Source organism: Silurus aristotelis (assembly GCF_946808225.1).
Source record: "Silurus aristotelis genome assembly, chromosome: 22".
Classification (NCBI taxonomy): Eukaryota; Metazoa; Chordata; class Actinopteri; order Siluriformes; family Siluridae; genus Silurus; species Silurus aristotelis.
The window spans coordinates 13,118,356-13,236,622 of NC_139595.1; the positions used below are offsets into that span (position 1 = coordinate 13,118,356).

General features: G+C 39.2%; 2 protein-coding genes and 1 long non-coding RNA gene across 3 annotated transcripts in view; 2 read left to right on the forward strand and 1 right to left on the reverse strand.

Moving 5' to 3' along the window:
* Positions 1–6,393, reverse strand: part of basp1 (brain abundant, membrane attached signal protein 1) — a 28,264-nt gene extending 21,871 nt beyond the window's left edge. The window contains exon 1 of the mRNA XM_083526156.1: positions 6,241–6,393. The gene's annotated coding sequence lies outside the window, so the exon portion shown is untranslated. The remainder of the gene's footprint in view (positions 1–6,240) is intronic.
* A 23,198-nt stretch (positions 6,394–29,591) lies between these two features.
* myo10 (myosin X) lies at positions 29,592–113,819 on the forward strand. The gene is made up of 41 exons (XM_083525447.1): positions 29,592–30,272; positions 49,102–49,200; positions 53,720–53,878; positions 66,833–67,020; positions 74,085–74,219; positions 74,356–74,480; positions 74,802–74,815; positions 74,981–75,065; positions 75,190–75,293; positions 77,804–77,933; positions 78,169–78,287; positions 78,435–78,581; positions 78,734–78,834; positions 81,439–81,505; positions 81,642–81,734; positions 82,257–82,325; positions 82,549–82,631; positions 83,535–83,643; positions 84,223–84,303; positions 88,264–88,388; positions 90,617–90,731; positions 90,857–90,963; positions 95,623–95,847; positions 96,197–96,236; positions 98,165–99,061; positions 99,350–99,470; positions 99,560–99,803; positions 102,381–102,476; positions 103,751–103,844; positions 104,137–104,192; positions 104,843–104,985; positions 105,982–106,173; positions 106,488–106,645; positions 108,853–108,976; positions 109,067–109,367; positions 109,812–110,019; positions 110,114–110,250; positions 110,381–110,501; positions 110,621–111,061; positions 111,856–112,047; positions 112,937–113,819. Exons 1-41 carry the CDS (start codon positions 30,252–30,254, stop codon positions 113,045–113,047), a joined length of 6,177 nt encoding a protein of 2,058 aa, XP_083381573.1. The 5' UTR covers positions 29,592–30,251; the 3' UTR covers positions 113,048–113,819.
* A 2,986-nt stretch (positions 113,820–116,805) lies between these two features.
* LOC310717893 lies at positions 116,806–117,886 on the forward strand. The gene is made up of 3 exons (XR_014530997.1): positions 116,806–116,994; positions 117,066–117,175; positions 117,769–117,886. It is a non-coding gene; the product is annotated as an uncharacterized lncRNA (long non-coding RNA).
* Positions 117,887–118,267: the final 381 nt, after the last annotated feature.

The window sequence follows — 118,267 nt, forward strand, 5'->3', positions numbered from 1 at the left end:
AATCCCGTTTGGCACAAAAGACCAATACTGAACACTTGACTGTGTTTTCATATGGGTTTAAGACTAACCGCTCTAAGAGTGGATTTAACACTGTGAATATTGCACAGCCAACAGAATAGGTTTAGAAGTTCAGGACGCCTCAGCAGTCAGACTGCAAGCTAAGACCCTGGCATGAGGAAAATTCTAGAAGGTTCTCACCTGTACACTTTGGTTTCTCTGGACTGCCATTTCTTTTTTTAACACTTTAAAGGATCTTGTAGTAGGGTACTAGTTCTTTTGCTTGTACAGCATCTATACTTTTTTTTTTTCTTGTATTTAAAAAAACCTGTATTTTACTTTAATTGTATTGTGAGCAGAGCAACTGCAACATAACAATTTCCCTGTGGGATCAATAAAGTGATACTGATTCTGATTAACTGCAATCATATACAACAGGCAGTGTAAATTAGCAAAGCATATTCGATCCTAGTAAAATTTGACATGGTGTGATATATAGAACATGTAAAACAGACTCTACACATTGCTAGATATGGCTTTAGAAATAATTTAGCAACCAATGGGAAATACAATGACATCTTGGTTCCCTCAGGTTTAAATTAAATAAGGAACAGCATTTTACTGCACTGTATTTATTTATTAACCTGTTAGTCACAAATACAAACACTACACACCACAGCAGCACAAGCAAATAACACTGCATGACACACCATAGTATCCAGCATGTAAAACATGGAGAGAACATGCCATTGGCTTCTTTTCTGGACAGTGGTGGTCCGAAAACTCTTTGCATGCAGTCAGTCATTAAGAGTAGACAGAGGCCAAATCTGTTATATGGGCATTACAACACATTAATGACGTAAAAATCTCATGTTTATGTTTATAAAGGCTTGTATGATATCAGACACCTAAAATACACTGAGATCATATTAATCCAATTATCATATTAAATGTTTATTCCGGTTTCGCCAGATGTTTTTCTACTAGTACAGGCAAGAATTTTAAATATTATAGATTTGTGCTTTAGACTTGAGAGTTGTGCCTCCTCACTATTTCCCCAGAGATTTTAAAAACCTGTACATAGTGGCTTTTCTGAAGGCCAATTTTTCCACCACAAATCATTAAAATGCCCTAAATCTTTGTGCTTATGCTATAAATAACTTGGAGCGATGTATTGTGACTTTTGGTCTGTTATTATCTGTTATTAAATAAAAAATAAAAAAATACTAATAATGTTGAAGTCAGAAAAGCCATTGACATACACCCTGCAGAAACATAACCCTATTCATATTTAATACAACACGACGCTGAACGTGTCCTACACCACAAGCTCCTCCACAATCTCTGTTCTTCCATTATTCCATAAACTGAACAGATTAGACTGTTTAATTTTATGAAGCTAAATATTTTGCTTGCTTACCGATAACTCGCTCACTTTCTACAGGCTTGCCTTTTCTCTCATTATTCTCTTCACTTCATGCAAACACTGAAACATACCAGACGGCTGATGTAGCACACATTTGATATCATTACAGCGCTGCCATAAAATATGTTACTGCTACTAACTGACTGATTTGTCTTTGGAATATTATGAGTCGCATTTTACAGACAGTCAGTGACCCGCATAAACATTTATCTCAAAGTGAGTTTATAATACGTGTGCTGTATATGTTTCAGAAAGAAGCCTTGTAGCTGGAATTCTCTTGGTGAGCCTAAAGTGTTCTCTGCTACTCTGAGATCAGTTGAGAACAAATCGTTACTACTAATTGGAGCTAAAACGAGTAATTCGATTACAAAAATTCATAGAGGCAAATAATTTGCCAAGAAAAGTTTCTCCAAAGAAATCCAAAGGGAACATTTCAAACTTAAATGAAGAAAACACCAAACAGTGTGGTTACCGTTTTTAAAGTCATTTTATATCGATTTTCCGGAGACAAGAATGCCACATCGCGACACTGTGCGAGATTTAATAAATAAATACGAGTAAGAATTATTATTCTTCAGTTCCATTAAATTATTATTTTCCCATAACGTATTATTCTAGACTCATTTTTGAATGCAATATATATGTGCATTTTGATGTAATATGGCAATTCAATGCATTCTTGTAATAAATTTTAGCAATAAAGGTGTAAATTTTTCTAAAAAGGAAACAAATCACTTGTTAATTTTAAGAGATATTATATGTCATTTTCTCTTATTTATTATTGCTCTTTAATAAAGAAAAAGCGCTTGTTATCCGTTTACTTGATTAATGGATGGAATAATCGTTAGAATACTCGATTACTAAAATAATCGATAGCAGCAGCCCCCTACTGTTGATTTGTTAGTCTTGGAATGCATACTTTTCTGTATGGTCATCTATTATCAGGGTGTTATGTGAAGGCTACATGAGAGGTTAAAATAGTGAGAAAGTGGTAGCTCTGTGGTTAAGGTTCTGAGTTACTGGTCGGACGGGTGGAAGTCAATTCCCACTAATGCGAAGCTACCACTCTTTGGACCTTCAGTAAAGCACGCAAGCCTTTGTGTTCCAGGAGTGTATCAAGGGGTGTGCTCTGATCCCATCTTTCTAACTTCACTGGGCTATGCAAAGAATGAAATTCACCGTGCTGTAATGTAAATGCATAAAATGAAAACCTGAAAAATAACCTTACAGTCCCCTCACAGCTAATTATAGTTCATGCGTACAACGAGTTGGAATGATAAAGGCGACCAGGATCATTTACGTCCGACCGAATCTGCAACAGAAAATGGATGTATCCAGCAACATGACAAAGTTGAACTTTATGCACTGAACAGCTACTAGGATGAAGACAATACGGGAAAGCGCATGCTCCATCTCCTGATTTGTTGTCAAAAGTCGCATGTCGCCCACTGATAAAAGTCGCTATGGCAACCAGCACTACTGGTGACTTTATTGGACAGTGACTGCTGACGTGCAGTGATAAATGTGTGCAACCGCAGGACAAAAGGATATATTCTATACTTTCTATATATTCTCCATCACACTCTTAGATGTCTGCTGTAGTTTATTCATTACTACATGCTGTCCTGTGTACACTCACTTGTCCTCGGCACAAATGTGGCAATGTTTAATCTGGACCTACTGAATCCTCCACAGTACTGTTAAGCCAGGAGTAAGACCTGCTGCACAGGCTGCAGTGTGTGATAAAACTCGCTCATTCATCAAAGCTTGGGCCACCACATACATCACAAGCCATCCACAATTCTTTCAAGTGCAGTCTGATACACACACACACACACACACACAGGGTAAAATAAATCACAACATTGTAAAAATAAATCAACAATTTATAAACTGGCAATGAAGTCTGGTTTTATTTTTATAGTATAATAAAAATCTCTGCACATTGAAAACATAAAAACTCTTCTATGTATGAGTTTTTGCAAAAACATCACACTTACCTCAAATGTAGCCAAGATAGGGCTAGTGTTCCAATATTATCTGTAGTTTTGTATTAAAATTAGGAAGACTGACCTATGTAAGAAATAATAAGAGGCAAATAAAAAGCTGAAAGTATGTGTGCCTCCAGCGGTCTTTTTAGCTAATGTGCTATATTTCTAAATGTATTAACACAGAAATGTGTAAATATATAAGTAATTTTACACGGTGAAAATGGCTGCCACTGCCGTCCTCATTCATGCAATTTGCTGCTGTACTGCAGTTTGTCTTATTTCGTCAAAAATCACTAGTGATGTTGATCAGATTTAAGGCCATTGTTAGATTGATGTGTAATACAATTTGAAATATGTTAATCTGTAATCATGAACATTCATAATCATAACAATAAGGCAAGGTCTGAACACCATCCATGTCGTGGCTGATTTTTTTACAGAAGGTACATTGGAACATACACAGATATGCATATCAGTTCAGTTTGGCCAGGCAAAAAGTTGTGGCTGAGAGGTTAAGGCTCTGGGTTACTGATTGGAAGTTTGGGGGTTCAACTCTTGGGCCCCTAAACAAGGCCCTTAGCCCTCTGTGCTCCAGGGGTGTTATATCATGATGCCAAAAGCCTCTTCTATTCAAACAGAGTCCCGAATAGCAAAATAATATGCTTTTAATTAAATAGATTTCGAATTGTTTAAGGCTTATGGACATATTTTTGCTGAAAGAAGAGTCAATATACTTCCAGTCAATATTTAATGAGCGTCAAACAGCTGATGGGATGAAAAAAAAGAGATACGTGTTTAATTCGACAGCAAATTATGATTTACGATCATCCATAGGATTTCACCAGTCTGTATTACTGTATAAATTGAAATAGTCTGTATAAACTAAAAACTTCTTTTCCCCCCCAACACTTCACTGATGATAGTTCAGAAGCTCTCAGGTGTGCATTTGCTTCATTTTGGTTGATTTTTAGACCAATGATTTCTTATTAAGACCATACATATGCGCTTGCCCCCATTTATTTTTTGTCCAGAGTTGTACCTTTTATTGTTTTTACAGTATTTGTCCAGCAGCAATGAGTAAAAGTCGCCATTTTGCCTCCCAACTGTTGATTTGTGTGTCTGATTCGCCATTTCACTTTCTTTTGACGCGCCACGAAGCGCATACAGTGTCAGCATGCAACACGCGTAATCACACACGACACACAATCCACTTTTATTTTCACCCGCTTGGCTTGACTGCAGCTGCCAAACCGATCACGTCGCAATGCAATGCAATGCCCAGAGTCTGAGTGACAGCGCATCAAACAAATGCATTGAGTTCCAGGAACGTATTGCTTTTACTAGAACGCGTTGCATTTGAGCGCGTGCAGGTTTGCATGTGACTCATCCAGCTTTGTGGCCAACTGATGCACAATGAATAAATGCCTCATTTAGTCTGCCATTTTCCTCAGCTTTATTAGACCTACAGTGTGATAATTTGATGGGTAAAGAATAATTTTCCAAATATTTTTATATGAATTTTACCTTCTTTTTTTTTTGCTGCAAGTGAGAGAGCGCGCGCTCGGGAATGTGCACGCTCCTCGAGAGCCTCTCTGGTGAATCGGTTCATTGCCTGCAGCATCTCATTTAGCCTATAAAAAAAAATCTTCACTCACTATTCCCTCGTGTAAATGTTACCTTGTTTCAATATTGGCATAAAGTGGAAACATCAAGCTCTACCAGCATCCATTATTTCTTGAAAGGTTTTAAATGCGCTGGTTTGGGAGGAAAAAAAAGGCACTATCCACACCCTATGTGTACTGCGCATGCGTGCCGTTGAGACAAAGGAGCGCGCAATTACTGGTGTATTCGACCCAAAAAAAAAAGGTAGCGTTGATCATGCAGCAAAAAACACACAAATATTTGTGGAATGTCCTCGTGGAGGAAGAAGTGTTCGGATTTGGAAATTGCACTATTAAAAAAAAAAAAAAAAAAAAAAAAAAAAAAAGATGCATAAGATTATTTTTTAAATAATACTCTGCACAAAAGTAACACCCCCCCCCCAATTCATTTCATTTTCATTTCATTCAAGGCGTTTTAGTCGTGTATGTTTAATAGTCCGTGCATGCGTGTGTGTGCATGCGTGTGTGTTCATGTGTGCATTTATGCGCGTGTGTGTGTGTGCCAGTGTTTGTGCCAGTTAGACAGCACTGCACACCTCCACTCCGGGATAAAGGGGTGTGGCGGAGATGAACACATATCTCTTTTTTCTTTTTAATAAAACTTCGCACCAATTTCACAACCAAACCGTTTTACAATTCGGATAAATCGCAACACTTTGAAATAAAATAAACTTTTCTTATATAGATTGCATTACTGTCTCATACATATTCACACAAATCTTAATTGAATACAATCAAATCAAATCAAATTAAGGATCTTACTTCTATGGCATTCAAAGTAAAATAGATGTGACCGGCTGCTGAAGCCGCGGTCCGAGGCGCGAGCCTGCGCGGTGTACACGCCCCTCTCCGGTTTCTGCGCGCTCGCGCTCTGTAGGCAGCTATCAATTCGAAATAATTCGAAATAGTAAAATATTTTATATATATATATATATATATATATATATATATATATATATATATATATATATATATATATATATATATAATCTTTTAGACAAAAGAGGGAGCGTTTTAAATAGGCACGTTACAATCCTGTAGGCGCGCGCGCACTCCAAATGGATTGTCTTGAATTCCCTCCAGAACAGCATAATTCAAAAAATGATAATAATAAACTAAAGGGTGAGAATTCTTATAGTCGTTTTACGGAGTGCACGGACCTTACCGACGGCAGTAGTTTCTGCAGGAAGATCCTTTCTGAAGTGTCTGCTGGATTTTCCTTTCTCCGCGTCTGTCTCCGGTGCGCGTGGCGGCGGATCTGCGCTGATTCCGGCTGTCCAGTCTGAAGCGCGCGCTGCATTCCTCTTTCCTTTGGAGGCGGCGGGGGGGGGGGAGACGAGTAGCAAGGGGGGCGGGGGTAGTTAGAAAAAAGGTGTGTGTGAGGGGGGTTTAGACATTACAGACACACAGACGAACGCACAGACACACATGAAACATCACAGATCTTATAGTACATATGATTTCAGAGTAATATAAATTGGCTGATTGAGTTCTCTTAGTTACAATAGACCTTTGATTGCATGCCAGAAACAACGATTTGGGAGCAAAATGTTTAGTGCATGTTACATATTTGTCTTTCTCTGTCTTTTTCTCTCCAAACTGCAAAACTGTATTAAAATGTGTTCCACACTTGTACCATGATTAAAATACACCAATCCTACACTAATGTAACGTTAGTGTTTAGTGTAGTGTAGTGTAGTGTAGTGTAGTGTAGTGTAGTGTAGTGTGAGATGCAGGGGAGAGTCTGTGTGACTGGTTCATTAAACTGCCTCTTCTCGCCTCCTGGTGGATCAGATACTGCGCTACAGCAACGAACCCAATGACCCGAATAGTGAGGAGGGGCGGTGTGTGGACAAGGACACAGGAGGAAAAAAAGAAAGGGGAAAAGTGTATAGAATGCTAGAGGATGTGCAAAGAGAGATGATGATGAGATGGTGAAGAAAGAGAAAGGAGAGAGAAAGACTGGACAGTTGCACACAATCAGCTCATGATTTTTGTTACATGCATTTATCAATATGATCATAAATGTATATATTTGTGTGTGTGTATATATATATATATATATATATATATATATATATATATATATATATATATATATATATATATATATGTATGTATGTGTGTGTGTGTGTGTGTGTGTGTGTGTGTGTACATTAATGAGAAAAAAAAATCAACTTGAATATTGCATCCAGCTGCAACATAACGAAGTTTAAAAAAAATGTATATGTATGACTATATACATATTTTTTTCAACTTTGATTTGGTGCAGCTGGATACTACAATATTCAAATTATTTTTTTTCCTCATTAATGTACACTCAGTACCCCATAATGATATGGGGTTTACACACCTTTAACAGAGTCCAACTATGGAAAGGTTTATTGATTGGACATTTTTTGGAAAGGCAAACAACTCTCTATAGGGGGCCTCACAGCTGACATTGCAAGAACCAAGCCATTAAGTCAAAGAAACTGCCTGCAGAGCTCAGAGACAGGATTGTTGCAAGGCACAGATCTGAGGCAGGCTACAAAAGCATTGTTGCTGCACTGAAGATTCCACAACCAGGATTCTTTCAATAGCTGGTCACCTGGTAAGAGAGGTGACCAAAAACCAGATGGTCACTCTGACTTGGCTCAGGAGATCCTTTGTGGAGATGGGGAAATTTTCAGAAGGACAACTATCACTGCAGCCCTCCACTGATCTGGGATTTATGCCAGAGTAGCTAGTGCACAACTTAGGGAAGTGCGCTAGGACTTTGCCACCAAGCACCAGGAGGACTTTCAGACTGTGTGAAGTGACTGATGAAAACAAGATTGAACTGTTTGTCCTCAGTTCTAAAAGTTATGTCGGGAAAAAATTAGGCAGAGCTCATCACCTGCCCAAAACCATCGTAAAAAGTGCCCCATGATGGTGGCAGCATTATGCTGTTGGGTGTTTTTCTGCAGCAAGAACTTGGCAACTGGTTAGGGTTTAGGGAAAGCTAAATGGAGCAAAGTACTTAAATAAAAACCTGTTCCACAGCTCTAAGGACCACAGTCTAGGGTGAATGTTCACCTTCCCACATGTCAACGACCCTAAGAACACTGCATAGACAACTCATTAATGGCTTAAGAACAACTCTGTGAATGTCACAAATCACTCCTGCCACTCTTCTCCACCTACTCCACCCTGCCTGCACTCTTTTCTTCCCTTCTCTAACACACTCTCCATTACTTTGCACTGTTGAGCCCAGGTACCTGAACTCCTCCACCTTCTCCTGCAACCGCACCACTCCTCTGCCCTCCCTCTTATTTACACACACATGTACTCTGTCTTACTCCTACTGACTTTCATTTTCCTTCTCTCCAGCACATACCTCCACCACTCCAGGCTCTTCTCAACCTGCTTCCTACTCCCACCACAAATCACAATATCATCCATAAACATTATAGTCCAGGGAGACTCCTGTCTGACTTCGTCCATCAACCCGTCCATCACCACTGCAAACAGGAAAAAGCTCAGAACCAATCTATACTACTCTTTCCTATAACTTCATGATGTAACTGATCAATTTAATTCCCCTGTAGTTACTGCAGGTCTGCACATCTCCCTTATTCTTAAAGATTGGTACCGACACACTCCTTCTCCATTCCTCAGGCATCCTCTCACCTTCCAAAATCTTGTTGAACATCCTGTATAAAAACTTTACTGCCGTCTCTCCTAAACATCCTAATGCTTCTAACGGTATGTCATCTGGTCAAACTGACTTTTCACTCTTCATCCTCTTAACCGCTGCTCTTACTAATCCTATCCACTTCCTGCTTTACCATTTCCACACCATCCAACCTTTTCTCTCTCTAATTTTCCTTGTTCATCAGCTGCTCAAAATACTCCCTCCATCTTCTTAACACACTCTCCTCACTCTTCAACACATTTCCTTCTCCATCCTTTTTTCCTTCCTTAGTGTTCAACTTCTCATACAGCTCCTTATATGCCTTTTCCTTGGCTTTCGCCACATCCCTCTTCGCCTGCTGCCGCATCTCCTTTTTACTCCTGCCCACTTTTCTCCTTTCTCCATATGCGTTCCTGCACTTCCTTATTCCACCACCATATCTCTTTGTCTTCCTCTATTTCCAGAGGTCACACCAAGTACCTTTCTAGCTGTCTCTCATCACTTCTGCAGTAGTTGCCCAATCATCCCGCACCTCTTCACCACCACCGAGCCCCTGTCTGACCTCTTTCCTGATTCTCATACTACAGTCTTCCTCCTTCAGTTTCCACCATCCTTTTCTTCTTTTAGTCCTCACTCTCCTCCTCTTCTTCTTTACTTCCAAAACCATCCTACAGACCACCATCCGATGCTGTCTAGCTACACTGTCCGCTGTCAACACCTTACAGTCTCTAATGTCCTTCCGGTTGTGTCTGAGTTCCGACAGTTCCATCTCCTACATAGAACATAGTCCACCTGTGTGCACACCGTTCTCCACTTTAATACGTCACCCTATGATCCCCCCATTTCTTAAAATAAGTGCTCACCACTGCCATTTCCATTCTTTTAAAAAATTCTACCACCATCTGCCCTTCTACATTTCTCTCCTTGTGGCCATACCTACCCATCACCTCCTCATCACCTCTTTTTCCCTTTATCACCAATCTGTCATTCCTAGGTACACCTTCTACCACTTCATCTAACTCACTCCAAAATGTTTTCTTCTCCTCCATCTCACACGTACTTGTGGAGCATAGGCACTGATGACATTTATCATCAACCCTTCGGCTTCCAGATTCACGTTCATCACCCTATCAGAAACTCTCTTCACCTCCACTACACTTTTACTGTAATCTTCCTTCAGAATCACCCCTACACCATTTCTTTTTCCATCCACACCATGATATAACAGTTTAAAGCCACCTCCAATGTTCCTGGCCTTACTCCCTTTTCCACTTTGTCTCCTGAACACAAAACAAATCTACCTTTCTCCTCTCCATCATATTAGCTACCTCTCTCCCTCTCATAGTACCAACATTTACAGTACCAACCCGAACCTCCACTCTCCTACACTTCTCCTTTCCCTGCTGTCTCTGTAGACGTCTTCCTCCTCTCATTCTCCTTCTAGTAATCTACATTGTCTTAATAATTTGACTGAATTCAACTGATTTAGAAAATTTCAGAAAAATTTGATTGATTCAGAAATAGTAAAGTACCACACTTCACCATGTCCAAAATAAAACAAAAATATTTTTGCTAAAAATGTAAATACTAAGTGCTGATACTAAACTTTCCTGTTCTACACTAACTCACAGTGCCAAATGATGTGTTTAATAAGGTCAAAGGAGAAAAAACAAAACCTTGGCAGATAAACTGTGAAAAATTCTTGTTTGTTAAATATAAATAGAATATATTCTTAATACACACTGAGTAGTGAAGTCTTCTCATTGCTTCTCAGTGCCTATGCTGCACAAGTGGGTTTCTGAGATGGAGGAGAAGGAAAAATTCTGAAGTAAGTTAGATGGAGTGGTAGAAGGTGTACTTAGGAATGAAAGATTGGTGATTAGGGCAGACTTCAATGAACATGTAGGTGAAGGGAAGAGAGTTGATGAGGAGGTTATGGGTAGGTATGGCCTTAAGGAGAGGAATGTGGAAGGGCAGATGATGGTAGATTTTGCTAAAAGGATGGAAATGGCAGTGGTGAACACTTATTTTAAGAAGAAGGAGGATCATAGGGTGACGTATAGGAGTGGAGAAGGTGGACACAGGTGGACTATGTTCTATGCAAGAGATGCAACTTGAGGGAGATTGGAGACTGTAAGGTTTTGGCAGGGGACAGTGTAGCTAGACAGCATTAGATGGTGTTCTGTAGAATGGTTTTGGAGGTAAAGAAGAAGATGAGGAAAGTGAAGACTGAAAGAAGAATAAGATGGTGGAAACTGAAGGAGGATGACTGGAGTATGACCTCTGGAAATAGAAAGGAAGACAAAGAGATGTGGTGGTGGAATAAATAAGTGCAGGAAAGCATAAGGAGAATGATGTTGGCAAAACAGAATTGGGATCAACAGAGTGATAAGAAAAGTAGTCATGAGTACAAGGAGATGTGGCAGCAGGTAAAGAGGGATGTGGAAAAAGCCAAGGAAAAGGCATATGAGGAGCTGTATGAGAAGTTGAACACTAAGGAAGGAGAAAAGGATTTGTACCGATTGGTCAGGCAAAGGGAACAAGCTGGGAAAGATGTGCTGCAAGTTAGAGCAATAAAAGATAAAGAGATGGAAATGTGTTGACTAGTGAGTAGAGTGTGTTGAGAAGATGGAGGGAGTATTTTGATCAGCTGTTAAACAAGGAAAATGAGAGAGCGAGAAGGTTGGAGGGTGTGGAGATGGTGAAGCAGGAAGTGGATAGGATTAGTAACGAGGAAGTAAGAGCAACAATTAAGAGGATGAAGAGTGGAAAGTCGGTAGGACCCCATGACATACCGGTAGAATCGTGTAGATGTTTAGGAGAGATGGCAGTGGAGTTTTAACAAGATTGTTTAACAAGATTCTGGAAGGTGAGCGGATGCCTGAGGAATGGAGAAGGAGTGTGCTGGTACCGATTTTTAAGAATAAGGGAGACGTGCAGACCTGCAGTACGTAAAAATTTGATCAGTCACACCATGAAGTTATGGGAAAGAGTAGTGGAAGCCAGGCTGAGAGAAGAGGTGACCATCTGTGAGCAGCAGTATGGTTTCATTCCGAGGAAGAGCACCACAGACACATTATTTGCTTTGAGAATGTTGATGGAGAAGTATAGAGAAGGTCAGAAGGAGTTGCATTGTGTGTTTGTGGATTTGTAGAAACCGTAAGACAGGGTGCCGAGTGAGGAATTGTGGTATTGTATGAGAAAGTCAGGTGTGTCAGAGATGTATGTGAGGGTGGTGCAGGACATGCATGAGGACAGTGTGACAGCAGTGAGCAGTAGGAATGACAGGCTGGTTTAAGGTGGAGGTTGGATTGCATCAAGGATCAGCTCTGAGCCCTTTCCTGTTTGCAGTGGTGATAGACAGGTTGACGGATGAAGTCAAACAGGAGTCTCCGTGGACTATGATGTTTGCGGATAATATTGTTATTTGTGGTGAGAGTATGGAGCAGGTTAAGAAGAGCCTGAAAAGGTGGAATTATGTGCTGGAGAGAAGGGGAATGAAATTCAGTAGGAGTAAGACAGAGTATGTGTGTGTGAATGAGAGGGAGGGCAGTGGAGTGGTGCGGTTGCAGGGAGAAGAGGTGAAGATGGTGGAGGAGTTCAGGTACCTGGGAACAACTGTGCAAAGTAATGGAGAGTGTGTTAGAGAAGTGAAGAAAAGAGTGCAAGCAGGGTGGAATGGGTGGAGAAGAGTGGCAGGAATGATTGGTGATAGAAGGGTATCTGCGAGAGTGAAAGGGAAAGTTATAGGACTGTGGTGAGACCTGCGATGTATGGTTTAGAGACACTGGTATTGAGTAAAAGACAGGAGATGGAGATGGAGCTGGAGGTAGCAGAGCTGAAGATGTTAAGGTTTTTGTTGGTAGAGACGAGGATGGACAGGATAAGAAATAAGTTTATTAGAGGGAAGGCGCATGTAGGACGTTTGGGAGACAAGGTGAGGAAGGCGAGATTGAGATGGTTTGGACATGTGCAAAGGAGGGACATGGGATGTGGTGAGGGAAGACATGCAGGTGGTTGGGGTTGGGCAGATGTAGAGGACAGGGGGGTATGGAGAAGGATGATCCGCTATAGCGGCCCCTAATGGGAGAAGCCAAAATAAGAAGAAGATATTGCTTCACACAGATGAGTCAGAAAACCTTTTGGCACCAATTTGACTTGACTTATAAGGGATAATACCAGGTAATAGTCATTGTCATATCATTCTTAGAATTCTGTTTTCTGTAAATTGTGGATTTATTTATGCGATATTGCCTTTAGTGTACACGCATACATGTAGGTATGAGGATTGACCTGTACTTTAGCTTCAGTGCATGACGTCCTGATGTGCTCTAAGATATGCAGCCTCAAAAGCAGCCATATTAACTATTAGCATTTATATGGCCACTATGATGAGCCACTAAATTACCACTAGATGGAACCCTCATGCCAGTTTAGTTGTAACAGCATATGGACAAACAACCAATTAGAACTAAACAATGTCACATTCAAAATTCAGGTTGCTGTTTAAATAAATCTAATAGATAAAATTGACCTTTTGTGATGCCAATAAATGCTATATATGCTGTGTATGAGTCTGGGTCATATATACAGTATATGCACATATTTTACTCTTGAGTCACTGTGAAAATAGCATGTGGTAGATAATCTGAACTTTTATAAGTAGACAGCTTTTAGTTTTTACATGTTTTCATCAATAAAAAAAGAATACTTAAACACATAATTTTGTTGCCTGGCATGTAGATGACAAAAGGATATATAATGTTACGGGAAAAAAAAAGATGCATGTTTTACGATCATAATGTCAGTGAATTTGGAAAACATTTACACTTCCACGTTCCTCTATTGCATGTTGAAAATATTATATTTGTAGCATACTTTCGCATGGTATCTATAACTCGCATTTAAAATGAATATTAACCAGACATGGGACCTTAATTCATGTTAATTATTCATGCATGAGAAATAGTAATTAATTAAAGTCAGATTTTATTTGTATAGCAGTATTACATTGGACATTGTAAAAGAGCGGTTTTACTGAAATAAATAGATTATTATATTAATTTTGACATCATAAAATTGTCCATTATATTCATCCCTAATTAGCAAGTAAGTGGCAACAGTGGCAAGGAAAAACTGCCTGAGATCAGAGTATATGGGGTAGGCAGTATATGCAGTTCATAGGAGCGGAGAATGGGGATGGGGAAGCACTGTTGCATGTTGTGTAGTTTTTCTTGTATCTACCTGTCTATTTATTCAAAATTGTTGTTGTTTTTTGTCTCAGTGCTGCCTAAGATGGTATGAGGAAGAAACCTTGAGAAGAGCCAGATTCAATACCCCTTCTCATCTGGGTGACCCACTTGAGTGTGTAACTGTAACATTTGCAACCCTGTGTATATATTAATTACAGTCTAAATTCATCTTCTTGGTGCCCTAGTTTAACCCTTCACAGTAACATCATAGATCTTGTTCTCTTGGTTTCCAACTGATTAGAACTTTATTAAGAGGGAGGAAATCAGAATGAAGCAAGTAGAAGGAGAGAAGATTTCCCGTAATTTATCATAATACAGCAGACTCAAATTACATTTGCCTATAAAACAAACCACAGTTGACCCTTTTAAAGAGTAGAATTGTTTGAATTAAGTGTAAATCCAATTGCTGTTAACCTCTTGTCAGGATTTGTGGGGGGCCTTTTAATTTTCTGCCCTTTTTGTTTTTCAGTCCTACCCACCAGATGTCGCCATTGTCTCCCTGTGTCCCTCGTTAGTTTCTCATTGTTTTCACTTAGACCCAATCACCACTGTACATTTAAGTTTCTTTTTTCCAATTTTTTTGCTTCATTGTTGATGTTTGTGGGCTGTTTTTTTGCATTTTGGTTTACCTGTGTCTACTGTCTTATTTTTAACAACTCTGTGTAAGTTCTTGCTTTTGAGTTTGTTTCTTTACCGTTTGCTCTTTGATGTCCAGAGAAAGACTTTGCTATAGTCAGGCTGGAAAAAGTTGGCGTCAGGTAACCGTAAACCACCTGGAAGGGGAAAGATCTGTGGCAGCGGTGGGAATGGCGTACTTGATCCATATTAGGTTATCCAAGCAGGAGGCGGGTTACCTTTTGCAAAGGAGGGGGAGACCAGTTTCCAGATCCTGGTTGAGCCTCTCGGTTGGTCTGCGGGTGGAATCCGGATAAGAGGCTGGTCAAGCTGGTGGGCCAGCTTGGCAGTTTCCTTGGCGGATGGCAGCTCATGACACTCATGCTGACTGTGTTGCCATTGGAAGGGGGCTGCCCAGTAACAAACTCCATGGCAAGGAGAGACCACAGAAGTTTCGGGTTAGGAAAGGGCTGAAGGAGACCTTGGGGGCGGCTGCAAGGGTTCTTGTGTTGGGCGCAGTCTGGGCAGGCTGCGACAAAGTCCTAGGTGTCCTTTACCATGGAAGGCACCAGAAGCGTGTCTTTTCCAGAGACAAGGTACTAGGCTGACTGGGGTGACAGAAGAACAGGGAGTTGTGACACCATTGGAGAAAGTCTGTGCGGAGACCCTCAGGAAATGAACAGGAGACCAGTGGGCCAACCCTCAGGGACAGGGCCCCTGTCCCAGGCATTCTTGACCCACTCTTCCAAGGCAAGACTGAGGGTGCAAACCGACATGGATTTGGGAAGGATGGTCTCTGGGCATGGCTCCTCCTCCTCCGGGGCATGAACTCTTGATAGTGCATGAGGCTTGGTGTTTTGGCTCCCAGGCCGGTATGAGAGAGAGAACCGGAAGCAGCCAAAGAAGAGGCCCCATCGTGGGAGACCCCCCACCGGGGTTGAGTCGTTTAGCTGATTGGAGGTACTCAATGTTGTGGTGATCCGTTCAGACCAGAAAGTGCGTTTATGACCTCCAGAATAGACTACTGTAATGCGTTACTAGGTGGATGTCCTGCGTCATTAATAAACAAGCTTCAGTTAGTTCAGAATGCGGCAGCAAGAGTTCTTACTAGGTCAAGAAAATATGACCAAATAACCCCGATCTTATCGTCCCTACATTGGCTTCCGGTTAAGTTCCGAATAGACTACAAACTACTGCTACTCACTTATAAAGCACTAAATGGATTGGCCCCCATGTATCTCTCCAGTCTTTTAACACGCTACAATCCGTCACGCTTCCTGAGATCTCAAAACTCTGGGCTTCTAGTAGTTCCTAGAATAGCAAAGTCCACTAAGGGTGGTAGAGCATTTTCACATTTAGCTCCTAACCTCTGGAATAGTCTTCCTGACAGTGTTCGGGGCTCAGACACACTCACCCAGTTTAAGTGTAGATTAAAAACATATCTTTTTAGCAAAGCCTACACATAACATACGTCTCACATCATAACCTTGTGCTCCAGAACATCTGATCACATGCACATTATCAACTTGTGCTGGTAATATCATGAACAGCAGCTACGATAATTGCTTCTCTTTCTCTCCCTTTCCCGAGGCTTCCTGAGGTTTGGCCAGCTCCAGTCACGTCCCACCTCATGAAGATTATGGACTTTTAAGAAGTAGATGCCGAACTCGCAAACAACCTGAACCATCTAGAGACGTACCAGTGCCAATTGGATCCCGCTACATGTGTGGTTTTGACATTGGACCTCCTGGAGTGTTTAAAGGCTCTGGCATGGAGAAGCTGATGCTGGATCTGTGATGATCACAAATGTTGAGCTCAGTAGCTCCTACTTTTATACCAAAGACTGTTGAAAGAACATTTACTTATAATCTTATACTCCAGTGCTCATGTTAGTTCTCACTCTCCAGTGTTCTGTATTGTTGAAAGATTTATGATCAAACTCTTGATGTCACCCAAATGGGTTCCCCTTTTGAGTCTGGTTCCTCTCAAGGTTTCTTCCTCATAACATCTAAGGGAGTTTTTCCTTGCCACAGTCGCCATGGCTTGCTCATCAGGGATAAATGCACACCATTCACCTTGACTGTTGATTTTTGTAAAGCTGCTTTGAGACAATGTCTGTTGTGAAAAGCGCTATACATATAAACTTGACTTGACTTGACTTGACTAAAAGCAGGTATCCCAGGAGGTTTGTGTGGTGTAGAATTCACATTTCTCAGGTTTCACATAGAGCCCGTTCTGGACCTGATGCACCAGCCGGGTGTGTTCGTCCATGGAATGGGAGAAGATCAGAAAATCCTCTAAATAAACAAACATGAAGCTGTTGAGCATGTCTCGGAGGACCTCATTGACTTTAAATGCTGAGGCCATAAGTTGCAAGGGGTACGTTCTGGACAGTGACAATGGTGTTGAGACCCTGGTTTGAACTGGCTGGCTGCCCCAGCTGGGGAGAAGGATGGTCGGATGATACCTGCTGCCAGGGACTCCTAAATATACTGGTTCATGGGCACTCTCTTTGGGGCTGATAACTGATACAGGCAGCCTGTGGGGAACTGGTTCCAGGAAGCAGCTCAATGGTACAGTCGAAGTGTCGGTGGGGAAGCAGGGAGGTTAACAAGGCTTTACTGCATGGTCATGATAGGTTTTAGAAACCAATGATAAATTTGAGAGTTAAGAAGTGACAACAGGCAGTGGTTTGGGTGGGGGAAAGGCGAGGCAGTGGCCAAAGCAATGCACACCCCAATCCAGAATATACCCTGTCATCCAGTCCTCACATGGGTTGTGTTTCTACAGCCAAGGGAACCTAAATATGATGGGGGCTTGGGGTGAGGAGGCTTGGGGTGAGGAGATGAACAGAAAGAAAAGCCACTCCTGGTGTTATTCCCCCACTGACATTAGTAGAGGTTTGGTGCGATGAGTGGCCCGGTCTAAAAGGGTGCCGTTAGCCTGATTAGTAGGGCTTCAGGTAGGGATTCCATGGGGACTTGTAGCTGCTTGGCAAGCTTGAGGTCGATGAACTCGGCGTCGGCCCCTGAGTCGACGAAGGCAGCCAATTACGTGCATTTCATTTAGAGGGAGTGGGGGAAGAGAGGCTCATGGGTGCTCCCTCCTTCACAGACAAGCCGTGCCTTTTACTAGGCAGGACGCGGATATGTGCCCTTTGCCTCCGCAGTAGACGCATAGACCCAGTGACCGATGTCTCTCCATCTCGGTGGGGGTCAGGTGAAGGTGCCCTATCTGCCATGGTCTTTTTTTCCCCAATAGCTAAAGTGTTTTTTTATTGCTAGTTCTTTGTTAGCAAAAAAAAAATAAGAAAAAGAAGAAGAGAATCTAAAGCATTATTGATTTACATTAGTCAAATAACAAGAAGGCTGGAGAATACTTTTATTTCTAACATACAGAAAAAAATTTTTTAAGGAAGCCTTAAAAGTTAAAGAAGCATACATATATTTACACAAACAAATATTTTATAATAGTTTTTTGTTGTTGTTTGTTTATTAAACTTTTTGGTGACCTCATTAGTCATACAGCTCATCTCAAACTACACTGCAGTCTGCAGAAGGCAAAACAACACCTCTTATATAAGCTTTTGCCCAGATATGGTTTAGATTCTATCAACACACCATTAACAAATCTTCTTCTTCTTCTTTCAGCTTTTCCTATCAGGGGTTGCGACAGCGGATCATCCGTCTCCAAACCCCCGTCTACAGCTTCCTCTTTCGAACCCAACCACCTGTATGTCTTCCCTCACCACATCCATAAACCACCTTTTAGACCTTCCTCTTTTCCGTCATCCTGGTGGCTCCATCCTCAGCATTCTTCTACCAATATACCCCAATGTCCCTCCTCTGCACATGTCCAAACCATCTTAATTGCACCTCCCTCACCTTGTCTCTGAAACGTCCTACATGCGCCTTCTTTCTAATAAACTCATTACTAATCCTGTCCATCCTCATCACTCCCAACGAAAACCTCAATATCTTCAGCTCTGCTACCTCCAGCTCCACCTGCTGTCTATTAATCAATGCCACTATCTCTAAACCATACAACATTGCATGTCTTAACACAGTCTAAAATCTTTCCCTTTTACTCTTGCAGATACCCTTCTATCACAAATTACTACTGCCACTCTTCTCCACCCATTCCACCCTACCTGCTCTCTTTTCTTCACTACACTATCCATTACTTTGCACTGTTGACCCCAGGTACCTAAACTCCTCCACCTTTACCACCTCTTCTTCCTGCAACCGCATCACTCCACTCCCCTTCCTCTCATTCACACACATGTACTCTGTTTTAATCCTACTGACTTTCATTCCCTTTCTCTACAGCACATACCGCCACCTCTCCAGGCTCTCCTCAACCTGCTTCCTACTCTCACCACAAATAACAATATCATCCGCAAACATCATAGTCCACAGAGGCTCCCGTCCATCAACCTGTCCATCACCACTGTAAACAGGGAAGGGCTCAGAGCCGATCCTTGATGCAGTCCAACCTCCACCTTGAACCAGTCTGTAGTTCCTACTGCACACTTCACTGCTGTCACACTGTCCTCATACATGTCCTGCACTACCCTCACATACCTCTCCGACACACTGGACTTCCTCATACAATACCACAACTCCTCTCTCGGCACCCTGTCATACGCTTTCTCTAAATCCATGAACACACAATGCAACTCCTTCTGACCTTCTCTATACTTCTCCATCAACATTCTCAAAGCAAATAATGTGTCTGTGGTGCTCTTCCTCGGCATGAATCCATACTGTTGCTCGACTCTTCCCATAACTTCATGGTGTGACTTATCGACTTTATTCCCCTGTAGTTACTGCAGGTCTGCACATTTCCCTTATTCTTAAAGATCAGTAACAGCACACTCCTTCTCCATTCCTCAGGCATCCCCTTACCTTCCAAAATTTTGTAAACAATCTTGTCAAGATTGTTTACAAGACTCCACTGCCATCTCTCCTAAACATCTCCACACTTCTACCGGTATGTCGTGGGGTTCTAGCAACTTTCCACTTTTTATCCTATTAATTGCTGCTTTCCCTTCCTGGTTACTAATCCTATACACTTCCAGCTTCACTATCTTCACACCATCCAACCTTCTCTCTCGCTCTTATTTTCCTTGTTCATCAGCTGCTCAAAATATTTCCTTCATCTACTCAAAACACTCTCCTCTCTAGTCAACATATTTTCATCCCCATCCTTTATTGCTCTAACTTGCAGCACATACTCCCCAGCTCGGTCCCTCGGTCTCCTTCCTTAGTGTCCAACTTCTCATACAGCTCTTAATATGCCTTTTCATTGGCTTAAGCCACATCTCTCTTTACCTGCTGCCACATCTACTTGTACTCCTGCCTACTTCTCTCATTACTCTGTCAATCGCAAATCTTTTGCCAGCCTCTTTCTCCTTATGCGTTCCTGCACTTACTCATTCCATCACCATTTCTCTTTGTCTTTTTTTCAATTTCCAAATATCACACCAAGTACCTTTCTAGCTGTCTCCCTTATCACTTCTGCAGTAGTTGCCTACTCATCCAGCACCTCTTCACCACCACTGAGCCCTTGTCTGAGCTCTTCACTGAACCTCTTAATACCTTCAGTTTCCACCATCTTATTCTTCTTTCAGTCTTCACTCTCTTGCTCTTCTTCTTCACCTCCAAAATCATCCTACGGACCACCATCCGATGCTGTCTAGCTACACTGTCCCCTGTCAACACCTTACAGTCTCCAATCTCATTCAGGTTGCATCTCCTACATAGAACATAGTCCACCTGTGTGCACCTTTCTTCACTCTTATACGTCACCCTATGCTCCTGCTTCTTCTTATAATAAGTGTTTACCGCTGCCATTTCAATCCTTTTAGAAAAATCTACCACCATCATCCCTTCCACATTCCACTCCTTAAGGCCATACCTACCCATCACCTCCTCATCACCTCTGTTCCCTTCACCTACATGCCCATTAAAGTCTGCCCCACAGATTTCTTATCTGTATTCTTTGTTATCAGAAACCTTTTCTTCTTTGGATCCTTTGAGAAAGGTTTGGGAAAGGGATAAGGGCCAGTCATTTACTGATGACGAATGGCTCTCTATACGAGAGGAGGTTTTTCATAAATCAATCTCAAGCTCTGTGCATGAACAAAACTTTAACTTTATATACAGGATATATCTTACCCCAGTACGCCTCCACAAAATGTACCCAAATGTATCTCGGATGTGTTTTAAATGCAAATCTGAAATAGGAACTTTGATGCATTTATTTTGGGACTGTAAGAACATCAAACCTTTTTGGCAGGAGGTACATGATATGGTTCAGAAGACGCTGAATAGACAATTTACTTTGTCTCCAACTATTTATTTACTAAACTGCAAAACATCATTGGATTCTCTACTGATTTACAGTCTTTGTTAAATATAATTACTTATCTGGTGAAGAAATGCATACTTATTCTCTGGTCACCACCAAAGGTACCAACTTTAAATATGTGTTTAGCACAAATGGCTAATCTTCTCCTTCTTTGAAAAAACTTACGTACAACTTACAGAATAAATCCGATGTATTCTGGCGGATATGGGCCCCTTTGTGGGATTTACTTACTCTGCAGGCAAGACCCTAGCCCTGATTTATGTTCTTCTTTTTTGTGTTTTGTTTTGTTTACCCTTTTGTAGTTGTTTCCATCCTGTTTTGATTTGCCCTTTGCCTTTCCATGGTCACTTTCTCATATTAGCATTATATTGTTGTTATTAATATGCTTGAGTGTATGCTGTGTATGTTGACTGATCGGCTCTGTTGTTGTTTTGTTTTAGTGAGAAAAATATAAATATATAATAAAAATAAAAATAAAATACAAAATAAGAAAATAAAGTCTGCCCCAATCACCAATCTTTCATTCCTAGGTACACCTTCTACCACTCCAGAATTTTTCCTTCTCCTTCATCTCACAACCCACTTGTGGAGCATAGGCACTGATGACATTTTTCATCACCCCTTCAACTTCCAGCTTCAAGTTCATCAATCATTAGAAACTCTGTTCACCTCAACTACACTCTTACTTAACTCTTCTTTCAGAATCACCCCTACACCATTTCTCTTTCCATCCACACCATGAAAGTACTCCCTTTCCACTTGGTCTCCTGAACACACAACATATCTACCTTTCTCCTCTACATCATATCAGCTACCTCTCTCCCTTTACAAATCATAGTACCAATATTTAATGTACCAACCCTAAACTCCACTCTCCTACACTTCTCCTTTTCCTGCTGTCTCTGTAGACATCTTTCTTCATTCCTTCTCCTCCTTCAGGCAGCAGTAGCCCAATTTCCACCTGTACCCTGTTGGCTAACAATACCTGTGGCGGTCGTTGGTAACCCGGACCTTGACCATTCCGGTATGAATTTCTAATTCGTGATCCACATATTTGTTTTGGCACGTTTTACACTGGATGCCCTTCCTAACTCAACCCTCCCTATTTATCCGGGCTTGGGACTGGCACTGAAAGTACACTGCCTTGTGCAACCCTATTGGCTGGGTTACCATTAACAAATAAATGTATTTACTTTTTTTGGCATTTTTCCTCCAGAATTTTTTTTTTATAACTTTCTTTTTTTCTTTTTTTTTTAACAATCATTAAACAATTAATAAAATCAATACAGGTTAGGGTTAACCCTTGCATATACCCTCTAAATCTTACCGCAAGTCATTCTGTCCTTCTTTTGGAAAAAAGAAATTGAGTGTAAAAACTCCATAAAGTATATAGCACCATTAAAATTTACAATACGATGTCCTTCATCCATTTCATACATTTAAAACAGTTAAAAGTTCAGTTTCTGTGCCCATGATGGGACACATCTCTACAGTACAGAATTCAGCTTTGCCATAAGACATTCATGTCACACAATTAGGTTTTGAATGGCTATCAACATAAATCTAATATTAGCTTATTGAATTTATCAACACCTATTCCAGTAACACACTGGGTGTGAGGTGGAAATACAGACAGTAACCCGAGCTCAAGATTGTACTCAAGAAACTCTTTCAGCCCCTGATATGTCAAGTACACATGAGTAGTTTGCATAATTTAAACAGAAAAATCAGAAATTGAAATGCTCAACCAGACACTGAATACAAGCAACTTTCCCATGTATAAATATTGATATAATCAATATCTTTAGATTTTAGTTATTGACCAGTTCTGACAAAAAATATTATGTCTATGGGGTTTTTGAAAGAAAATATTAAATCATTCATAATTACCCAGTTTATGCACTGTTCCAATTTAATTATGACTATAAATGATAATAAATTCTGTAATCTAAGTGTATTTGTGCTACACTGTGAACTCCTAGCTCTTCAGTAGAAGAAAAGGATTGTACATATCACAGCAACACCTGTAACTACAATATACCATACATTATTAAATTTCATTCATTTATATTAGTATAGTGCTTTGAACAATCTACATTGCCGAAAAGTTTATAATTGCTATAATTTTATATATAATTATATGTTTTTTCTAATAAGCGAACCAGTAGTGACTGTGGCAAGGAAAAACTTCCTGTGAAGGCATGAGGAACTTTGAGAGGAACCAGATTTAAAAGAGAACTTCATTGTTCTTGTAAAACCATCCCCAGCTACACAGAGTGGTCTCCAATTGAAGACATTTCCATCCAGAGGTAGGGTGTCGGGACGAATCGGGCAGATCTGAAAAGCAGAAAAGGACAGGATCATTGGTCGTTGATACCTCAGGAGCAGGAGAAAAGGAGGCAGGAGAGAGAAAAAGGATAGTTATACAGTATATAACGAATTATTCAAACCCTACACTCTGCACTACAATGCAACCTGCATCAGTGGTCACAAAGATCCCAAGAATAATTTCAAACTCTTGATAACTGACAGAAAAGCAAGAGTGATCAAGCTATCCAGTGTTCTCATAACTTTACATTAGTGCTGTTTTGTGTTTTGTGAACCACAGACACTAACAGCAACTCTGATCCTTGGGATTAAACTGAAATTTCCAAAATGTGCTACAACATGTTCCTTGTCTCCCACGGTGCACTGTAGCCACCATGAGCCTTCGCAGCATGTGTTCATGTCATCAGACATAATGCGCATGAAAACAAAGGAGTTTACATTAAGTAATGAACTGAAGTATTTACTGTAAGCAAAGTTGTTCTTAGAGACGTGTTCCTCTGAGCTTAATGCTGGGTTTCTGGAGCACTTCAGTCCAGATCATGACCTTATGAAAACTATCTTAGAAAATATTTAAACTTTTAAACTGTGAAAAACGGAAACTTCAATAAAATGTAGGACCACCACAAATTTCTCTTTGTCCTCTTTCCCTTTTGCCCTCTTTCACTCCCTGAGGAAAGAACTAAATCTTTATCAGGCATCTGAAGCCAAAGGAAATGTTTATGTTCCTGTTCCTGTGCTCAGATGCTCTTTGAGTCTGGGTTGTTTGTGTGAGAGTTTGTGTGTGTGCATGCAGTGGACCTCTTACTGGAGCAAGCAGTTTTCGAACATCCTGTAGACTCATGCTGTGTGTATGAATATGAAAGAAAAGGTTTCAATACGCTTTGATATCTCAGACACATGATTAAAGCTTAATACAATATGCTCACCATTTACAGTCAGCAGCACCAGAGATCAGTTTCATGTGAACAGCCCTGTATACTTACTGTATGTAACCTCGCTGTTCTAACTGAGTGGTCATAAAGGCTATCAAGTGTGTGTACCGTTGTGTGTTTTTGTCTACGTACGTCCACTCTCTAGTTTAACTCCTCAAGTTCCCATAACCTCTAACAGTTTCATTTAAAGTGGTAAAATTACGGTATAATGTGATTTATAATAAGTGAATAATAAGCAAGTGAAGATATAGGGTTATAAAAACAGTTTTAAGCTTGTTATTCGTGCAGAAATGTATTTATTTCATATAAATGACAACAATGAAAGTGACAAACAATTCATGTTTAAATTAATCTTGGAACAAGTGAGGACAAAGAAATGGAGCCCAATAACAGACTGACTGTGTGTGTGTGTGTGTGTGTGTGTGTGTGTGTGTGTGTGTGTGTGTGTGTGTGTGTGTGTGTGTGTGTGTGTGTGTGTGTGTGTGTGTGTGTGTGTATGAGAGAGTGTTTATTGTAATAATAATAATTGTTAAAGAAAGAAAGAAAGAAAGAAAGAAAGAAAGAAAGAAAGAAAGAAAGAAAGAAAGAAAGAAAGAAAGAAAGAAAGAAAGAAAGAAGTAACCAGCTCATGGTCAATTAGGACTCGTCAAAAGCATTTATGCATTATTTAAAACTGACTACTGGATACATTGTTATTCCAAAAGTATGTGGACAGCTGGCCATCACACACAATTGTGCTTGTTGAACATCCCATTTTAATCCATTTAGCTGTAAAGGCTTTTCACTGGATTTTGGAGTGCGCTTTAACCTATATGGAAACAATTTACCATAAAGTGTATCAGAATAAGACAGACAGACAGACAGACAGACAGACAGACAGACAGACAGACAGACAGACAGACAGGCAGACAGACAGACAGACAGACAGGTTTATGGCACCACAGATTGTAAAATATACTAAATTTAATTTCTATAATAGATAAAATATACTAAAGAATAAATATATAGATATACAGTATATAAGCTATAAAGAAGAAACAGATACAGGTACAGTGAGGGTGTGATTTTGTAGTGCTGTAAAGTTTTTATGTAAACATTGCTTATACACCAGCAGACCTTAGATTAATTAAAGTGACAGTGCAAACATGATCAAATTTGGTATCGTAAACAGTGTAAGAGCAGAAGAAGAAAGGGCATTAAAGTGACAGTGCAAACATGATCAAATTTAGTATCGTAAACAGTGTAAGAGCAGAAGAAGAAAGGGCATTAAAGTGACAGTGGTTGTGAACAGTGGATTTTGGTCAAGAACAGAGTGACTTTCTATATATCTAATTTATACAACTGAACAGTTGGCCTATTCAGGGCCTTGCTCAAGGACCCAGCAGTGGGAGTTTGGTGGTGCTTGAGATTTGAAAGTTTGCCCTTGCGAACGCTCTTGTGTCTAAATGTTAATGTCCAACAGGCACAATTCAAAATCTAGTAGAAATCTTTTCGAATTTATCATAACAGCAATATAAAGCCATAAAGTTTGGCAATGTTTTTCTATTTTTCTAAAGGTTCTGGTTCTTCCTTGTCAGCTGTAATTTAGTGTCATCCCTTTTATTCCTGTACATTCTATTACACTGTATAATAGTGAGCATACAGTATGTTGTTTTATGAGAATAAGGTCTAGCATTGTAAATGACCATATAGCGTATTGTAACCCATTTCTGACACAATCATGTGCATTTTATCAAAATGAAATGCAGCCCATTTGACCTGTACTCATCTCTGGAAAATTTGTCAAAGAGCAACACCATTTACCCTGCAGTGAAATATGCAAAGAGAAGTGTACTGCATATGTGGGCATGTCTGTTAATATGCATATTATTTAAAAACACTAGACTATAAAGATACATAGTCTTCTTGATTACTACACCATCTATCATAGTCAAAACAATGCATAGATACCGCTTACCAGGAAGTGAGATTATGGCAGTGAGAATAAGGTTTCGAGGACAGACAATTGGGTGCTCAAGGCTGGGTTTCAGAGATAATGTTAGTTTAATGGTGATAAGAGTGTATGGGTGTCTCTGTTTCACAGTGTAAAAACAAATCCCTAGTTAATTTTCACTAAATCACTGATTCAAAGTGACACTCGTGTGAATTTACTCCCATACACAAAGCACAAGAGGCAGAAAACACAAGAATGCAGATGTGTAGTTTAAAACTGCTGATCCAGACTGACTAGGAATTTGTTTTAAAAAACAATATATAATTAACTAATGTGGTTTTGAAATAAGAACATTTTTTAGGCTTTTCAGACAGAAAGGTCTGTCAATGTTGACATTATGTTGAACAAAGCAAAAATAGAGATATTTACACACCAAAAAACAAAGAAAACAAAGACTAAATTATATAGCCGATTAATCATTTTTTAAATGTGCCAAGAAAACTATTCACTACAGTGCTCTGTGGGAATCTGTTTCACTTCTTTTTTAATATTTTGACTTTTTGACTATTCCTAGTCCAGTTTATCCAGCAAATCCCTGTAGCAGGTACAGTAAGTAAGGAATAAATCATGATGGTGCAAGCATCTATAAAAAAATAATTTACCAGTGATTTTTTGGTAAGTGCTTACAGCTAAATCACGTTTGAACAATAACTCCCCTAACCATAGGGAGGACAGGTTTTGGAGGGATTAAGTAACAGTAACAGCAACAGTAACAGTACAGTAAAAGTATAAGTTTATTACAGTATATATATATATATATATATATATATATATATATATATATATATATATATATATATATATATATATATATATATATATATATATATATATATATATATATATGTATGTATGTATCAGTGGCAAGATGTGTATTTGGTACCTGGTCCTTCAGTGGGGACTTACCCGACTTAATCCACCTCTTAATACCACCACTATCACATCGCAATTATAGAAACCATTAATACTATACAAAAACGCAATATAAGAACATGTGGCATTACAGAGAGAGAGAGAGAGAGAGAGAGAGAGAGAGAGAGAGAGAAAGAGAGCGAGAGAGAGAGAGAGAGAGAGAGAGAGAGAGAGAGAGAGAGAGAGAGAGAGAGAGAGGCATTTCACATATGGGGGGTAAATTCCATTTTACTAAAGCAAGAAACCAAGTTAAGACAACTCCAACCCTCTACACTACAACTCCAGCTGTGCCACCTACATACTCTGGAGCAGTCTAAAATCAATATTTGTCTAATAACATGACAAAACATTAAAAAATTAAATTAAATACAACCTACTCACCAGAGATCAGACTTAAAATATTTTGCACCGCTCCTCAGAGGCTGTAAGCCAGTGGTACCGCTCGTAGGCACTGATCTGGAAGTGGCAAACAAACCCTGTCCTAGGCTGAGACAAGCTAGCTGGTTTCGGGGTTGGCCAACCTCTTGACTAGCTTTTCTTGAAAATGTATTTTTAAGTATGTTCGTGACCTGTATATTTACAGTACAAAAATACACTATTGTGTTACCTCATGTCCAGTCACAGTGGTCTCTTTCCTTCCAAATTCTACATGACATTTGAAGCAAAAAAAAGCTAATCTTTCTTAGGTTTTCTGCTCATGCTGAACCACAGGGCAGTGAAAAATGCTCAGAACACACTCGGAGCACACACACTTTCAACACATATAGGAGCTGACAGATACCCATGATTGGCTAGGGTCAAACTCCCAATGACAGGGTGACAATGTGTCTTTTGCATCAACTTAAGTATTTTGATGATACCACTGAATCCATTACACTACAATAGTAATTAATTTAGAAATCAAGTTTTTTTTTTTCAAATACACTGGTCGTCTTTTATTTATCAGTAATAATCTGGTAATAATCAGTAATATTTTATGTAAAGGTCAGTGATAAAGCCATAAGTGATAATAATCAATTTATTTATAATTACAATTGATAATAATGTATTTATTGTTGTTATAGGCTCCAGGCTCTTTAGCAGAGATGCCCGAAATAGGGCCTGGGACCAAAGTTAGCTGGGGTGCCCTTTAATTGGCCCCCATCATGCCTTATATGAGTAGAAAAATAAAAATAAATAAAAAAAAAAACAGGTAAAAAAAATAATGACAAAAATGTTCATTTCTAATTTACAATAAACATTTTTTTTTGCTTTATTTTGAAGCTTCCAAAATGTTTTTATTTGAATTACACATAAGAATATAATTGAATTTGACTTCATTTTTATTTTAAGTACATGCATACTTTAAGGTTGCAGGTATTACATGCTTTGTCACTCAATGAACAGTTAATTATGATGAGTTTTTGGCAGTGGCACACAGACAAGTGGAAATCTGTGGTTTTGAAAGAATACTGTACAACATTTGTCATCATCATAAAACAAAATATTGTTCAGCTTTTTCAAAGTGAGTGGTTACTGAAATGCAACATTTAGGCACTCAATCAAATTAGATTTTTGGCCCTTTATAGAAAAACAGATATACACAACACATCATATGACTTGTTTTGAGAGGTGTTACTGCTAGAAATAACCAACCCGTATTTACTGTATCATGCACATTCTGTAAAAGAAAATCCTTTACACACAATCAAGACTGGTCAAGGTTATTGTGAGGAGGGAGTGAGCATGCAGTGTGAGCAAACTAGAGCCTGTGATGACCTTTAATTTGCACCGCTATGCATTATATAGAAAAATGGGAAACATTTTGGGGAAAAGCCATTGACACAAATCAATTTTAAATCAAAATTAATCATTGAGAAAATAAATGAATTTGATTTTTTTTTGTTACATGCATACTTCAAGGTGAAGGTACTCCATTCTTTGGAACACTAATTATAGAGAGGTTGATGCAGTAGCAAAAAGACAAGAGGAAATCTTCTGTGTTTTTTGAAAGAATACAATATTTGTTCTTGTCATGCAACATTTGGGGCCTTAATGAAGTTTCATAGAAAACTACTGATCTACTTCTGATCTATGCATTTCAGTTGTTGCCAAATGCATGCAGCTTTTCCCCCTCATTTAACTTGACACACAGATATACACAACACACCACGTGACCTGTTTGTTTACTGCTAGAACTATCCTACCTCTATTTATCATGCACACTCTGTGAAAAAATAATAATCAAGACTGCTTAAGGTTATTGTGAGGAAAGAAGTGAGCGTGCAGTGTGATGCACCCTGGAGTCATCCTCAAAACTTTCGCGTGAAACTTGGCAGCCTGAAGCCCTCACTGTACCTCACCGTGAAACGGCAGGAGGAGCGCACGAGGCACGGGACGTCTATAGCTTTTTTCCCTTCTCATTCAAACAACGGACAGGGCGGAGCTAGAGGAGAGAGAGAGGGAGCGAGAGAGAGAGAGAGAGAGAGAGAGAGAGAGAGACTCAGCGCGAGTTTGACTGTAGACAGAGTTGTCGCTGATGCGCGCGCCACCACGCCGCAAGAACCAAGACTTTGAGCTCGGAGGGGACGGCGGATCGCCGGAACTGCAGTGCGCGTGAACGCGGACTCGTGTGTAATCTCTGAAACAAAGAAGTGTCCTCTCCTCGCCGGAGACAGAGAGAAAGAGGGACTCCAAACTTGACTTGAGAGAGAGAGAGAGAGAGAGAGAGAGAGAGAGAGAGAGAGAGAGAGAGAGAGAGACTGCGATCTGGACTGAGAGAGAGAAAGAGGGACTGCAATCTGGACTTGAGAGAGAGAGAGAGATAGAGATAGAGAGAGAGAGAGAGAGAGAGAGAGAGAGAGAGAGAGAGAGAGAGAGAGAGAGAGAGAGAGACTGCAATCTGGAACTTAAGAGAGAGAGAGAGAGAGAGAGAGAGAGAGAGACTGCGATCTGGAACTTAAGAGAGAGAGAGAGAGAGAGAGAGAGAGAGAGAGAGAGAGAGAGAGAGACTACGATCTGGAACGGGAGTGTTTGAAATGGACAGCGGATTGAACATCTGTAATTAGAGCACTGATCAAGACCGCGACTGCGTGAGGTTTATGAAGTCCTCTTGGGCTCTTGGCAGGATCAGGGATCATGGATAACTTTTTTACAGAGGTAAGCTTCCTGTGAAATATCATTCATATCATGTGCATCGTACAGAAGTTGTTGTGACACGCTGGGACAAGCAGACGAAGCGCTGGACGTCATATTTATTGCAAAAGAAGGAGAAATCCCGCATTCCTTCTTTTTATTTCTTCCTTCTCTTCCTTCATCCTTTATTACATCCGCGTTGCGTTTATTTCTTCTAGACACTGCGCGCGCGCGTGTGCGCGCGCGTGTGTGTGTGTGTGTGTGTGTGTGTGAGCCGGTTGCCGGTTTGACCAGGGTTAAACAGTTTGGAGCGCTTCCCGGAGGAATTCTCTGGCATTTCCTTACCTTTTCTCCTGTTTCCTCTCTCCAGTCCAATAGCTATTATTAGGCTGCGCACTCCGTCTGAATCCAAAAGCAACCCCATGCCTGATGCACCAACCACCCGATTTTACTGCCCACAATGTGCCCAGGTCCTCAGGCCTGGTCATGTCACCCAGCAGCACATCATAGAAGCATTTGTTCATGACCTTGGGGCTGTATAGGGGGCTTGTAGTGCTATGAATAGATTAGATGCACTAGTAGTTAGAAGAAAATACAAACATCAAATTATCTTCTTTTTTTTATTTTATTTTAAAATGCAACTTATATGCAGCTTATTTGGACAACTATATATATATATATATATATATATATATATATATATATATATATATATATATATATATATATATATATATATACTTAATTATTTTAGTATTTAATCAATTGTATCACTATGAATTGAAATGCATTGAAATTATTCAATCTGCCAAAATCCGCAGTCCCAACTAATTGATAGGTCACTCCAGCTTGGTTGGAGTCAGCAAGTCCAAATGAAACAGTTTAAAACGACAAGATGAAGAACAGCAATATAAATAGTATATGTAGTTGGAAGCAGAGATGATCGGAGTCCAATAACTTCCCATCAAGAAGCTCCTATAGTGCATAATCAGCGTAAGGTTAAATATAGATTTACTTCTTAATTTTTTCCATACAGCTTTTTTACTCCTGTGTTAGACGTGGTGAGATACCCAAAACCATGTACCATACATGTGCATGAAAAATGTTATGTATAAGCAGAATCACTGAAAGAGATTTGACCTTTCTATTTTTTGTACCTCGCTTGTCTTTATAATTGGCCGCATTTGAGACTCTGTCACAGTTTTGATCATCTCTCAGACAAATGTGGAAGAAAAGTATTTATATATTTTATACTAAAATGGGTGAGAGTGCATAATTTGGCTCTCTGCTCAATATAATCTGTGTCTGATTGTAACTCTGGTATGGGTTTTGGTTCGCATGTTAACACGATTAGGTATTAGGTTCATTTTGACAGGCCAGAGACAACATTAGATAATAAAATGTACAGAGAATGTAAATCGGTAGATGCTATAGCTATAGATTTGTTATCTGCACTCTGTTTCAGCTAGATAGATTTAGAATCCTAGCTGGCTCTGTATAGATCGGAGATGCCCAAACTAGGGCCAGATGACCTTTTAAAAATGGCATTTGAAAAAAACCTTAAGGACCAAAAACATAAGGAAAAATTAGGACCAGCTTTAGAGACTCATTAGAGGTCACTGAATAGCTAGACATAAACTTAGTTGTACAATAAATGTGATTTTTTTTCCATCGAACTACAACTTTGAAAATAAAACTGCATTAGATTACAGAGTTTTTTTATAGATTTTTTTTTTTATGATAGATTTTTAATGTGTAATGTTAAAATTAACCGTGATAACTTTATAAACTCAGTGTTTGATACAGTGCAACATTTGTTTTTCGGCCCACGGCCCTCAGTCACGTTTGATTTTATGGCCCAATCTTTGGGAAAGTCCCTATATTCATCCTCTGCTATGTGAAATTACAGCATGCCATATCTTTTCCCTTATGTTTTAAATAGCTAGCTAAAGTTAGGCGAACAGCTCGTCCTACAGGACACATGCTGTCCTGTACAGTAAGAGCAAACCGACTCATACTACCCACAAAAGACAGGGCTTTTTTTTTAAAAGGCTTTTCTCAGTCATTCCATGGTAAGAAATTGTTAGAGTCAAACTAATAAAGTGATTTTTTTTTTTTTTTTGCTCATAACATTATGATATATTCCTTCTGAGGTCGTGGAATGCAACTAATTTCTATCTTCTTAATATTCTCATAATGCTGTATCATTTCTTCTTCAAGATAGTGCTAGTGTATTAAATGTGCTGTTTGGATGTAGCCTGATATTCCACTATTAGTGAAGTAAATATGGCTGACTAACTGTTTACACTCTCTCTACAGTATAGTGTGTATGATGAGTCAATAAAAGGGTTCGGCGTAGTGATGTCAACACCTGGAGAGTTCCTCTGAGTCACCTGTGAGCTGTTCATTACGCAGATGGTGGCTGTTTTTTTTTTGTTTTTTTTTACCTGCCGGGTTTGACGAAACCATGACGTGTTAGAAAATGTTTCCCAATCTTTTCAGGTACCATGTAGTCATGACTAGTGTCTCTCTCTCTCATCTGGACTTGGAATATCACCAAAGATCAAATTAAAAGCCCAATTTTTGGCGAGTGAAATGGCTCCTGTGCAGCCAGGCTTCGCTTGCTAGTGTCAAATATCATCAGGCTGCTGCCTATCTGCTCAACACAAAAGAGCCTTTAGAGTCTTTAAGTGAAAGGGCAAAGGCACGCGGAAGCCGGTTACTCACAGGCATGCGCATTTATACGATGAGAATTGTTTGGAGTAGCGGTTTTCAAAGTGCTGTACAGAAACCCCCAGAGCTCTTAAAAAAGGCTAATAAATTGTACCTTTCTGTGTTCAAACACATGTCAGTGAGGTTGTCACTGATGGATATGTGTTTCTGATACACTCCTTCCTCCTAGAAAAGTGAATAAAGTGTGCTTTTGCAACTTTAAACTTTTGCAAAAAAAAGAAAGCATATTTGTGTAGCTTGTACATTTAAGCTTTGTAGCTTAGACCTGTACATTTACATAATTAGAGTTTAAATTCTGATTGGCTGCTCAGTTTGGTAATATAGAGGTTAAATTAGAAGTATAAAAGTGATTGTACATTTTATTTTATAACATGGGGTAGGTAATGAAGATTTCCTAAATTAAAACGTTGGTGAATAGTGAGTATTTGATAGTTTAGCTATAGATTATAGATTATAGCTATAGGCTATAGATTCTAGCCTACTAAAAAGCCACTAGGGTATGTTTTTTATTAGCGTTTTTTAACTATTTTTTATTTAAGGTAATTCTCAGTTCCGTGTAGAAAGAGTGTGAGGCAGTAGAAATTACGATGAGAGCAAGCGTATTACTTTGGAAGTCACTGAATTCTCCAACAATAAGATCACTTGTAATAAATGTAAACTGCTGATTACTTTCTCTTCCTGCTTCTGGCTGAACGCCTCCTGAACGGTTTAATAAATAATTATTTAAAGTCAAGCCAAAGTCCACACCCAGCAGGTGTGCTCGCCTGGAGATCTACTGGTCTAGCTGTATTTCTGTTTGTACTTGTGCAGCTGCCTGTAAGCACCTGCATTTTTTAAAAATTCGCCCCGTGTGTGTGTGTGTGTGTGTGTGTGTGTGTGTGGTTCTAATCGAGCTGATTTAGCACACTCACTAAGGTCAATGTGTTTCTCCAGCAGTTAAGGGTTGATTCCTGCTGTCCTGTAACTGCCATGGCACAGTAACGCGCAGGAGGCCAAAAGTTTCAAGATTAATTTTACTAACAGCTACGATGAAGTGATATAAAAAAAAATCTTGAAAACATAAATTAGATTTCAGCCCGGGCTTTTGTTTTAAGATCATTGAACTTATTGTTTGCTAAGAAAAAGTGGAGGCTTGTGGTAATTGAAACTACCACACTTGCTTTGTATGTGTGTGTTTTTTTACAAACATTTGTGCAGTGTATCCTTGAATCAGTAGGTGTGCATTCATTCTATGTAACATCTGTAACAGCAGCTCTGGCATTTATAATAATACAATGATAAATTCGTTTTTCGAACATTTTCAAGTAGTTTATTAGAAACTCCGAACTTTCAAGCTACTCACGTGGATCTCATCTCAGTTGTAAAAGTGGGTTATAAAAGTTCCTGAAACAGGAATAATGATCACTTTGTGAATTCTTCGATTATTCAACTCAGTCATGATCCAATGACTGTATACAGTGTAGTCGTTGTGGCACAAGCAAAAACAGGAAATTACCTGTCCTATGTTAAATGCAACCATAAATATAAAAACTCATGGTCTGTTCTTCTTAATAAATTAAGCATTGTAATCACTGAAAGTTGGTTTACTGTGGAATAAGTTGAATAGCAGACTTTTGGTCTGTTTTGTTAGATATAATCTATAATCAGAAATAATCTACTTTAAGTTTTCTTGTATAGAGCATAATGAAGTGGTAAGAAAGGTGTATCATGTGGGAACAAAGAAAGAAACACAAGTCTACAAAATTACCCAACAACGATAGTAATACAAGTCTAATGTGTGTGAGAGCATATGTCTAATCCTGTAGCTCAGTAGACAGATAATGAGTGTCACTGTGTCAGTGTGTCGCTTAGACAGCGTGTGTGTGTGCGCGTGCATGCGTGTGTTAATGCATGCGTGTGTGAGTTCTGCTCGTGTGCACGACTCACTAAGAGCTCAGAGAGTAAATTTGGTCAGTGAACATCATGTGGAGTTGCCTGGATGTTGTAACAGGCGATGTTGTAGCACTGTAAAACATATGTCACGAGAGACTCTCAGTAAAGCTACAAGTCAGCGGAAAACAGAAACACGCTCATTCTTTTCCATCATTTTTCTTCTCTCTCTCTCTCTCTCTCTCTCTCTCTCTCTCTCTCTCTCTCTCTCTCTCTCTCTCTCTCTCTCTCTCTCTCTCCCCATCTCTTTTTCGCTCCAGATCACCCACCCTTTCTCTCACTTCCTGTAGAGCTGCTGTTAACATTCCAAGAGTCTCTGAAACTGCTGTTTGGTCCTCACACACACACACACACACACACACACACACACACACACACACACACACACACACACACACACACACACACACACACACACACACACACACAGTAAAGGGTTTAGTTCCTATAATACCTGCTCTACCCCATACTCAGCCATGAAACATAATCCCCCTTGTTATCCTTCCATGCTTGGTGAGCAAAGTAAAACACACACACACACACACACACACACACACACACACACACACACACACACACACACACACACACACACACACACATACACACACACACACACACACACACACTTTAATCACATCTATGACCCAGGCTTATTTTCTCTGCTCTTTCTAATCATTTTAACTCCAGGAAACGTGCACACACACACACACACACACACACACACACACACACACACACACACACACGCGCGCGCGCGCACTCCAAATTACAAGTAAGAGCCCAGAAATGAATGATGTTATCATCATGTCCTAGCTGTGGTTGATTTTTTATGAATTTAATTCGATTTCTATTAGTCATTCATGAATATATAGGGAACAATTTTAATAATCATGGTTGTCACTTGGGAATATCTGAACCAAAGCTGATGCTGCTAGACACTTCATCTAATTTGGATTCACCTAAATTGTGTAGTGTGATTTAAAGTGAGCCTCTGGAACAGCTTCAGTGATGGTACAGAGTTCTACAAGACTCAGGAAGAATAATTGAGGTGAATGAACTCTAATCCACTAAAATATATATTTTGATGGTATATTTTGATTAGGTAGGGATCTAAAGACATCAAAAGGCATAGCAAAGCATTTACATCAGGGTAGGGGGCCATCCTCAAAGATCCCACTCCAATCCAAGTGTTTCATCATAGGGTTAAAGCTAAACAGACAGAAGAACAGCACAGACAAGTGGGGACACGTGAGAAACATCAACCATAGCAATACAGTCTCCTTTACAGTATAACAGAGCACTTTATTTTTTTAAATTGTCACCGTGTAAATATTAAAAATTGACAATCTAACCGTTAGCCAAAAATTTCGGCGTGTATTACAGCCTGTGTTATTTTGTTCATCACTAGCGCTAGCTAATGCAGGCTGACTAGCTAGGTTATGATGCAGGTTCTATGGGTAACATGTAACAAAATCTGTTACCTGATTGTGCCATAAACATGAAGTCCCTTAAATGACAAATAGGAATGTTTTGATAAGAAATCACAATTAGACATTTAAGAGAAGCTTATAAACCACTTAGAATTCAGTTTGATTTGATTGTTTTATTGTTGTATAGCACTTTTAAAGTTGTCACAAAGCAGCTTTACAAAAAGACATGGATTAAGAACCATCGAAGACTTCAAACGTTTAGTTGCATAAGGGGACTTTAAATGTAAATATGTGGTTTGCCTTTACTTTGTAAAAACAGCTTGTGCGCACAAACACAGGTCCATATACCAGCAATAACTGGGTTGAAACAGATCTTTCAACAATGCTCTGTATCCCAGCTGACACCTGCTTTCTCTAACACACACACACACACACACACTAACATACACACAAGTGTCTACCTCCACACATCAGATAATTGACTCCAAAAAGTAGGACAGTTAGCCACGTTCCTAGTGAGTCTGTGTGTGTGTGTGTGTGTGTGTGTGTGTGTGTGTGTGTGTGTGTGTGTGTGTGTGTGTGTGTGTGTGTGTGTCTGTGTGTCTGTGTGTCTGTGTCTGTGTCTGTGTGTGTGTTTTGCAGTGGTGGAAAGTAAGGAAGTAAATGTAATTCGTTACTGTACTTAAGTAGCTTTTTCGCATATCTTTATTTACTAAAGTATTTCCATTTGGGGAGACTTTTACTTGAACTTCACTACATTTCAAAGTCGAATATCTTTTTATTTGACTACATTTTGTGAAATCACTCCTTTTTATTTGAGTGGATAAAAACTTAACTTGTTTTGATTGGCGCTTGGTGTATCTACTTAGCACGAACATACAGTTCAGCTTCAGTTCAACAGCAAGCAGAACATTTTGCGAGGAATAAATGATGGAAGAAACTCCTGACTCAAACCCCTGCCAATTTATTTTTAGTAGTTTAAAAGAAGGTTTAATAAATATCAATCAGTGTTTGACTCATTAATATCATTCTGTTAATAGATCGGTGTGCTAAAAGTAACATTAGAGTCTTTTCACATAAACTGATTAAGCAAAGAGTATTGTGACAAAAATAATAATAAAAACATTATAGCTATAATAAATCATAGTACTTTTGATACTTAGTATTTTTAATGGCAAACATTTTTACTCAAGTGAAAGTTTAAAGGGAGCACTTTTATTTTTATTAGAGCAATATTTTACCATACTGTGTCTTTACTTTAATTTAAGAACATTGCTTGTGTACTTTGTCCACTATTGTGTGTTTGTTTTTGTGTCAAAGAAGGGGGTGATAATTGTTACAATTATAATATATAGCCATATACAGGTTTAGGTTTGGTTCTGTTCAACCTTGTTTGCATCTACAGTAAACTCGTCTACTGGGGAAAAAAAACGTATACATCTGCTCGTCAAAGTAAATGAAAATCAGCCAGAACTGTTTATTTAATAAGAAGTTAAATAAACATTGAATAAACTTACAAGGTAAACAAATGATCCATCACTGTAGAGACGTGTGGTCACCATATGTGGCTCCAAGTGTGCATTTGAAAATACAGTGTACACATCTGGGCAGAAAAAAAAAAAAGGAACTAGCAAAATATGAGACTTTTCATGGTGTTAGAGACAAATCATTGGTCAGGAAATGAGCATGAAGGAAGCATATGGAGTGCTGAGACGTCTTGTGCCTCCATTTACCTGTTTTTCCTTAAAAAGTGTTCGAGGAAAAGCTAGCAACAGTGAAAATCGCTTCTATTTTTATCTTGTACACCAAGGTCAATCATAAATCTCTGTGTTTACAAATGTATGTATTCAAATCACCAGGTGTATGAAGTAAAATGAAGAGGATTGTCTGTTCATTCTGTAAAAAAGCTGTTGAGAACTTTACACACGAGAGAAAAGCTACAATATACTAATGTATCTGTTACTTTATCTATGTGTTTCATTTCTACTCATTTCCTGACCAGTGATTTTTTTTTTTAAGACCATTTAACTATTCATATTTTGCCATTTTGCCATTTTGCAAACATCAATGCAGGCTAGAGTTCAAACAGAAAGGACACCCTGATAAACACAGATTTACACACATACACAAAAACTCTCTCTCACACACACACACAACACACACACACTGAAGAGAGACCGAGAGGTCACAGAGTGTGTGAGAGACAAATTCTGGCTTTTAAAGCATGCAGGAATCTTCTCTTATTAATATCCTGTTTTTCTGTTGAATGTATACGATATCTGATCCCTCTCTTCCTGTCCACAAGAGTGATTGAGTTAAGGGGAGAGAAAGAGAGACAGAAAGACGGACATGCAGACAAAGCAAGTGAGAGATAGTGAGAGAGAGAAAGACAGAGTGAATGAAAGAGTATTGAAAACAGCGAGTGAAGAGAAAGAATAAGAAAGAGAGAGACAGAGAGATTCAGAGAGACAGAAAGAGAAAGAGCAAGTGGAGAGAGAGAGAGAGAGAGAGAGAGAGAGAGAGAGAGAGAGAGAGAGAGAGAGAGAGAGAGAGAGAGAGAGAGAGAGAGAGAGAAGGGGAATGAGAGAAAATGAGAGACAGAGAAAGATAGAAAGACAGAAAATGGGAAAATGAGTGACAGACAAATTGAGTGAAGAAAGAGAATGAGAGAGAAAAAGAAAGAGAGAGCTAGTGAGAGAATGCAAGAGAAGGAGAGACAAAGAGCGAAAGAGAGAGAGCAACAGAAACAGCAAATAGAGAAAGAGAGACAGAAATCTTCTGAGACAGAAAGATAGAGAGGAGGGGAGAGACAGTCAAAGCGAGAGAAATAGTAAGTGAGAAAGAGACAGAAAGAGTGAGTGAAGAGAGAGAGAGAGAAAGGGAGAGAGAGAGAGTTAACTTCTTAAGTCAGTTTCTACTTAATTCAGCAATCAAGCACGATCTTCTTACACACTACGGTTCATGTGTTATTACACACATACACACACACACACACACACACACACACACACACACACACACACACACACACACACACACACATACATGCACTCTTATGGGTATGTGTAAGATTTTACATAAGTTTTTACATAACCTAGACTATGTTTCAGTGTGTGTGTGTGTGTGTGTGTGCGTGTGTGTGTGTGTGTGTGTGTGTGTGTGTGTGTGTGTAGTGCTGAACATGCACACTAAGCAGTAAAGAGATTAGCTCTGGCTTGTTTCATCCCTAAAGACTGTACAACATGGCAGGAATATTTTTTTAACAGGTCAGGAGAGGAACATAATAGATCAGGCAAAACATCACACACACACACACACACACACACACACACACACACACACACACACACACACACACACACACACATTGATCTTCAAAGAAATAGATTTTTCAAAGGGATATTACAGGCTTTTTTGTGCACATGAAAAGTTCTTTTCTCTGTTCACTCAGGAAGAGTTTGTTGATGCTTTACTTGGCAAATGATGACCCGTTTGATTGTGAGCGTGTGTGTGTGTGTGTGCGCACGCGCGTGTGTGGGTGCATGTGTGTGCCTGTGTGTTTGCTCTCTTTTAGACGAAGTGGAAGATTTAAGGATTGCTGTAATGTGATTGTTGGAGGATGTAGTATTTATACACCGTATGTCTGTTAGTGCACTTTGCTCTGAGAGCCGTTCCTGTCTGGAGTCCTTCTGCCAGCCAATCAGCTCCCACTCAAACAGGAAGTTTACTTTTGACACACTCGCACAAATTGAGTGTACCAGCCAAGTCAATTACATTCAAGGATCTTTCTTTCACACACAGACACACAAGCAAGTCAAGGCAACATGAATTTATATTCCGGTTACATACACCGACCAGGCATAACATTAGGACATTATAACAATATTACTGGTGTGAATAACACTGATCTCTTTATCAAGTCACCTGTTAGTGGGTGGGATACATCAGACAGCAAGTGAACATATTTGTACTTAAAATTCACGGTTTGATACGTACCTCGGTTTTTAAGTCACGGTTCGGTTCAATTTCGGTACTCTTGGGGGAAGAAATGCAAAACAAAAAATATAATAAAATACAATACTCAGTTCAATAATATATAAAATAAAATATAAAATGATAAATCAATTTAATGCAATACACTTTTTATTATATTTATTAAATTGAGTAATCATTTTAATTGACAGAAATAAAATAAATAAATGGACAAATGTAATATTGTACATTTGTTAGACCCCAATTGGGTAATATAGATTTGTATGTAAGTGTGTGTGTGTTTGTGTGTTTTTAGCATTTAATATTTAATTTTCTAAAGATATGATCTTATGTCAGCATACTTTAACAAATGTCTTTATTTTTTCCAACCTTCATTCATTCACTTCCTCGAATTGTCAGGATTTTCTCCTTGAAAATCTGAGAAATCCTTAAAGCCTTAAAGCTTGGACATAAAGCACTAAAGAATCCATAGCGCTAGTGTTGCTAGCCGCTAGCCACTTCCATGTATGCGCAAAATAAATCTTATTACCGGTAGGCAGTAAGTAGCCACAGTGACATTGCGCTAACTCTATTTTCTTTGTGTACCCCTTGCAGTGTTTTGTAGGTTTTCAAGTTTTATAAAAAAAAATGCACTAAAAGTGCAAGGCGGAGACTAAACAAACTTGCCGTCCGACAGTTAATACGCTGCTGAGGGAAAATTTCAGTGGGAATACGTGTACTGTTACACCCCTCTGAAGGATTTAATGATGTTAATTCTCGACTGGTCAGGACTGTTGTGGCTGCAAAAGGGGACCAACCCAACATTAGGCAGGTGGTCATACTGTTTCACCTAATCGCCATATAATTTGATTCTACATTACTGACACACACTCACTCAGGAGCTGCTGATCTGTCGGTGTGTGAGATTATGCGTGCTGTTTGTTGTAGTTGGAGAAGAAAAATGCCAGGATGTTATTACATATCTTCCTGTTGTGACTTTCTGGAGAAAAAAAAAATCCCCCAAAATCAAGAAAGGCACACATCAAGGAAAACAAATCGTAATCATGTCATTCGGAATCTCTGATTATGTTCTGAAACTGTAATAATTACTGGTCATTAAGACAAAGGATTTTTTTCTTGTAAATTACAGACATAATAAAGACATTATTTGGAATAAAGTTACCGTAATCAGAGCAGGAGGTATTAAGTGTTTTTTTTTAAACCATTTTCTGTTGTCACATGCAGTACATCGGGAATGCATAGCTTTAAGGCATTTGCATGCTTTTGTATATGTGTGTGTGTGTGTGTGTGTGTGTGTGTGTGTGTGTGTGTGTGTGTGTGTGTGTGTATGCATGTGTACGTGTGTGTGTCTGAAAGATAGAAAGAGGGAGGGAAAGAGAAAGTGAAAAATAGTGCAAAACTGGTTTCACGGTTCCAGTAATTAAAGACGAGCAAGCTTAGAAAGAAAAACTTTTTAACGGTACCTGAATGTCTACACACACACACACACACACACACACACACACACACACACACACACACACACACACACACACAGAGCTTTAAAAAAGTTTTTACTTGTTTTCCTGCGTATCTTGTGTGAATCTGGATCTTTCAAAGCGACAGTCACTGTTCGAGTTCATGCACAGTGACGTTAAACTGACCGTCTCTGTCTCTTTTTCAAAAACCTTCCTTTGTGGTTGGGACAGTTCTCACCGAAAACTCAGACCCTATGTTCACAAAAGCCCAGAATTAGAACATTGTACCATCGAGTCAAAAAGTGAAAAGTGTTTTATTTTGGGTTTATCACATTTTATCAAACATCGGCAGAAACAAAGCACAGCGATACACTGTGCCGAATGACAGAAGGTAATACATTAAAAAAGCATTCCAATAAAGATCCAGATCTGTATTTTACTACATCATAACTGGCAGCATTCAGTTCCAAATGAGTCTCTGCAGGAGCATAGCAACTAAACATGGAATAAATCAGTTACTTCTACAGATGAAAGACTCATTCTGTACCCAGTGGTTGTGTAATTGTGTAACTAAAATATGAATAACAATAGATGCTTTAAGTGTTAGAGTGTTTAAGGCATAAAGTAGAGAATGTATAATTAAATAAACGTCACTAACTTTCTATTAATTTATTCCAAAATATTCCCCACTACAGTTTTTTTATTCTGGTGTGTTTCTAATAATAACATTTAATGCTTAGCTCTAGTGCAGTGCATACCTGTTCAGGCACATTTTTCACTCTCCTTGATCATAACGTTATGATAAGAAACCTAGGCAAATGATTAAACACATTTGTTTAATACAGATTGGGACACCTGGCATTTTCCAGCTATATGTGGTTCTTCCCGAAACTGTTACCATGAAGTTGGAGGCCACAATTCTATAGGATGTCTTCAGATGTGGTAGCATTCAATTTTCCCTTCACTTGAACTAGGAAACCTGTTCCAGCATGAAAGATATTTGTGCGAAAAGCCACAGATATGGTTTACATGGGTTGGAGTGGAAGATATTTAGTGGCCTGCTATAGAACTCTGACCTTAACCCTGAACACATTTGGGATTAATTGGAACGCTGACTTTACCCCAGGGCTCCTCACCTCACCTACATCAGAACCTGACTTTACTACCACTCTTGTGGCTGAATGAATCTTACAGAAATCTTCACAACTATATTCCAAAATCTAGTGGACTCTCTTCCCAAAAGAGTGACAGCAAATTAGGACTACATATGGAATAGGATATAATTAGAAAGCTAGTTAGAAAGAAAAAATGCGCAATGTTTAGGTTTCCTGATCACATTTTTTATTTTAGAGAGATTAAACGAAGAGTTAAATGTACGGGATAGAGTTTGTGTCTCCCTTCCTAGTTCAGACAGCAGTAGCATGTGAAGCAGTATCACATGAAGCAGAAGGGTCTCATAGCCTGGAGACGACATTACTACAGACGTCCGTGTTTACTCAGTTCTAACGTTGCTACATCAACATGAGCGGCTGATGATTAGCTGATAATCAGGATCAGGTGTTTTACATTGGGGTTACACAGCACTATCCAGATGTTTTGTGTAGATGAGAATTTAAACTATGCCATTTGAAACCTTCATCTTCAGACAGATGGTCATTTGAGAGTTATGAGACTCTGAACTAGCTTTAGGGATCTATATACAAACTATAATTAGAAAATTAGGGAAGCCTACTGCCAGTGATGGTGGCTTTTAGAAGAAATGACAGAACTAGCTGAAGGAGAAGCTGGTTTTCTAGTATTTCTGTCACATTAACACATTTCAGCCGTTCAACTTGGATTGCCAGAAAGTTCTGTAGAATTTACAACAAAGACTTTCTTGCATAGTATTTAAAAACAGTGGCATAATAGATTTGCTCATTTTGCAGAAAACAGCGTTTCTGAAGAACCCCATTATGGCAATATGGTAATGCTAGAATCTGAATAAATGACCTTCTAATCTATAACTCAAAGCCTTAACTACCCAGAAACCACAGTCTCAGTGGTTAAGGCTGCCAGTTACAAATCAGAAAGTTCAAATCCAGGCTACAATTTTTTATTTTATTTTACAGTGTGAAGGCTTTCGGGCTCTACTCCTTACAGTAATACTTCTATGTTACAGCCTACAGCTGTGATTGGACAGTGATTGTATTTCAGTGTAGCGAGACTACGTGCCGAGGAACATGAAATGCAGTGGGACAAGAAATTACGTTCACTTCTAACATCAAGTCCCACTTACCTTATGTATACTGTGTAATCAAGAGAACAGTAGAATACATGAGCCTCACTAGAAGCATTTTAAACTTCCTCACATTTTGTGCATGACAAATAGTCTTTTGTGCTTTTTTGTTTAAAAATACTCCTAACTGATTATGATTAAAGAGTCATTTTATATTTCAGTAAAGCTGAATAAATGAAATGCAATGGCATTTGTGTAAATTTTTTAGTAAGTTGATTGATTTATGCTCTGACATGAAATCTTTTAAATCGCCTTGCAGCTACTTTCCATAGGATAGCATGTAAAGTGTGAGGTGGTGGGGCTGTAAAAGCAGGGAAACATAGGCCCCATATTTTCACATTCCAAAGCTGTCTGGAACAAGACGTCGCTTATCAGTAGCTGCAATCTTGTGGTGTCCATGTTAAACCCCAATAGAAATTAATATTATAGCTTTCTCGTTAGTTTGGAAAATCACTTGTAATTATTTCGAATTTCTGAATACTAGCTTGTATTTTATATTAAACAGTTGGTAAAATAATCAAAGAGAGTAATTAATTTATAAAATAAATAGGTAAATAAAAAAATTAATAACAATATCAACAACAATTATAATTAATTCAATTCAATAAATTTTTATTTGTATGGCGCTTTTAACAATGGACTAGGGCAGAAACCATTTCTTGAGTAACTCGAGTAAATCAAATACAAAAAAATCATCGTTTAGTCTCCACAACACGCCTCCAGCAGCCTGATGGCTCTTCTGGCCAACCTCAGGTCAACCTCTACATAGAAATGCAGCCACACAAGTTTCCCACTGATCGATCCAAGGTAGCGTTTCTTATTTCCTTACTCACCAAGAAGGCTCTGTCCTGGGCGATGGCAATATGGAGCGCCAATAGCGTCATAACCACGTCATACGTGCTATTCACAAACCACTTCGCAGAGTATCAGACTGGGGCGTCCCTGGCTGGCACAACACTTCCTGAAGTTCTCATTAAATCCCTGTGACATCCTCGAGTGAAGCCACCGGTGCAGGGAGCATTGTTTACACCACCTACCCCATCCGCGTCTGACCCTGATCCCCCTAGCGGCCATGCTCATGGGAAGCCTTAATAACTCCCTGGAGGTGGAGGGTTCCCCAGAGTACCTATCATTTGCGGACATGTTCAGTAAATCACGCTACTGGTAAACCGGGATGAGCGGGGAAGTCTCACGATTCGTCCAAGGCTGCTCTGTCTATGCCATCTCTAAGACTCCACAACACTAACTCACAGGGAAGCAGGTCCCCCTGCATATCCCTCAGCAGTCATGGTCACACCTGGTGATTGATTTTATTACAGATCCGCCCAACTTGGACGGTAACACCTGCATCCTATTGGCTGTGCAAGCTGGTTCCCCTCCGTGGCCTGCCCACAGCCCTAGAGAATGCAGAGGTGCTGTTCCATCACATCTTTTGAAACTTTGGAAAGTCTGAGGAAATCGTGTTCGGCCAGGTACCCCAGTTTACATCCCATGTGTGGAAGGCGTTCTTTGGGCTCCTAGTTTGCTCCTAGTGTGTGCTGGGCTTCCAGCCACCATTGTTGGAGTCACCATAGATCCTCCTCCCACGGAGAAGCTGGACCAGCTGTCGGTGTGCTCCGTCTGAATTCACGACGTAGGGGTACCACCCTGGAATACATCACGGACCTGAGGAACGCTCTTGGGTCGCCAGGCGGGACGTGTAAGACCAAGTGCTCCTGGAGGAGTTTCAACCCAACCACCCCAACCGCCTTGCACCTCGGGGCCGCAGGCGCCCCAGGCCCCGAGTTACGGTGTCGAAAGCCGCCCCTGGAGGAGGGGGTAATGTCAGGGAACCACCAGCTATGCCTCCCCCTGCACTCAGCACACTCGCAGCGCCTCACCTTCATACTTATCACCTTCACTTGTCTCCAATCTACGCTCTTCTTTATAAGGTTCTCACTCACTCACCGTCCGATTTACAGTTTATACTACTGATCGTCCCTGGACTTCCCCGGTTTCGGATTATACCCGTTTTCCCGGTTTGTGCTTTTACCTAAGCTTCTGTTTGTGTACAAGGCAAATAAAACTTGGAATTTTTTCTTCTGCACAGTAAAAATATAACATGCCATACAACCAAAATGCCCTCTGGTCAATCAAAGCAAAATTTATTTAATTCCTGTACTGAATACAAATGAGTTTGACATGGTGGTTTTCTAAAAGTTCTTAGACAGCATAAATAAACAGAGAAAAGCTATATGTTGACCCCCATCATGAAATCCAGGTTGTATAAATATACAAACTGCAAATACCCCACATGCACTGACCTCTCCCTGGGTGATGTTTCATATGCTCTCTTTCACATGGCCTGCATGTGCGTTTCATACACATTGATTGATATATTTTTCCCACACAGTAACCCTTGTCTGTTTTGTGTTTAACACTGGCTACAATGTTTTTTTTTATTTTGAGTTTGTAGCTTGGCATGACTTCAAATCAACTTTTTCCCTCAAATTGCTACATTAATATTTTATTACACGGTTATTTTTAATCATTCATAATTTGAGTTAATACACTGTTGTATCTGATGTGTTTGTGAGGGTTTTTAAATGTGCACAGTCCTTGCATGAAAATAAGTCAACTGAGAAACTGTTTTGTTGAAATCAAGTAAAGTAAGGAAATGGCATGAGGCTGAAATGATTTGCAAATTTAACATCTATTGTAAGTAAAAAAGAGAAAAAAAAGAGATGCTTTTTCCACCCTTTCCTACTCTACTATTGACACTAGTGTGCTATGTGAGGAAGGTTTTGAACATACACATTGTCAGGCTTTGTTGTTTGGGATTCAGTGAGGATGGCCAGGGGCACAGCTGTCGTATAGCAGAGCAGGCTAATCGTTTGGTGCAGCTGTGTGTATGTGTATGTGTGTGAGTGTGTGTGTGTGTGTGTGTGTGTGTGTGTGTGTGTGTGTGTGTGTGTAGCAAGCAGTACAACACAGTAGATTGTCTGTGTGAAAAAGAGGAAACATGGAGACAAACCAATTGAAAAAGACACAAAGACTCATTGCTATAGTTGCTTTTTTAAATGAGCACATTTTCAGCTGGGAAAATGCTCCAGTTTTTTACACACATTTGAATTTAGTCATTACAATTCTGTGTTTTTAGTAATGTATAAGCACCCAACCCAGCCTTTAAATAAGAGAGCTAATCGGTTAAATGAGAAGCAGTGGGTCCAGGATGTAGCATGAGCATTTCTTTAACTCTTTAACTGTGTGAAGTGGTCTTGGCATTGTGTGTGTGTGTGTGTGTGTGTGTGTGTGTGTGTGTGTGTGTGTGTGTGTGTGTGTGTGTGTGTGTGTGTGTGATAGAGAGAGAGAGAGAGAGAGAGAGAGAGAGAGAGAGAGAGAGAGAGAGAGAGAGAGACATGGCATCTTTGTGTGAGGATGAAAATGAGGTTAAAGTTCATTGCGCTGTCTTGGGCAGTTGGATTCAGAACCATTCATGCCTGTCCAAATCACTGTGTTTATCCTATCAGTAAATAGATTGATGGGAAAGGTGTGTGTGTGTGTGTGTGTGTGTGTGTGTGTGTGTGTGTGTGTGTGTGTGTGTGTGTGTGTGTGTCTTCTGGACCTGTTTTATATCCGTTGGTTTTAACCTTGTGGATCCCCCACAAAGAAAACATTTTTTTTTCTCAGCTTTAATTTAAATGAATTCAATATAATAAATAATAATAGGGATATATTTTAGGTATGGCTTAGCATTAATTAGTTACAACAAGTGTAAGACATGGGTGTGGGTGTATATATATATATATATAAATGAAGTGGTACGAATTAATAAAATTTGTGCCGTTAAAACAAATTTGCGTTAACGCTTTATCAACATATACATTTTGAAAGCCCTAAGATATGCTGATGTACTGCTGTACAAGCTGCACATTGACTACTCTAAAATATATCCAAGTTTCCTTTCAACGGTATTGTCTCTTAAGAAGATACTAAAATGGTTGCTGAAATATGAGGGGTGTACTTACTTTTGTTAGATACTGTACATGCACTATATGGACAAATATATTGGGATATCGGCCTTTTCCAGCCACATTTGGTTCCTGATCAAACCCTCAAAACTGTTACCACAAATGCCCCTGTGCCCAATGCCTGCTCCATGAAGATATGATTTACATGGGTTGGAGTGCTATAGAATCTGACTTCAACCTTATTGAGTCTTTAATGCTATGCTATTGTCATGCTGAAACAGGTTTGGGTCTCCTAGATCAAGTGAAGGGAAAATATAATGCTACTGCATCCAAATACATCCTATACAATTGTGTGGAAAGAACTTCATATACCTGGGAACGTCAGGTGTCCCAATACTTTTGTTCATATAGTATGTATGTAAGATAAAAGTACAAATCCATGCTTATTTATGACTTATCCAATAAAGTACTACTTTCACAAATTTTAATGAAGTAAAAGTATAAACATATTTGGTTTTGATGGTAATAAAATATAAGTGAATGTAGTAATTTTTTTTTTTTATTATATCTTTATAATTTTTTATGATTATATCTTTATTAAGCAGACTAACCAATTCACCAGCGTGGTCTCGGGTTACAGCTGAGTAAACAGCTGGTTAATGAGAAGTGAATGAGTTTCAGGTCACAACTTGCAACATGCCAGTCAGCTGATCCTAATGAATTCACACTGAGGCTGTGTTTCTAAATATGCAATGAATAATGTGTGATCTCCTAGAAAGCAGGCTGCTATTGGGAAAGGGCAATGTGTGTGATTAGATAGATAGACATAATATTCACTAAAGAGAAATAGAAAATAAATAAATAATTAAAATGGATTTCACAGATGCTCATGAATAATACAACAATTCCTGCAAATGATATGTATATAATAAAATGTCTTTGTAAGATATATATATATATATATATATATATATATATATATATATATATATATATATATATATATATATATATATATATATATATATTAAAGTGTGTGTGTGTGTGTGTGTGTGTGTGTGTGTGTGTGTGTGTGCTTTTCAGGGTTCTCGTGTGTGGCTCTGGGAGGAGGATCAGTATTGGGCCAGCACTGTGAACTCCTGCTCAGGTGGCATTGTAGTTTTCCGCACAGACTACGGACAGGTAAAGCCATTTGTGTGTTCCGGGTTTTGTGCGTGTTGTTTGTATAAGCAGGTAATTATTCAGAAAACAGTAGCTTAACATCTGCTCTACAGACTCCAGAGAGGACACTCACCTGACAGTTGGGATGGTTTCATTTAACACACACACACGCACGCACGCACGCACACACACACACACACACACACACACACACACACACACACACACACACACACACACATGCACACACACACACATGCACACACACACACCCCTACACACCTACACACACACACTAGGGGATAAACTGGTATTTAATATCAAGAGGAACTCATACACAATCTTATTGTACATGTGGGTACAAATACAACATCTGGTGAGTGTTCATTCAATAATTTTGCACGCAACATGAAGCCACATTTTTTGCGACAGCAGCAAGTGACAAAGCCACAGCAGGCTATTTGTATTGAGATTTGCTTGAGTTTTAATTCATGCAAATGAATTATAATGTGGTAAAATGACAAATCCTGGTGATAGGCTTAAAACGATTTCTGACCTCACGAATCTTGTGGTACATGTGTTATTTGTACTATAACTTTTTATGAGTATACAGATATTATGAAGCAAAATAAAGCTGGAAAAGAAGCAGCCAAGATGTTGGTGTCCATGGAGAGTCTATAAGCTTGTACTGCTAATTTGTTAACAGTGCTAAGACAAAGCCAGGCACATGTGCATTTACATCCAACAGCTCATTCGCACTCTGATTAGTGTGTAATTTAACCCTCCTAATAAGTTTGCATATCAGTTGCATCATTAATGTTCGCAGGTCAGTTGTAACCCTGTCGCCTAAAACCAGTTTTAAATATACACTATATGAACATAAGTACTGGAACACCTGAGATTTCCAGCCATATGTGGTTCTTCCTCAAACTGTTACCACAAAGTTTGAATATACGGTGTGTTTAAACAAGGTAGCATTGCTTTTTTTTTTTCATTTACTTGAACAAGGAGAACCAAAGGGCAGCTTGGCAATGCTCCTGTGCACCAACCATGCTCATTTCGGAGTGAAAGATCTTAAATGGTCTGCTATAGAGCGCCGATCTCAAACCCATTGAACACATTTGCTGACTGCACACCAATTTTCCTCATCCCACATCAATAATTTCTCCAGCAAAAATTTCCACAAGCACAATCAAATCTAGTGGAGCATCTTCTCTAACAGCAAATTAAGGGTGATACGAATTTTATGATCAGGTGTCCACAAACGTTTGTCCATATATTGTAATTCCTAATCACAATTCATACATTTCATGGCCATCAACTGCTATTATGGATTCTGGAACGTTATATTTATTTCGAATATCTTTAGCATGTCAGTATTAACCATTAAATATTTAGGGCTGTAAATATGTGGACAAAGTTTGTGGACCCCGGACCATCACACCCATATGTGATCACTGATCATCCTATTCCAGATTTAGTTTTTTTTTTACTGTTGTAATAAGCTCCATTCATCTGGAAGTCTTTCCACTAAATTTTATTTTTAAGTGTTTGGAGCTCTTTGCAGGCCACTCAAGTTCTACCATTTCATCCTTGGATGTTCCTGGAGCCTGATTGGTGTTCTTGATTGTGCAGGAACAGATTTGGGCCACTAATTTCAATAAAGAAAAATAATGCTGCTACATGCAAAGACACTCTATACAACCTTATGCTTTGTGGAAAAGCCACATTCAATTCTACAACTGTTGGGACATTTTGTGACATGAATATACCCCTTTTAGCATTTTGCTGCATATCAGTTTCGTAATCAGAGAATAATTGCTCACGCTTTAAACGGATTTCATCATTGTCCTCTGTTTCAGGATGCCTTTTCCTCCAATTCATTATTAGCAGTGCATTTAGTAAATCTTGGCTTCCTGCACAATGATATCATGAGTGAAATAGACCACAAACTCTTACTAGTCTGGTGGCAGCTGATTGTAATCTGCAGAGAGGAATCTTTTTTGGCACTGTCCTACACAGGAATCTTCTATCAGTTTCACTCTTTGCCTGCCAGGTCTGGGTCACGCTTTTCTGCCAGAAATATTGACTTCCTGTGGAGAGGATGTTTGTCCGCATGTATGTCCGTGTGTGTGTGTGTGTGTGTGTGTGTGTGTGTGTGTGTGTGTGTGTGTGTGTGTGTGTGTGTGAGACACATTTAGGTATTCTATTTCAGTCCTAATCTCACCATGTTAATTGCAATAGGTTAGTTTTGGATGCAATGTATAAAGGTGTAATGGATTAAATGGATTGGATCAGATGGAAACCATTCAGGAAATTATCCAGCTAGCCACTAAGGTGAGATCACAAAGGAAGCCGAGGGGGCAGGAATAATTGAGAACAGATGAAATAGCGAAGTAGAAATGAGATTCTGAAACAAGATTCTGTTTAGTTGTTTTTTTTCATTTTCTATTGCATAATTATTATTATTAATATTATTAATATTATTATTACTATTCTGTGGTGGACAAAGTACACAAACCATGTACTTGAGGTAAAGTAGAAAAGTGTAAGGTAAAATATTATTCCAGTAAATGTAAAAATGCTCCCTTTAAACTTTCATTTGAATAAAAGTACAAAATAAATTATTTGCCTTCAAATGTACTTAAGTATCCAAAGTACAATGATTTAATGTGGCTATAATGTCATATTAGAGTCTTTTCACATAAACTGAGTTGATTAAGCAAAGAGTCTTGTGCCAGAAATAATAATGTTACTCTTAACACACCAATCTATTAATAAAATGATATTAATGTTCCAAACACTGATTGATATCTACTAAAATTATCATTAGACCAAAACCTTTTTTTCAACTACCGGTACTTCAAAAAAATCATGTTCTACTTGCTATTGAACTGATGCTGAACTGTATGTTGGTAATGAGTAGATCAGAGAACATGCACTCGACCCTGATTGGTGGCTTGCTGTGTGCTTGACCAGTTAAGTTTTTATCCTCATAAATAAAAAGGAACAACTGATCTAGCAAAATGTAGTTGAGTAAAAAGGAAGATATTTGACTTTAAAGTTAAAGTAAAAGTCTCCCCAAATGGAAATCCTTCTGTAAAGTACAGATACATAAAAAAGCTTCTTAAATAAAGTAAAGAATTACATTTACTTCATTACTGTACACCACTTTTATTATTATTATTATTCTTTAGTCATTAACCTACTCTAAAGTTTGTGGACACCTGACCACGGGATTTTTATGTCCCTTTTGCTGTTATAATAATCTCCATTTTACTGGGAAGATGTTCCACTAGATTATAAAGTGTGCTTGTAGAGATTTGTGCTCATTCAGCCACAAGGGTACTAGTAAAGTCAGGAAATGATGTTGGTGAGGTGTGAGGGCTGGGCTGCAGTCAGTGGTCTTTTTCATCCCAAAAGGGGTCGAGGTTCGAGTTTTGAAACAGGCCACTCAAGATCTTCCACGCCAAACCATGTAAAGCATATCTTCATTAAGTTGACTTTGTGCACAGGGGTATTGTCATGCTGGAACACTGGAACAATTTCTCTCATATAGACCAGACATAAATAAACTCCGTACTAACATACGCACACACACACACACACTCATGCAGGGTTAATGATTCATTTGTTCTACATTTCCTTAACTCTCATGTTTAGCTGTAACATGGCTGTGTGTAAGTATAAAGTAAGTTCAAACAAGCAAAGTGGGAAATTACAGAACCAGCTGCCACATCAGTAAACCTACACAGTAACAGCAATAAATTTGACACAGAGACACACACACACACACACACACACACACACACACACACAGAAGCACGCACACGCAAAACACATATATACAAGCATCAGGTTTTCCTGCTCACACAGGGCATTTAAATGTAACACATGGTTTGTCTTTACTGTGTAAAAAAAGAGCTCTCTCTCTCTCTTTCTCTCTCTCTCTCTCTCTCTCTCTCTCTTCTCTCTCTCTCTCTCTCTCTCTCTCTCTCTCTCTCTCTCTCTCTCTTTCTCTTACACTTTCTCTCTCTCCTTCTCTTTCCAACACACACACACAAAGTTAATGTGTAACGGGTTCTGTGTTTTCTCAATGCTAGAGTTATACATGTGCGTTCAAACAAGTAATGAGAAAAACGGCTGCCAGTTACCCAGCCACTTCCACTGAAGCTACACAGCAATAAAATGCAATCACACATACTTACAACACACACACACGCGCGCACACACATGCAAGCTTCCTCATGTCGCTCTGTTACTCTGGTTGAAATATTTCTGGTGCTTAGTATAATTTCCGTGACTGTCCAAACCATAATCACTGTGCTGAAGTAAAGCACTCCTTATTTTACACACACACACACACACACACACACACACACACACACACACACACACACACACACACACACACACACACACACACACAGACACACACACACACACACACACATTTCTGAGACTCATCCTAAGTTTATCGTTTTGTGTGTGTGTGTGTGTGTGTGTGTGTGTGTGTGTGTGTTTGTGTGTGTGTATTTAGGTATACACCTACAAGCAGAATGCTTTGAGCAGACAGCGAGTGTATGAGATGCACAGCAGCAGTGTGTGTGGTGTAGAGGACATGGCATCCCTACAGGACCTGCACGAGGGAGCTATCCTACACAACCTGCATCTAAGATACACACAGCACAGTATATACGTGAGTATACACACACACACAAACACACACAGTCATACATTACAAACACATGCACACACAGACCTTACCTACACTAAAATAAATAGATAAAAATTTATTTAAACTACTCATAAACACAAACATACACACTGCATAGAGATTTGCAGAGAAACACACAAACACACACATACACAAGACACAGTGCTGGGACATCTGTTATACAACTTACACTATTATCCAATTAAACAGCAGAAGCATGAGTGTGTTTCCTCCTAATTTTGTCTTTGTATCTTTGTATAGCATAGTGAATGTGTGTGAACATGTGTTTGAGTATGAGTGTGTGTGTGTGTGTGTGTGTGTGTGTGTGTGTGTGTGTGTGTGTGTGTGTGTGTGTGTGTGTGTAGCTGTAGGTGTAGGGAGGAGTTCTTATCTAACTAGATTAGTAGGCAATTTATCATAATATTGAAAGTGCACACTTAATCCTGGCCATTTGGTGTACAACTTTTTCCCTGCATTAAACACACGTCTTTCATCTCGTCACCGATGTGTTAGAGCAGGGCGGGTGAAACACTGGTTTAGATACAGTATAGATTGAAAAAAGTCTTCACATTCCTTTAAAAGTTCCATGGATTTGGGATGCAAAATAATAATAATAATAATAATAATAATCTAACCTTCATACATGCTTTTTCCCACATTTTCTGTGTTACAGCAGCCAAGAAATGCAAGTAAAAGACAATAAATACAAGTAAAAGACAAAAGGATAAAACAAAATATGTTTAAAAATTGATTAAGTGATTCTGAAAGCTCCAAAGAAGGAATCTTTATAAGAATCGTTTGACATTTTATTAAACATTGTGGGCATTCTTGGTTTTATTCAACATTAAGCTCATTAGAATCACCCCAATGCATTTCGCAAAAAAGAGATGATCTTTTAGAGCAGATAAAGTATGTATGGTGCAAGAACAGGAAGGTGATTATGGCAGTACTGGGCTATAGAACTGCTGTCTTGGGCTAATGTGGTTCAGGTCATTACAAAAGGACTCATGAATAGTCCTAAATACGGTGAAGAATTAAAAAAAAGGGTTCACACCTCAATAAAGTAAAAAAAAAATATATTAATAAATAAATAAATAAATAAAAAATGAGATACATGTCTTTTTAAACATTCACTATCATACAGCAGCAAAGGAAATGCAAGTAAAAGACAAATAGAAATGTTTTAAAAGTGAAAATACACTAATGTGGTTGCACAATTGTGCACACATTTTTATAATGGGGCATGTAACTGTAACTGCTCAAAGTAAAACTCAGTTTAAATGTAATTATTATACAATCAATAAAGAATAAAGTGATAGAAAGAGTCTTTGTAGGAATATTTTGATTTATATATATATATACAGTGAGGAAAATAAGTATTTGAACACCCTGCTATTTTGCAAGTTCTCCCACTTAGAAATCATGGAGGAGTCTGAAATTGTCATCGTAGGTGCATGTCCACTGTGAGAGACATAATCTAAAAAAAAAAATCCAGAAATCACAATATATTATTTTTAAACTATTTATTTGTATGATACAGCTGCAAATAAGTATTTGAACACCTGTCTATCAGCTAGAATTCTGACCCTCAAAGACCTGTTAGTCTGCCTTTAAAATGTCCACCTCCACTACATTTATTATCCTAAATTAGTTGCACCTGTTTGAGGTTGTTAGCTGCATAAAGACACCTGTCCACCCCATACAATCTATAAGAATCCAACTACTAACATGGCCAAGACCAAAGAGCTGTCCAAAGACACTAGAGACAAAATTGTACACCTCCACAAGGCTGGAAAGGGCTACGGGGAAATTGCCAAGCAGCTTGGTGAAAAAAGGTCCACTGTTGGAGCAATCATTAGAAAATGGAAGAAGCTAAACATGACTGTCAATCTCCCTCGGACTGGGGCTTCATGCAAGATCTCACCTCGTGGGGCCTCAATGATCCTAAGGAAGGTGAGAAATCAGCCCAGAACTACATGGGAGGAGCTGGTCAATGACCTGAAAAGAGCTGGGACCACCGTTTTCAAGGTTACTGTTGGTAATACACTCAGACGTCATGGTTTGAAATCATGCATGGCACGGAAGGTTCCCCTGCTTAAACCAGCACATGTCTAGGCACGTCTTAAGTTTGCCAATGACCATTTGGATGATCCAGAGGAGTCATGGGAGAAAGTCATGTGGTCAGATGAGACCAAAATAGAACTTTTGGGTCATAATTCCACTAAACGTGTTTGGAGGAAGAAGAATGATGAGTACCATCCCAAGAACACCATCCCTACTGTGAAGCATGGGGGTGGTAGCATCATGCTTTGGGGGTGTTTTTCTGCACATTGGACAGGGCGACTGCACTGTATTAAGGAGAGGATGACCGGGGCCATGTATAGCGAGATTTTGGGGAACAACCTCCTTCCCTCAGTTAGAGCATTGAAGATGGGTCGAGGCTGGGTCTTCCAACATGACAATGACCCGAAGCACACAGCCAGGATAACCAAGGAGTGGCTCTGTAAGAAGCATATCAAGGTTCTGGCGTGGCCTAGCCAGTCTCCAGACCTAAACCCAATAGAGAATCTATGGAGGGAGCTCAAATTCCGTGTTTCTCAGCGACAGGCCAGAAACCTGACTGATCTAGAGAAGATCTGTGTGGAGGAGTGGGCCAAAATCCCTCCTGCAGTGTGTGCAAACCTGGTGAAAAACTACAGGAAACATTTGACCTCTGTAATTGCAAACAAAGGATACTGTACCAAATATTAACATTGACTTTCTCAGGTGTTCAAATACTTATTTGCAGCTGTATCATACAAATAAATAGTTAAAAAAATCATACATTGTGATTTCTGGATTTTTTTTTTGAGATTATGGCTCTCACAGTGGACATGCACCTACGATGACAATTTCAGACCCCTCCATGATTTCTAAGTGGGAGAACTTGCAAAATAGCAGGGTGTTCAAATACTTATTTTCCTCACTGTATATATATATATATATATATATATATATATATATATATATATATATATATATATATATATATATATATATATATATATATATATATATAATAAAATATTAAGCCCACCGAAATCTCCAAAAAATCTCGTTTCGGTTTTATGAGACGAAGGTAGAACTTTAGAACTTTAGAAGGTAGGGCAGATATGCTTGGTGTAAGAACAAGAACATGATTATGGCAGTATTGTATGGCTGTCTTTAGCTACTGGGGCTCCAATTATGACAAAACTCATGAATAGCTCCAATTACCAATCTATTTTAAAACCTTTTGTAAACAGTTGAATACGAACAGAAGTGGCACAATATTAGCACAAGAACGGAATAAAGGACAACCCTAACTCAACAAACAAATGGCTTCAGAAGAAGTAGTAGTTTAAACAGTTTAACAGTCAGAGCCAGGATGTACATCCTATCAAAAAAGGCTGTGTGTAACCGATCTTGACTCTGCAATGTAATTCTTTATTAATGGACTCTGTGTCTTTCAACATCTGCATCTGATAAAATAAAATTCAAAATCTTTAAAATGTTGAGATTGCCGCTGTATGATGTCTAGTAATAAAGTGGACAAAAATGCACAGGGAGTCCAAATTCATCCAAGTCAGAAACACAATGTAAATTGAATTGGGTCAGAATTAGAAAATAATCAAATCTATGGGGATATTAACATTAAATAAGCAGGGGTTAATAAATGAATACATATAAAATGTATTTTAAAGCAAAGAGGGAATTAGATTAATCACAAAAATTTATTTTGCTGATTTAAACAGAAATCAAAAGGTGTACGGCTAAGCAGAAAGCATACTGACTACAAAATATAAAGGAAAACATGCATAGACAGAAGCGTAATTTTTTTTAACATTTGGTGTTATTGTATGTAATAAAAGTGTATAAACTGATAAAAACATTTCTTTTGAAAGTGGTTACAAGTGCACAGGACATCCTCTCACAGTATGATAGATCTGCAGCACGTTTGCAAGAAAGAATGAAATTAAATATTGCAAAAAGTATTGGGTCGCCTGACCTTTCCTGCTATAAGTGGTTCCTTTCCAAACTGTAACCATTAAACTGGAGGCACACAATTGTACAGGACGTCTTTACATGCGCTATAATACAATTGCATTCACTTAAATCTTTAAACTCAAACCTGTTCCAGCACGGCAATGCCCCTGTGCACAAAGTGAGCTCCTTGAAGATCTGGTTTACATGCTTTGGAGAGGAAGATCTTGAGTGGCCTGCTGTAGAGCTCTGATCTCATCCCTAGTTAACACCTTTGGGATGAATGTGAATGCTGACTGCACCCCAGGTTTCCTCACCTACATCAGTACCTGCCTTCCGTAACCCTCTTGTGACTGATAAACACAAATATCCATAAGCACACTCCAAAATCTAGTGGAACATCTTCCCAGAATAGTGGAGGGAATTATAAGAGCAAATTGGGACTAAATGTGGAATGCAATGCTCAAAAATCACATACCATACTTATGACCAGGTGACCCAATACTTTTGGCAACATAGTGTATGTCCAAATAAAAAATGTTTGGTAGGTTTGCGGTATTACATAGGTTTTTTTTTTATTGTTATCTCCATTAAATATTTGTTTTTAACAGCTAGACACGTCAAGTTAAAACAATTTAATATGACTAACAAAAGACAAGGGAAGACAAACAAGAGACACAGAATGAAGTGTAAAATAGTGGTTACGAGACAATGTTGCTTTAGGTGCGAAAAGTCACGTGACGTGAAACGCGTTGGAGCGGCTTGTAGAAAACATAGTCCCGTAGGATAGAGCTGATAATTAGATACTGTATATGTGTCACATTCATGGGTAACATTTCTATACAGTATGCTTGTAATGTTGCAGTACTGTATAAGCTATAGATTATACAGATACTTATAAATTGATAGTAATTACACCACTAAATATTAGAAATATCCAATTGAAAAGCAGATACAAGGATCTTTTGAAGAATAAATCTTAGGTAGACAGAGGTTTTGTTTGGGTAGCCTGTGCACTGTATGATGCAGTGAGCTCCCAAATGGTTTTACCAGCTGGGACTAAAGACTGTTGATGCGTGTAATGTTGCTGCTCACAGAGTCGGAGCTTTATTGTGATCAAACCAGAGCAGCTTTCAGGCTGCCTATCAAATCCCGAAGTGGTTTTCTGTTTATGATTGTGCAAATATGGTGAAACGTTTTCATGAAAGAAAGTCTGACTGTTAAAAGGTTCAGTCAAATCGTGTGGGATTAGGGCAGGAGAACTGTAGACTAGCATGACCAGGTCCTCAGAGAACAAATCTTAAGTAATTTATGGGACCAGGATAAATGTTTTTCCACATGCTGCAAGGCATGATTTATATTTTGATTTGTACAAACAGATAGCCTTTAAAGCGGTTTAATCCTACTTTAAATAATATGTAGTAAAATTCTCTATATCGACAAAAGTATTGGGACACCTGACTTTTCCAGCCATACGTGACTTTTCCCCAAACTGTTAGTCTGGTTGCAGGAGTATTCTATTTTCCCCTCACTTGAAGTAGGAGACCCAAACCTGTTTTAGCATGAAAATTCCCCTGTGCACAATACCAGCTCCATCAAACTATGGGCTACATGGGTTGGAGTGGAAGATCTTGACTAGCCCTATTAAACACCTTTACCTTATAGAACCCCAGGCTTCCTCACACTACATCAGTAACTTAGATTAATGCTCATCAGACTTCGTTAAAGTTCTTGTGGCTGAATGAGCAAAAATCTCCCCAACTATACTCTAAAATTCCCAGAAGAATGAAGGTTATTATAACAGCAAATGTGGTTTTTCAAATAGCACTTAACAGTCTTATGGACAGGTGTCCACAAACTTTTGTCAATATAGTATAGTATACCGCAGTGTGTAGATTAACATACAGATTTTGACAGTCCCAGGTGTTTATACAGAGGATTTTATAAACATGGCTTAGCCAATCAGATTTTAAGACCAGACTTCTCTGTATTATAACTTAAGTGCAACTGACTGCCACTTACATTAGGATTTAACCTGCTTGTCTTCCTGTCTGGACCCAGGATTAACCGCATTTTCTTTAGCCAATTACCACTAATTAAGCCGTAATACAGATATGTAGTGGTTGGCAATCGTGGTGTGCATCAGTGGGTCCAGTGTGGAAAAAATGTGTCACAATCTGAAATACGGTATAAATTAGCTTTTTTGTAATTTTTATTTTATATATTTTAATATATTATATATTATATTATATATATATATATATATATGCAGTGCAACCTCTGTATAAACTATATATTTACAACTGCGAGTATTAAGGTTGTATATATAGTAGCAGAAAGAGAAGCATATAGAGAGGAGAGGGAGAGAAACGAGTCAGAACTACATGTAATAGGGAAAGTGGAATGTGGTTTTTGGAGTGTGGTTTCTTCTATATTTGTGTGTGTGTGTGTGTGTGTGTGTGTGTGTGTGTGTGTGTGTGTGTGTGTGTGTGTGTATGACTGCATGTTTCATGGTTCAGCATGATGTTTTAGCAAGGCTGGAGTTACACTTGGACCAGTAAAGAGTTCCACATTGAAAACAGATTTTTCAGTGGACCCAAATGCTAACACACAGCTCCTGTTGCAGGTTTACACAGCACCAGGATTCCCAACATATATCATTTACTTTTTCTCAATGCGAAATGTTGTATGACAAAGTGCCATGTAGCAGGGTCAAAGATCAATTGGACCATGTGGGAAATACATTTGTGTGTGTGTGTGTGTGGGTGTGGGTGTGGGTGTGGGTGTGTGTGGGTGGGTGCACTGAGTTTATAAGGATGAGTGAAACACTTCTTAGATTTTTTTTTTTTTTTAGAGTACTATTATTCCTAACAAATTAAAAATCATTAAGACAAATTTTAGAATTTGTATTAGTTTGACTTTTAATTAAAATAATATCATCCAAAATATTTTTTTCTTAAACATCTTTTGTTACTGTATTACTACAATTTTGTTGGTACCAAACTACTGAACTCTAACATAATTAAACTCCTCCATGTTGCCTAGAAACATCTGCATGAAAGCTCAAACCAGCTCTAACTAGTGCTAGAATAAAAAAAAATAGAGTTTTTCAGGAGTTTTAAAATTGGTTCATTGGTTAGTTTAAAAATGTGGGTAATATATTAGGCTTTAACAAAGGATATATGACATCCTTTTGCAATGTTAGCATTATTTAAACACTAAAAAATATAGTGAAATGTTCTAAAGAATGAATCAAAATATTAATATTATGTACCTTAGTGTAACATAAAAATTCTTCCCCTAATGCTTTTCTCTTTTTAATAATAGTATTTTATCTCAAATTCCTAAGAAATAATAACAAATTGTCAAAGTGTCATTGTAGTTTAGAACTGTTTTCTAAATAACAGAGGAAACAGTTAATAATAATTGAATTCAAAATTAAAACAAAACTGATATTAAATTAAGCTTGTATATTAATTTTGAAGGGTATGGAAGTGCAAAAATCGGAATCTTTGGGGTTTTTCTGTCTGTTGCTCACATTATCAGCATAATCACCAAATCCAATCATAAAATCTATCAACAGGGTAACAGCAATGATCAGTAATGGGGTAATGGTAGCTCAGTAGTAAAGATTGGACAGTCGTGAGTTTAAAAACCAGCGCCACCAAGCTGCCGCTTCTAGGCCCTTGAGCGAGGCCCGTAATTCTCAACTGTTCAGTTATGTAAATAAGTGATTGTAAGTTGCTCTGAATAAGGACATCTGCCAAATGCCATAAATGTGTTTAGGGTTATAGCAAACACATTCAGTAAACATTATTCTTGGTTAAGATTAAAACTTCCTCTATATGTAAGTTTGTATATGAGAATTTCTTTATAAATCTGCACAAAACAATTTAATTGAAAAAGCTTTATTGAGTTTCTCCCCAGGCGTAATAAGCACCTCTGTTATCAATCACACTCTCAATAAAGCAAGAATATATGTGCTGGCCATTGTGCTTTTGCTTTTGCTTCTTTTATGTCACATCAGCTTTGTTCCTTAGTGACCCTATCACTGTAGTACTGACGTAATGAGACACAGGCCTGCTGCTGGTTAATGATTAGTCTAAAAACGTCTCTGTAGATTAAAGCTTTTCACCCCTGCAGCACCTCATTCTAAAGAGTTTAATGAAACCTGCTTTTAAAGTTATATATTATGCCAACATAATATACCTGCCAAAATATTCTACTTTTATACTGAGTTGTGAGCTTCAAGTCAAGTGGCTTTACAATTTCAATAAGACGCAGTACCCGTGCAATAGCACAATAAAATGCTGCAAACAGAACAACAGGACAACAAAGTATTTTTCTTCCATTTGTTTAATTTCTTTAACCTGTACTGAGACTTAATTGTGGGAAATATACACATACCATCCACATTAAAGGAACACCTGCTCATTCAAGCAAGTATCCAATCAGCCAGTTATGTGGCAACAGCCCAAAATATAAACAAAGTCATGCAGATAGAGGTCAAGCTCTTCAGTTAATGTTTACATCAAACATGCACTTGAGCAAAGCACTTTATTCTATGTGGTCCAGTAACACGGAATCATGGCTGACCATGCTAACTTTTAAGCATATAAAGATGAATGTCTTTTAGTAGAACAGACTGTACTTAAGCTAAACAATTAGGCACTATGCTCTGAATCGGAGTGCTATTGTTCTTGACGACCCAGAAAACAATACTCAACCAGCATTACTGCCATTCCATACTTTTTAAATTCCATACTATTTCCCTATAATGCAATTCTGTCTGGACTGTGGCTAGTTGGAACCAAGTTCACCATACAACAAGACAATGACCCGAAGCATACCACCAAGGTCCTGAAAGTGTTATTTACAGAGCAAACATTCAGCTTATTGTTATTTATTCTGGAATGGCCTGCCCAGTCACTGGCATTACATCTTATTGAACTGCTTTGGGAATAACTGGATCACAAGAAAGTAATATCTAACTAGCAAGAAGTTAAGATAGAATAGAAGAATAGCCTTTATTTGTCACATATACATTACAGCACAGTGAAATGTTGTTCTTCGCATATCCCAGCTTGCTTGGAAGCTGGGGTCAGAGCGCAGGGTCGGCCATGATACGGCGCCCCTGGAGCACACAGAGGGTTAAGGGCCTTGCTCAAGGGCCCAAGAGTGGCAGCTTGGCAATACCGGGGCTTGAACCCCCAAACTTCCGATCAGTAATCCAGCGCCTTAACCACTGGAGCCACCACTCCCCCTGAGTGGTGGCTCAGTGAGGCTCAATGAGGCTCAATGAGGCCACTCTAACTGTCTGCATGCCAAGAGTGTGTATTATTCATGCAAAGGGAGGATATAGTAATAAATATAAAGTTGAACATTTGTACATTTATATAGTTGTTTGTTAAAGCAAATCTTCATATCGTTAAATAATTTGTTACATACAAGCAAATAGAAGATATATTTAATATATAACAAATGTATTTATATACTAAAATATATTTATATACTTATGTATATTTTATATTATACACATACATCAATGTTATTGTATCCATATTAAGTTTATATATACAGACGGTCCCTGAGTTACAATGATTCGACTTTTTGACGATGACGAAAATTTTACAAATATTTTACGTTTGGTGTGACAGGGCATCCACTTGGGAACCGGTGCTTGTCCACGAGTCCTATGCCACAAAATATAGTTTATACAGTACAGAAGTGTAAATTGCTTCATTTTGCTAAATGATGCACTGTTTTTTGTTAAATTATTAACATATTACAGTATACTACCCCATCATGATAAACATTCTTTAAGACTTCTGGGTAGACCATGTCTACATTTATGATATTTGTAATTTAAGATTGGGTTATCGTAACACATTTCCAGCGTATGTCAGGGACTACCTCTATGTGTGTGTATATGTGTGTGTGTGTGTGTGTGTTTTTATATATATATATATATAAAAGATAAAATGACATTGACATTAGCTAAAACACATTCACAGGCTCTAAGTGTGCATCCATATCCGTTTTGCCTTTATGTTCATGGGAATCAGAGCACAGTTCAACTCTAATTGAGCACAGACCACCTCTGGATCATTACCACAGTGCACTCCCCAATCCGCATGACAAGTTTCACAGAACCAGTATTTCATGTGAACCTTGCTCCATTTTGGCTACACTGCTAAAAGTTTCATAAAAGTGCAAGTCCTTTCTAACTCGAGGCTGCAGGTAAAATGAATGTAATTTGAAATACACTGCACTTCTGTTAACCAGACATTAATGTGTCTCCTTTTGTTGTTTTTTCATCTGGTTGAGCTGTGAATCCGGGTATGCAAATGATGGGTTGAATGGAGAAATGGTTCAAGTGGGCTCCAAATCCAGGGAAATGTTTCATTTACAAATGACTGTATTTCATAATTAGGGTAAATATCCACTCCTTTATTGTTTATTCTATTCTAATTTATTTGTAGGCAAATTATTAAAAAATATATATATATAAAAAAAAAAAATGAATTAGGTTTTATAAATAAAGCACCTGGTTTTAAGATAGACTACTTACTGAATGCGTTAATATGAACAGTGCCAATAATTCTGACGCTTCCTGTGTGTGTTTGGAGAAATATTTTTAACTACTGATAAGAGGTCTTAGTGTCTGTTGTTAGACAGGACAGATTGATAGATTGTGAGCTGGTGGGATAATTGGTGGCAGATGGGACTGATTAATCCTGAATAGATCTTGCATTTGGACAAACATGACACAAGAAGCTGTGTGTATGTGTTTTCGTTTCTTTTTTTCCCTTTTTCTTTTCTATGTATATTGCATGCATGCATTGAATTGTAACCTATAGATTTGTAGATATTTAAGCACCAGTTCATGTCCGTGTATATGCATGTGTTTTAAAAACGACGGGCTTCTCAAGAAATGTCCTGTGGAATGTCTCCCTCAGTCAGATCATATTCCATAGCATTTAACACACAAAGGACTCTCTCTGTTTCTCTCTCTCTCCCTCTCCCTCTCTGTCTCTCTTTCTCTCTCTGCCTTTCTTCCTCTCTCACTCTTGCTCTGATTATAAACAGCTGTGCTCTTTTTTTTCCCTGTAGTCAGGACAGAGCATGGTAGGCTAGCTACCCGCTCTTTTAACCACATCAAACACACACACACACACACACATGCAATTACACACTCACAGTTAGAATACTTAATTCATGAGAAACTTTATTTCTTCGTTTAAGCACCCCCCCTTACCCTTTCTCCTTCTCTCTCTCTCTCTCTCTCTCTCTCTCTCTCTCTGTCTCTCTCTCTCTCTCTCTCTCTCTGTCTCTCTCTCTCTCTCTCTCTCTCTCTCTCTCTTTCTCTCTCTCTCTTGTGCTGTGTGTGTGTGTGTGTGTGTGTGTGTGTGTGTGTGTTTGTGTGAAACAGCAGGAAATAGCTCTGCTTGCATTTAGTTTGAAGCTGTAGCTGCTCAGATTACAACTTACAGTTGTACTCTCTCTCTCTCTCTCTCTCTCTCTCTCTCTCTCTCTCTCACACACACACACACACACACACACACACACACACACACACACACACACACACACACACACACACAACAAAACAATTAGGTTACATTGTGTCTTTGCATGCTATAGTGCATGTTTTCTTGTTGATAGGATACCAAAGACTACAAACATTTGTCAAATTACACTATACGACCAAAGGTTTGTGGACGCATGCACAACATTTATATGTGCTTTTGGAATGTCCTATTCCACATTCACTGTTATTATTAACCTCCACCGTTTTGGAAAGCTGTTCCACTAGATTTTGGAGTTTGTAAAGATTTGTGCTCAATTGGCCATAAGGGTTTTAGTAAAGTACTGATGTAGGGTAAGGAGTCCTGGGGTACAGTCAGTGCTCCAATTCATCCCAAAGGTGTTCAGGATGGTTAAGGTCAGAGCTCTATAGCAGGCCACTCAAGATCTTTCAAAGGTTTGAGGCTCCTAATTAAAATAAAGAGAACATATGTTTTCCAAAAAAGTCCTATACAGTTGTGTGCTTCCAAGTTTGTGGCAACAGTTTGGGGAAGAAACAGATATAGATGGAAAAGTCAGGTGTCTCAAACTTTTTGTTCATAGTATATGTGAATAGTGTGTTTAGGTGCAGCATATTGAGGCCAGAAACCTCAATAAAGTCTTAATAATCGTACAAATCTTTAAAAATGTGCAAATATTTGCCTTTTTTTTTTAATGATTTCCAATCTTTACATATTTTCCTTTCAGTTACATAGTACGAAGTGTCTCACAATCGCCTCTTAATGTAAGCTACCAGCTATGAGCTAGCATGCACAGAGAAACAGCAACATAGTTTTACCACGATAGTAAAAATGGATAAACCTATAGGGACCTATTTATAAATTGAAGCTTTATACTCTTAATCTATGTAAGTTGCTGTGAATCTGCTTTGTGAAATTAATTATTAGTAAAGATACTATACAAATATCAAATATCAAATGAAAATAACTAGCAGGCAGAATTTCGAAAACGTACTGCAAACATACAGCAGACTATGTCAAGCTACAAGACTGTATTTTCTTTGCTGCAGAATGTAAGGAAACTTATTCATAAGTGAGTTTTTATGCAAGTTCTGTAAATGCTAGTTGGTGTGTGTGGTGTCTAGGAAGTCTCAGAGTCTCAGTATGTATTGGGTTGGATGGTTGAGCATTTAAATGTGTTATTCATTTAAATTCGCAGGATTTGCTATTTAAATTAAAGCTCAACAGTCATCCATGCAGATTTGCATATTAGATGGAAAGTAGGCTGGGATGCCCTTTACTAACACGCTCATAAAACACACAAACACAGACACATTCGAAATGATATATATATTTTTATTTCTCTTAATTCATCCACCCCTGTTTGTGTGTCTTATTCTCTTTGTAGACATATATAGGGTCTATATTAGCAGCAGTGAACCCGTACCAGCGGTTGCCGGAGCTTTACGACGTTTCGGCAGTGGAGAGATACAGCCGGCATCATCTGGGAGAGATCCCACCTCACATCTACGCCATCGCCAACGAGTGCTACCGCTCGCTCTGGAAACGTAACAACAACCAGTGTGTGCTGATTAGGTACAGTGAGAACACACAGGCACACATCATGCAGAGCATGCACACATGCACTTAATTATGATGCTGTTAACGTGTCAGTGTGTCAGAATGTATTTATGCCACCGGGGAAGTCTGTGTGCTGTGTTTAGCTTCGTGCTGTTTTATAGATTAGACTTCTCATTACCAAGCAGTTTTCACCGCCTGCCTCTTAACATGTATGTAGTTCCCTTTCAGGGACTTAAGCTGCGTCAAAAACGCTTTGGGAACGCCTCGCGTTGTTCACGCTCTGAATCATCTGAATCTTTGTGTGTGAATCTATGCAGCATGGGCAAAAAGCAAACAAACTTTGCGTTGTTTGCTTGGAAGTGGAGCATGCGCAATCGCCTGTCAAGAGAGACGATTGTCCGTGCTGTAGCCGTATGGCTATCCGCACTCTCCGCTCCTGGAGATCACTCTATGAGGAGAGATGCTCTAAGCCAGGGGTGGCCAACCAGTCAGAGACCAAGAGCCACATTTTGCGATTCTGTGTTACCGCAAAGAGCCACATCATACACATGGGCACACATGAACATCACCCATCCCTTCCTCTTACACACACACACACACACTGTCAGTTCAACCATGTCCACAATCAGAAATATAATAATTTACAATAGCGTTTTTCTTTTACTATCCATGTTGCTTAGTGGGATTCAATAGCCGTGTTAATGTCCGATATTCTGTGTTCAACAATGTGGAGGGAAAGTTGGACGTCTGATACTATGCGTTTCAGAAGACAATATTTCAACAACGTCACTGAGGCATTATTTAACGAACTCCCCTTCATTGTATGGCTTTTTAGCCCGTGCAATGTTCCAAGCCAAATTTAAAGCTACATGTTTGGGAAAACTGTATCTGCTTTTCTGCCTGACTTTTTAAAGTGACCAACTTGTGCTTGTGAAGTTCAGTCTCTTTTGGAAATTCCTGGTTGATGTTAGCATGGAGTGTGCTGAAGTCAAGTCAAGTCAAGTCAAGTCAAGTTTATTTGTATAGCGCTTTTCACAACAGACATTGTCTCAAAGCAGCTTTACAGAAAACAACAGTGAAGGTGAATGGTGTGCGTTTGTCCCTGATGAGCAGCCGTGGCGACAGTGGCAAGGAAAAACTCCCTTAGATGATATGAGGAAGAAACCTTGAGAGGAACCAGACTCAAAGGGGAACCCATCCTCATATGGGTGACATCAAAAGTTTGGTCATAAATCTTTCAACAATACAGAACAATTTGTGATCATCATAGATCCAGCATCAGCTTCTCCATGCCAGGGCCTTTAAACACTCGGCATCTACTTCTCCATGATCATCCATAGGTCCATAATCTTCACGAGGTGGGACGTGACTGGAGCTGGCCAAACCTCAGGAAGCCTCGGGATGGGGAGAGAAAGAGAAGCAGTGGAGAGGAATTAGCGTAGCTGCTGTTCATGATATTAACAGCACAAGTTGATAATGTGCATGTGATCAGATGTTCTGGAGCACAAGGTTGTGATGTGATGTGCGTGATGTGTGTTATGTGTAGGCTTTGCTAAAAAGATATGTTTTTAATCTACACTTAAACTGGGAGAGTGTATCTGAACCCCGAACACTGTCAGGAAGACTATTCCAGAGTTTAGGAGCTAAATGTGAAAATGCTCTACCGCCTTTAGTGGACTTTGCTATTCTAGGAACTACTAGAAGCCCAGAGTTTTGAGATCTCAGGGAGCGTGACGGATTGTAGCGTGTTAAGAGACTGGATAGATACATGGGAGCCAAACCATTTAGTGCTTTATAAGTGAGTAGCAGTAGTTTGTAGTCTATTCGAAACTTAATAGGAAGCCAATGTAGGGACGATAAGATTGGGGTTATATGATCGTATTTTCTTGACCTAGTAAGAACTCTTGCTGCGGCATTCTGAACTAACTGAAGCTTGTTTATTAATGATGCAGGACATCCACCTAGTAATGCATTACAGTAGTCTATTCTAGAGGTCATAAACGCATGGACGAGCTTCTCTGCATCAGATATAGATAACATATTTCTTAGCTTAGAAATATTTCTATGGTGAAAGTGGCACTGAAGATTTGAAATGCACTAATCACGCCTGACATAAGGCAGAATGACTTGCCATTATGTTCAACAAAAAAATTATAAACTCTCCCACTCTGTTAAAAACGTCCTGTGTTCATCTTTATATTTTCGTTTTGCTCTGCATTTTTTCCTGCCATTTTGAGAGCAAACTTGACACAAACTGTTTATTTAAAATTTAAGTAAACAATTTGCAGTGGTGCAGTGGTGCAGCGGCCATCGAGGTGGTTATTATATTATTATTAGGTGGTATATTGACACGTTTCCTAAGCGAAACCAAGCCTATTCGAGCCCTTGGCCGAGGTGGCCCTTAGGTATTTGTCTCCTGGCAATCTCCTTCCTTAAGAGGCTCAGGGACCTATAGGCTCTTTTCGTGGCCCTGTCTCTCCTGGAGTTTGCCTTTGGCATGGCTAGTGCTATTCTTTACCCCAAACCAGGATATGTGCCTAAGGTGCCTGCGGCTCGCTCACGACCTGTCATTTTGCAGGCATTCTGCCCTCCTCCTTTCCTAGCCCCTAACCAGGAAAAGCAAAATCCACTGTGTGCAGTGCTCGCACGGACGAGTCCGTGGAGGAAGTTGGAGCAGCTGTTCGATTAGTAGATGGATTGTGGATGCTATTTGTCTGTGTTATGAGTCTTCTGGTCTTCCCACTCCTTTCGGAGTTAAGGCTCATTCCACCCGGAGTATGGAGGCCTTTACAGCCTGGTCTGCTGGAGTGTCACTCCAGGACATTTGTAACGCTGCGGGCTGATCCACCCCACTGACCTTTGTCAGGTTCTACAACCTCGACATCAGAGCCACTCCCGGCTACTCTGTCCTGCATGCAGGTTGTGCTCAGACACACTAGGCTGGGACTGGTCATTATGGCATGATTGGACATTCGTTCCCACAGCGTATTTCGACGCAGTTAAAGTTCCTGAAAGGGAACGTCACTAGGTTACGTATCTAACCCTAGCTGCATCAACGGGCCATACTCTCTGCATCCCTGCAGCTCTTTCCCTTACCTTACCTCCTTTTTCAGAAGCTGATGTTGCTCCCATCACGCTCCCATTTTGTAGCATCCTGGTTTGCACAACGTCACCCCCAATGACGTCACGACTGCCGATTTTACACGTGATTCAGAGCGTGAACAACACGAGGCGTTTTTAAATTGTTTTTGACGCAGTTCTCATTCCCTTAGAGAACAAGGGTTACATACGTAACCTAGTGACGTTATGCATGTGTGTGTGTGGTGCAGTAGAGTCTAAGAAGAAACAAGTCCTTACCTACAAGAAAGCCCATTTGACTTGACATTAACATTGCAAATATCCTGCTGCATTTACTTGCCTAAAAATAGGGACAAAAACTTTCTAGTAGCTCTTTTCAATTAATCAAATGCTGTTTCTTACATAAGTATTTACCCTCCCACACCTTCACGTTTTGTAGGAATTGAAATTGGTGTAAAAAAAAATTGGTGTTTTAATGACACATAGTATATGTATATATTTATTAAAAAAAATAATTAAAACAGCCATTTTCTAGTTGTCATATATAATAGAATCCAGTGGTGAACTTTTTTTCCAGTCATACAAAGATATTAGAGCCTTAAACTCTAGAAAGATTCTAGCAAGTTTTTGAATATTTTAGCAAAACTCTAGAGTAAATTTGGCAGCATGTTCTGAACAGGCTTTGTATTTGGCTCCTGCCAATGCTTCCCTGTGAAGATAGTTTTCCCAGGGTGATTTCTACATAATTGCTAAGTCTCCAAATGTGCTTTCATATGACTCAGTTTCAAAAATGGCTCAACGCTGTTTCATAAATCTCTGTTTTGTGGCACGTCTTGGTGGTGGGTGTTTCCTGAACAGCTTCTTCCATCTGAACTGTGGTTCTTTTCAGATTTACTAAAGGATTCTTTATTGCTTCAAATGCTATTACATTTTGGTAGATGGCCTTCTCTTATTTTCAATAATGGATGTTGTGTTCATTCTCAGGTCTTTTGAAATTTGGGACAGATCTTTGTTATGCACCTTTTTTGAAAGCTTCTGGTTTTTTGTTTACTGTTTACACACAGATTGATGCAATTTAACTACTAATGTGATGTCTAATGGCAATTATCTAATTTAGGAGTTTCGTAGCAATGAGGGTGAATAATTCTTTAATCATAACCATTTTAAGTTTTTTATTTATTTATTCATAGTTTCTAAAACTGGTCTTCAATATTTTTTGGCCATTTTGCAAAGATTTTTGACATACGTTGTAATCTAAAATTAAAAGCTTGTGAGTTTCAAGTTGTAACACTGTGATGTTGGGGGCAGAAATGACGGCAAATATTAACTTTGCTTTGTCCAGTTGTGGACAAAGCCCGTTGTGTCTGAAAACCAGTGTATGGATTTGTGTAAACACTGACCTGCTAATAGCTAATCAGTTTGCAATCTTAAATGATTGGTACTGATAAAACTTGTGGGCGGAGCGTCTGAGAGTGAGACAAGTCCCGGAGAGTTCAGGTAGTTTGTCTTGGAGGTCAAACAAGTCCGGGATATTTGTCTGTGCCTCTCTTCTGAGATCCAGAGACAAAGCTCTTTAAACCTGTTAGACCTGTTGGTTTTGAAGAACTGCCCTATGTGGGTGTGGGTGCATGTGTGTGTGTGTGTGTGTGTGTGTGTGTGTGTGTGTGTGTGTGTGTGTGTGTGTGTATGACAAATAACTGTCTTATTTATCAGACTTATCACCATATCAGACCTACCACCATCTTCCATTACATTTTACATTAAAATACACATATGTGTGTTTCTAGAATGAAAGTCAACTGATACCAGGTGGCTCGGGGATGGCATTTTTTGATTGCCATGACAACTCAAATAATTCAGCAATGTTAATATAGAGTCAGTCCCAATTTGCTTTCTGCTTGATTTGGGAATGTTTGTGGGGTTTTGCTGATTCAGCCTCAAGAGCATTAGTGAGGTCAGACACTTATGTCATGTAAGAAGGTCTGGCATGCACCCAGCATTCCATTTTATCCCAGAGGGGTTTAGTGAGGTTGCATGCAATTCTCTGTGCAGGACAATCTAGTTAATTTACTATGACCTTGGTATTCTAGGTCTACATGGAGCTTGCTTTGTGTCCAGGGGCATTGCCGTACTAGAGCAAGTTTGGGACACAGTTTATGCGTAAAAAAAAAAAAACCTCCTTCTGCCGTCACACTGCATAACTTTATGGCTGAAATGTGTTTTTGAGTCTGTTGTCCATGTGACATTTTCTAATGCTGTGGTGAGACTGAGTGAGAGAGAACGTGTGTGTGTGTGTGTGTGTGTGTGTGTGTGTGTGTGTGTGTGTGTGTGTGTGTGTGCGGGCATGTGTGTGTTATTAGCATCAGCTATTATGCTAGCGTATGTGGCTCTGGTTTTTGTGGTTTTTCTATTTTAACTCATGGAGCCTTTCCTGATTCAGGATAAAAGTCTGGGTTTCAGAGGGAAAAGTGTGCACTTGCTTAACTTTAAATGTTTATTTAGCCTCATGTCATGCAAGCAGTATTTCCTAATGTATAACCTACATTATTTTGCAGGTGTTCATTTTATTGTTGGATGTGCACACTCATCAAACCAAAAGCTTCAGAGGGAACAGTGCAATACTCAGTCTTACAGCTGAGACAATATATTATTTTACTTTGATTCTATTCGTTTTCCCTGAATATTTCAAGTTTTTAGAAATGCAGAATGTTGTTTGAATTGGTTTTTTTGGTTCCTTGCTTGTCAAGAGATATGGCGCATGAGAGACTTCAGAACATTGCCCAAAAAAAGAATAAAGCACATAATGCGAAGAAAGATACAATACACACATGGCCCCCTTGCTGTAAAGACACTAAACACAGCTACAGACACACAACCCTGGAGGTAAGAGTGAAGGACTAAAGGGCTAAAAGCATTTGGGTTTGGTTTATTTTAATTTGTTTACTCTTTTTATATATAGACAGAGCCACAGTCCTCTCTCTGGCTTTGGATATTTCTACAGTGTTAGAGGTTAAATCTCATGGTTGCCTGTTAGCACTAATCACACAAGTAGGTAAAGGTCAAAGAAGAATGTGTGTGCAGTCTGTGGGTTTGGCTCTCATTCAAATAAAGGCTTAAATGTCTAATCTTAGTGTCTAGGAGACCAAAACTAATTTAACTAAAGGAATATTTTACTGAAAAATAACTTATTTTACCTAAGATGTTATTCAAATACATTCTCACATTTTCTTTCACTTGATTCAGTTGACATTATTATCCTACTTTATAGCATTTTAAGAACACAGCCTGTAATTACACTTCTAACTTTTGAGTGGCTGTATATTAACCTCTGCATAACTTAGCATTACTTTGCATAAGTAATTTATAGAATACAAATCGTCCTTTAAATGTTGGGATATGGGGAGAGATGTAAGATCAAGTAGCTATTTTGTTAGCTCAGATCTACTGCTGCATTCATCTGGAAGACCAACGTCGTAAATGTAAATCAAACTTCAGTGAAAACAAAAGAAAAAGGCGCTTACTATCTGGAACTTGGGATAGTCTCCTCCACTCCAAGTTCAACAAGTGACTTCAAAACACATGCAGTGAACAAAGTAGCTCCTTTGCGAAGGAAAGGCAGACATGGAGGCGTCCATGTTTATTTTCCCCTTTGTAGCTCGAATGAACAGAAACATAGGTGAAATTTGTTGAAACCAGATTAGAAAACAATCATCCAATAGTCTTATTCATTACTATGAACTTGGGAATGATCCTCATTAAAGAAATCTTCAGAAATCTTTGATTAAATTATATATTTTTTAAGTCAGATGATAAACTTTTGAGCTCAACCTTATAGAAAGAATATTGAACGTGAACAACAGAACATCAAAGTGAGGGTGAGGAACCATGTTATATAATGTGCTCTCTCTTTGTGTGTGTGTGTGTGTGTGTGTGTGTGTGTGTGTGTGTGTGTGTGTGTGTGTGTGTGTGTGTGTGTGTGTGTGTGTGTGTGTGTGTGACAGTGGGGAGAGCGGTGCAGGTAAAACAGAGAGTACCAAAGTGATTCTGCGGTTCTTGTCTTTAATGAGTCAGCAGAGCCTAGAACTTTCTGCAAGACACACAACATCTCATGTGGAGGAGGCTCTCTTGGAAAGCAGGTTTATATATACACACACACACACACACACACACACACACACACACAAAGCACAATACCAGCAAAATCATTTACTTTGACAGTCTCTTTCTTTTTCCCTCTACATCCTTTTGACTATCTATGTGTTTCTTTTTCAGTCCTATAATGGAAGCATTTGGGAACGCTAAGACGGTCTATAATAATAACTCCAGCCGATTCGGGAAGTTCATCCAGCTTCACTTTAGCCAGCGTGGGAACATTCAGGGAGGAAAGATTGTGGACTGTATCCTGTATTACTCTGAACACGATCCTCCTAAAAGATCAATGCTTCCTCTGCTTCCTCTAATACCGTGTGCATGTGCGTTTGTTTTGTGTGAGTGTGTGTGTATGTGTATGTGTGTGTGTGTGTGTGTGTGTGTGTGTGTGTGTGTGTGTGTGTGTGTGTGTGTGTGTGTGTGTGTTTGAGAGGGAGAGATAGAGTGTGTGTCAGAGAATGTGTCAGAGAAAGAAAAAGTGAGAGCATATGCTTGACAGATTGGTTGTTAAAGAGCAAACAATTTTTTTACTGTCTGTTTATTTTCCTTGACCATATTTTACCATACAGACTTATTAGAAAAGGTGAGCAATTAGTTTTTGTTATATATATATATATATATATATATATATATATATATATATATATATATATATATATATATATATATATATATATATATATATTTACATCTATATATTTACATTTATATTTATATATATTATACATGTGTATAATTTTGTTGTCAGAATCGGGTTGTGCGTCAGAATCCAGGCGAGAGGAACTACCACATATTCTATGCTTTACTGGCAGGAACCAGTGCAGAACAGAAAGGTCAGTATGGCTTCAACACCTCAGCCTTTTTGTCTCCTGGTTCATCTAAGTCCTTTTGTCTGTTTTATACAAATCGATTTTATCCTCTCTTAATTTTGCTCTCTCACTCTGTCTCACTGTACAGAGGAGTTTTCTCTGCTGCCTGCTGAGAGTTTTTATTACCTGAATCAGTCTGGCTGCGTGAAGGATCACACCATCAGTGACACAGAAACATTCCAGGAAGTGCTGGTAAGACACAGTTATTTGAAGTAAAGGGTAAATTACATGCTATCCCAATGGTGGTGTGATCCTGTTGTCCCAATTTGGGCCCTAGGGCTAGTATCACAGGGCCACAAGGCCAAAGTGGTGCAACCTAAATCAGGAAAGCACCACTACTCGGCTATTCTTGGTGTGTAACATGGTGCTGATCCTGTGACTAGTTAGGCCAAAGTGGGGCATCCTAAGGCAGGAGAGCATCACAAGTAGGCTCAAGTGTGAGACGAGGGTGTTGATCCACTGACAAGTAAGCCTCCGAAGGCCATTGTGGAGCAACCAAATGCAGGAAGGCATGAGACGGGTTATCTCAGTTCAGAAAAGGGTGTTGATCTAAAGAGGGGTAAGACTCCATAGTCCAAAGTAGGGCAACGACATCGACACACTTCAATAACTAATAACACTACAGTTGCAACAAGAGGAAACAAATAGTGCAGATGTCATATCAAAATTGTGTTCACAATATACAGTATATGAACAAAAGTATTTTTTGATACTTATTTATAGATTTCAGTTGTTTCAGTCAGGTCCATTTGCATTTACAAACATTTGTGATAAAATGGGTCATTCTAAGGCGCAGTATAAAATGTGCTGTTGTAAGAGGATCCCACATTTGCATTATGTTAGTTTGTGAAATTTTATCCCTTAAAGATATTCAATAGTAAACTAAATAATAAGAAAGTGGAGATGTATAGAATTAACAAGACTCAGCCACCAGCTGTGATGAAACGGGTTTTCATGACTGAGAAGCACCATGCAAGCATCACACCACCAAGTACGATGGCAAGCTTTGAATAGAGTGGTATAAAGCATGCCACCATTAGACTGTGAAAACATGTTCTGTGGTGTGATTAAGGCTTCTCTTTCTGGCAGTCTAATGGAAAGTCTCGGTTCGAGGGATGGTAGGAAAATGTTTTCTGTGCCAATTGTAAAGTTTGATGGAGGAGGGATAATGGTATGGGTTTTTTTGGATGGGTTTAGTGTGGAAGAACTTGACTGGCCCACACAAAGCCCCGACCTTAACCCAATCAAACACCTTTGGGATGAACTGGAATGGAGGTTGTCAGCCAGACCACCTTGTCCAACATCAGTAAATGGGCTTACAAATGGTCTACTAGATTAATAGGCAAAAATTCCCATAGTAACACAAAAAATGTTGTGGAAAACCTTCCCAGAGGAGAAGAAGCTGTTATAGCTAGGGCCCATTCCATTTTAATGTGTATAGTTTTATGTATTTAAAATGTGACATCATTACAGACCCCATTGGTGTAATAATCAGGTGCCCCATTATTTTTGTTCATATTGTGTATAATTTAAACAAATGTATGTATACTTGAACCATAATTGCACACAAACCAACTTTTATCTCTACCATATATCAGTTACTGTCATTCCAATCATCCCTTTCCTTCTTTCAGGTCATTTCCTTTCCAGTAGTTTTATTTTTCATGACCAATTGAACAATTAATTTCCTTCTTCTCCATAAATTATTCTCCCTGAAACAGGGTAGGTAAAGTATAAACACATGCTTCCTGTGGGACATGTACAACCATGCTGTGGCAGAGGGCAATGCAACTCACTCATACAAAAGTGCTATCTGCCCTTTTATACATACATGAGCTTACAGGAGCTTACTGGCTCCTGGTCATGGATGACTACTGTAACATCGAGATTACAGTTTTTCTCAGTTGCTTCATCCTTAAAAATCATCCTTAATATTTGCAAACCAGTAGCTGCATTCTTAAAACATTGTGTACAATCAGCACAATTCATTGGATTTCTTGTTAAAGCCCGTACTTTTCTCAAAATCAATAGTTCATCCTTTAAAAGAAAGAATTTGTGTCAACCAACATCTCATTGCCATCAAAATGACAAGTCCTTTCGTCATTGTTCACAAACAAGATCGTCAAAATGTTTAGTCATGTTGTCAGTATGACGGGGCACAGTTTCAGAATATCTTGATATAAACTACGGTTTGGATCACAGTGACTGAAAATGCACAAGGCTGATTTTCTTCTGTATGCCATCCATGAATTTCAGCAGCACAAATTCATTTATTTAATTGCATATTTTATTTATATTGATTGCAAGAGACCGGACAGGATTCACACTTTTACTGCTCTATACAAGTGTTCGTTTGTTTTTTAGTTGTTCATCCATTTTTAGAATTTACATTTTTTCTGCTGCTCTGTCTGTATACACTCTCCAATTCAAGATTCACAAGATGGTTTAACCATTTTGCATTCAATGACTTTTGCAATGAATTGATGCTGGGATCTTTTGGGGGTTAAGACTATTTAGGTGAAACCAGTATAATATATTGATATATATTGATAATAGATTGATCAACATAAACATAAACAACTAATAATTGAGGAAACAGCAGACAATTGTACACGTGTGTGTGTGTGTGTGTGTGTGTGTGTGTGTGTGTGTGTGTGTGTGTGTGTGTGTGTGTGTGTGTGTGTGTTTGTTTGTTTGTTTAGCATGCCCTGCGGACCATGCAGTTCGACGAGGAGAGTATCAGTGAGGTTTTGAGGCTTTTAGCTGGAATTCTGCATCTTGGCAACATCGAATTCGCCACAGCAGGAGGAGCTCAGGTTTCCTCCAAACCAGGTGTACACTTTTTCCCCCTCTCCTTCTCTTTTTGACATTGTTATTTAACACCTCCTAGCTCATTCTCTCTTTTTTTGCCTGCCTGCCATAATATACGATGCTAATATTAATCTTTTTATTTGTATTGACACTTTAATTACTAGGAATGATTTTGTTGCATTTATTATACTTTATTCTAGGCCAACCAAATCAATAAAAAAAAATTGTGTGTGTTTGTGTTTGTGTGTGTTTTTAGCTCTTAGCAGTTCCTCAGAACTGTTGGGTTTGGACTGCACACAGTTGGCTGAGGTTCTGACACACAGATCTATGATCCTCCGAGGGGAAGAGATCAGCACTCCACTTACTGTTGAGCAGGTGACATGCACATGTACACACACACACACACACACACACACACACACACACACACACACACTCAATATACACAGTTTTAACTGATCTAACTAATAACACACATACACATGCTTGTGTTACACGTGTTTGTGTGTGTGCACGCTCTAGGCTGTTGATTCTCGGGACTCGATGGCTATGGCGCTCTACTCTCAGTGCTTCACTTGGATCATCCACAAACTCAACAAGCGCATCCATGGCAAGGACGACTTCAAGTCTATCGGCATCCTGGACATTTTTGGCTTTGAGAACTTTGAGGTACCAATCAGTCCTGTACAGACAGCATAATAACATATAGTGTATTTAGAAATTAGTAGCACAATGATGACATTTGGATAACTCATATCTGGTACAGGGGATTGAGAGACAAGACTTAAACAGATGTGTGATGTTGTTTCTCTGTCGTTCAGGTGAATCGCTTTGAGCAATTCAACATTAATTACGCCAATGAAAAGCTGCAGGAGTATTTCAATAAGCACATATTCTCTCTGGAGCAGCTGGAGTACAACAGGTATGTTGTGTATGTGCATGTGTGTGTGTTTCTGTTTGATGCACTTGTCCTTTTTCAGAAAAAAAAATACTTACTGTAGCTTTTGTAAACTATAGTGGGGGGTCTTAGGGTTAGGTTATGGTTAGGGTTGGGTTGGGTTTAGGAATAGGGTTTGGGGATAGGGTTAGGTTTGGAGTTGGGTTAAGGGGTTAGTTTTAAGAGTTAGGGTAAGGGTAAGAGTTAGGGCAAGGGTTAGGGTAAGAGTTAGGGTAAAGGTTAGGGTAAGAGTAAGAAAAGGGTAAGAGTTAGGGTAAGGGTTAGCATTAGGGCAAGGGTTAGGGTAAGGTTTAGCATTAGGGTAAGGGTTAGCATTTGGGTAAGGGTTAGGGTAAGAGTTAGGATTAGGGTTAGGGTAAGGGTAAGAGTTAGTGAAACGGTAAGGGTAAGGGTTAGGGTAAGAGTTAGGGAAAGGATAAGGGTTAGGGTAAAAGTTAGGGTAAAGGTTAGGGTAAGGGTAAGAGTTAGGGTAAAGGTTAGGGTAAGGGTAAGATTTAGGGTAAAGGTTATGGTAGGGGTAAGAGTTAGGGTAAGGGTTAGTGTAAGGGTAAGAATTAGGCTTAGGGTAAGGGTAAGAGTTAGGGCAAGGGTTAGGGAAAGGATAAGGGTTAGGGTAAGAGTTAGGGTAAAGGTTAGGGTAAGGGTAAGATTTAGGGTAAGGGTAAGAGTTAGGGTAAAGGTTAGGGTAAGAGTAAGAGTTAGGGTAAAGGTTAGGGTAAGGGTAAGATTTAGGGTAAAAGTTACGGTAGGGGTAAGAGTTAGGGTAAGGGTTAGGGTAGGGGTAAGAGTTAGGGTAAAGGTAAGAAATAGGGTAAAGGTTAGGTTTGGGGTGACCACTCATTGTGTCCACTCTGTGCCGTGTTGGTGATGTAAATACAATCTAAAATCTATCTATCTATCTATCTATCTATCTATCTATCTATCTATCTATCTATCTATCTATCTATCTATCTATCTATCTATCTATCTATCTATCTATCTATCTATCTATTCAAAAGATCAGTTGCTATCTCCTTAAATTGTTGCAGAAAAATACAGGCTTTTGCAAGAAATCCAATATATTTTGCTGCTTGTACAAATTGTTTTGACTGGTTCGCAAATATTAAGGATGATTTAAGAACTGCTTCAATGCAAATGAAAAAAAAAAAATTATATTCATCCAGTATATTGTCGGCTTCCACAAGAAAAATCTTGCAACACCCACGATTCCTACACAAGCGTGTGTGTGAGACACTCATTGTAATTTTTTATTGTAGAATGTAGGCGATGATTTGATTAACTAGTTGATTGGTTGCTTATGCAAAAAAATCTGAAGCAAGAAAAAGTTTTGGGTTCATAAAAAGGCTTTTCCATTCCAGTAGAACAATTGCCAGACATAAATCACCTGGATTCACAAGTTGCAAGTCGAATGACCTTTAACTTAAGCTATAATATGTGATGTATGATGGTGGTTGTTTCATTGATCCATACATTATATGGACAAAAGTTTGTGGAAACCTGACCATAAGATTTATGCTTTTTGAACATCCTAGTCCACATTTTTTGCTTTTATGTTAACCTCCACTCTTCTGGAAAGATGTTCAACTGTGTTATTGTGCTTGTGGAGATTTGTGCTTATTTAGCTACATGGTGTGAGTAAAGTCAGACTAATGTGATGTGGTGAGGAGGCCTGGTGTGCAGCCAGCATTCCATTTCATCCCAAAGGTGTTTAATAGGGTTGAGGTCAGAACTCTAAAGTAGGCCACTCAAAATCTTCCACCATATCTTAGTGCACAGATGCATGGTCATGCTTGAACAGGTTTGGATCTCGTAGTTCAGAAAATTCAATGCTACCACATCCAAGAACATCCTATACAACTGTATACCTCTTCTTGTGGTAACAGTTTGGGAAAGAACTAGTCATTACTGAACAGCCTTTCCACCAGTGTGTTTGCTTAACTGGCTCTTTATACATCATGATGCTGACGACAGCATTCCGTGAAGAAATAAAAACTTTTTAGGTTCAAGTCAAGGTGTCATTGTATCTTAGGCAAAAAACAGGTTTGGGCAAAAACTGTTTCTCCTTAATATTTTGATGGTGTTTGGGATATTTTCAGAAAAGATTCTTACTGTATATGTAAACTATCTCTCTGCCATGTGTGGTTCCTTACTTGTTAAATGTTTTTAAATGATTTTTAAATAATTTTAAATGTTATTACTTGTGGTGGAAATTAAACCAAAATTAGAATCAGGTTTATTTGCTAAGTGTGCTGACACAAACAAGAAATTTGGTTCCAGCTGTTGGTGACTCTCAAAAGTACAGACATAAATAACAACATACATTTAGCTTATAGACTATACAAGACAATAATACATATTAAATCAGAAAGAAATGCATATTCCCCTATAGGAAAGAGTGCACTTTTTAGAATTATATAGCAGATTTCACCATGTGAAGTTTTTTCATTTTTTTTTTATCTTGTGTGTGTGTGTGTGTGTGTGTGTGTGTGTGTGTGTGTGTGTGTGTGTGTGTGTGTGTGTGTGTGTGTGTGTGTGTGTGTGTGTGTGTGTGTGTGTGTGCGTGTGTAGAGAAGGGCTGATCTGGGATGATGTTAACTGGATGGACAATGGAGAGTGTTTGGATTTAATAGAAAAGGTAATCTACATTCACATGCCCTGCTTTATATTCATGAGAACTGGTGCTGTGTGAATGATGAACGATCCTCAGTATGTGAGTGTGCTTTATTTTTTTTGTATATATATGTGTGTGTGTTTGTGTTGACCGTTTGCAGAAACTGGGTCTTTTGGCGCTGATAAATGAGGAAAGCCATTTTCCCAAAGCCACTGATGCTACTTTGCTGGAAAAGCTCCACAGTCAACACTCTGTAAGTATCCTAAGACACACAAACACACACACACACACACACACACACACACACACACACACACACACACACACACACACACACTTACCCATACACACACATAATTCTACTTTAAAATCCTGTGAAATCTAATGTATTTTTCTTTGTATAATGCATTTAATATTGGACATTGTCCCAGAGCAGCCGATAATAATTACGAATATGTAATTAAGTTCGTAAATGATTAAGAATATACATTTTACCAACCAGACAATAATACATCTTAGATTCAGACATTTTTGTGGAAATCCAGACATCCAGTCGTGCATTAGTGATATGATTGTGTTTTGTATAATATCTGTGTATATTTAATTATTCCAGCAGGGGGCAGTAGAGTAAAATAGAATGGAATGGAGGTTTATTTTACTTACAGTTAATTTAAAGGCTATCTCAGTTCAGTCTTCTGCCTCTGGTTATTATTTGTAATTAACTGTAGTTGAACCTCATTCTTCTCTCTCTATGTCTTTTTTGTATCACTCACAGAAAAACACTTTCTACATAAAGCCTCGTGTAGCTGTGCACAACTTTGGAGTGAAGCACTATGCAGGAGAGGTAAGACACACACTAGCCAACATACTCTGTGTATTCAGTATTCAGTGCTGTGCAACAGTTACAAAGCATGTGTGAGTTTCCAAATTGTGTTTCTTGTGGGTTTTGGAAGAGAATCATGACCTATGGTCATCGCCACTGCGGTCAGTGTCAGTCAAGTACATTGTATTTTCTTGCATCCTTTTGCATTTTTAGTTTATTTAGTCACATCCTCTTTGCTCTGTAGGTGGTGTATGATGTGAGAGGAATCCTGGAGAAAAACCGAGACACTTTCCGAGATGACATCCTCAAATTACTCAGGGATAGCAGGTGTGTATGTGTATGTATGTGTATGTGTGTGTGTGTGTGTGTGTGTGTGTGTGTCTGACTGTCTCATACCATAACACATAACCATAGTTTCCAAAAAGCAGCACTTTAATTAACAACTATAACTAGAATATACATTTCCAGCTACACTGCTTCTTATCCTTCAACTTTATTAGCAACAAATAATCAGGAAAAAACACATCTGTATATCATATTTTACAATTAAAATGTATTCCAATTTCTAAAAGTGTATTAATTTGGTACTACTGCATTCATTCGGGAAGTGTACACAGCATGGAAGCTGTTGTCCATCAGCAGAAGATACTGTCTATAAGGTTTTTTTAAAGGCTGATAATTCACCTGCAAATTGAAACATCATGTTTTTTAGTACCAGTCTCAGTAGCAGATTGAGTATAAACATGTCTGGATCAGCCTCTGTCGGCTCACAGTACACTCACTGAGTGGAATTGGATAGTGATGTGTAACCCATGGCCCATGGTTATGATGCAATTCATTGTGCCAGATTGAAAGGTTTTCATTTTAGGTTTATTTTGCTTTAATACCTGCAAAGAATTACTGTGTGAGGAATGATGTTTCTTTCAGAGTGAAAGCAAAATAGGAGCTTCAATTAAAAATTAAAGAAAGAAATGAAGAACCAGCTAAGTTCCATTTGTTCCGAATAACTGCTTATTTTCTACCTGAGTTGTCGACATTCCCTTATGTATTAGCAACCCGTCTATGGAAGTCATATTGTGTGTAGGTTTTGAAGGCTGACATGCTGTTGTGTTTTTTTTTATTTACTTCATTCAATTTGCCCTTTTATATATTACTATGTATGTTTACTAAATTTTCTTTCTTTCTTTTTCACTTTCTCTCTTTTCTCTTACTTTCTGTCTTTGTTTTCAGTTTGGATTTTGTATATGATCTGTTTGAGAGAATGAGTAGCCGGTGTGGGCAGGACATGATGAAAAGCAGCTCACAGCACCGCAGATCAACAGTCAGCTCCCAGTTTAAGGTGAGAGCCGGAAGAAAACCACCATTAAATCGCTCACAGTTGATGTTTATAGACATAGCGGAAAAAGTAATTTGACGGCTTTGAACACTTGTAAACACTTTAGAAATGGTTATTCTTTTCCATAGATAGATAGATAGATAGATAGATAGATAGATAGATAGATAGATAGATAGATAGATAGATAGATAGATAGATAGATAGATAGATAGATAGATAGATAGATAGATAGCATCACAAGTCAGGGTATATAGTCAGTAGGGCAGGATGTGTCCATTCACAAACCATAATCACATTCCTGCTCATTTTACTATGTTAAAGTCTTTCAAAAACGGCTAACACAATGCTAACACAATGCTAACATGTCTAGTATGCCTCTGTGACTTATATTGTGAGCTAGCATGTTGTACCTTACTAAAAGCATTCTGTTAAGCTAAAAAATGTTGTTAGCTGTTGTAATATTTTAACAGAGCTAAATAAATGACTCACTTTGACTATGTTTCTGTAGCCAAACAATCATTTAATCTTACGCAATTAGTCTATGCGCATATTATCTCACATTATTGATTTCTTCTTACCCAGAATTCTTTACACTCCCTGATGTCCACCCTGAGCACATCCAACCCTTTCTTTGTGCGCTGCATCAAACCCAACAACAAAAAGGTATACATGCAATCCCCTGCACACACCTGCACACAGAGCTTATATGTGTTTAGGGCAGATATAACTGTAAATATCAGGAAAGTAAAGAAAGTAAATGTCAACGGCGCCATATTTTGAAAAACTAAAGAGTTATTTATCTCATAATGACAACAAATGTTTTATTCTTTCACAACTGCAGATAATTTCCTTTAGCCTGTGTGCCACTACGTTCGATCTCTCGAAAACATGCAACACCAGCACCATGATGTACACATTGATGTACATTAAGTCAAGATTTATAAAGTCATTCATTTATATTCTCAATATATAATTTTAATTTCCATTTTTTGCCACTTGAAAATAAAACAAAAATATTGTTAAATGTTAAATTAGAAATTAGATTTGTTTTTCTTTTTTCCACTTCTCATATGAAGCATGGTGGGTCAAATCAAAGGTCGTCCCCTAGTTTGGGCATCTCTGGTTTAGGTTTATTTTAGCAGTGTTATAGAATGTTACAGAGACACAGGTGGGAGTTAAAAAGTTTGATTAAAGAGTTCGATTCTCATGCATAGGATCGGAAAGTTTTTTTTCATGATGTCATGACAACATGGCAACCGTGGCGAGAGCTAAAGCGCACCCATCACCATGCTTCATTCTGTTACAGAAGTCGTCAGCAGCGCTGCACAGGACTTGGTCAAGAAGAATGTTTTCTAAGAAATGCATTTTTGGATGTGAGAGAAGGAGAAACTTGTTCAGTACTTACCATATAGACACATCCTGCTGTAGTCGTTGTTGCCTCTGTAGTTCTTGATGTTCAATTTCAGATTCGGGATCCAATTCTGGATTAAATATGTATGGCTGGATCTGATTGTTAGCCTTCGTTTAAGACTATAAAGTTTTTGTTCCTGTTTTATCTTTAGCTGTGTAACAGCTTGCAGACGATCGCTACACAAATGCTACTTGTGCTCGCAACTCTTTAGCTCCACCAACGACACGCCTCCAGAAGCTCAACTGTTTTCCGGAGAGAAAGCTGTTTTTTTCTTTAATAAATCTAATAAAAGTTAAGACTCTTTTCGAAAATATGACGTATGCAGCACTATTCTATTGGTATTCAAGATTTACATGGCCGAAACTGTGAGTGTTATGTCCCCTTGAAACACCTTCAATCATCTGCGTAACACATTTTACCTTTCATTTTACGATTACTTACTTTGTTTTTCTTTTATATTTATTTACTTACACCACATATTTAACATGCTTTTTATCGGATGTGTTTTTCCAGAGCAACCTATATAACCTGCATCTCTCTCTCAATTTCTGTCTGTATGTGTGGGACAGAGGGAGACAGCATGACAGAGAGACACACACGTTTTTTCAAAAGTAAACAAGTGAGCCCCACGCTGCCCAATTTTTACCCACAATCCTCTCTCTGACACCCTCCTAACAACATGCACAAATTAGCCCAGCATGGGTCTGAGCACCATGGCAACCAGCAGTGGCTGAAAGAGATCAGAGCTGTGTATTGTGTGAGTAAACTGTGTATGTGTGCGTGTGTGTAAAGAGAGTGAGAGGGGCAGGACTGGTCAGTTAATAACTCTTGTAAAGCTGCACACTTGCTCGCAGGCTGAGATCCAGCGCTGCAGGATGAGAGGAGATCTACTAGATTACGGTACAAGTTTGACTCCGAGAGGATGCAGGTGTGTGTTTGGGGATGATTTAGAAAAATGACCTCGTCGGATGCGTCGTGCAGGTGTTTTGATCAGTGGTACAGTAGTGAAATTGCTTTTAAAGGGTTGCTTTTGTCTGTCGTTTAATTTGAAGCCTGATGTATTAGTTGTTAATTGTTCGTTTTTAATTAAATATGCTTTTTATTGCATCTGTGAATTTGCTTGTTGGAAAATATAGAACCAGCTGTGTTGTTATGTGCTGGAATGATGCACTGGAATGTTTCTGCAAGTTAATAGAAAGTGTACCTGGACATCCAAGCGTTATAAGTGAGGTTAATGGGAGAAGATTTTAATTTCTGCAGAAGATCAGGATTATATTTGATCTAAGTACCTTATTATGCATTAGACATTAGTTTAATTGTTTGATTAGTTACAAGATATCTATGGATGTGAACAGCTCATGTGCATCACATGCTGTCTAGAATGCAAAAGAGTCGTCTCTGTGCTGTGGGTGTGTGCTTGCCTTAAATCTTTCTATTGACCATTAGACTTCAGACTAACCTCCACCTCCCCCACCTTACTGACATCAACCCCCATCTACAAACTAACACACACATACACACAGCCAAGGAAACACAGACGGACATCATAGCTGACTGCATTGTGACGTATGTCGCATGCATCAGTATGTTAATGACGTTGGAAGTGTGTGTGTGTGTGTGTGTGAGAGAGAGAGAGAGAGAGAGAGAGAGAGAGAGAGAGAGAGAGAGAGAGAGAGAGAGAGAGAGAGAGAGAGAGAGAGAGAAGAGAGAGAATTTGCTTGTGTGTTACATTTGTGTGTGTATTCTATAGTGAATCCCATCAGTGTGAGCTGCCATGGACTCTCACAGAGCTCCATTCATCACACATCTGTCCATCTATGTGTCTTTCCGCACTTCATCCTTCTATCTGCAGAGATTGACATTTAGCCGGGGCAAGATTAGTAGCATACAGAGCACTCCGTTTCCGACCTCACGCCCACAGAGGTCGAAGGTCCCTGGAGTGTGGTTGGTGGGGTTCATACATAAATGAATCAAAAAATTTTTTTTTTCTGTTCTACTGGATTTTGGATATGAGGGTTTCAGAAGTTTGAAGAGGAATTATACTTGTTTATGTTGCATAAAAAAAGAAGACGTAAAAAGTTTGTAATGGAAAAAGACTGATACTATTTACCCAGTTAACGGCCCCAGTTAACGGTATTAACTGGGGCCAAACTAGGGATAGTCAGAGGTTTTTTTTTACCACTGCAGAACAAAAAAAGAGTGAACTATGTGTGGATTGTTTTGTGTATTAAGAGAGAAGTACAGTATATAACCTCATATTGAACATCTATGTCTATTGCAGAGGTGACCAAACATTTTCGTAAGAAGGGCCAAAACTTTAACTTGATTGAAGGCTGTGGGCTTAAAGTAAATGTTGTACTATGCCGAACCCTAGTATATTAAAATAAAACTTGCCCCGACTTACTAACGAGTTCCATTCCGGGAACACAGTCCATTTTGTCCATAAGTCCAACAAAGTGAGTTTTTTTTACTGCTTTGATACTAATAAACAATGTAATACATAAAAACACACAAAAAACACTGGTAATAAAATATTTGTACTCTTACAGTACCTTAAAATGTTTTTTTCGGTTTGTTCGCATAATTGCTCTGTATTCCGCTTAACTAATTTAGTTTGATTTTCAAGGTTTTTTCATTTTAAACTTAGTACAATGAAACCATAATAAAAATCACTCCTGCATTGTTTTCAAATAGAGTACAATAGAATGAAAGGTCTTATACATAACCAATACATAAAAGCAATCCAGCCATTTGCTTGTAATATCAGTGACCATTAATGAGAGACATGAAGCTGCACTGTATTTTTTTTAAAGATTTTCTAAATTAGGTTTCAACTTATTTACAATGTACTCAGGATATTATGTAGGTAAGAGTCAGTTTGGTTCTCAGTTTCCACTTGTTCGAGTTACACATACTGAAAATCCTTTTTTGTGGCTTACAAATAAGAACAAATATTATTTTAAATTGGAAAAAAAGATCTATTAATGATTTGTGGTCTACGGAATACACCATTTGTGTAGTCAGTCATTCATTTTCAGATTCTCTCCATTATTGTATGTCTGCCTCTGTTTAAAACAGCAAAGCTTTTCGAATGAATATACCAACATTTATTTTTTTTCAGTCTGGATTTAGTGGTTGCCAAAATACGTAAAAATTAAAACCATTTAAGCATAAAGCAAATAGAAATATTTTTTCTTTTTCCCTTCTTTCAGGTTCCAGATCAGTTTGATCATTCTGTAGTACTGAACCAGTTGCGCTATTCTGGCATGCTGGAGACAGTGCGAATCCGGCGGGCTGGCTATCCTGTTCGGAGAAACTTCCAGGATTTCTGTACCAGGTTTGTCCCACATTCTAATAGCTTTATTTAAAAAGATCAATTATTTATAAAAAATAAATAAATAAAAAAAACCCTAATTGAGGGTTCTCCTGTTTTTTTCCACCCCTTTAACACATTGTGGTGGTGTGGAAATTAACAGTATCTCACAAAAGTGAGTACACCCCTCATATTTCAGCAACCATTTTAGTATTTTCTCAAGGGACAAAACTATATTAGTAGTCAATGTGCAGCTTGTATAGCAGTATAGATTTAGAAAACAACTCAACATACAGCCATTACTGTTCTAATAATTGGCAACAAAAGTGAGTACACCCTAAATGAACATGTCAGAACTGTGTCCAAAGTGTAAATATTTTGTGTGAGCACCATTGTTGGATGTTAGACACCTGGCGCTTCTTCACCTTCCGCTTGAGGATACACAGCTGCTCAATAGGGTTCAGGTCTGGAGACATACTTGGCCACTTGATCACCTTCATCATCAGCTTCCTCAGCAAAGCAGCTGTCATCTTGTCGGTGTGTTTAGGGTCTTTATCTTATTGAGAAACTGCAAATGGGCCAAGGGAGGGCAACATATTCTGCTTCAGAATGTCACAGTACATGTTGGAATCCATGTTTCTCTCAATGAATTGCAGCTCCCCAGACCATGATGCTACCACCACCATGCTTGACTAATAGCCATACAATCTGATTTGTTGCTGTGTGTGGCATATGGTCTGAGCATTGTAAAACTGAAACGATTCCTTGAGTAGCTAGAGTAGTTCGAATACAAGAATAATTGAGGCAAATTATTTATTTGTTTTTTATTCGAATTGTTACTTGTTTTTGTCCATTTAACTACACACAGCTTTCTGTTACTCAATGGACCATTATTACTGGCTTTTGCCTAAATCCAAGCCTTTCAACATTTCTTTCATTTATTTCTTGCAATTCTGACTTTTATTTCTCGCAAATTCTGACTTGGCAGAAAAAAAGTCAGAATTGTGAGAAATAATGTCAAAATTGCGAGAAAAAGAAGTTGGAATTGTCAGGAACAAAACTCGATATTGTGAGAAAAAAAGCCAGAATTAGGCAACTTTTTTTTTTGTTGCCCAAAACGGGCTTCTGAAATAATAATAATATTAGGCTGTACAATGTCGTTTACTTTTTTTTTTAGTAATCTAAAATGTATTTTTATATAAAAAATTTTTTTTTTTGTTTATTTAGTTTTTTTATTTTCATATTTTTTTGTACTTGCATTTTAATGTAATATAACAATTAAATGCATTAAATTAGTTAACATTAATTTTTTACAGATAGTCTTGTATGCAATGAAATTTTTCTAAAAAGCAAACAATTTACTTCGTTCATTTAAAGAGACTCGTCTTGCTCTTTAATAAAGAAAAAGTCCTTCTTACCCGATTACTCAATTAATTGATGGAATATTTGGTTACTAAAGTAATCGATAGCTACAGCCCTAGAGCACTGAAAAGTGAACCTTCCGCTTCTGCAACTTCTAAAGCAATGCTGCAGCTCTCATGCGTCTTTTTTTTAAAGCAGCTTCTGCACCTGATGCACAGCACAATCCCAGCTTATTAGATGGACCTTTGCGAGGTTCCGAGTGAAAACCAATCTTGGAAAACCTCTGTATGACCCTGGCCACTGTACTTTTGTTGCCAGTTATTTAGACAATAATGTCTGTATGTTGAGTTATTAATAGAGCACAGTAAATCTGTACTGCTACACAAGCTGCACAATGACTACTCTAAAATATATCCAAGTTTCATTTCTATAGTAGTGTCCTTTGAGAAGATGCGTAAGATGGTAGCTGAACTGTGAGGGGGTGTACTCACTTTTGTAAGATATTGTAATATTATAACTACTCAATATGTGTATATACATATATATGGTATGTGGTAGGTCATTAAAGGTTTTTTAAAAAAGCTTTCCAGTCAGGAGGTAATCTGATCACAGCACCATTAAGCTACCACTTTTGGGCCCTTAAATAAGGCCCCTCACCTGCTTAACTAAAACTGCTGAAACTGCAAATAGTCTGGATAATGACATGTGCTCAATGCCATAAATGTTTATCATAGTGAAGCGGATTTGAATGTTAATGGTAATGTACTTTAGCATAAATAAATGTTCCTGTTGTTCTGTTTAATTAATTATTTATTTATTAAAATCATCCGATTTTAAAATTTTGGCCGCACCTTTATTGTTTTTGTGTTGTTGTTGTTTTTTTAAATCAGGTACTATGTGTTGATGAGAAGTCTGGCGAAGTGTAATGACCCCAAGGAGGCATGTCTCCAGGTGCTCCGCCTCTACGACAGCAGTCGTGAAGAATGGCAGCTGGGAAAGACGAGGGTAAGAAAGCCTCCTTTAGTTACTTCTTCCTAATGTTTTACAGCATTGTATTAATGATGATGAAAAACTCCTTCATTGTTCTTATAAGTTCAGTTTGTCCTGCACATCTTGATTTGCGCTGGTAGGTTTTCCTGAGGGAGAGTCTGGAGCTGCGATTGGAAAAGAAGCGAGAGGAGGAAGTGCTTCAGGCTGCAGCCATTATACAGGCTTACCTTTTGGGTTACAGAGCAAGGTAAACATTAATGAGCACATATACACATAGATCCTAGTTTCAGTGTATGCTATATATTACTCTATCCTGTCCTGGCTTGGGTCCACTTGTCCTCTCACAGGAAAAGCTCACTGCAAAAACACTCAAAGGTTATAATGCCTTATTCAATGCCTTTATTCACAGTGCATGGTGATGAATATGAGACTGTGAGTATGAGTCTTTACTGTCACCTCCATAGCTGTGAAGTACTGTACTTAAGTAGCTTTTTCACTTATCTGTACTTTTCTGAAGTATTTCCATTTGGGGAGACTTTTACTTTAACTTCACTAAGATTCAAAGTCAAATATCACTTTTTACTCAACTACATTTTGAGAAATCACTCGTTCCTTTTTATTTATAAGCGGATAAAAACTGGTCAAGCACACAGCAAGGCACCAATCAGAGTGGAGTAAGTTTTGAACTTGTTTTGATTGCCGCTTGATGGGCTCTACCAACGAACAAACATACAGTTCAGCATTGGACCCAAAGCAAGCAAAACATTTTGAGAGAAATAGTACATATAAACCTTAAACCGAAACCGCCTGCTCTCAAATCCTGTTATTTCATTTGGTTCTAAAAGGAAATTTTTAGTTTCAAGGTTTGGGGCTGATGTTAATTTTAACAGATATCATTTAGTTTTTGAGTAATTAATATAATTTTATTAATAAAATAAATAAATATATTTTTTTTATTAATAACCCAGCCATTAGGGGGGCACAAGCCAGTGTACTCTTAGTGCCGGTCCCAAGCCCGGGTAAATGGGGAGGGTTGCGTTAGGAAGGGCATCCAGCGTAAAACATGTGCCAAATCAAATATGCGGATCACAAATGAGAATTTCATACCGGATCGGTCGAGGCCCGGGGTAACAACGACCGCCACAGGTATCGTTAGCCGACAGGGTACCGGTGGAAATTGGGCTACTGTTGGCCGAAGGAGGAGAAGGAGAGGAGGAAGGCGTCTACAGAGACGGCAGGAAAAGGAGCAGTGTAGGAGAGTAGAGGTTCGGGTTGGTACTTTAAATGTTGGTACTATGACGGGTAAAGGGAGAGAGATAGCTGATATGATGGAGAGGAGAAAGGTAGATGTGTTGTGTGTTCAGGAGACCAAGTGGAAAGGGAGTAAGGCCAGGAACATTGGAGGTGGGTTTAAACTGTTTTATCATGGTGTGGATGGAAAGAGAAATGGTGTAGGGGTGATTCTGAAGGAAGCGTACAGTAAGAGTGTAGTGGAGGTGAAGAGAGTTTCTGATAGGGTGATGATCGTGAAGGTGGAAGTTGAAGGGATGATGATAAATGTCATCAGTGCCTATGCTCCACAAGTTGGCTGTGAGATGGAGGAGAAAGAAAGATTCTGGAGTGAATTAGATGAAGTGGTAGATGGTGTACCTAGGAAAGAACGATTGGTGATTGGGGCAGACTTTAATGGGCATGTAGGTGAAGGGAACAGAGGTGATGAGGAGGTGATGGGTAGGTATGGTTTTAAGGAGAGGAATGTGGAAGGGCAGATGGTGGTAGATTTTGCTAAAAGGATGGAAATGGCAGTGGTGAACACGTATTTTAAGAAGAAGGAGGATCATAGGGTGACGTATAAGAGTGGAGGAAGGTGCACACAGGTGGATTATCTTCTGTGTAGGAGATGCAACCTGAAGGAGATTGGAGACTGTAAGGTGTTGGCGGGGCACAGTGTAGCTAGACAGCATCGGATGGTGGTCTGTAGGATGGTTTTGGAGGCGAAGAAGAAGAGGAGGAAAGTAAGGTTTGAAACAAGAATAAGATGGTGGAAACTGAAGGAGGAAGAGTGTAGTGTGAGGTTTAGGGAAGAGGTCAGACAGGGGCTTGGTGGTGGTGAAGAGGTGCCGGATGATTGGGCAACTACTGCAGGAGTGATGAGGGAGGCAGCTAGAAAAGTACTTGGTGTGACATCTGGAAATAGAAAGCAAGACAAGGAGACGTGGTGGTGGAATGAGGAAGTGCAGGAGAGCATTAGGGGAAAGAGATTGGCAAAACAGAAGTGGGATCGACAGAGTGATGAGAAGAGTAGGCAGGAGTACAAGGAGATGCGGCAGCAGGTTAAAAGGGATGTGGCGAAAGCCAAGGAAAAGGCATATGAGGAACTGTATAAGAGGTTGGACACTAAGGAAGGAGAAAAGGATTTATACCGATTGGCCAAGCAGAGGGACCGAGCTGGGAAGGATGTACTGCAAGTTAGAGCAATAAAGGATGGAGAGGGAAATGTGTTGACTAGTGAGGAGAGTGTGTTGAGAAGATGGAGGGAGTATTTTGAGCAGCTGATGAATGAGGAAAATCAGAGAGAGAGAAGGTTGGAGGATGTGAAGTTGGTGAAGCAGGATGTAGATAGGATTAGTAAGGAGGAAGTGAGAGCAGCGATTAAGAGGATGAAGAATGGAAAGTCGGTTGGACCAGATGACATACCGGTAGAAGCGTGGAGATGTTTAGGAGAGATGGCAGTGGAGTTTTTAACCAGATTGTTAAACAGGATTCTGGAAGGGGAGAGGATGCCTGAGGAATGGAGAAGGAGTGTGCTGGTACCGATCTTTAAGCATAAGGGAGATGTGCAGACCTGCAGTAACTACAGGGGAATTAAGTTGATCAGTCACACCATGAAGTTATGGGAAAGAGTAGTGGAAGCCAGGCTGAGAGAAGAGGTGACCATCTGTGAGCAACAGTATGGTTTCATGCCGAGGAAGAGCACCACAGATGCCTTATTTGCTTTGAGGATGTTGATGGAGAAGTATAGAGAAGGACAGAAGGAGCTGCATTGTGTATTTGTGGATTTAGAGAAAGCGTACGACAGGGTGCCGAGAGAGGAGTTGTGGTATTGTATGAGGAAGTCAGGTGTGTCAGAGAAGTATGTGAGGGTGGTGCAGGACATGTATGAGGACAGTGTGACGGCAGTAAAGTGTGCAGTAGGTACGACAGACTGGTTCAGGGTGAAGGTTGGACTGCATCAAGGATCGGCCCTGAGCCCTTTCCTGTTTGCAGTGGTGATGGACAGGTTGACGGACGAGGTCAGACAGGAGTCTCCCTGGACTATGATGTTTGCAGATGATATTGTGATTTGTGGTGAGAGTAGAGAGCAGGTTGAGAAGAGCCTGGAGAGGTGGAGATATGCGCTGGAGAGAAAGGGAATGAAAGTCAGTAGGAGTAAGACAGAGTACATGTGTGTGAATGAGAGGGAGGGCAGTGGAGTGATGCAGTTGCAGGGAGAAGAGGTGGAGAAGGTGGAGGAGTTCAGGTACCTGGGGTCAACAGTGCAAAGTAATGGAGAGTGTGTTAGGGAAGTAAAGAAAAGAGTGCAGGCAGGGTGGAGTGGGTGGAGAAGAGTGACAGGAGTGATTTGTGATAGAAGAGTATCTGCAAGAATGAAAGGGAAAGTTTATAGGACTGTGGTGAGACCTGCGATGTTGTATGGATTAGAGACAGTGGCATTGAGTAAAAAACAGGAGGTGGAGCTGGAGGTAGCGGAGCTGAAGATGTTGAGGTTTTCGTTGGGAGTGACGAGGATGGACAAGATTAGAAATAAGTTTATTAGAGGGACAGCACATGTAGGATGTTTTGGTGACAAGGTGAGGGAGGCGAGATTGAGATGGTTTGGACATGTGCAGAGAAGGGACATGAATTATATTGGTAGAAAAATGCTGAAGATGGAGCCACCAGGTAGGAGGAAAAGAGGAAGGCCAAGGAGGAGGTTCATGGATGTGGTGAGGGAAGACATGCAGGTAGTTGGTGTAAAAGAGGCAGATATAGAGGACAGGGTGGTATGGAGACGGATGATCCGCTGTGGCGACCCCTAATGGGAGCAGCCGAAAGAAGAAGAAGAATATAATTTTATTAATAGGTTGCTGTTATAGAAGTAACATTATTGTCTTTTCACATAAACTGAGGTGATTAAACAAAGAGTCTTGTGACAAAACCGATAATAGGAAAATTATAGCCATAATAAATGATAGTTCTTAGTTCAAAGTAAATCATTTTAGATAAAGTAAAACCTAATATTATAAAGAGCCAGCGGATTGATTGCAAAAAGTAATAGGTTGTTTTTTTTTTTTATTTCATTGTCAATTAAAATATAATTAAGTAAAAAGTACCGGTAGTCCAAGAATTATGATGGTTTTCGATCTTACGATGACGATGGTAATACAAAAAAAAGGACAAATATTAAAATTTTTGCGCTGTATTTTAATTTTTTAACGATAGTTTGGGACGCTGCCAGGATGTGCGCATCTTCCGCCTTGTGGGACGCTTTACTCTTGGCAGTGATCGACAGAGTCTAGATGTTTCTGTGTATTCCTTTTTTTTGTGTTTTGATATTTCAAAGCATATTTTTAGCTCCTTTTTATCTTAAGACTCCTGGTTAGGCTGGGCCATGTCTCCACTTGTCTCGAAATTTTCAAGTTACAATGAAACGTATCTCCATTGTAACTTCTACATGTATATGTATTGAATTATAAATGTCTTTAAGTAGAAGGTAAAAGTTGCTTATCTTTGATACTCAGTAAAACTAGAAAGCAGACTAATTACTTAAGTACTGTAACAAAGTACATTTATTTACATACTTTACACTATATGTCACCTCTTTGTAGCAACTTCTAAAGTTCTGTTTTCTCTTTGCGGCCTGTAGGAGGCAGTACAAGCAGCTTCTTCAGTGTGTGCTTGTGATCCAAAAGAATTGGAGGGCACTTTTCTGGCGCAGACGCTACTTGATGCTCCGCTGGGCCTCCATCACACTCCAAAAGAGAGTTCGAGGTCGAAGGGCACGCCAGCTCTACACACAGCTGCTTGAGGAGAAGAAGAGGAGGATGGAGGAAGAGCGGAGACAAAGAGAAGAGGAGGAGGAGCGAGAGAGGTGGGCAGGGCATTCTGGAGGAGCTGTGCTAAGAGTTATTAAGACTTTCTACACACTTAATAAGAGTGGGTTGGACAGTTCGTGTGTAGGGGGCTTTGTCATTGAGCAATCGTTTTTCAAAACCTGAGTAATTGTGTAGTAATAGGGGAAAGTTCAGGGTTGTTCCTGGGTTCCAGAGATATGCACCTTTGTTGACTATAAATTATACAGACAATTAATTAAGAAAAATAAAATGCAATAATGTTTCCTACCAGTGTTGTAAAACACATTCAGGGTTTAAATTATGACCCAATGACCTTCACTGTGCTTTGAATTGAACTAGAGTTTGTGTTTGGCTCTTTATGTTTAGAGAGAGACAGAGACTGGAGATGGAGCAGAAGGCCCGTGAGGTGAGTCTCTTATGTTACATTGGAAAATAATGGTTCTAGTTCATTTACCCCACTTCTAATTATGCAGTGTCCCCCGAGTTCCGCAAATCCGCAAATTTTGGACACACCTCTGCAGTTCCTTTGGTACCTTAGTGAATTAATCTAGACATTATGTCACTTGAAAACAATAATGTGTTTAAAAATCTTTTAAGAACATTTGTTAGTGAAAACATAGTTTAAAATGTTATTCCTAACGTTCCTGAACATTCGGTCCCGCTGCAGATTAACGCTAATATTAAGATAATCAGCAACTTGCTGTTAAGTTCTTAATGAAAACCAAATATTTGACATTAGTGGAAATGCAGACTGATGCTTAAATCAGTTTTGTGGTTTCTTGCTTCAGCACCTTCTTAGTGGCTTAAGTTTTCTGAGTCAATGTCAATGTCAAGAGGTCACATCCAACACCACAAAGCCACTGCCGGGCTCTTGAGCAAGGCCCTCGACTGAGCGACCACCTCCCAAAATGTTAGCTCTTGTTCTTACATTTATATTTATAGCATTTGCAGATGCAGAGCAACTTACAACTGTCTTATTTATACAACTGAGCAGGTGAGGGTTAAGGGCCTTGCTCAAGGGCCCAACAGTGGCAGCTTGGTGGGTGTGCTATTTAAACCCACAACCTTCGGATCAATCTTAACCACTGAGCTCCCACCTGCTCTTGATTCTTCCAGAAGTTAAAAATTCATTCTATGTTAATGGAGAAAAGGAGAAAGGTTACACGCTTTGTTAAAAAGTTAATATAATAGTTGCTTATTCGTTCAAATGATAATGGTAAAAACTTGCAAAAAAACTATTTCGGCTTCTCCCATTAGGGGTCGCCACCGTGGATCATCCATCTCCAACTACCTGCATGTCTTCACTCACCACATACATAAACCTCCTCCTTGGCCTTCCTCTTTTCCTCCCTCCTGGTGGCTCCATTCTCAACATTCCCACTGCACATGTCCAAACCATCTCAATTTTGCCTCCCTCATCTTGTCTCCAAAACGTTCTACATGTGCTGTCCCTCTAATAAACTCATTTCTAATCCTGTCCATCCGCATAACTCCCAACGAAAACCTTAACATCTTCAGCTCTGCTACCTCCAGCTCCACCTCCTATCTTTTACTCAATGCCAGTGTCTCTTAACCATATAACATTGCAGGTCTCACCACAGTCCTATAAACTTTCCCTTTCACTCTTATAGATACTCTTATATCACAAATCACTCCTGACACTCTTCTCCACCCACTCCACCCTGCCTGCACTCTTTTCTTCACTTCTCTAACACACTCTCCATTACTTTGACTGTTGTACAGGAAACTAAACTCCTGCACTTTCACCAGCTCTTCTCCCTGCAACTGCACCACTCTATTGCAAAAAAACATTCAGTTTAATTTGTCTTGTTTATTTTATGACTTTCCTTCCTTTGGCTATGGTTGTTGTAATTATGTTGAAGCTTGCCGGTGGTTTTGTGTGTGAAGTTCACAGGTATTTGAATGGCCACACTGTCAACCAACTTGACACTTCTTCTGTGGAAGTGGTGGCTTAGTGGTTAAGGCTCTGAGTTACTGATCGAAAGTTTGGGGGGTTCAAGCCCTGGTATTGCCAAGCTGCCACTTATGGGTCCCTTGAGCAATGCCCTTAACCCTCTATGCACCATGAGTGCTGCAACACGGTTGACCCTATGCTCTGACTCCAGCTTCCTTACATCACTGGGACATGCAAAGAAAGAATTATACTGTGATGTAAAGTACACATGACTAGTACAAAGCACCATTCTTTCTTTACTTCCTATTAAGGATATTGTTTCAATGGCATGAAAAACTGTGGTATCTCAGTATCACATTTGTATCATAAGAGGAAAGATGGAATCCTGAATTATTTATTTGTTATCCAAACTTTCACAGGCGGAAGAGGCACTAAGAGTGGAGGAGGCTCTGAGAATTGAGAGAGAGATAAGGGCTGTGGAAAATAATCCGGAGCCGGCATCTGTTTTGGCCGAGAGCGAGCTTTTAGAGAACCCACTTGAGGATGAAGTTTTCGAGGAAGAAGCCCGTCCAAATGAGGCTTCACAAGTGGAGGAGATTCTACGTCTGGAGCGGGAGATTGAGGGTCTGCGTAGGCAGAAAGAGACACGAGAACAGACTCTGACCGCACAATCCCTGGCACGTCTGCAGCACCTTCGCGACCAGGAGTTGCTCCGACTGGAGGAAGAGGCCTGCAAGGCAGCACAGCAGTTCCTCTCGTCGCTCAACTTCCACGAGATCGATGAGTGTGTGCGCAACATCGAGAGCACCATGGTGCCGCAGGATTGCTCCGAAGAAGCCGACCAAGAGAGGAGGAGAGCTGGGGATGACGAGGAGGTGGATGAAGGATTGGGAGGGGATGAGGAAGGCTTTAAAGACTCGCCGAATCCCAGTGAGCACGGCCACTCCGACGGCCAGCGCACCAGCGGGATCCGCACCAGCGATGACTCGTCTGAGGAGGACCCCTACGCTAATGATCGCGTGGCTCCGCCTCCAGCCAAACCTACAAACATGCCATCACTCTATCATGGATTAGCCTGTAACAGCTACACCACCTATTGTGGGGAAGAGCAGGAAGAGGAACTGATTCCACCAGACGACGACTCCGATTACGATGCGGATGAGTATGATGAAGGTGGCATTGTCCTGCCTCCTAGCATGTCTCTGTCGGTGCTTCAGACTGCCAGCTATTCACGTGACCAGCGGAGCTCCATGGCGACAAGCACCAGTGCAAGCTCAGGGGCGTACAGGTTCAGTTCTGAGGGAGCCCAATCATCGGTTAGTCTCACACATACGTGTATGTAATCATTTACATGTACACACACAGATTCCTGGTATCAAGATAGAAATATCAGAGGTTACATGGTGTTTGTGTGGTACTGTTAAAAACAAATACTACTGTCCTCGTTTGGTAATTACTTTATTTTGTAGTTTATACACAAAAACTCATTCCTATAACTTTATGTTTAATTTTTCAACTTACTGAGTGAAGTTCCGTCAATAAAAACGATTTAAGACAGACAACCAGATAATAAACCGAAACTCTCTCTCCCTTCATTCCCTCAGTTTGATGACAGCGAGGATGACTTTGACAGATTTGATACAGATGACGAATCGTCTTATCGTAGAGATTCTGTCTACAGCTGTGTCACTCTGCCATACTTTCACAGCTTCCTCTACATCAAAGGTACAAAGCAGTCGTCTTTATACACTCCTCCTGTCTTCTCTTTTCTCTTTTGTGTTGCTTAACTGGTGTAAATGTGTTCTGCACTGCAGGTGGTCTGCTGAACTCATGGAAGCGTCGCTGGTGTGTGTTGAAGGATGAGACGTTCCTGTGGTTCCGGAGCAGACAGGAGGCTCTGAAGCAGGGCTGGCTGCTTAAAAAGGGTGGCGGCTTGTCCACACTCTCGCGTCGTAACTGGAAACGCCGCTGGTTTGTCCTGCGCCAGAGCAAACTTATCTATTACGACAATGATGCCGAGGAGAGGATGAAGGGCATGCTGGACATGCATGAAGCGAAGTAAGGGCACGCTTCAAAGGTCTTACAATTAGATTTGGTGACCTTGTAGTGAATAAAATATAAAAGCACAGTGCTTAGTACAAATGCAGTATTGAGTAAAAGGGACCTGGAAGCTTGTACAAAAGGGTTGTACAGATTAAATAAGGGTCTAGAAAGGCACTACAGCTAAGAAAACTGTCTGTCGGACCTGAAAAAGCTGCTAAAATATATTGCATGAAATTACAGAGGGACTTTTCACAATTCTTAGCATAATTAGGAAACAATGGGGTATAAATATACACTAACATTTCGCCACTCGTCGTCTTCGGAACTCGTATATTCAGTCTTCATCACGTCATTATAACCAAAATGTTTCGCCGCATGCTTAGAGCTCGACACAGACTCTCGCTAATGAAACCCGGGTGCGTTTCAGTCTCATGACCGCATGACGAGTCTCATGTTAGCTTGAGTAACAGTGCCATAGAGTGCCTTTTAAAGCATTCTCTTTTGTGCTTCCTGTGCATTTTAAGCCTAAATCATGGGTCCCACAGTGGTTAAAAATGCTACCAAAAAGCCTGGAAAGCATAGCAATAAAAAGGTTTTTATTAACTTTATATCAAAAGTTTTTTACAGTGGGACAAAAGAAGATATTAAGAAACAAAATGTGAACTGTTTTTTTCCAGCGAAGGCCAGGAGACTTGGGTATCTTTCAGCAGTAGTCTTTATTGCACGTCAGAGCACACTGCTTCGGCGCTGCAGTCATTAAGTCCAACTTTTAGAACTTAGCATTGTGGTTATATGAAGTTTTCTGGGTGGGGCAGTCCCTCTGAAGGAGAACAAAGCACTCAGGTGATAAGTAAAAACAAAACATGCACTAAAAGGTCCACACAGGCTTGGCCTTCTTTCAGGTCATTGGTTAAATCATGAGCAAATGGTCACCAAAACAGCAGGATACCTTGCCCCTATATTTCATACAAAGGAGCATTAGGAACAGGCAAACCTTCATCCAGCACAGCAGTTTTCACATCATCATGTAAATTATGCAGTTATTTCATTTCAAATGAAATCAAATCTAATTTTATTTGTCACATACACAAACATACAGGGTACGACATGCAGTGAAATGCTTATTACGACGGTCCGGCCTGAGGGAATAGGATGGGGAGAAAAATAATACAAAGAAAAAGAAGACTGATAAATAAAGTATAAAAACTATATAAAATAAGAATATATAAGATATAAAGATATATATATATATATATATATATATATATATATATATATATATATATATATATATATATATATATATATATATATGAGAGAAAAAGATGTATATACAAAAAATGCTTGTGCTTATTTGTCTTCTAAATATGTATAACGTGTATATATGTATATATACATGTAAATTTTTCCTGGGTTTTTCCTGGTTTCACAAACTTCACAAAAAACTGAGCAACATAACATTAGACCAATGAAGTTTCTGAACGGAAACGAAAAATCGCACCTCACCTGTGTTCTGAGCTGCACAGCATCGGGAGAAAAACTTTCACCGGTGGTGATTTTTAAACGCACGATGATGCAAAAAGATAAACTCCTGAGAGAAATAGTTGTGAAAGGAAGGAGGAAGACAGTGAACAATGACTTACGGCTCCTGTTTAGATACAAGCCGTTGTAACGCGTTGAGTCTGGGTGAAGGGAGAGCTCGCTAACGCCAGTTGCAAATGAAATCATATAAGCACAGACAGGTTTCCAAAACTCGTGCTTATTTATTTTTCTTGGCAACAGCGTTATGAGTTAGTCAAAGAAACTTAGAAATGAACATCAGAAAATAATGAGCACATAATCCTTAGTCTCACACGCACACACACGCAGTAATACCGAAAGAATGCAGTGACTTGCTGTTCCCAAAATGCCGCTCTGCTCTTAAAGGAGCCACAAAATATTTCACCCATTACGCCGTGTAACAGACACTCTCTTTCGGTAAAGCCTGTGTAAAGTTCATTAGTTTCAGTGTAGACACAGGTGCGCTTATTTATGTTAAAAATATAAATATTTGTAAAATTCAGTGGGTGCGGCTTATATAACGGTGCGCTTTATACTCCAGAAATTACGGTACTTGTTCGATACTAATTTTTATTTTAAATTAACACAGTTAAATGCAGAATACAACTTGCTGTGAAATGTAATTTGTGAAATATGCTTGCTCATGTTTGCACAAATTCACTATTTTTTGCCTTTTTTTCAGTATTGCCTTTATCAACTGTTATCTGTGATTGCTGGCCTTCTCTGATTTGTGTCATTTTCATATTGTACAAAATCAGACTTTCATTTTGCAGCATTTTTAATGGCTTAAGATAAATGAATAAATGGCTTTACCATGTGTCCAACACTCAAACTTGTAAATAGAATTGACAAAAAAATATGTCTGTGGTTGTTTTTCACAAATCCAGCCTAGTGGACACTCGAACTAGAAGCACTACATCAACATGGGGTCTCTTGTTATAACTGCAAAAAAAGCACATAAAATAAGACATGTAAGAGACAGTCTATAATGCCTCTCTTTCTTGTTTTCTCTTATGTGTCTTGCTTTATTAGTCAGATCATTGATAACACTGGGAAGGAGAACGGGATAGATATTGTGATGCCAGAAAGAACATACCATCTTATAGCGGATAGTGCAGAGGATGCCAGGTAAGCGTGTGTGTGTGTGTGTGTGTGTGTGTGTGTGTGTGTGTGTGTGTGTCTGTGTGTGTGTGTGTGTGTGTGTGTGTGTGTGTGTGTGTGTGTGTGTGTGTGTGTGTGTGTGTAAATGTACATCAATCTGGTCTGTTTCTTTTATTAGATAGCTCCTACATGCTAGTTTCTAATATTGTAAGTAAGTGTGTGTGTGTGTGTGTGTGTGTGTGTGTGTGTGTGTGTGTGTGTGTGTGTGTGTGTGTGTGTGTGTGTGTGTGTTTTTTTGGCATATGAGGATGTTTATTTTTTATCCAGGGGGGTTGCCAAGTTTGAATACAGTTTTGTCAATCAGTTATATTTAATGCAGTCATTAGTTATTAGTCTGTTTGTCTCTGGCTGCACAAATTATATAGTCCTTATCAAAACCTATTTATTTCTTCTTGATTCTGATGACAGTTTTAATAAAAATACTTAAGAATAAAAATCTTTTTCATTTGAAGTCCAGATGAATGATGGACAAATCCAAATTGTGAGGTAGAATCATAAATGGGAATTGGTAGCTTATCAGTTAAGGCATTGGACTATGGATCAGAGGGTCACGAGTTCAGATTCCGGCCTCACCAAACTCCCAATCCTGGGCCCCTGAGCAAGGCCCTTAACTGCTCAGTTGTATGAATGAGACAAATTTGAGTTGCTCTGGATACGGGCATCTGCCATGTTCCGTTAATGTAACCCATAAATAGACATCTAGGTCAAAGCTAGGTCAAAAATTAGAATGTGAAACCAAGGAAAACATAAAAAACTGAGAAATCTAAGCACAGAAGAAAATGTTTGAGTGCCCGTTTTATACCATGCTCACATCTAAGAATGTGATAGATAGTGACCTTCCATACAAAGTCCCTCTGAACTCATCCATATTTGGTAGTGCTATAATCTAAACCTGAGATTAACAGTACTGAGATTATATATTATAAATCTACACATAATAACCAATAATAATAAATTGGGGGAAAAAATGTAGATGTAAATTGTTTGGGGAAAAAAAAATTTGTGTTTGCATAACTATTCACTTCCAATCCTTTACTTAGTTCTGGTGCAATTAGCTTTCAAGGGTCCCGTGATTAGTAAACTGTAGTGGATGTGTTTGTGTGTGAGTGAAGGGTCATGTAAGCTTATTATTAATATACCTGTTTCTGGAAGAGTCTGTTAGAGCACCTAAACAAGCAACATGATAAAGACCAAGCATCTATCAATGTCTCTGAGTAACTGTTTCTCTGCATGCACCATAGCCACTGGTTCAGTGTGTTGAGCCAGGTACACACTTCTACTGAACAGGAAATCAGAGAGATGCATGATGAACAGGCCAACCCACAGAATGCTGTGGTGAGTACATAATACACACATACACCACAAGCAGTGTACCCACAGACACACCCAGATCATATGTAACTACTGTCATATTTGATAATAAAATATGCCTTTTTAATATAAATATTCATGTTATATACTGTAGCAATACAATGCTAAGATAAAGCTGCAAGAGGGACGGTTTGCAATATTATTACTCATATCAACCTTCATGAGAGTAAAAACATCAAACATCTAACATGTGTTTGTTGCTTTTAACTTTCTGTTGTCTAATAGAGATGCGATTTCCTTTTCTTTTTCTTTATAGGGTACATTAGATGTAGGTATGATTGACTCAGTGTGTGCCTCAGACAATCCAGAGAGGTATATACACACACACACACACACACACACATTTTTTATTAAATGCTATTCCTACACATAAAACTAACTATACAACCAATATATGAACCTTTCTTTTTTAGCCCTTTAACTTTAACATTTTATTTATTTATTTAATATATAAAAGCTGCAGTTTTGAAAAAGAACATTAAACTGACCTACATCTTTAGAAATAACAGATACTCCTTTCCCTATATTTTGGGACATTCCCACATATAAAATCCCTGAACACACTTTTTTATACATATATTTGTTTTGTTTTTTTATATTTAGATGGTATTTTTACATCTAAATAATGCTACCTACATCTTGTAATGCTAATACACCTATACCTAGCCCTTAATAACCAAAAGAACATTATACATTGCAATTACATTGTAATTGTGAAGTTGTAACAATGTAATAAATTTACATTTAAAAATAGATTTCATTTGATATTTTACTTTTTTTTTTTTATATTTTGTACATTTAACAAGATAGTTTTAATGATGTAATAAATGTAAGATTATTATATTTTTTATATCCCCTGTTATACACTTAATTTCATACTCTTTTTTTACTCAAACATTACCATCCTTCTGTTCTATCCTCGACCATCTTTCTCTTCTCTCTCTCTTTTTTTCTATCCCTAGGCCGAACTCATTTGTGATCATCACAGCTCACCGTGTGCTGCACTGCAATGCTGAGACTCCAGAGGAGATGCACCACTGGATCGCCCTCCTGCAGCGCTCTAAAGGAGACACACGAGTCCAAGGCCAAGAATTCATTATAAGAGGTGGGCCATTAAGTCACAAGAAAATATATGGGTCACAACAAATGTACAATTCAGTAATCATGCAGTCCAGAAACACCAGTAAAGTAGTTCATCTGTTTTGTTCTGTTTTACTTTATCGAACTGCTGCAAATCAAATGTCGTTTTTGGTCATTTTAGAAAAGACTGCTGACTGGCACAACTTGTGTCCACACATAACTTAGTAATATACACTATATGGACAAAGGTATAGGGACACCCGACTTTGAAAAGCCATGTCTGTTTTTTTTTCTAAACTGTTATCGCAAAACTGAAGGCACACTATTATGTTGTTGGATGCAGTAGCATGAAATGTTCACTTCACTTGAACTAGGAGACCCAAACCGGTTCCAGCCTGACTATACCCCTTTCCTGAACATATGCTTTGCCTGGATTGAAATGAAAGATCTTCTTTAGAGATCTGACCTCAAACCTACTGAACACCTTTGGGATGAATTGGAACACTGACTGCACCCCAGGCCTCCTCACCTCACCTACACTAGTACCTGACCTTACTGACACCCTTGTGTCTGAATGAGCACAAATCTCCACAAGCGCACACCAAAATCTAGTGGAACATCTTCCAGAAGAGTGAAGGGAATTATAAGAGCAAATTGGGACTCAATGTGGACTGCGATGCTCAAAAAGAAGTACACAAAATTCACGGTTTCTTTATCGTTTTGAACAAATGTTATTTCCGTTACAGAGTGAGTATCTAAACAATTTCAGTACAAATGAGAGGTCAAACACTGTGCATTACGAGTTTTAGATGCAGCTGGCATAATTTCGCACCATACAACAAAACTGCTGCCTGATTTTTAACAATGTAATCTGCATGAATTCACTCCAAAATATTGTGGAGGTCCATATTCTGTTTAAATCATTTTCTCTCTCTCTCTCTCTCTCTCTCTCTCTCTCTCTCTCTCTCTCTCTCTCTCTCTCTCTCTCTCTCTCTCGTCTTTTCTTCGGTCCGTTCTTCAGGCTGGCTGCATAAAGAGATGAAGGGCAGTAGTCGTACTAACCTGAGAATAAAGAAACGCTGGTTCCTGCTCACCCATAATTCACTGGACTACTATAAGAGTTCAGAGAGAAATGCGCTCAAGCTGGGCTCTCTGCTGCTAAACAGCCTGTGTTCTGTACTGCCACCTGATGAGAGAGTGTACAAAGAGACTGGTTAGTACAAGCACACACACACACACACACACACACACACACACACACACACACACACACACACACACACACACACACACTATAGACACATACACAAGTACTTATACAATAACTATAGTAATAATACTGACAGTAAGAATAATAATAATAGCAATTTCCATAACATCTTGTTAAACTCATTTGTAATCCAAATACAAATAAAGTGTGTGTGTGTGTGTGTGTGTGTGTGTGTGTGTGTGTGTGTTTGTGTGTGTGTGTGTGTGTGTGTGTGTGTGTGTGTGTGTGTGTGTATATGACTGTGTGTGCACGTGTAGGTTATTGGGGACTGACAGTGTTTGGCCGTAAGCACTCATATAGGCTCTACAGTAAGCTGCAAAGTGAGGTCTGTCGCTGGGCCAATGCTGTGCAGAATGTCATCGACAGCAAACCACCACTGGACACACACACACAGCAACTCATCCAGGACATTAAGGTAACATACAAGAGCTAAAAAAACCTCACACCTGCGGATAAAAAATACACGTATGTTCTCCAGTTGTAGAGGAGGACAATATGAAAGTTGGAACATTATTCAGGGTTACATCTATGAGGAGGAACATGTAGAATATCTTATATTTCAACAAGAACAAGGAGATGTTTATGAATGTATTAATTTCCAGAACTATAATTATAGAGACATAATACGATAATGCAAATTTTACGACCGCCCTCCGTCTATTATATCTTCATATTTATATATAACATATTGTATCTTTATTTACGTAGAAACAATCTCAATGTTAATTAAAAGCACAAAAAACTAATTAATAAAGAGAACTTTTTTTTACATGTATTTACATATTCATGAGGGGGAAAAAATATACAGAAAGTGTTGAATATATAGAATATAGAATATATAGAATATTGTACATCCAACATCTGGAAAAAGAAAAGGAGAAAGGAAAGGAAAGAGACGTGGTGGTTGAATGAGAACGTGCAGGAAAGCATAGGGAGAAAGAGGTTGGAGAAACAGGATTGGGATAGACAGAGTGATGAGAAAAAGTAGGCAGGAGTACAAGGAGATGTGGCAGCAGGTGAACAGGGATGTGGCAAAAGCCAAGCAAAAGGCATATGAGGAGCTGTATGAGAAGTTGGACATTAAGGAAGGAGAAAAGCATTTATACCGATTGGCCAGGCAGAGGGAACAAGCTGGGAATGAAGTGCTGCAAGTTAGCGCAATAAAGGATGGAGATGGAAATGTGTTGACTAGTGAGGAGAGTGTGTTGAGAAGGTGGAGGGAGTATTTTGAGCTGCTGATGAACGAGGAAATTGAGATCGAAGGTTGGATGGTGTGGAGTTGGTGAAGCAGGGAGTGGATAGGATTAGTAAGGAGGAAGTGAGAGCAGCAATTAAGAGGATGAAGAGTGGAAATTCGGTAGGACCAGATGACATACCAGTAGAAGCGTGAAGAGAAGAGATGTGCAGACCTGCAGTAACTATAAAGTTGATCAGTCACAGTATGAAGTTATGGGAAAGAGTAGTGGAAGCCAGGCTGAGAGAAGAGGTGAACATCTGTGAGCACCAGTATGGTTTCATGCTGAGGAAGAGCACCACAGACGCATTATTTGCTTTGAGAAAGTTGATAGAGAAGTATAAAGAAGGTCAAAAGGAGTTTCATTGTGTGTTTGTGCATTTAGAGAAAGCGTTTGACAGGTGTGTCAGAGAAGTATGTGAGGGTGGTGCAGAACATGTATGAGGACAGAGTGACAGCAGTGAAGTTTGCAGTTGGAACAACAGACTGGTTCAAGGTGGAGGTTGGACTGCATCAAGGATCGGCTCTGAGCCCTTTCCTGTCTGCAGTGGTGATGGACAGGTTGACAGATGAGGTCAGACAGGAGTCTCCATGAGCTATGATGTTTGTGAATGATATTGTGATTTGTGGTGAGAGTAGCGAGCAGGTTGAGGAGAGCCTGGAGAGGTGGAGGTATGTGCTGGAGAGAAGGGGAATGAAAGTTAGTAGGAGTAAGACAGAGTACATGTGTGTGAATTAGAGGGAGGGCAGTGGAGTGGTGCGGTTGCAGGAGAAGGTGGATGAGTTCAGGTACCTGTGGCCAACAGTGCAAAGTAATGGAGAGTGTGTAAGAAAAGTGAAGAAAAGAGTGCAGGCAGGGTGGAGTGGGTGGAGAAGAGTGGCAGGAGTGATTTGTGATAGAAGGGTATCTGCTTATTTATAGGACTGTGGTGAGACCTGCGATGTTGTATGGTTTAGAGACAGTGGCATTGAGTAAAAGACAGGAGGTGCAGCTGGAGGTAGCAGAGCTGAAGATGTTGAGATTTTTGTTGGGAGTGATGAGGATGGACAGGATTAGAAATTAGTTTATTAGAGGGAAAGCACGTGCAGTAAACGTAAATAAGGAACGAATGTATAGGCACTAAACATATACATTCTTTCATAAAACTTTATAACCTTTTTATCTCTGTAAAGCTGCTTTGAGAAAATGTTCATTGTTAAAGCAGTATACAAATGAAAAGGAATTGAATTGAACTGAATACTGTCTACCGTAGCTTTGAATGTTAAAAAACAGTGTCTCACATGTGATACAACTCAGTGTATTTCAGACTTCATAGTAGCTGTTTCATGTGGGTCTTTTATTACTTAACTGAAATCGAGAAATAAAAAATATTCGGTGCGATTTTCAGGAGAATTGTCTGAACTCCGAAGTGGTGAATCAGATTTACAAGAGGAACCCGATACTACGCTACACACACCATCCTCTACACACACCATTACTTCCTCTGCCTTATGGAGATCTCCACCACAGCTGTGAGTATCTCATTTAGTCTCAAACCTTTCCCGGTCTCTGTAAGAATCCATCTACCAGGCTTAATCTTTTCCCTTTTTTCTGTTTACTAGCTGAAAGAGAGCGGAGCTACAGCACGTTGCAGGCTGAAGCGCTGAAACTCTTTTGTACCGTTCAGCAGCTCGAGGCTGTGTCCGATCCCATCTTAATCATTCAAAGCCTTCTGCAAACAGGTCATGACCTCCGACCCTTGCGAGATGAACTCTATTGTCAACTCATTAAACAGACAACCCGGCCCCCTGAGCCAGGTGGCTCCGCCCACATCAGTGGCTGGAGAGTCATAGCCTGCATGTGCTGCACATTCAGCCCTGTTTCCAGGAGCATCTTGAAATACCTTAAGTTTCACATCAAGAGGTCAGTGTGTGTGTGTGTCTGTGTGTTTCTGTGCGTTTGTGTTTCTGTGTATGTATCCCAGATCATGGAAAGTGAAACCTAAATCTGTTACAGAGGTGGTTGGATTTATTCCTGCACGTTAAACCTATTTATTGAAAGTTTCTTTCTTTTCACATTTTTATTTACGCCATTATTATTATTATAATATTCTGTATATTCACTTATATGGAAAAAAAACATTAGTGCTATTTGAAATCAAACATTGAGCACCCCTATATAACCAAAATGGTACGATCCCCGTTTCATAGCACCTCGACTGTAGAATTGTTAGTCCAATCAGACTTCTTAGAGTATCAAAGTATCGATTTTCTGACTATTTTGGGGTAACACCTGGTGTGTATACATGTGTATGTGTGCATCTCCTGTCATGAATCTTGTTGTTTAATCACTGACTGTAATCTTTAGGACACGCGAGTCATTCCCAGGCACAGAGGTGGAGCAATACGCTGCTTTTTCCCAGGAGGCACTAAGGCATGTGCGTGGACGGGAATGTGTGCCATCACACGAGGAACTCAAAGCGATTCTCAGCAGGCAGGAAATGACATCAACTGTATACTGCCATGGAGGTGGATCCTGCAAAATTGCCATCAACTCACACACCACAGCGGGAGAGGTAGTCATTACATACCTGTACTATTTACAGCTTAGTGTTTCACAGTGTTCTTGGGTTCAATTGTAGCTTTCTGTATGTGTGTGTGTTTTTCTAGGTGGTTGATAAGTTGTTAAAGGGACTGGGAATGGAGGATAGCAGGAATATGTTTGCTCTATTTGAACACAATGGCAACACGGACAAAGCCATTGAGAGCCGCACTATAGTGGCCGACGTCCTTGCCAAGTTTGAGCAGTGAGATTTTCTTGCTTTGTTTTACTTTAAAAAAGATTTGCTTCAGGCTCCCGATTGAATTTTTTTACTAACGGTTAGTTTTTTAATCCGTTTGAGTCACGCAACAGTCGTTTGTTTTATTCTCTCACAGACTGGCAGGAGGAGAAGACAATCAGGGTGGAGGATGGAGGTTTTATTTCAAGCTGTACTGCTTTACAGACACCGAGAGCATTGCTATGGACAGCGTGGAGTTCGCGTTCATGTTTGAACAGGTCTGATTTATTTTTACTAAACATGCTACTGACATAGATTGTAATTATATGAATTATTTCTATGCGCTTTAATGTCCCACTACATAATCGTCTTCATGTTTTTTTCTTTCTGTTTTCAGGCTCATGAGGCAGTGATTAGTGGGCAGTATCCTGCCCCTGAGGAAACTCTACAGTTCCTGGCTGCCCTTCGGCTGCAGCATCTGTTTGGGGACTACACTACCCAGAACGCACTGCCAGAACTGGAGCAGGTGTTCCCTGTGGCACGTTTGCGTGCCCGTATTCAGCGCTTCACCTCAAGCAGCAGTGGCACAGAGAAGAAGCGAGGCAGTTTCCTGGAGGGCACGCTTAGGCGGAGCTTTAGGGGGTCTCTCAGCAGAAAACAGGGAGAGAACTCTGCTGCAATAGAGGCGTGGTTTCAGGACGAGAAGGCGGAATTAAAGTGCTGTTTGGTGGAGAAATGGAGGAAGCTTCAGGGAATGAGTCGAGATAATGCCATGATCAAATACATGAATCTGGTCAGAGAGTGGCAGGGATACGGCTCCACACTGTTCAACGTCGAGGTGAGTAAAGACGCTTACACACTAAACTCATCAGCAAACTTATTTTTACTTTTGTAGAGAAATCCTGTGTCAATTCTATTTGACAGACGCGGTTATTCAGGGTGAATTACAATTATCTCATTTACATAACTGAGCAATTGAAGTGGCTTGCATACGGATCCAGGAATGGCAGCTTGGTGGTGCTAGGATTCAAACTCATGACCTTCTGATCAGATGTTTAGATGTTTAATATCTTTACCACTGAGCTTTCTCTTCCCCTTTCAATCTTCTATCATTAACTTTTTGGCTTCAATTCTGCTGCAATTGAAATACAGTGGTGCTTTGGTACTTCAGTCTGTTCATGTCTTTCACCTGCTCATCTGTACACTCTGCTCAAACACCTCAGGTTCTAACACTTCACTTTGCATGCTTATCCTCGACAACTCATACAAATCGATAACTAGCTGAGCTGATTGTTTGCTGTGACTCAAACTGAAAACTGTAGCTGCTTCAAACTGTGGAAAATGTAGTCGTGTTGTTGTCTCTACTACGTCTATGCAGAACCGTTATTTGACACTATGACTAAATATGACTAAAAAACTGTAAAAGAAAAGAAGCGCTTGCGAGTTTTAAGTAGTGAACTTCAAAACCTGTTGATTAAAAATGACATTGAAGTCATGGGTGTGCGATTTTGTTGGAAAATTGTTGGACAATCAATAATATCAATACCAACTCTCAGAAATAAATAAAAACAGCTCATGTCTTATATATTACCTTTCTGTCTCTCTCACTCTCTCTCTCTGTCTCTCTGTCAGTGTGTGGACGGTGTGTATCCTGCAGAGCTGTGGTTGGGAGTGAGTCGTAAAGGAGTGTGTGTGTATAAGCAGGGAGAAGCTTGGCCACTGGAGTTTTTCTCCTATGAGGCCATTCTGTCCTTTGGTGCTCCGCAGTCCAACATTTACAAGATCAATGTGGAGGGGCGAGATCTATTCTTCCAAACTAGCCAGGTATGAAACATCTCACATATATCAGACTAGCTAGCTAGCATGTTGTCATAGTGAATGCTTTAAGCTAGATGCCACAGTACAATACACATTTGACAGATATTCATAACGCTAAATATTTGGTCTAATTTAAATATAGATTTCCTGTTCAGCATATGTACACGTATAGTTACGTGTACAAATATAAAGCGCATCTGAAGTTAGAAATTTGGCAGTAAATATGCTAACTTCTGTTTTCCCGCTGCTGAATTTTGGAACCTGATGTTTTTTTCTTTATATTATTTTGGAGAGTGAGTAAAGAGGTTTGTGAGGTAATAACTGTTACAACAAGGGTGATAACAGGAACAATCCCATTTCCGAGACAGTCCACAACATTAAATACAACTACAAATGGGGAAAAAAAATTATGACACTTTGTCCAATCCAAAAAGTAAATGTCTAATTGCTGGAAAATTGCGGTTAAGGGGAATAAAAACACTCACTGTTGTGTGTTGTGTTATTGTAAAGAAATGAATAAGTTTCAGGAAAATAGCATCATGCAAAGAATTTGCGTTTGATATATTACCTATTATTACACCGCTGTTTGATTTCTCAAATCTGATTGGCTGGGAGATGTTCTGTCAGAGAATTTAAATGACAGATTTTTGTAATTAATGCACTAAAACTTTATTATTTCTATCTAAACAGTGTACACTGGCACTTGTAGGGGGAACACTGCAAATATTCTAGGGCTGAAAATAATTGGATAAAGCGTCATGTTTACAGCATGCTGTAAAATGATGGTGTATTTATATCATGAATATGTGTGTGTGCATTGATTTGTAAGAAGATAGAAAGCTATGAAAGAACGAATACCTGTCTAATGGTTTTTTTTGTGCATGTTTGTGTTTAGGTGATGGACATTGCTAAACTGATGAAAGCCTACATCAGCATGATCGTACAGAAACGTTTTAGCGCCTGTCCGTCCATCAGCAGCCACGGCACACTGTGCAGCAAATGGTGAAGCCTGACCGCCTAAGACCTTCCAGCTCTAAATCACGAACACATTCGCAACGCACCGGTACATGGAGCGATGTGAACAGCGGCAAAGCTTGTAGCTTGTTATTCTTATTCAGACATGCGCAGCTTGAAGCCAAACCACTCAGCGGCCTTATTCAGCACTAAGAGGACGTGCGGGAAAGCAGTGCTGCGTAAATCAATACAAATGGCATTCACCTAAAAGTGCCCTATAACCACTCTGCAAGAAAACGTCCTGAGCCACGCTGTAATATGAACCCCATCAGTGTAATCAGTGCCTTTTCAATTGCAGAAGACGCTCTGTAGCAAATATTACCAAAAGTGTTTTTTCCCCAACAGCGTTTCACTGGAGCTCTGCAGGCAGAATCTCCAGCCAAAGAGACTGTGTCTTTTTTTTTTGTTTCGCAAATGCATATACACACACACACACACACACAAACACACACACACACACACTTTCCCTTTATTTACAGTCACACTCATGCAAATACATACCTACCCTCAGTGCCGCTCTTAAAAGTGTAAGACTTTAATGTGCAATGTTTACTTATACTAAAAAAGTTGTATATTTTTAAATCTTTTTTGTTACAATATGCTCATGTCCTGAAGCTGCCTCTATATTGTTTTATTTTTATTTTTATTTTTTTTCAAAAGTACTTTTGGAATCTTAAGAAACACCAGCAATATGCAGTTGGTTTGACATTTCTATGTAATGACGGCAATAGTAAAAAAATGAATAAAAAACAAAACATCTGTGATGAGAGGCACACCCTTTACAAAAAAACAAAACACACAAAAATGCCACTCAGACCTTCCTGTATTACACTCTGCTCTCAGGGGCTCTCACTAGAACTGTTACAATTATCAAGTCCAAACAACATTTCACATAAATCCATATTTTATTCACAAAAGAAAATACACATACACCGATCAGGTGTAACATTATGACCAGTGTTGTGCTAGTTACTTAAAAATAGTAACTAGTTACAGTTACTCGTTATTTCATTCAAAAAGTGAAAAAAAAATTGTATACACTATTTTATTGAAGTCAGAGCAGCCCAAACTGAATATATCACAAGGATTTCTGAAATAAATAACAAAACAAGCTGAATAATATATTCACAATCAAAAACTAAAGTGGCTTCTGCTGTTGTGTTGAATGTTTCTTTCACAGCTGAAGTATGAAAACTATCAACAATGTAGAACAGAACACCGGGTTAGCTTTTAGCTTCTAGCTTCTAGCATGGAGTTTCTGGAGGAGCTTCAACAGATTGGAGTTGCTGTTTATCGCAGTAGATACGACCTTCGAACCAGAAAGACACAGCTTACATTTGACTTAAAAATTTTTGTCTTTATACTAAACTAAAGTGAAATAATGAGCATATTTCCACTTTGAGAAACTCGTCTTGCTCTCGCCTCGACTCGACAGACCTGAATAAACGGAGACGTGCCTTCGTCTTCGTGTATACAGAGGGTAATCCACCAATCCTACAACAGGTTAGACTGTAGTCTACACTTCAGCCGAAATTCATTCATTTAAAAAGTAACGGGTAACGCACCATACGGTAACGGTAACGAAGTTACTTTATTTTTAAAAGTAACGCGTTACAGTATTAGTTACTGTCAAAGGTAACGCGTTACCGGTAACGCGTTACGCGTTTACTGCCCAACACTGATTATGACCACTTACCTAATATTGTGTTGATCCCCCTTTTGCTGCCAGAACAGTTCTGACCCATCAAGCATCAACAGCATTAACTTCTTTAGCATTTTGAGCTACAGGAGCTCGTCTGTTGGATCCGACCACACGGCCAGCCTTCGTTTCCCCTGTGTAAAGCCTCGAGCACCCGTGACACCGTCTCTCCGGTTTACCACTGTTCCTTCCTTGGAGCACTTTTAATAGATACTGACCACTGCAGACCAGGAACATCCCACAAGAGCTGCAGTTTTGGAGATGCTCTGACCCAGTCGTCTAGACATCACAATTTGGCCCTCAAACTCAAATCCTTACGCTCGCGCATTTTTTCTGTTTCTACCAAATAAACTTTGAAGACAAAATGTTAATATTGCATAATATATCCCACAGGTGCCATGATGCAGAGATAATCAAACTTTGTTATAATAAAATCATTATAACATAAAGTAATAATGTCAATGTTATGCCTGGTCAGTGTATAAGATAATGAAATTTAAATTTACAATTTAAAGGAAATAATAAGTTAATTTTCAATCTGAATGCCGCAAATGGTCTCCAAAAAGTTGGAAAACTGTTAACTTAAAATTGTTGTGGAATATTCTTGGCTGGACAGTTATTGTTTTCTCGGGCAAGGTCATGTGCAGCTTTGGGATCTGCTTACATGGGTCCTGTTTTTTGCTGGCAGTTCTGTGAAGGCCAGTGAGGTTTGTGTAACCTCAGTTCTTGTTTCTTACATTGGCCTATAACTGGGGGTCCCTGGGGGACCCTTGCACCATCCTAGTGGTAATGCAAGCAGAGTTTTACAATGCTTAGCTGTAATTGCAGCTGGTAAGTATGCTTGAGCTCTCTTCTGACTGACTTGAACTTTTCTCTAGTGTGGTTGAGCTGCTGGATCAGACTTTTTATTTCCTGAATTCTCCATGTTGCCTGTAAAAGGCTTTATTTTTTTGCTTTGTTTGCTCAACTTTGCTTCCCCACTTCCTTTCTGTCTCGCTGGCAGAGTTTCTCAAAGTTTTTAGGTTTCTTATTTGCTTTATACTCCATAGAGTTGATTCTGGGTTTTCTTCTCTAGCTTACTAATGCGTCTCTGAGCACATCTTCTGCTATTCAAGTGGGGTAATGTGCTTGCTGCTTACATCCAGCTGCTCTATAATGTGGGTTGGGGTCTTTGATTTTGGCTGGTGGGTGGGAGTTTTCTTTGAATTACAGTTATTATTGTTAATAATTATAAAGCACAAGCCTTGGGGGTGAGTGTCACACCTCTCAGCAATGCCTTGAAAGCATCACCTTGGCAAACGAGGTAAATGGTCTGAGGCACAATGACCTGGTGTGAGAGAGACTGACACGGTTCTTTACATCAACAGTAGGCAAGTTGTTGCAGTAAGTGTGTGTATCAAGTGGTAGTGCAGTGAGGACTCGAGGTCTTAATGATTTGAGGTCTCTACTTCAATAAACAAGACGAAACTTGTAACTAACTGAAACTTAGCAAAGCAGACAAACTAAAAGAAGTAAGCAGAATGGGGAAAAGGCAGTTTTTTAAACAAGGTAATGAGACACTTATTATTATAAACATCGGTATGGATAATCAATGCAGTATTAATAGTTCCAAATAAATTCTGAGGGATTGTCAGTAGTGATGGGAAGATCGGATCGTATTAGTGACTTGGTTCTTTCTAAATTCCTAAATCAAAATGAACGAGGAAGAGGAAGACTGTTGTGGTGGTTGTTATAGACACAACAAGGTGTCTCCGAATTAAACTAATAATTATTATTATTATATGACAATATAAATCACAATGTTTACAGCTGGGCTTTTTACAACCGATAAATAAACAAAAACTGAAGTAGTAATGCTACTATTAATAATACTAATAATACTAATAATACTAATAATAATAATAATAATAATAATAATACAAAACAAATAAAATAATAATAAAAATGAAAAGAGGAAGAAAAAACGCCGTTCGCTATCCTCCTCCAGCCCGATAGGGGGCGGTAGGGCACAAATCACTATGCCCAACTTACATAAAAACTTAAAGAAGAAGAAGAAAGAGGAGTATAAAATTGAGTGGCAATGCTCCTTGTGGTTTGATCTGATGTTGATCTCCCTGCAAGCGAAGCGGTTTATTTAAGCAGAGTTTATTAACGCTGCTGACAGTAAAAAACGGAAATCAGGAATGTGAGTTGTTTATGCAGATGTTTTCTAGGCGGCGGGGATCCCAGTCTGCTCTCGGGTTAGACTTTAAAATGGAAACTTTTGCGCCATTTTTTACGTTTCTTTTTCCTCATTTCTTATGTTTTACAGACTCTCTGAAAATCGCGATTACGTGCGGAAGAAGTGAAGCTGATTTACCGGTACACACTCCCCAGCCCTGAAGTGCGATCTTCCAGAAACACTGAATGAACGAGAAACCAGTGAGTGCGGGTGTTCGGGGGGAGGGATGTGCGCATGCGCGGGTTTTCGAGGGTGCGCGCGCGAGGGGGAGTACTGACTGAGCAGTGATGTAAATATACTGTGATTGATGTGTAAGTGAATAATAATTACTTACACTCTAATGATAGTTTCTACACTTGAACTGAGCTCAGACAGTGCTTTCTTTGGTTGTACATCTGAGAGCTGTGTGTGTGTGTGTGTGTGTGTGTGTGTGTGTGTGTGTGTGTGTGTGTGTGTGTGTGTGTGTGTGTGTGTGTGTGTGAGAGAGAGAGAGAGAGAGGTGAAAGGGTGTGTGCGCGGCCGGGTGTTTTTGTGAGTGTGGGTGTGTGCGAGGGGAAGGAGGGTGTGAGTGCGGGTGTTTTGTAGGGGTGTGTGAGGGGGAGTACTGACTGAGCAGTGATGTAAATATACTGTGACTGATGTGTAAGTCAATAATAATTGCTTACACTCTAATGATAGTTTCTACACTTGAGCTGAGCTCAGACGGTGCTTTGGTTGTACATTTAAATTTGGTGCAACCAATTTGTCACCATTTTCCCATGTTTGTGCTCTTTTTTTTTTTTCCCCCACCCAGGATTGACCAGCTGTGCACGTATTCCACGTCGTCATTGTTTCTCCGCCAAGGATTCAAGGAGTGCTATGATCCTGTATTGTATAATTTATATGCTGAATAAAAGTTTTTAAAATATTAATGGCCGTTGCTCATTTTAATATATAGAACATTAGTTCTGATTAAGATACTTACATGGTGCATCTATCAGCAGGTGCTTGAGTGTGCAGCACACTGCATTAAGTGATGAGAGAATGAGCTTTTCATGGTGCTGTCGAAGTAATGGGTCACTGTATATACTGTTTCGTATCCTATAAAGCTGCCATCAGGCGACTGAGTTTACAGAAATGTACACAGATGCATTAAGTTAGAATGGATCATGCAATATCTAGCAGTCGCTTTATTTCTGAGCTTGGTCGTGCATTTCACACTTGGGCCTTCAGTGGTGTCCTACCTGAGCCGATGTCTGAGAATGAATGCTATTATTCAAGCAACAAACACAATTCAACAAGGCTCCTTTCAA

Coding starts and splice junctions, on each gene's coding strand:
- myo10 (XM_083525447.1), top strand. CDS start 30,252: ATGGATAACTTTTTTACAGAG. Junction 82,632..83,534: donor AAATTACTCAGGGATAGCAG/GTGTGTATGTGT, acceptor CTTTGTTTTCAG/TTTGGATTTTGTATATGATC. Junction 110,020..110,113: donor CACACACCACAGCGGGAGAG/GTAGTCATTACA, acceptor GTGTTTTTCTAG/GTGGTTGATAAGTTGTTAAA.